At 46.1% G+C, this 144,179-nt stretch overlaps 1 long non-coding RNA gene across 1 annotated transcript; it reads right to left on the minus strand.

Moving 5' to 3' along the window:
- Positions 1-14,212: 14,212 nt before the first annotated feature.
- On the minus strand, positions 14,213-108,741 carry LOC143809233 (uncharacterized). Its single transcript, XR_013222163.1, has 3 exons — positions 108,625-108,741; positions 99,410-99,545; positions 14,213-14,607 (listed from the first exon to the last, which is right to left on the minus strand). It is a non-coding gene; the product is annotated as an uncharacterized LOC143809233 (long non-coding RNA).
- Between the last annotated feature and the right edge of the window lie 35,438 nt (positions 108,742-144,179).

Consider the following 144,179-nt stretch of genomic DNA (forward strand, 5'->3'; position numbering starts at 1 on the left):
TCTAAAGATCATTTTATTTTTGACGCATGATGATTTTTGTTTTGCCAGATGAGTTGCGCAGCATTATTTTGGGGTACACGTAATCGATTGAGTTAATAGAGCTGTATAAATCTATCCTTTTTAGTGATAGCAAACAAAATTTTACTCCTCAATGATTATAAGAACAGAAGAAGACCAGAATTTGGACTAAGATAAAGCACTATGCACACATGTAACCAAAGTATTACACAGGGGACCTAAAACATAAAATTATAAGGAGAGATACAATAATTAATATTATAAAAAATCCCTCAATTATAGATCCCTCATCTTGGGAGAGCTCTGAGCAGAATATAGCAGTACCAAACCATCATACTGAGAACAAGTAAATGAATAATGAATATTTGTAGAAGACGCCCATATCCACCACAAGCCACCATAAATGGACCAAATAACACTGCCCAGCACCCCGACTTGCGTTTCGCATATAGCTTTGTCAGGGGGGATATGTTTATGTATTTGGATTCTATGTCCCTCCTAGAGGGGGCAGATCCATTCTTCTCTATATGGTTTGCAAAGACTTCAGGTGACGTGATCTCAGCATAGGTAGACATGTTCCTCGGGTTGACGTGCGCCTGCTGGAATCGTTGTTGGATGTATTTTCTGATAATCTTCTTTTGGATGTCTCCAACAACGACGGGTGTCTGAACATGTGGTCATCCATGTGTTATGTCACTTTCACACCAAACTGTGTGCACTGCTTTCTTCTAGAGAGTAAAGGTTGGAGAATTGCCCAAGAGAACAGTTGTGTGTTTCTATGAAGGATCCGGAGTGTCCATTGGTCTCCACTATCACAATACGCTGGGGAGCTCACACATCACTACTGCCTTCCACACTCTACCACATGACTGGCAGGAAGGACACGAGGGACCTAGGCCATTTCTTACACCGCTCTGGTAAAATGAAATCTAAGACATTCGTTTTCTGCAACAGACAGTTTTACTATAAAACAGATGTGATGGATGAGGCCTGATAAGCCTGGTCCTGGCCAGTCCACATAAGGGAAACACGTGACTGGTTTTTCTTCTTGTTGTAGGATTTCATGATACAATGATGGCAACCTGCAGATACCACTAGGAGGAGCTCACTCCCTACAGATTTTAAAAAGTTCTTACTAACTTCCAAAATAAATCCACGAGCATCGAGATTAACGATATTGTTGTTCTATTTACCCAACTGCAAGGTGCAAGATTGCTCCACAATAATAGAAAACGTGAACATATTTCCATCTTTGCGTCTCCATTTTTTCCTCCCCTTCTTCCAAGAGGCATATTTTTTTTTTATTTTTCTGTCAATATGGCCATGTGAGGACTTTTTTTTGCGGGACAAGTTGTACTTTTGAATGACACCATTGGTTTTGCCATACAGTGTACTGAAAAACGTGAAAAAAATTAAAATTGCGGTGAAATTGCAAAAAAAGTGCAATTCCACAATTTTTTTTTTTATTTTTTACCTTGTTCACTAAATGCTAAACCTGAGCAGCCATTATGATTCTCCAGGTCATTACGAGTTTGTAGACTCCAAACATGTCTAGGTTCTTTTTCTATTAAGTGGTGAAACAAAAATCCTAATTTTGTCAAAAAAAGTTGCCATTTTACAAGACCTGTAGCGTCTCCATTTATCGTGATCTGGGGTTGAGTGAGGGCTTATTTTTTGCACATCAAGCTGAGGTTTTTATTGATACCATTTTTTTTATTGCTCGTTATTGTATTTTATTGCAATGTTGTGGCAACCGAAAAAACGAAATTCTGGCGTTTTGACTTTTTTTTTCGATACGCTGTTTACCGATTGGATTAATTCTATTTATATATTGATAAATCGGGCAATTCTGAATACAGTGATACCAAATATGTGTATGTTTGAATTTTATTTTATTTTGAATGGGGCGAATGGGGGTTGCTTTGAACTTTTCAAATATTTTTTTTATTTTTTTAATATTTTTAAAAACTGGTTTTTTTTTCACTTTCCACAAGCTTCAATAGTCTCCATTGGAGAAGCTGCAGTCCTGCTCTATATAGCAAAAATGCTCACTTGCTACGAGCGCCGACCACTGGGCGTCGCTCATAGCAATCCGGCTATGAAAACCTCAGGGGTCTCTTGCAGTCATGTGACACGGCGCCCATGGGCATGGTTTGTCAAGTGCTTCCGGCGCGTGCATGTTAAATGCCACTGTCAGAGATTGACAGCTGCATTTTACATGTTTACACCCGCAGCTGTTAGGGGCATGTGCCAGTCAGCTGTCATGTGCCAGAACGGTGCGGGATCAGCACCAGAGCCTCCACCAAACAGGGGAACTTGGAAGGCACCCTATGACGGACACTGCATCTCATTGGGTGTTAAGGGGTTAAGGCGATTCCAATATCTATTTGTTTCCATAACAACAGTGTCACTTCACTAAAAAAATTTGGCCAAAAAATGTGAGCCCATCCACCATCATCAGGGACCCATTCAATCCATTAGATTACCTTGACGATGGTGGATGGGCTCACATTTTTTGGCCAAATCTTCTGCTAAGTGTCTCATGTGTTTTTTCATAGATTTCACAAGCCATTAAGCTATTCACATTTCATGTATCACACATTTCCTTGCTTTAGTACAGTTGAGTGCAGCCATTGATCTATTTGCTATGTAAGTCTTTTTTGGTTATGCACCAGTTCAGACTAGATCGCTGTTCAGTCAGTTTAACTATGTTTCCAAAAAGTTGTCACTTGTGGGGGCATTACATTGTTTAGGCACACCAGGTGGTCTGTGAACCCAACAAGGAGTCCGTTATCTATTCCAGATAAGTTTGCACTCCAAAAGTCAAATGCTGCTCCTTCTCTTCCAAACCCTGCCGTATGCCCAAACAGTGGCTTTTAACCACATATGGGATATTTCTGTATTCAGGAGAAATTAAACAACTAATTGTATGGTCCATTTTCACGTTTTACCCTTGTGAAAATGAAAAATTTTGGGAAAAACCAACAATTTTTTGGAAAAAAAAATTTTCACAGTTCGACATTATAAAATTTTGTGAAGCACCCTGTGGGTTAACGGTGCTCACTACACCTCTAGATAAGTTCCTTGAGGGGTGTAGTTTACAAACTAGGGTTACTTGTGGTGGATTTGCACTATTTAGATACATCAAGTGCTCTGTGCTTTCGATTCCAAACAATTGTAGGTTCCAAAAGTCAAATGGCGCTCCTTCCAAGCACTGCTGTGCTCCAAAACAAGAACGCAGTCAAATAGTTCCATAAAATATATAAATTTATGGCACCCCTTGAGGAAGGAGCTCCACTCTCCGAAACGCGCTTCGGGGTGGACTCCCAGCTTCTCACTGCGACACATACCAGGTATTATTGCTGTATACTTAGGCTACTTGTCCATGATTGGTGCGGTGTTACTGGGTTGCAGTATATGGGGATATTGATCCTTTGATTCATATGGCCATTGGTCTTTTATTTATTATACCAATGGTATGCTAGTGCAGTGATGTGGCCTTGGAGTCCTTGGGCAACTTGTACCGCCACGTAGTGCTTTACCTCCCCCAACTGTTGTCCATTTACCTGTTCCTTGTTTGATTAAATGTTTTATTGGATATTGAATAAATTTATATATTTTATGGGACTATTTGACTGCGTTCTTGTGATGATTCATATATGTAGTTTTGGCAGTTATCCCGATGCATCCTGACATACATGCAGGTGACACTTACAATGAGTTTGCTGTTTTGCTGTGGATATAATACTGAATTAATGCTCCTATGCATGCAAAATGTTTGTGACAACTCTATTATTCTATGTGCTCCAAAACCGTAGTTTTCCACCACATGTAGGGTATTTGCATACTCAGGAGAAATTACACAACAAATCTTAGAGTCCATTTTCTCATTTTATCCTTGTGAAAATACAAATTTTGGGGCTAAATCAGCATTTTTCATTTTTTCCTTCCACATTGCTTTAATTCCTGTGAAGCACCTTAAAGGTTAATACTGTAAATGTACAGTACAATTAGTTGATAACTAGTTAGAGTGGTCAATGCCAGCGATTCATATTCTCTATTGAAACATATCAGCTTTTCCATTCTGCTTTGTGGACTTCTGATGTCATGCTGATTGACAGTCAGCTTCCTACAGTTAGGCAGCTTGACGCCAGTTGACAATCAGCATGACAGAGTAGAATGGAAGAGAAACCAATGCTCTGTCAAATGTGACATTAGTGTTAGCCACAGAATTACTGGCAGGAGTGGTCAATGACCATACTGTGCCTTCATGGTTTGGTGTCGGGCACTGCTTGAAAGTTCTTGGAAAAAATATAGTTCCCTTTAAACTAAAAGACCTGTTTTTGCTGGATTTTTTTAAATGTAAACTTAGTACAGTATCTTCACCAATGCTGATTCTGGAACATTTTTTCTTTTTTTTATGTACCCCTCCATTGCAAAGTTATGACAAAGGTGCAAATTTTCTCTTTAAGAACAGGGCTTGTGCCCAGCTTTTATCTTCTATAACTGGCCAAACTACAGCCGCACCCCCATTGAAGTTTAGAGGTAAACGCCCAGTTGGTTGAAGAGAAAATTTACTTCTTTATTATCAGGGGGGCCAAAACTTTAGAATGAAGGGGTACAGAAGAAAAAAAAAGCCTGTTATAGAATCAGTGGAGCAGTAGAAATTGGAGGAGGTACTCAATTTAAAATGAAAAATCCAAAATGTCCTCTTAAACAATTATTGAATTGAGATAAATTGAAATAAAATAAATATTTTAACTAGCCATACGTCAAAACCACCGGCTTTTGGTTTTACACAGCCGTATGTCAAAATCCTTGGCTTGTGGTTAACTCTGTCATGAGGTCAGACATAGGACCAATTTTATCTGAAACTTTCGTATTCATTACTTTGAACCAAATGAAAATCACTCAAATATTTATGTTGAACAATCTGAATGAGAAATATAATTTTTCTCTCTCATGGTTTTCAAACTTGTAAGAAATATTACTAATAACTGTTCTGTGTGATTTCCTCAGAGGCATCATCAATTATGTAATGTCTCCTGTCTGAATTTGAAAAATCCTTGGGGCGAGTCCGTGTAAGGTTGTGCTCAGTCTTATTTCACACATTTTACTGTATAAAAAGTTCTCATTCTTAAAAAAATATACTGGAATTAAAATAATAATTTTAAATGTAATTTCCATAATATCAGGGAACCTCAATTAAATGTAGACATAGTGACTCACTGTCTGACTCAAGATCTAAAATGATACAACCATTTTTTGTTCTTTTTCTGAGTTGATAACCCAAGATCATAGTTATAGTGGATGTGGAACTTGAGCACTGGGAGGTCCTATTAAATGTTTATTCTAGCCACTAAAAAATATGTAGTAATAAACGCAGCTTGAAAACATAAAGAACTTAGTAATTGACTATTGGGTATCTAAATCCAGTACTTATCCAAGATCACCACTCATGAGGTCTGGAAGCTCTGTAGTTCCTAGTCTCTTAATCTTTCTGCTGTATTTCCTCTTCTTTCGACCATGATGAAAGGTTAGTGATCACATTCTTAATTGGGCTTGGCTTACCGGCTCTGTATGCAAAATTTTAGTTAAGCCCCATTTACTCATACATACCATACTTACCTAGAGAATGGGGACACTTACCAGACTTACAGAAGCGTTAGCAAATTTCCAGGTTGCCGACAAAACCTGTTGTGCATGAAGCAGGCTTGCTTCCTTATCAAACAAAGCCCCAGTGTCCATCTAAGTAGTCATTGGGCAGGAAATAAGGCCTAGAGGAGTTATGGAAGGGTCATGGAGGGAAATGGCCTAAAAAAGAAGGTGCGGTTACTGGTAAAACATTTATCTTCTTCCCAGCCAGCTCCTGAAGATTTATAATGTATTATTGAATACATAATTTAGATGCTTCTTCTATATGCAGCTGTCATGTGATCTCATTCTCCTAGACATGCTGCCAAAAATGTTCTAGACTATTAGGTAAATCCCTAGGATTATTTTTATCTTGTGCTAGGTCATCAGAATATCAAGTATTAAGATATATTTGATATCACAAATCAAAAATAACCTTCGTATTTTTTCATCTAGACTAATTTACTAATTATGCTTTTGTGTGTGGCTGTTGGTGCTATTTGGTTTCCTCTTAAGATGTCCACCTAATGTATCAAATGCCAAGGGTGGCACATGCGCAGTTTATGCGCCCCGATCTCTTGCACATGCTCAGTCCTATAGTCCGCACAGTTATTCCTGTTATTATGCAGATCAGCCAATAAGGATTAGGGCACAACAAAAAGTTTCCTCTCCCTATCACTAGGGCCACAACTTACTAGAAGGCTTTTGAAGATCAAAAGGATATGAGGGACATGGAGATGTCGAGAACTGTTTCCCATCAAACTATGCCTCAAAGGGACCTAAAACAGCATGTTCTAATTAGAGATGAGTAGTGTTGAGCATTCCGATGCTGCAAGTATCGGGTATCGGCCGATACTTGCTGTATCGGAATTCCGATACCGGGATTCCGATACTCTTGTGGTATCGGGTATCGGGTATCGGAACAACATTAATGTTAAAATGTGTAAAATAGAGAATTAAAATAAAAAATATCGCTATACTCACCTGTCCGACGCAGCCGGGACCTCAGCGCAGGAACCGGCAGCGTTGTTTGTTTAAAATTCCCGCTTTTACATGGTTACGCGAAGTCCCGGCTTGTGATTGGTCAGGGCGGCCATGTTGCCGGGCCGCGGACCAATCACAGCAAGCCGTGACGAAAATACGTCACGGCTTGCTGTGATTGGTCCGCGTCCCGGCAACATGGCCGCCATTAACCAATCACAAGCCGTGATGTCACGGGAGGCTGGAAACGCGCTCATTTTAAAAAGGGCGCGTGTCCAGCCTCCCGTGACGTCACGGCTTGTGATTGGTTGCGTCGCGGTCAACCAATCACAAGCCGGGAGGCTGGACACGCGCCCATTTCAAAATGAGCGCGTCCAGCCTCCCGGCTTGTGATTGGTTGATCGCGGCGCAACCAATCACAAGCCGTGACGTCACGGGAGGCTGGACACGCGCCCATTTCAAAATGAGCGCGTCCAGCCTCCCGGCTTGTGATTGGTTGATCGCGGCGCAACCAATCACAAGCCGTGACGTCACGGGAGGCTGGACACGCGCCCATTTTAAAATGAGCGCGTGTCCAGCCTCCCGTGACGTCCCGGCTTGTGATTGGTCAGGGCGGCCATATTGCCGGGACGCGGACCAATCACAGCAAGCCGTGACGTAATTTCGTCACGGCTTGCTGTGATTGGTCCGCGTCCCGGCAACATGGCCGACCTGACCAATCACAAGCCGGGAATTCACGTAACCAAGTAATAGCGCGATTTTTAAACAAACAACGCTGCCGGTTCCCTCGCTGAAGTCCCGGCTGCGTCGGACAGGTGAGTATAGCGATATTTTTTATTTTAATTCTTTCTTTTACACATTTATATGGTTCCCAGGGCCTGAAGGAGAGTTTCCTCTCCTTCAGACCCTGGGAACCATCAGGAATACCGTCCGATACTTGAGTCCCATTGACTTGTATTGGTATCGGGTATCGGTATCGGATTGGATTCCGATACTGTGACGGTATCGGCCGATACTTTCCGATACCGATACTTTCAAGTATCGGACGGTATCGCTCAACACTAGAGATGAGTGAACTTGTTCTTAAAACATTTGCCAATCTCAAATTCGGCACAAATGTTGCACACTCTGATTCGGGTTCGGATTCCCAATCTTTTTTCCTAAAAATTGGTAAAGGTGGTCTAAAGTTTGATAAATGACCGAGTTCATTAAGGGCTCTTTCAGACATCAGTGTTTCCTCCAGCAGCACAGGCCACAAAACTTCCTACACACGTGCACGCTGATGACACACGGATTACATATCTGTGTCATCAGTGTGACATGTTCCGGCGCCTGAGAATCAGCAGTTCTGTTCACGCTGTTTCCCGGCACCTGGTGCTGAAATCAAAACAGCTCACATCACTGGCCCTGGCTCGTACAGCGATCAGTAGTAGAAGGGGACAATGTTGAGCATTGTATTCAACTGTTAACAGCGAGAGCAGGCAGCGGCTCATGGGAGTATTCATGCTATAAATAAATTCATTTTAAAAAGACATGGGGTTCCCCTGTATTTTTGATAACCAGCCAGGCAAAACTTTGAGCTGCGGGCTGCAACGCTCAGATATCAGCTTCAGCAAGGCTGTTTATCAAAAGTAGAGAAGTCCTCACCCTGTATTTTTTGATTATTTAAAAAAATAATTTATAACATGGCGTGGGGTCTCGCTCATTTTAACAACCAGCCAAGCTAAAGCAGACAGCTGGAGGCTTGTATTCTCAGGCTGGTGAGAGGCCATGGATATTGGCTTACCCCAGCCTAAAAATAGCAGCCTGCAGCTGCCCTAGAAAAGGTGCATCTATTAGAGGCGTCAATTCTGTTTTTTTTCCTGGCTCTTCCCACTTGCCCTGTGGTGGTGGCAAGTGGAGTTCATATTTGAGGTTCGTCTATAAGATGCCTCCCCATTACTAATCTTACAATTATATTGTAAATAAATACACAGCCAAAATAAAGTCCTTTAATTGAAAGAATGACACAGACTCCTTTATTGAAACTAAATTAAACCATAGTCACATCATCGCTAGTTCACAGAAGTCATGGTCTCCTGTAACAGCATTAAAATAATAAACCACAATATTCCTTACATGTCTGCATACAACCTGTCATCGAGCAGAGACACTGAGCAGCATGTGCTACTGCTGCTCAGTATCTCGAGGTGAAGGCCTTGACAATACAAAGGTGACATCAATCCCCAACTATCACCCCACTTGCCATCACCCCAGGGCAAGTGGGAAGAGCGAGGCTAAGTTCCAGATTTGGCCCATCTTATGGATGCTCCATTTCTAGGGCAACTGAGAGCTGGTGTTTTTAGTCTCGGAGGGGCCACTATCCATGGCCCCTTCCTAGGCTATTAATATCATCCAGCAGCAGTATGCCCAGCGTTTGCTAATTATTAAATATAGGGGGACCCTTCATCATTTTTTGGGTGTGTTCACCATTTTAATGACCAGGAAAGTCTACGTATACAAGTGTGAGCTGATATTAATGCCCTGGGAACCTTTATGAATATTGTCTCTTTCCCAGACTATTAACATCAGTCCCCAGCCTTCAGCTCTCCTTCTGCTGATTATGAAAATTGCAGAGAACCCACATGTGTTTTTCTTCAATTACTTTTTTATTTGTCAACAAGAACAATAAGGTCACCTGAGTTCATAGCAGCTGTTTCTCTTGCTTTGCAAGTGCCAGTGCTAGACTGATGAACGGCCGTGTGTCCGGCACTCAACAGTCTGGCACTGGAGCTACCGTCACACCAGGTGGCTTGAACTCAAGCCTGAAAACCTCATTTGAACTCTGAGGGATATATTAAGATTACTGAAGTTTTTAGCTGCTGGAACACCTGACGGTTGTAAAATAAGGCTATCTTGGGTGTGCATGTTACTATACTTGTAAATAAAAAAACAAACAACAACTGAGTAAGGTTCCCCGTAATTTTCATAAACAACTGAGGGAAAACTTACAGCTGGGGTCTGATGTCAATATTCTGGGAAAGAGACAATATTCATAAAAGTTTCCAGGCTATTAATATTAGCTCATCGCTTTATACTTAGACTTTCATGGCTATTAAAATGGGGGACTCCCCCCAAAAAATGATGTGGCATTCACCTGTGGTTTTGATAACTAGTCAGGCAAAACATACAGCTGCGGGCTGCAATCCTCAGATGTCAGCTTCCGCAAAGCTGGTTATCAAGAATAGAGGGGTCCCCACCCCATATTTTTTAATTACTGAAATAAATAATTTTAAAAAACAGCATCCCCGCATTTTTTAAAACCAGCCAAGCTAAAGCAGATGGCTGGGGGCTGGTTTTCTCAAGCCGGTAAGGGGCCATGGATATTGGCCCAACCACTTGAAAATATCAGCCTGCAGCCACCCCAGAAAAGGTGCATCTATTAGATGGGCCAATTCTGGCATTTGTCAGGCTTTTCCCACTTTCACTGAGACGATGTAAAGTGGGGTTCATAACTGTTGGATTGATATCACCTTTGTATTGTCCGGTGACATCAATCCCACACCTTAGTAATTACTAATCATATAGTTATATTGTAAGCAAATACATAGCCAGAATAAAGTCCTTTAATTGAAAGAATGACACAAACTCATTTAATTAATCTAAACTAAACAATACTTACATCATCACGTTCCATTAAAGCCATGGTCTCCTGCATAAAAAATAAAAAGCAACCATATCCCTCACTTGTCAATTGTTCTGTCCCATGCCATAATCCTGGCCAACAGACCAAAATTACCCCAAGAGAGCAGAGATTATTCATCCAAAAGGTTACAAAAGACCCAACAACACTTGCCTCAGTTAAGCTCAGTGTTCATGATTCCACCATATGAAAGAGACTGGGCAAAAATGGTCTGCATGGCCGAGTTCCAAGGCGAAAACCACTGCTCTGCAACAGCAACCCACACAATCCAAGACAATGGGCAGCACTATGAACACATTTTATAAGTGGTCATAAGCTTGTGAATAACTCATGAAAGAATAAAACTGCATTAAAACCAAGAACACCATTGTTTTTCTTGTGAAATTCTCAATAAGTTTGAGGTGCCACATGACCCTCTTCCCATTGAAAAAAAAAAGTTGGATACAAAATGTACGACTTCAAAATGGCCGGCATGGTCACCACCCATCTTGAAAAGTTTTCCCCCTCCCATATACTAATGTGCCACAAACAGGAAGTTAATATCACAATCCATTCCCGTTTTATTTAGGTGTATCCATATAAATGGCCCACCCTGTATATGAGTAGTAGTCATTTTATATCTAACAAGAGAGGACTATGTAATAAAAGAAGGGCGATATGAATAGCAAAAATAACATGAACAAGCTATCTAAGGGACGGTGCTATATATAATAAGACATAATATTATGTAATAATGAGATATCATTCCTCTGCTGTTATGTACAACAACAGCAACAGCAAAATAAGAATGCACGGCGCCATACATAACTAGCAAGGATGGAGCGTAATAAGGGACCGTGTTATACATAAGAAAAGAGGAAACTATGTAACTAAGGATGGCACTATATATAATAAGTGAGTACATTATATACTAAGGGACTGTGCTATACATAATAAGTGAGTGCACTATACATAATAAGTGAGTACTCTATATACTAAGGAACAGTGTGTTAGGGGTTGAGTTCCCGCCTCTGCACAGGGAGAATCTCGGGCCATCTCCGCTGTGGTCTCCCATTCTTCTCCTGCTGCAGTGGAGCCTGCTCAGCAGAGACATCAGTCCCAGCGTCTCGCTCAGTCTGACTCTATACAAAGGGTTACTGCTGCTTTTCCAGCTTCTGCCATTAAAGCCAGTGCTGGGCAGCGGCGAGCAGATGCTTCTGGGACTAAGTCCTGCTTTTCACGTTCTGAGCATGGAGATCGAGGGTCACATGTTCAGATACTGCAGCTAAATTCATTGGTCCTCCAGGAAGGTCCTGAAGGTGCCCAGGCTCTGTAGCAGCCTCTCATTGGTCCTTCTAGGAAGGTCCTGTACTTGCTGCAGCTATTTAAGGCTCTCATGACCGCACAGCCATGTGCTAGTATTGAATCAGTTATGTGCATGCGCCAGTGTGGTCATATTTATGTGTGTTCAGAAACTCGGCTGAAGTAAGCCCTTAGAATGCCGGCACCTCCGGCGAGGAAATTGTGTGCATGGATTTAGGGCCCCGCCTGAAATAAGCCCCTAGAATACCGGCTCCTCCGGTGAGGAGATTGTATGTTTGTGTTGCCACACACTGCCATCAGCTCGGCAGTTGCTACTCCTGTGAAGTCAACAGGGTTCCACTTTCCTTAGTTGCCAAGGTCTCAGCTGCTGACTCGGGGCGTCCTCAGGCGCGGGCCCTATAGCCACCGAGGGTCAGAGTGAGTTCTGGCACAGCATCTCTGTGAAGTAACAGAGTTCGCTTCTACCGCCATAAAGGGCCGCCATTTGCCAGCAGCAGGTCCTCTCCTGCACGGTGGACCCCGGGCTATGAACGCACCAAATAATATCTCTCAATTTACTCGGTGCGTTCCGCCAGCCCTAACACAGTGCTATATATAAAAAGGCTACATTCCTGTATACGTGTGCAGTGTCGGTGTGCTGCCCACTTTTACACAGGCACTGAGCATATCCTATTCTGATCCTCAAAATTTTATCAGAACAGGACATTCTATGACCCTCATGGATCTCATTCTCAGAACTGCGATTTTTACGGATGTGTGAATGGACCTATAAAACTCTACGAGTCCGTGTGCAGTCCAATACAAAAATCTGGCAGCACACAGACATACTGTATCACACAAATGTGAGAATGTGGCCTAAGGGATTTTAGAATTAACAGTATTACTCCAAGCCACACAGTGTAGATACAGAATAATATTTACATCCAGGAACTTACAGCTGACGTCTCGTCTGATTAAAGTTATTTTCTGCTGCCCTGCAAGGGCCCCACTTCACCTCCGGGCCCTGCTGCAGCTGCTATATGTCCATCTGTCCCATATCTATCTACCTAGTAGTCCAAAATAGGATGCAGCACACCACTGTCTGTGAATAAGGAGCTATTTTATTTAGCCATGATGGCGACGTTTCGGTTCAGTGTAGCAATACTAGCGAACCTTGCTGCTTGAAAAAGGTTTGCTATACTGTACCGAAACGTCGCAATCATGGGCTAGATAAAATAGCTCCTTATTCACAGACAGTGGTGTGCTGCTTCCTTTTTTGGACTACTACATGCAGGATTTGGTATATGCCTGTGGAAGCTTTTTTGCACCCAGATTCTTTCCATGCTGAATGTGCTGCTCTATTTTTCTATTTCTTGTATCTATCTACCTATATATATGTATCTATCTATTATCTATATGTATCTATCTATTATATGTCTATCTATTATTTAGCTATTATCTATCTATCTTTTATCTATTATTTATTATCTATCTGTTATCTATTATTTATCTATCTATTATCTATCTGCTCCATCTCTCCATTGTTTCTTCTCCTCGGATGAACTTGCAGGTCTGTAGCAGCCAACATTTACAAGCTGTTGGAGTTGTAGTGTTTCAAACAACTCCAACAGGTGAGCAAATCCCAGCACTGCAATCCCCCTTATACACCGGGTAAGACCCTATTGCACTACTGTTTTTCCAGCTTTTCTTCATTTACCCTCACTTTTGTAGCCGAGTTTGGCTGCTGCTCCCCCACTTTTAGGCCTCCTACCTAACTTTTCTATTAGCATTTATCAATTTTGGTACCTGTAATTATTGCTATGGCAAATAATAATTTTATCACTAATTCTGCTATCATTAATATTTGCTAAAAAATTAAAAATCTTGATGATAGTTGGCTATTGTAAATGTACCCTAGAGTATTACAAACAACTCAGAATTATACAGAATGTTGCATAGAGTAGGGAGATAGGTTCATTGGAGAAGGCAACCTCAACTGGTGTAATGGCGCCGCTGAGTTCTTTTACAACACTGATTCGAATTCCACCTATCAATGGAGTACAGGGCATCTTATTCTTCACATAATATTCACCTGAGAAAGGCTAAATCCATATGCCAGATTGGCAAGACTATTATAGAGTCTAAGAATGACCCAAGCATTTCTTGTAGAGAGCCCTGTGGTCCAGACTTATCTCCTCCTATGTATATCAGTCCACCTTCTACAGTAATCGCAGAAGTCCAAGGTCAGTGAAAATGACTGATGTTCTTCTCACACCTATATCAGCTTTGGACAAGAACAACCAAGGTAAAAAGGTGCAAACCCCAATCGAATATGTCCTGTTCATAAGAAGCCACCTTGCCTTTAGAAATGTATCAACGTCAGAAATAAACTGTTCCAGGAATGCAAAGAGCTCTGAAGAAATTTTGGAAATGTTCAAGAACTTGTATTTCTACTGACTACTTTGCTAAAGACTGTAAAGCTACTATTAAAAGTAATACCCACTTGTTGGACAATTTCTTCTTAAATTCTGTATTTTCTCACTTAAACAAAGAAGCAGATACTCAACAACCACACTGGCGCCATTCTGTTTTTTTTTATTATCCTATATGGGGGAATACAGCATTTAAGAAAGGGTGGTCTAAGTGGTGGACAACTACTTTAGGGGTTCAGAGTGCAGCTGTGAGGACAATGTATAAGTCCTCAGTCCTTCCCAGCGAGGTTTGTTCCATGCAAATTGAGCAACACATCAGAATACGTGACGAGGAACGTAGGGGTGACAGTCATCTCACCACTCTCCTCTCCAGCTGCTCCTTGTTTCCAGTTTGGTTCTCCGCAACTTCGGCTCCGTTGACCCGTATCTCTCAGCTGGGACTTCCAGCCATGGGCAGGCACAAGAGGACACTTCTGCACATGCCATGGGCCTGCTGAGAGCCTAGACTGAACACTGGACTGGTGATGTGGTGAGATGGAAGTGCAGAGAAACGGACATCGGGCAGGGTGCAGCGGAGGGCTTGGAGAGACAAGAGGTAAAGTGAGTATGAGTATCTTCTTATTTTTTTACACATTACATTTATTATATTCTCATGTTTGTAGAGACCCCGGACAAAATTAAAGGACAATCAATGAGCAGGGAATAACTTATCTGCAAATCGAATTTCCCGAGAAAATCCTCGTGAACAGATGAATTAAAATTTTGCCTCATTCGCTCATCGGTAGTTATCATCTTTTTAGTCAATAACTATAAGTATTTGAGCCTGAGAATAAACCTCTCCTGGAACCTTTCCATGGCAGCTGACAATGTTTCTGGATGTGATCATTGGTTCGATAATGAAATACATGGTGGCACTGCCTCAGGAACCTCACACGAGCAGTCATGGAACATAGAGAAGCTGGAAGTGAAGAAGGCACCGGGGATCTTCCTTTGACACCCAGACCCCGGATGGCTCTTTTCAGTATATTTTCTCTTACGTTTCAGAGTAAAAAACACAAAACTGCAATAATAAAGGTTCCCTTTAATGAATAAATTAATTTGGCAGGAAAACCCCTTTCATCAAGTTTTTTACTGCGTGAATTTGTTGGACACTTTCAATAACTGATGTTCCATGTTGAAATGGAGAAAAAGGTACATTTCAATTCTCTGTACCTAAGACATATCGCATTGCATTCCAAAGGAAGATAATCGTCTTGTCGTTCATCGTGATAAGAAATAAAGATATAGCAGCTGTTCTTGTCCAGACAGAGATCATTCTAAATAACAATCCTTTCTCAGCAGCTAATTTAAGATCAGTTCCTTAGTAGAATGTGTGGGCCGAGAGAAGCAAATATCCCTCACCGAGCGATTGCAATACACCAACAAAGGTGTGTCTCTGCACGCTAAATTTGCTAAGCTTTAGTGAAACTGAGAATCTCTACCTGCTCCATCGTACAGTATCTGGCGGCAGGTGCAAGAAAATGTACCTAAGGGAATCTGACAGCCCAAACCTCGCATAAATTAAGCACATAGCCTTGTAGGGGATACAGCCACTAGAAATATAACACTAAGGGAATCTGTCACCCCAAAATTTGCGGCCACCGGCATCAGGGGCTTTTCAACAGCATTCTATAATGCTGTAGATAAGCCCCTGATGTAAACAGGAAGATAAGAAAACAGGTTATATTATACTCACCCAGGGGTGGTCCCGGTTTGGTTCAGGTCCGATGGGTGTAGCCGTCTGGGTCCGGTTCCTCCCATCTTCATACGATGACGTCCTATTCTGTGCAGGCATACTTTATCTGCCCTGTTGAGGGTGCAGGAGCCGGGAAAGGTCAGAGAGCCCCGGTGCCTGTGCGCTGCAGTACTTTACTCTGCCTTCAACAGGGCAGATAAAGTACGCCTGAGCAGGAGCTGTGGCAGGAAGAAAATACGAGGACGTCATCATATGAAGATGGGAGGCGCTGGACCCTGTCGGGACCACACTCAGTCGGAGCAGCCTTTGGAAGTGGGGAATCACCAGAAATAATACACAAGACACGTCTCGCATAGTATATCACTGGGAAGTCTCTGAAGCACGCCTGCCTTCAAGGTGCTATCCCCTCTTTATATAGTTGTACAGGTAGTTTCAGTGGTTATACAAGTTTTGCTTGTTTAAACAAAGAGAGAAAAGAGAAGACAAAAAAAAAACAGTTTCGGCTATGTGATAGTTTCACAACAAACAAAACAGTACAGTTTCGCCTAAGTGGCAGTTTCACAAACAAAAAATAGGATTTCACACTATAGCTAAAATGTCCTTGAATGGACAGGTCAATATTGATCACAAATTCTTTTTGGTTCATTGAGGTAACCATTTTTGTTCCGCTCTTCACAATCCCCCCTTTGACATATTCCATTCAAAACCTTGTCATATAGACGATTATTTTAGTCATTCTTTTTGTGATATTACAAAAAAAAAAAAAAACTTTATATTCTCGCATCCATTACACAAAATTTATTTGTGCATACCGAGATACCCTTGAGTACAACCTTGAATAATACATATATAATTACAATAAATATAACTGTATGTATTAGGCTTTGCATAATCCCGGTAACCCACCCACCGATCCCCCTGAACCAATTGGCCGGGTTAAGAAAAGAAAAGGTATCTGACCACCAGCTATCCTTATTTTGGTCATTGTCTTTGTCATACTGATCCCTGAGTCGTTGTACGTCTTCTAATTTAAATCTCATACTCATAGTACTATTCGGGTCTATATAATGACAGCAGGTGGGTCCGATGATTTGACACATACCCCCTTGTGAGGCAGTTAGGTAATCCAATACCAGGGTATGTTGGTTAGTGACTATTATAAGCTGATTCTGTACAGCTATACTAGTATTTAATATGTCCAATATATCCCAAATCTGGTCATCTAGATAATCCGTGGCTCTAACTAATTTATCCCACATCTGTGTTAACATAGGATAAATAAAAATGGTACTAGCAATTTTGTTGGGAATTCCCATTTGTACTATATGTGGCCTCCCCGAGGGACGTGGTGAGTTATCTGCAGCTCTTTTATACAGTGTGTGCTTGGGCACGGCTTGCATATTCACTTGTTTGTTTGAAATTATGAAAGTAGCCGGGGTTAGGCGTCCTAATGTACAAGTAAGTACCCTTTATACCTACGGGAAGCCATTTATATGCTCCTTCTCCGCATATCCAAAATGTACCCTCAGGCAGATCCCACAAAGCTGAGTGCTGCAATACCAATCTGTGAGCCAAATCCACAAAACTAGATACATTCTGAAGCATACACCAAGAGGGTTTTTGTCCCAAGGGGCTACAGTACCCGGCTGCGGGATTCCCACATACATGCATTCCGTTGACATACTCATCGGATTCATTGCAAACCAGGTTCCCCGGCTTACTTGTACAACTGTTTGCATCACCTTGGGGGAACAACTCGGAATGTTCCCATTTTCTATTATGTATGTACCTTTCCAATACTGTAGGTTTGAAAGCATCAGAGGAAGGGGTGGTTGTACTGAAACTGAGCTGTAGATTTTCAGTGGGGACCTGTCCTAAATCAGTTAATCCAGTCTTATTCCTAGGTACCCATGCTCCTCCTCTGAGTGCTAAATATTGTAAGTTGCCTATTTTTCCTGTAAGATTGCCCTGCCACCAAGGAAATTCTACCCATCCCACAACTGGTATGGCGATTGTAGTATTCCATAGTCTAGTATTGCCAGGTTGGTTGTTGGCCAGGTTGTCTGAACAATTAGGCCAAGCGAATATTTCTTCAGCTGACACGGGAACTGCTAGAAAAGGTATACTTGTGGCTGATACTGGTGAATGGGTACAGATCCAACAATCTGCCAGGGGTTGCGTATAATTTAACAAATCATGCACTAATTTTCTATGATGTTGTACGAATCTATTGTTCAAAGGGGCTAGAGAATTCAATCTTTCCCATGCCTCCGTTGAGGTTAACATTATTAACATCAATATCATGAGTCTTATACTGCTTTTTTGCAATGGCTTGCATGTATCCATGATGCCTTTCCTTCAAGCTTGACTGCTGTTGGAGTTGTTAACAGGACTTGGAAAGGTCCGTCAAATCTCGGTTCCAGAGTCTTTCTGGTGTGTCTTTTCACGTAGATTTGATCACCAGGTTCCAACTTGTGGCCTCCTTCGAGATTTTCTGGATCTGGAAGGGAAGCAAAAACTTGCGAATGCACTTTAGTTAAACGTTTTTGTAATTCTTGTACATAAGCAGTTAACCCCTTCCCGACCTTTGACGCATACGCTGCGTCATGAAAGTCTGTGCCTTCCCGACCTATGACGCAGCGTATGCGTCATGGAGGGATCGCGTCCCTGCAGATCGGGTGAAGGGGTTAACTCCCATTTTACCCAATCTGCAGAGACAGGGGGAGTGGTGCTTCAGCCCAGGGGGGGTGGCTTCACCCCCCCCCGTGGCTACGATCGCTCTGATTGGCTGTTGAAAGTGAAACTGCCAATCAGAGCGATTTGTAATATTTCACCTAAAAAACTGGTGAAATATTACAATCCAGCCATGGCCGATGCTGCAATATCATCGGCCATGGCTGGAAAACCTGAAGTCACCCCCCCCACACCCACCGATCGCCCCCCCAGCCCTCCGTTAGTCCTCCGGTCCCCTCCGTCCGCCTGCCGGCTCCCCCGTCCTCCTGTCCGCTCCCTCCTTGCTCAGGATCCCCCCCCCCCTGTGCTCCGATCACCCCCCCTGTGCTCCGATCCACCCCCCCACCACCCCTTCATACTTACCGATCCTCCCGGTGTCCGGCCGTCTCCTCGCTGGGCGCCGCCATCTTGGAAAATGGCGGGCGCATGCTCAGTGCGCCCGCCGAATCTGCCAGTCGGCAGATTCCTTACAAGTACATTTTGATCGCTGTGGTAGGTTCTATCACAGCGATCAAAATAAAAAAAATAATAAATAACCCCCCCCCTTTATCACCCCCATAGGGACAATAATAAAATAAAGAATTTTTTTTTTTTTTTCCACTAGGGTTAGGGTTAGAACTAGGGTTAGAACTAGGGGTAGGGTTAGGGGTAGGGTTAGGGTTACGGGTAGGGTTAGGGGTAGGGTTATGGCATGTGCACACAGAGCGGATCGGCCGCGGATCCGCAGCGGATCGGCCGCGGATCCGCAGCGGATCGGCCGCGGATCCGCAGCGGATGGGCAGCGGATCGGCAGCGGATCGGCAGCGGATCGGCAGCGGATCCGCAGCGGATCGGCCGCGGATCCGCAGCGGATCGGCCGCGGATCCGCAGCGGATCGGCCGCGGATCCGCAGCGGATCGGCCGCGGATCCGCAGCGGATCGGCAGCGGATCCGCAGCGGATCGGCCGCGGATCCGCAGCGGATCGGTAGCGGATCCGCAGCGGATTGGCCGCGGATCCGCAGCGGATTGGCAGCGGATCCGCAGCGGATTGGCCACGGATCCGCAGCAGATCGGTAGCGGATTGGCCGCGGATCCGCAGCGGATTGGCAGCGGATTGGCCGCGGATCCGCAGCGGATTGGCCGCTGCGAATTCGAAGCAGTTTTCCATCAGGTTTACAGTACCATGTACACCTAAGGAAAACCAAATCCGCTGTGCCCATGGTGCGGAAAATTCCGTGCAGAAACGCTGCGTTGTATTTTCCGCAGCATGTCAATTCTTTGTGCGGATTCCGCAGCGTTTTACACCTGTTCCTCAATAGGAATCCGCAGGTGAAATCCGCACAAAAAAACACTGGAAATCTGCTGTAAATCCGCAGGTAAAACGCAGTGCCTTTTACCTGCAGATTTTTCAAAAATCGTGCGGAAAAATCTCACACGAATCCGCAACGTGGGCACATAGCCTTAGGGTTAGGGTTGGAATTAGAGTTAGGGTTGGAATTAGGGCTAGGGTTTGAAATAGGGTTAAGATTAGGCTTGTGGTTAGGGTTACGGATAGGGTTAGGGGTGTGTTGGGGTTACAGCTGTGGTTAGGGTTGGGATTAGGGTTACGGTTGGGATTAGGGTTAGGATTAGGGTTGGAATTAGGGTTACGGTTGTGTTGCGGTTAGGGTTATGGTTAGGGGTGTGTTGGGGTTAGGGTTGTGATTAGGGTTATGGCTAAAGTTGGGATTAGGATTAGGGGTGTGTTGGGGTTAGTGTTGAAGTTAGAATTGAGGGGTTTCCACTGTTTAGGCACATCAGGGGTCTCCAAACGCAACATGGCGCCACCATTGATTCCAGCCAATCTTGCGTTCAAAAAGTCAAATGGTGCTCCCGCCCTTCCAAGCCCCGACGTGCGCCCAAACAGTGGTTTACCCCCACATTTGGGGTACCAGCGTACTCAGGACAAACTGGGCAACAACTGTTGGGGTCCAATTTCTCCTGTTACCCTTGCAAAAATAAAAAATTACTTGCTAAAACATAATTTTTGAGGAAAGAACAATTATTTTTTTATTTTCATGGCTCTGCGTTATAAACTTCTGTGAAGCACTTGGGGGTTGAAAGTGCTCACCACACATCTAGATAAGTTCCTTCGGGGGTCTAGTTTCCAAAATGGGGTCACTTGTGGGGTGTTTCTACTGTTTAGGCACATCAGGGGCTCTGCAAATGCAATGTGACGCCCGCAGACCATTCCATCAAAGTCTGCATTTCAAATGTCACTACTTCCCTTCCGAGCCCTGACGTGCGCCCAAACAGTGGTTTACCCCCACATATGGGGTATCAGCGTACTCACAACAAACTGGGCAACAAATATTGGGGTCCAAATTCTCCTGTTACCCTTGTGAAAATAAAAAATTGCTTGCTAAAACATCTTTTTTGAGGAAAGAAAAATGATTTTTTATTTTCACGGCTCTGCGTTGTAAACTTCTGTGAAGCACTTGGGGGTTCAAAGTGCTCACCACACATCTAGATAAGTTCCTTGGGGGGTCTAGTTTCCAAAATGGGGTCACTTGTGGGGAGTTCCTACTGTTTAGGCACATCAGGGGCTCTGCAAACGCAACCTGATGCCCGCAGAGCATTCCATCAAAGTATGCATTTCAAAACGTCACTACTTCCCTTCCGAACCCCGACGTGTGCCAAAACAGTGGTTTACTCCCACATATGGGGTATCAGCGTACTCAGGAGAAACTGGACAACAACTTTTGGGGTCCAATTTCTCCTGTTACTCTTGCAAAAATAAAAAAATTCTGGGCTAAAAAAATATTTTTGAGGAAAGGAAACACATTTTTTATTTTCACGGCTCTGCGTTATAAACTTCTGTGAAGCACTTGGGGGTTCAAAGTGCTCACCACACATCTAGATTAGTTCCTTGGGAGGTCTAGTTTCCAAAATGGGGTCACTTGTGCGGGAGCTCCAATGTTTAGGCACACAGGGGCTCTCCAAACGCGACATGGTGTCCGCTAATGATTGGAGCTAATTTTCCATTCAAAAAGCCAAATGGCGTGCCTTCCCTTCCGAGCCCTGCCGTGCGCCCAAACAGTGGTTTACCCCCACATATGGGGTATCATTGTACTCAGGACAAACTGGACAACAACATTTGGGATCCAATTTCTCCTATTATCCTTGGGAAAATAAAAAATTCTGGGCTAAAAATCATTTTTGAGGAAAGAAAAATTATTTTTTTATTTTCACGGCTCTGCGTTATAAACTTCTGTGAAGCACCTGGGGGTTATAAGTGCTCACTATGCATCTAGATAAGTTCCTTGGGGGGTCTAGTTTCCAAAATGGGGTCACTTGTAGGGGAGCTCCAATGTTTAGGCACACAGGGGCTCTCCAAACGCGACATGGTGTCCGCTAACGATTGGAGCTAATTTTCCATTCAAAAAGTCAAATGGCACGCCTCCCCTTCCGAGCCTTGCCGTGCACCCAAACAGTGGTTTACCCCCACATATGAGGTATCGGCATACTCAGGAGAAATTGCCCAACAAATTTTAGGATCCATTTTATCCTGTTGCCCATGTGAAAATGAAAGAATTGAGGCTAAAAGAAATTTTGTGTGAAAAAAAAGTCCTTTTTCATTTTTGCGGATCAATTTGTGAAGCACCTGGGGGTTTAAAGTGCTCACTATGCCTCTAGATGAGTTCCTTGGGGGGTCTAGTTTCCAAAATGGGGTCACTTGTGGAGGAGCTCCAATGTTTAGGCACACAGGGGCTTTCCAAACGCGACATGGTGTCCGCTAACGATGGAGATAATTTTTCATTCAAAAAGTCAAATGGCGCTCCTTCCCTTCCGAGCCTTACCATGTGCCCAAACAGTGGTTTACCCCCACATGTGAGGTATTGGTGTACTCAGGAGAAATTGCCCAACAAAATTTAGGATCCATTTTATCCTGTTGCCCATGTGAAAATGAAAAAATTGAGGCAAAAATAATTTTTTTGTGAAAAAAAAGTACTTTTTCATTTTTACGGATCAATTTGTGAAGCACCTGGGGGTTTAAAGTGCTCACTATGCTTCTAGATAAGTTCCTTGGGGGGTCTAGTTTCCAAAATGGGGTCACTTGTGGGGGAGCTCCAATGTTTAGGCACACGGGGGCTCTCCAAACGTGACATGGTGTCCGCTAAAGATTGGAGCCAATTTTTCATTCAAAAAGTCAAATGGCGCTCCTTCCCTTCCGAGCCCTGCCGTGCGCCCAAACAGTGGTTTACCCCCACATATGAGGTATCAGCGTACTCAGGACAAATTGGACAACAAAGTCCGTGGTCCAGTTTCTCCTTTTACCGCTGGGAAAATAAAAAAATTGTTGCTAAAAGATCATTTTTGTGACTAAAAAGTTAAATGTTCATTTTTTACTTCCATGTTGCTTCTGCTGCTGTGAAACACCTGAAGGGTTAATAAACTTCTTGAATGTGGTTTTGAGCACCTTGAGGGGTGCAGTTTTTAGAATGGTGTCACTTTTGGGTATTTTCAGCCATATAGAACCCTCAAAATGACTTCAAATGTGAGGTGGTCCGTAAAAAAAATGGTTTTGTAAATTTTGTTGTAAAAATGAGAAATCACTGGTCAAATTTTAACCCTTATAACTTCCTAGCAAAAAAAAAAATTGTTTCCAAAATTGTGCTGATGTAAAGTAGACATGTGGGAAACGTTATTTATTAACTATTTTGTGTCACATAACTCTCTGGTTTAACAGAATAAAAATTCAAAATGTGAAAATTGCGAAATTTTCAAATTTTTTGCCAAATTTCTGTTTTTTTCAAAAATAAACTCAGAAATTATCGACCTAAATTTACCACTAACATGAAGCCCAATATGTCACGAAAAAACAATCTCAGAATCGCTAGGATCCGTTGAAGCGTTCCTGAGTTATTACCTCATAAAGGGACACTGGTCAGAATTGCAAAAAACGGCAAGGTCATTAAGGCCAAAATAGGCTGGGTCATGAAGGGGTTAAAGTCTCAGTATTCAACATCAGTTGTTGTGGAAAATAACAACCCAAATTTGCTGCTCTACCAAAAAGAATCTCATGTGGTGACAGCTTAGCCTTCCCCCTTGGGGCGTTTCGGATGGAATACAGGGCAAGTGGTAGACACTCGGTCCAAGGCTTTCCTGTTTCTGCCATGGCCTTCTGGATTTTTAATTTTATTGTTCCATTTAATCTTTCCACTTTACCTGAACTCTGTGGGTGATACGGAGTGTGAAACTGGTTTTCTACTCCCAACATTTTCATAACATTCTGGAATATTTCTCCAGTAAAATGGGTACCCCTATCTGACTCGATCACCTCAGGCATGCCGTAACGGGGTATCAGTTCATGTGCTATTTTAATGGCAGTAGTTTTTGCTGAGGCTTTACGAACTGGATAAGCCTCTGGCCACCCTGAGAACATGTCCACACACACAAGCACATATTCGTATCCGTTGTACCTAGGAAGCTGGATGTAGTCGATCTGGAGTCTTTGAAAGGGATACAGTGGTCTTACATGATGCTTGGTTGGGGTTTTAATGGTCTGACCTGGATTGTGTGCCACGCATATAGCGCATGCAGCACACATGTTCCGAGCGAAATTACCAAAGCCTGGAGCCAACCACCTTTCTTTTACCTTGAGCGTCATACCGTTTGCCGATACATGCGTAGGTAGGTGGAGGTCACTCGCCACTGCGGGGTACCAGGCTCTGGGTAAACACAACAAAGTTCCTTTTTTCCATAATCCTTGCTGATCTTCTGCCCCTTTTTTCTGCCACTGCCCTCGTTCTTCGTCGTCTACCTGTTTCTGAGCTTCCTTCAATCTCTCCTCATCATCTTCAGAGCTATCTAGTGTGTGGGCATGATGTAAGGGTTTACGTGCTGCCTGTTTTGCTGCTTTGTCGGCTTTATCGTTACCCCTGGCTTCCTCGGTGTCGAGTCTCACATGTGCAGCTACCTTTATCACCGCTATTTCTTTAGTTTCTTGTGCTGCCTCCAGAATCTGTCTAATGAGGGAGGCATGTTTAACAGGTTGGCCTGAAGCAGTCATATAACCTCTGGCTCTCCATATTACGCCAAAATCGAAAATAATGCCATGTGCATATCTAGAATCAGTGTATATGTTTGCTGTCTGATCTTTGGCTATTTTTAGAGCTTCAACTAATGCCGTAAGTTCTGCTTCTTGTGCAGACTGATTAGCAGGGAGAGGTTCTGCTTTCAGCACTTCATGCTGAGTTACTACCGCATAACCTGTATGAAATTGTCCATTCATATCTGCATATCTACTGCCATCTATGAAAAGTTCAAATGTAGCATTACAGAGTGGCTTGTCACGTACATTACGTAAGCCCTGAGTCTCTTGTTCCATTAATTGTACACAATCATGCATTGACTCTGATGGGTCAAAGGAGTTGGAGAGTGCAGTTTCCTCAGGTATGGTACCCCCCTCAGACTCTAAAGGGAGCAAAGACGCGAGATTAAGAGTCTGAACCCTGGCAAAGGAAATGTTGGGCGGCAGTAGTAGGGAACATTGGAGACGGAGGTGTCTGGCCATTGAAATATGTTTAGGTTGGACCTGGTTAAGAATGCCATGTACATCATGAGTGGTCTGAACTAGAAGTGGGTGATCAAGAACAATCTCAGAAGCTTTATCTAATAACAGTGAAATTGCGGCTACTACTCTTACACAAGAAGGTGCGGCTCTAGCTACAGGGTCCAGATGAGCTGATATGTATGCCACAGGTCTCTGTTTGTTTCCATGTTTTTGTGTGAGCACCCCTGTAGCATGTGAGGATATCTCAGCTGCCATCAATTGAAAAGGTTTAGTGTAGTCTGGGAGTCCCAAAGCCGGAGCTGATACCAGTGCTGTTTTCAAAGAGGAAAATGACTGTTTAGCCTCTTCACTGAGTGAATATGGCGTGTTGGCAATACAGTCATATAAAGACTGCATAAGTTGACTTGCATGTATGATCCACTGTCTACAGTGTGAAACAATACCCAGGAAAGCACGCAGCTGTTTGTGATTCCTGGGTTCAAGCATGTTACGTATGGCTTCCGTACGTTGAGGTGTGAGGTGTCTGATGCCCTGTGATATGCAGTGACCTAAGAACACGACTGTTTGTTGACAAGCCTGGAGTTTCTGTCTATTTACTTTACAGCCTTCTTGCGCTAGGAAAATTAAGAAATTAACAGTTGAGGTAACTGCCGTCTGCTCATCAGGGCAACAAATAAGTAAGTCATCTACATACTGTAGAATGACTACTCCTGGTTCTGGGGTGAAATTTTTCAGCACGGTCTGCATTGCTTCAGAGTACAAAGTTGGTGAGTGTACCATACCTTGTGGCAATCTTGTCCATGCTAATTGTTTACCCTTGAATGTAAAGGCAAACAAATGCCAACAGTTCTTATGTAGTGGCACAGAAAAAAATGCGTTTGATAAGTCAATTACCGTAAAATATGCAGCAGTGCTGGGAATTTGAGACAGTAAGGTATGAGGATTCGGTACCACAGGGGTGACCGGTGCCAAAACCTTATTGATTTCCCGTAAGTCGTGCACCATGCGATATTTCACCATAGTTTCTTTGGAGGAAACTTTCTTTTTAACAGGATATAAGGGTGTATTGGCGGGTGACCTGATTTCTACCAAAACACCTTGTAACACATAATCCTGAATTTGTTGAGAAATCGCCAGTTCTTGCTGGGCGCTGATGGGGTATTGCCTAAGCTGAGGTAAAATGGTTCCCGGGGCAGTTTCTAACAGTATAGGAGCTACTGATAAGAATCCTACATCAGTGTCTCCTTTTGCCCATAGGCTGTCAGGAACCCGAGACAAGTCAATTTTTGCTTGTTGATTGTAAATTTCGGGAAAATCCTCCATTGCCTGTATTCTAACATATTGTTCCAGAGTTTCTGCATCTTCAGGGATGGTCAGCATAACTGTGCCATTTTCTCTAAAATGGATGTTTGCGTGCATTTTACTTAAGACATCAGTACCCAGCAAGCAGGTAGGTGCACCTTTAGCAAATAAAAATTTGGATACAAAGGTTTTAGGGCCAAAGTTCACATTTAAAGGTTTTGTAAAGGGCAACGCCTGAATTTTACCATCATACCCTTCTGCATATGTTACCTTTGAGGATATATTGTCAGGATATGGTAAAAAGTCTTGATTTAAAATGGAGGATGTTGCTCCCGTATCTATCAGAAAAGGTACATTTTTACCCTCAACCTCAACTTGTATTATTGGTCTTCTAGAAGGAAGAGAGACCTGCATAACCTTCAGTCATTCTGAGCTGTCTGTTTGATCAGGCGCTGGGTTATTTATCCTATTTTTGGGTACAAAGGTTCCTGAATCTATATCTGCTTTTCTCTTCCTACATTCCCTTTGGAAATGTCCTGGCTTCTTACAGTAATGACAAGTAAACTTTTGATTAGCAGAGCCAGTATTAGCCTGTGCAATTCTTACTGGCTTAGAATTTTCTCTTAAGTCCATTTCTATCCCTACAGCTTTCTGTCTAGCCAGGTGTGGGTCTTCCAAGGTTCTCCAATCAGGGGTTGCGGCCTTAAGCTTTTCCTTCACTTTTGGAGACAATCCATCTATAAAGGTTTTTGTAACTAACCTCATCATTCCTGAAGCGGTTAGATCCATGCCTTCATCTCTGAAATTATTTTCTACACTTAGATAATATTCGTCTACTGATTGTCCAGATTTCTGAGCCACCACTCCCGTTGTTCCTCTCTGCCTCTGTTTTTCCCTCATGAAAACCATTAAGTGATCTACAAATTGCGTACCTGATTCTATCGTTTGTAAGGCACCATCTCCTGCCTGGGGCCTATGTACCTGTAGATTTGCTAATAGCTCCTGGAAGAGTCCAGGAGTAGTGTTGAGCGATACTTTCCGATATCGGAAAGTATCGGTATCGGAAAGTATCGGCCGATACCGTCAAAATATCGGATCCAATCCGATACCGATACCCGATCCCAATGCAAGTCAATGGGACGAAAATATCGGAATTAAAATAAACCCTTTATAAACTTGTAGGTTCATTCTACATGAAGGAAAACAACTAAGAATAATGTAGGATGTATTGGGGGACGTGGCGGAGATATTAAAGGGACAGAGGTTTAGCCCAATGTAATAGAATAGCAGGATTTTTAATTTTTTTTTATGAAGTTCGGCGTTAGAAAGAATTTGACTATGTTATTTTTTTTTTTTTTTATGTCAGATATTGATGTTTCACTACTTCCACGCCCTTCACCTTCTTTTTTACTTCTCCCACGCTTTCTTCTTAATTATCCTCATCATCAGCTTCTTTGACATCAACTTCTTCACCTTATTCATCTTCTTCTTCATCTTCTACCTATTATTTTTTGGGTTACATTGTTCATATTCTTTTTATTTTACTATTATCTTCATCATATTCAACTTCTTCATCATATTCTTATTTGTGACAGGCATTCCCGTAGTTGTTATCTATAAAAGTTTGAAGATTACACCTTCCGTTCTGCCTGTCACAAACCAGTTACATTTGTCCGCGTTCAGTTTGGCCTGCAGCATCAGGCTTTATCCAGGGGCACCACGAGGAGGAACGGACTCACCCCCATACACTGCTTAGTCTTCTTCTGCTTATAATTTACATAATATTTTTTTGCTCTGATATTTTGTGTTATGCTTAATGTCCTTCTGCTCTTTGTTCTGCAGCCTCTTGTTCTTCTGCTTCTCGGTCTTCCAGGTCGTCGTCGTCTCCAGGGTCGTCGTCTCCGGGGTCGTCGTCATCGGGGTGGTCTCCGGGGTCGTCGTCATCGGGGTGGTCTTCAGGGTCATCGTCTCCAGGGTCGTCGTCATCACGGTGGTTGTCGTCTCTGGTGTCGTCGTCATCTTAGGGGTGTTCTTCCGGGTCATCGTGTTTAGTCTCTTGAACTTGGAAATGTAGCAGAAGGTACAAGAAGGCTGAGAAAATGCCGAGAACCAGCTGATGGAACTGGAACTCGGATGGCTACCCGAAGGTCCAAGAGCCAATGGAACTACCGAGGACCAGCTGACGTTACTGGAACCCGGTTACTAAGCAGGAGGTACCCGTGCCTGAAAGCACTACCAAGGACCACCTGACGTTGGTGGAACTCGGATACCCAGAGGGAGGCACCTAAGCCAAAGGCTCTGCCCGGAACCAGCTGACGGTACTGGAACCAGGATGGGGAGCAGAAGGTACAAGAGCAAAAGACACTGCCGAGAACCAGCTGACGGTGCTGGAACCCGGATGGGTAGCCGAAGGTCCAAGAGCCAATGGAACTACCGAGGACCAGCTGACGTTACTGGAACCCGGTTAATAAGCAGGAGGTACCCGTGCCTGAAAGCACTACCAAGGACCACCTGACGTTGGTGGAACTCGGATACCCAGAGGGAGGCACCTAAGCCAAAGGCTCTGCCCGGAACCAGCTGACGGTACTGGAACCAGGATGGGGAGCAGAAGGTACAAGAGCAAGTGTCTGCGTGGCTTTTGCAGGACACGTTGCCGGCTGCACAGCAGGGGAACAGCTGGCGGTGCTGGACCCCACTGACACATTGGCGAGGTGTTTGGCTCTGTGCAGCCAGCACTTCCGGACAGCAACGAGCGGTGTTGTAGCCCGGGCTCTGCAGGGGGAGCAGAGTGTAGGCCGAAGCCTACTTGAACCAATTTCAAAGGTAACCTTTAACCCCCCCTCAGGGGTTAGAAAGTAGAAGAGCCACAGCTTATGCAGCAGTAGTGCTGCACAAGTCAAAGGTTGCTCTTTTAATTTCGCTCCTTGCACACGCTGAATGAAACACGTATAACATTTAGCCCTTTATACAGTCAAACTGTGTAATGGAGGCGAGAGTTCCCTTTGTAATGAGACGCAGCACAGGTGTCAAGAATCCCACCTTGGTGCTGGGTGCAGCCTCCCGAGCGTTGTTATTTGCTGTACAGGAGTCTGCGCTGTCGTGTTATCCCCTGGCCTAGCGCCGTTAGCGCTGCCCATGTTCTGGCATCATGTAATGTCGGCCGGTGCGGTTCGCGATGACCATGAATCCCAGCCCCGCAGTGTCTTAACATTGTTAAAACACTGCGGGGCTGGGATTCAGGGCCTGGCGCAGCACATATGTTGGCCTCTCACACTCGGGTCCTTACACCCGCTTCAGACTGTGCGGCGTCATCTGATCCCTTATCGCATGCCACGGCCATGAAGCCGCACAGTCCGAAGAAGGCGGAAGGAGAGGAGGGACAGGCGAACTGATGCACTGATCCTGCCCATCAATCACACCCTCGCAGTCCCAATAAATAAGACACCGAGGGGCGTTGTGTGGGTCAGGGCGGCCGCAGAGGCGCAGGCAGCCAAACCATGATGCCAGAAGACGGGCAGCGCTACCAAGGGGGTTGCAGCGTGTCATTACAAAGGAAAGTCACACCACCGGGACGGTTAAATGGTCACACAGAGGACACATTTTAGACGTGTTTTCAGTTCCACATGTGCGAGGAGAATACGTTTCTGAGCCACCTTGCACACATGCAGCATTACCGCTGTACAAGGTGGCTGGATAACGTAAAAACGCCTGGGGGAGGGGGGACAGGTTCCCTTCAATTTCAGTTCTTGTGTCTGCGTGGCTTTTGCAGGACACGTTGCCGGCTGCACAGCAGGGGAACAGCTGGCGGTGCTGGACCCCACTGACACATTGGCTGGTGTTTTTCTCTGTGCAGCTAGCACATCTGGGCAAAAACTGGCGGTGTGTTAGAGCCCAGGGACAGCAGGAGGAGGAGCAGGAGGAGGAGGAGCAGGGGGAGGGGAGTGTAGGCCGAAGCCTGCACAGGCGGCAGCTTTGGGTGTGTTGTGTCTGCGTGGCTTTTGCAGGACACGTTGCCGGCTACACAGCAGGGGAACAGCTGGCGGTGCTGGACCCCACTGACACATTGGCGAGGTGTTTGGCTCTGTGCAGCCAGCACTTCCGGACAGCAACTAGCGTTGTTGGAGCCCGGGCTCTGCAGGTGGAGCAGAGTGTAGGCCGAAGCCTACTTGAACCGATTTCAAAAGTCACCTTTAACCCCCCCTCAGGGGTTACAAAGTAGAAGAGCCACAGCTTATGCAGCAGCAGTGCTGCGCAAGTCAAAGGTTGCTCTTGTAATTTTTCTCCTTGCACACGCTGAATGGAACACGTATAACATTTAGCCCTTTATACAGTCAAACTGTGTAATGGAGGCGAGAGTTCCCTTTGTAATGAGACGCAGCACAGGTGTCAAGAATCCCACCTTGGTGCTGGGTGCAGCCTCCCGAGCGTTGTTATTTGCTGTACAGGAGTCTGCGCTGTCGTGTTATCCCCTGGCCTAGCGCCGTTAGCGCTGCCCATGTTCTGGCATCATGTAATGTCGGCCGGTGCGGTTCGCGATGACCATGAATCCCAGCCCCGCAGTGTCTTAACATTGTTAAAACACTGCGGGGCTGGGATTCAGGGCCTGGCGCAGCACATATGTTCGCCTCTCACACTCGGGTCCTTACACCCGCTTCAGACTGTGCGGCGTCATCTGATCCCTTATCGCATGCCACGGCCATGAAGCCGCACAGTCCGAAGAAGGCGGAAGGAGAGGAGGGACAGGCGAACTGATGCACTGATCCTGCCCATCAATCACACCCTCGCAGTCCCAATAAATAAGACACCGAGGGGCGTTGTGCGGGTCAGGGCGGCCGCAGAGGCGCAGCCAGCCAAACAATGATGCCAGAAGACGGGCAGCGCTACCAAGGGGGTTGCAGCGTGTCATTACAAAGGAAAGTCACACCACCGGGATGGTTAAATGGTCACACAGAGGACACATTGCGGACGTGTTTTCAGTTCCACATGTGCGAGGAGAATACGTTTCTGAGCCACCTTGCACACATGCAGCATTACCGCTGTACAAGGTGGCTGGATAACGTAAAAACGCCTGGGGGAGGGGGGACAGGTTCCCTTCAATTTCAGTTCTTGTGTCTGCGTGGCTTTTGCAGGACACGTTGCCGGCTGCACAGCAGGGGAACAGCTGGCGGTGCTGGACCCCACTGACACATTGGCTGGTGTTTTTCTCTGTGCAGCTAGCACATCTGGGCAAAAACTGGCGGTGTGTTAGAGCCCAGGGACAGCAGGAGGAGGAGCAGGAGGAGGAGGAGCAGGGGGAGGGGAGTGTAGGCCGAAGCCTGCACTGGCGGCAGCTTTGGGTGTGTTGTGTCTGCGTGGCTTTTGCAGGACACGTTGCCGGCTACACAGCAGGGGAACAGCTGGCGGTGCTGGACCCCCCTGACACATTGGCGAGGTGTTTGGCTCTGTGCAGCCAGCACTTCCGGACAGCAACTAGCGTTGTTGGAGCCCGGGCTCTGCAGGTGGAGCAGAGTGTAGGCCGAAGCCTAATTGAACCGATTTCAAAAGTCACCTTTAACCCCCCCTCAGGGGTTACAAAGTAGAAGAGCCACAGCTTATGCAGCAGCAGTGCTGCGCAAGTCAAAGGTTGCTCTTGTAATTTTTCTCCTTGCACACGCTGAATGGAACACGTATAACATTTAGCCCTTTATACAGTCAAACTGTGTAATGGAGGCGAGAGTTCCCTTTGTAATGAGACGCAGCACAGGTGTCAAGAATCCCACCTTGGTGCTGGGTGCAGCCTCCCGAGCGTTGTTATTTGCTGTACAGGAGTCTGCGCTGTCGTGTTATCCCCTGGCCTAGCGCCGTTAGCGCTGCCCATGTTCTGGCATCATGTAATGTCGGCCGGTGCGGTTCGCGATGACCATGAATCCCAGCCCCGCAGTGTCTTAACATTGTTAAAACACTGCGGGGCTGGGATTCAGGGCCTGGCGCAGCACATATGTTCGCCTCTCACACTCGGGTCCTTACACCCGCTTCAGACTGTGCGGCGTCATCTGATCCCTTATCGCATGCCACGGCCATGAAGCCGCACAGTCCGAAGAAGGCGGAAGGAGAGGAGGGACAGGCGAACTGATGCACTGATCCTGCCCATCAATCACACCCTCGCAGTCCCAATAAATAAGACACCGAGGGGCGTTGTGTGGGTCAGGGCGGCCGCAGAGGCGCAGGCAGCCAAACCATGATGCCAGAAGACGGGCAGCGCTACCAAGGGGGTTGCAGCGTGTCATTACAAAGGAAAGTCACACCACCAGGACGGTTAAATGGTCACACAGAGGACACATTTTAGACGTGTTTTCAGTTCCACATGTGCGAGGAGAATACGTTTCTGAGCCACCTTGCACACATGCAGCATTACCGCTGTACAAGGTGGCTGGATAACGTAAAAACGCCTGGGGGAGGGGGGACAGGTTCCCTTCAATTTCAGTTCTTGTGTCTGCGTGGCTTTTGCAGGACACGTTGCCGGCTGCACAGCAGGGGAACAGCTGGCGGTGCTGGACCCCACTGACACATTGGCTGGTGTTTTTCTCTGTGCAGCTAGCACATCTGGGCAAAAACTGGCGGTGTGTTAGAGCCCAGGGACAGCAGGAGGAGGAGCAGGAGGAGGAGGAGCAGGGGGAGGGGAGTGTAGGCCGAAGCCTGCACTGGCGGCAGCTTTGGGTGTGTTGTGTCTGCGTGGCTTTTGCAGGACACGTTGCCGGCTACACAGCAGGGGAACAGCTGGCGGTGCTGGACCCCACTGACACATTGGCGAGGTGTTTGGCTCTGTGCAGCCAGCACTTCCGGACAGCAACTAGCGTTGTTGGAGCCCGGGCTCTGCAGGTGGAGCAGAGTGTAGGCCGAAGCCTACTTGAACCGATTTCAAAAGTCACCTTTAACCCCCCCTCAGGGGTTACAAAGTAGAAGAGCCACAGCTTATGCAGCAGCAGTGCTGCGCAAGTCAAAGGTTGCTCTTGTAATTTTTCTCCTTGCACACGCTGAATGGAACACGTATAACATTTAGCCCTTTATACAGTCAAACTGTGTAATGGAGGCGAGAGTTCCCTTTGTAATGAGACGCAGCACAGGTGTCAAGAATCCCACCTTGGTGCTGGGTGCAGCCTCCCGAGCGTTGTTATTTGCTGTACAGGAGTCTGCGCTGTCGTGTTATCCCCTGGCCTAGCGCCGTTAGCGCTGCCCATGTTCTGGCATCATGTAATGTCGGCCGGTGCGGTTCGCGATGACCATGAATCCCAGCCCCGCAGTGTCTTAACATTGTTAAAACACTGCGGGGCTGGGATTCAGGGCCTGGCGCAGCACATATGTTCGCCTCTCACACTCGGGTCCTTACACCCGCTTCAGACTGTGCGGCGTCATCTGATCCCTTATCGCATGCCACGGCCATGAAGCCGCACAGTCCGAAGAAGGCGGAAGGAGAGGAGGGACAGGCGAACTGATGCACTGATCCTGCCCATCAATCACACCCTCGCAGTCCCAATAAATAAGACACCGAGGGGCGTTGTGCGGGTCAGGGCGGCCGCCGAGGCGCAGCCAGCCAAACAATGATGCCAGAAGACGGGCAGCGCTACCAAGGGGGTTGCAGCGTGTCATTACAAAGGAAAGTCACACCACCGGGACGGTTAAATGGTCACACAGAGGACACATTGCGGACGTGTTTTCAGTTCCACATGTGCGAGGAGAATACGTTTCTGAGCCACCTTGCACACATGCAGCATTACCGCTGTACAAGGTGGCTGGATAACGTAAAAACGCCTGGGGGAGGGGGGACAGGTTCCCTTCAATTTCAGTTCTTGTGTCTGCGTGGCTTTTGCAGGACACGTTGCCGGCTGCACAGCAGGGGAACAGCTGGCGGTGCTGGACCCCACTGACACATTGGCTGGTGTTTTTCTCTGTGCAGCTAGCACATCTGGGCAAAAACTGGCGGTGTGTTAGAGCCCAGGGACAGCAGGAGGAGGAGCAGGAGGAGGAGGAGCAGGGGGAGGGGAGTGTAGGCCGAAGCCTGCACAGGCGGCAGCTTTGGGTGTGTTGTGTCTGCGTGGCTTTTGCAGGACACGTTGCCGGCTACACAGCAGGGGAACAGCTGGCGGTGCTGGACCCCACTGACACATTGGCGAGGTGTTTGGCTCTGTGCAGCCAGCACTTCCGGACAGCAACTAGCGTTGTTGGAGCCCGGGCTCTGCAGGTGGAGCAGAGTGTAGGCCGAAGCCTAATTGAACCGATTTCAAAAGTCACCTTTAACCCCCCCTCAGGGGTTACAAAGTAGAAGAGCCACAGCTTATGCAGCAGCAGTGCTGCGCAAGTCAAAGGTTGCTCTTGTAATTTTTCTCCTTGCACACGCTGAATGGAACACGTATAACATTTAGCCCTTTATACAGTCAAACTGTGTAATGGAGGCGAGAGTTCCCTTTGTAATGAGACGCAGCACAGGTGTCAAGAATCCCACCTTGGTGCTGGGTGCAGCCTCCCGAGCGTTGTTATTTGCTGTACAGGAGTCTGCGCTGTCGTGTTATCCCCTGGCCTAGCGCCGTTAGCGCTGCCCATGTTCTGGCATCATGTAATGTCGGCCGGTGCGGTTCGCGATGACCATGAATCCCAGCCCCGCAGTGTCTTAACATTGTTAAAACACTGCGGGGCTGGGATTCAGGGCCTGGCGCAGCACATATGTTCGCCTCTCACACTCGGGTCCTTACACCCGCTTCAGACTGTGCGGCGTCATCTGATCCCTTATCGCATGCCACGGCCATGAAGCCGCACAGTCCGAAGAAGGCGGAAGGAGAGGAGGGACAGGCGAACTGATGCACTGATCCTGCCCATCAATCACACCCTCGCAGTCCCATTAAATAAGACAACGAGGGCTGTTGTGTGGGTCAGGGCGGCCGCAGAAGCGCAGCCAGCCAAACAATGATGCCAGAAGACGGGCAGCGTTACCAAGGAGCTTGTTGCGTGTGTCAATACAAAGTCAAATCACACCTGAGGGACGTTTTAATGGTCACAGAGGACACATTTTAGACGTGTTCACTTCAACATGGGCAAGGAGAATAAGTTTCTGAGCCACCTTGAACACATGCAGCATTACTGCTGTTCAAGGTAGCTGTAAAACATAGAAACACCTGGGGGAGGGGGGACAGGTTCCCTTCAATTTCAGTTCTTGTGTCTGCGTGGCGGTCGCAGGACACGTTGCCGGCTACACAGCAGGGGAACAGCTGGCGGTGCTGGACCCCACTGACACATTGGCTGGTGTTTTTCTCTGTGCAGCTAGCACATCTGGGCAAAAACTGGCGGTGTTAGAGCCCAGGGTCAGCAGGAGGAGCAGGGGGAGCGGAGTGTAGGCCGAAGCCTGCACTCGAGCAAGTTGAAAGGAAACCTTTAACCCCCCCCCCCCCAGGCGTTTGTAGCTGAAAGAGCCATTGTGTACAGCACTAATGCTGGAAAAGGTAAACTTAGCTCTTTTAATTATGGTCCTTGTACATGCGGAACCTAACATTTATGAAATGTGTCCCCACACAGCGTTAAACCGTCCGGTAGGTGGAACTTTCCTTTGTCGTGTGACGCAGCACAGCCATCATTTTTACCCCCTTGTCGCCGTTCGCCCCCTCCTCAGCGTTGTTTGAATCTGTCCCGGAGCCTGCGCTGTTAGGTTAGCCCATGGCTATGCACACATGTTGCGCTGCCCGTCTTCTGACCTCATTTGGTGTCAGGCTGGCTGCGCCTGTGCGGGTGCGCTGGCCGAGATCCCGCCTCGCAGTGTCGTCTCATGTAATCCCACCGCGGGCCTGTGATCCGTGCCCGTGCGCAGTGCATATCCTCTCCTCTCACTCCCCTCCCTACGGCTTTTTCAGACTGTGCGGTGTCACGGCCGTGGCATGCTATTAGGGACCAGCTGACATCGCACAGTCTGAAGAAGCCGTAGGGAGGGGAGTGAGAGGAGAGGATATGCACTGCGCACGGGCACGGATCACAGGCCCGCGGTGGGATTACATTAGACGACACTGCGAGGCGGGATCTCGGCCAGCGCACCCGCACAGGCGCAGCCAGCCTGACACCAAATGAGGTCAGAAGACGGGCAGCGCAACATGTGTGCATGGCCAAGGGCTAACCTAACAGCGCAGGCTCCGGGACAGATTCAAACAACGCTGAGGAGGGGGCGCACGGCGCCAAGGGGGTAAAAATGATGGCTGTGCTGCGTCACACGACAAAGGAAAGTTCCACCTACCGGACGGTGTAACGCTGTGTGGGGACACATTTCATAAGTGTTTGGTTCAGCATGTGCAAGGAGCATCACGAAAAGAGGCACTTTTTCCCTTTGCATCATCATTACTGCTGCACAAGGTGGCTCCTTCAGTAACAAACGCCTGGGGGGGGGGGGGGTCAGGTTCCCTTACATTTAACTTGTTGTGTCTGCGTGGCGGTCGCAGTACACGTTGCCGTATACACAGCAGGGGAACAGCTGGCGGTGCTGAACCCCACTAACACATTGGCGAGGTGTTTGGCTCTGTGCGTACAGCACTTCTGGACGGCAACTAGCGGTGTTGGAGCCCAGGGACACGTGGAGGAGGAGGAGGTTGGAGGAGGTAGGAGGAGGTAGGAGGGATTGCCACACACACAGCAGGGGGACAGCTGACGTTACTGAACCCCAATAACAGAGGAGGGACTGTTGACTGTGCGTACAGCACTTCTGGACGGCAACTGGCGGTGTTGGAGCCCAGGGACAGGTGGAGGAGGAGGAGGTTGGAGGAGGTAGGAGGGATTGCCACACACACAGCAGGGGAACAGCTGACGTTACTGAACCCCAATAACAGAGGAGGGACTGTTGACTGTGCGTACAGCACTTCTGGACGGCAACTGGCGGTGTTGGAGCCCAGGGACAGGTGGAGGAGGAGGACGTTGGAGGAGGTAGGAGGAGGTAGGAGGGATTGCCACACACACAGCAGGGGAACAGCTGACGTTACTGAACCCCAATAACAGAGGAGGGACTGTTGACTGTGCGTACAGCACTTCTGGACGGCAACTGGCGGTGTTGGAGCCCAGGGACAGGTGGAGGAGGAGGAGGTTGGAGGAGGTAGGAGGGATTGCCACACACACAGCAGGGGAACAGCTGACGTTACTGAACCCCAATAACAGAGGAGGGACTGTTGACTGTGCGTACAGCACTTCTGGACGGCAACTGGCGGTGTTGGAGCCCAGGGACAGGTGGAGGAGGAGGAGGTTGGAGGAGGTAGGAGGGATTGCCACACACACAGCAGGGGAACAGCTGACGTTACTGAACCCCAATAACAGAGGAGGGACTGTTGACTGTGCGTACAGCACTTCTGGACGGCAACTGGCGGTGTTGGAGCCCAGGGACAGGTGGAGGAGGAGGAGGTTGGAGGAGGTAGGAGGGATTGCCACACACACAGCAGGGGAACAGCTGACGTTACTGAACCCCAATAACAGAGGAGGGACTGTTGACTGTGCGTACAGCACTTCTGGACGGCAACTGGCGGTGTTGGAGCCCAGGGACAGGTGGAGGAGGAGGACGTTGGAGGAGGTAGGAGGGATTGCCACACACACAGCAGGGGAACAGCTGACGTTACTGAACCCCAATAACAGAGGAGGGACTGTTGACTGTGCGTACAGCACTTCTGGACGGCAACTGGCGGTGTTGGAGCCCAGGGACAGGTGGAGGAGGAGGACGTTGGAGGAGGTAGGAGGAGGTAGGAGGGATTGCCACACACACAGCAGGGGAACAGCTGACGTTACTGAACCCCAATAACAGAGGAGGGACTGTTGACTGTGCGTACAGCACTTCTGGACGGCAACTGGCGGTGTTGGAGCCCAGGGACAGGTGGAGGAGGAGGAGGTTGGAGGAGGTAGGAGGGATTGCCACACACACAGCAGGGGAACAGCTGACGTTACTGAACCCCAATAACAGAGGAGGGACTGTTGACTGTGCGTACAGCACTTCTGGACGGCAACTGGCGGTGTTGGAGCCCAGGGACAGGTGGAGGAGGAGGAGGTTGGAGGAGGTAGGAGGGATTGCCACACACACAGCAGGGGAACAGCTGACGTTACTGAACCCCAATAACAGAGGAGGGACTGTTGACTGTGCGTACAGCACTTCTGGACGGCAACTGGCGGTGTTGGAGCCCAGGGACAGGTGGAGGAGGAGGACGTTGGAGGAGGTAGGAGGGATTGCCACACACACAGCAGGGGAACAGCTGACGTTACTGAACCCCAATAACAGAGGAGGGACTGTTGACTGTGCGTACAGCACTTCTGGACGGCAACTGGCGGTGTTGGAGCCCAGGGACAGGTGGAGGAGGAGGAGGTTGGAGGAGGTAGGAGGAGGTAGGAGGGATTGCCACACACACAGCAGGGGAACAGCTGACGTTACTGAACCCCAATAACAGAGGAGGGACTGTTGACTGTGCGTACAGCACTTCTGGACGGCAACTGGCGGTGTTGGAGCCCAGGGACAGGTGGAGGAGGAGGAGGTTGGAGGAGGTAGGAGGAGGTAGGAGGGATTGCCACACACACAGCAGGGGAACAGCTGACGTTACTGAACCCCAATAACAGAGGAGGGACTGTTGACTGTGCGTACAGCACTTCTGGACGGCAACTGGCGGTGTTGGAGCCCAGGGACAGGTGGAGGAGGAGGACGTTGGAGGAGGTAGGAGGAGGTAGGAGGGATTGCCACACACACAGCAGGGGAACAGCTGACGTTACTGAACCCCAATAACAGAGGAGGGACTGTTGACTGTGCGTACAGCACTTCTGGACGGCAACTGGCGGTGTTGGAGCCCAGGGACAGGTGGAGGAGGAGGAGGTTGGAGGAGGTAGGAGGAGGTAGGAGGGATTGCCACACACACAGCAGGGGAACAGCTGACGTTACTGAACCCCAATAACAGAGGAGGGACTGTTGACTGTGCGTACAGCACTTCTGGACGGCAACTGGCGGTGTTGGAGCCCAGGGACAGGTGGAGGAGGAGGAGGTTGGAGGAGGTAGGAGGAGGTAGGAGGGATTGCCACACACACAGCAGGGGAACAGCTGACGTTACTGAACCCCAATAACAGAGGAGGGACTGTTGACTGTGCGTACAGCACTTCTGGACGGCAACTGGCGGTGTTGGAGCCCAGGGACAGGTGGAGGAGGAGGAGGTTGGAGGAGGTAGGAGGGATTGCCACACACACAGCAGGGGAACAGCTGACGTTACTGAACCCCAATAACAGAGGAGGGACTGTTGACTGTGCGTACAGCACTTCTGGACGGCAACTGGCGGTGTTGGAGCCCAGGGACAGGTGGAGGAGGAGGAGGTTGGAGGAGGTAGGAGGGATTGCCACACACACAGCAGGGGAACAGCTGACGTTACTGAACCCCAATAACAGAGGAGGGACTGTTGACTGTGCGTACAGCACTTCTGGACGGCAACTGGCGGTGTTGGAGCCCAGGGACAGGTGGAGGAGGAGGAGGTTGGAGGAGGTAGGAGGAGGTAGGAGGGATTGCCACACACACAGCAGGGGAACAGCTGACGTTACTGAACCCCAATAACAGAGGAGGGACTGTTGACTGTGCGTACAGCACTTCTGGACGGCAACTGGCGGTGTTGGAGCCCAGGGACAGGTGGAGGAGGAGGAGGTTGGAGGAGGTAGGAGGAGGTAGGAGGGATTGCCACACACACAGCAGGGGAACAGCTGACGTTACTGAACCCCAATAACAGAGGAGCGACTGTTGGGACTGTGCGTACAGCACTACCAGGCAACAACTAGCGGTGTTGGAGCCCAGGGACAGGTGGAAAAGCAGAGGAACACAATGTAGGCCGAAGCCTGAGAAAGTCGAAAGGGAACCTTTAACCCCCCCCCAAGGCGTTTGTAGCTGAAAGAGCCAGCTTGTGCAGCACAAAAGATGCAAAAGGAAAAGGTGGCTCTTTTCATCATGCTCCTTGCAAACACAGAACTAAACACTTATAAAATGTGTCCCCTGCAACCGTAAAACCGTCCCGGAGGTGGGACTTTCCTTCGTAATGTGACGCAGCCCAGCCGTCATTCCTACCCCCCCGGCGCCGCGCACCGGCTCCTCAGCGTTGTTTTATTCCGTCCAGGAGCCTGCGCTGTTATGTTATCCCGTGGCCAGGCACACTTAGCGCTGCCCGTCTTCTGGCATCATTTGGTGTCTGGATGGCTGCGCCTGTGCGGCCGCGCTGGCAGAGAGCCCGCCTCGCAGTGTCTTCTGATTTAATCCCACTGGGGGCCTGGGATCCATGGACATGCGCAGTGCATATCTGAACCTCCACCTCTCACTCATCTCCCTATGGCTTCTTCAGACTGTGCGGTGTCACGGCCGTGGCATGCTGTTAGGGACCAGCTGACACCGAACAGTCTGAAGAAGCCATAGGGAAATGAGTGAGAGGTGGAGGTTCAGATATGCACTGCGCATGTCCATGGATCCCAGGCCCCCAGTGGGATTAAATCAGAAGACACTGCGAGGCGGGCTCTCTGCCAGCGCGGCCGCACAGGCGCAGCCATCCAGACACCAAATGATGCCAGAAGACGGGCAGCGCTAAGTGTGCCTGGCCACGGGATAACATAACAGCGCAGGCTCCTGGACGGAATAAAACAACGCTGAGGAGCCGGTGCGCGGCGCCGGGGGGGTAGGAATGACGGCTGGGCTGCGTCACATTACGAAGGAAAGTCCCACCTCCGGGACGGTTTTACGGTATCAGTGGACACATTTTATAAGTGTTAAGTTCTGCGTGTGCAAGGAGCTAAACAAAAATAGCTACCTTTTCCTTGGGCAGCATTACTGCTGCACAAGGTGGCTCTTTCAGTAACAAACGCCTTGGGGGGGGGGGGACAGATTCCCTTACATTTCAGTTGTTGTGTCAGCGTGGCGGTCGCATGACACATTGCCGGCTACACAGCTGGGGATCAGCTGACGTTACTGAAACCCAATAACACTGGGTCGTATGTTTTGACTGTGCAGACGGCACGTCTGAGCCTCAACTGGCGGTGTTGGAGCCCAGGAATTTAAGTTCAGGTGGTAGAAAGATGAACACAACAGGAGACCTGGATAACGTATACAGTGACCTAATTATTCAATCAGGAGGAGGAGTGGCAAATTCCGGCGAGATCCAGGCCTTGTTCATTTTCAGGAAAGTAAGCCGGTCAACGTTATCGGAGGATAGTCGCATGCGACGGTCAGTTAGTACACCACCTGCAGCACTAAAGACACGTTCCGATAATACACTGGCCGCAGGGCAAGACAGCACCTCCAATGCATACTGGCTTAGCTCTGGCCATGTATCCAGCTTTGAGACCCAAAACTTGAAAGGGGAAGAGCCGTCTGGGAGTACAGCAAGAGGGCAAGACATGTAGTCTGTCACCATCTGACGGAACCGTTGCCTCCTGCTGACTGGAGCCGTCTGTGATGGTGTAGACTTTTGTGGCGGGCACAGAAAACTGTGCCACAGTTCGGCCATACTGGTCTTGCCTTGGGCAGAGGCACTGCTTCTGCTCCCTCTTTGTGCAGAGCCTCCACCACGGCCTGGACGCACTGAGCTGCTTTGGAATGCACTAGCAGCACTTCTCTCAGTTGGAATGGAGAAGATGATGGAATTGACCAGTGTGTCTTGGTACTCCCGCATTTTTCGCTCCCGGTTCAACGGTGTGATGAGGCTTTCTACGTTGTCCCGGTAGCGAGGATCGAGGAGGGTGAACACCCAATAATCAGACATGTTGAGAATGTGGGCGATGCGGCGGTCGTTTCTCAGGCACTGCAGCATGTAATCCACCATGTGCTGCAGACTGCCAACTGCCCAAGAAACGCTGTCCCCTGCTGGAGGCGTGATCTCTGCCCGCTCGTCATCACCCCACCCTCGCTGTACACACTGACTACTGGACAATTGTGTAACTCCCTCCTCTGGACGGATGTCTTCCTCCTCCATTGACTCCTCCTCATCCTCCTCACAAACGGTCCCCTGCCTACGCGTTTGTGAGGAACCACGTGGCGCTGACTGTCCAGAAGATGATGGAAATGGTGAATCCTCATCCTCCACCTCTTCCACAACATCATCCCTTAGCGCTTGCAGTGATTTTTCAAGCAGGCAGATAAGGGGGACAGTCATGCTGACTAGTGCATCATCTGCACTCGCCATCCGCGTGGAATAATCAAAGGGACGCAAAACCTGGCAGACGTCATTCATAGTGGCCCACTCTGTGGTTGTGAAGTCTGTACGGCGCTGACTGCGACTTTTTTGCGCCTGAAGCAGCTGGTACTCCATTACAGCTTGCTGCTGCTCACACAACCGCTCCAACATATGTAACGTGGAATTCCACCTGGTAGGTAGGTCACATATGATGCGATGTTCCGGCAGGCGGTGTCGGCGCTGCAGAGCCGCAATGCGCGCTTTTGCCGTGCTGGAACGCCGCAAGTGAGCACACTCTAGGCGGACCTTGTGCAGCAGTGCATCAAGATCCGGATAGTCCCTCAAAAAGCTCTGCACGACCAAATTGAGCACATGTGCCAGACATGGGATGTGAGTGAGGTTGCCGAGGCCCAGAGCTGCCACCAGATTTCGGCCATTATCACACACTACCATGCCTGGCTGGAGATTCGCTGGCACAAACCACACATCGCTCTCCTGCTTGATGGCATTCCAGAGCTCCTGCGCTGTGTGGCTACGATTCCCCAAGAAAATTAATTTCAAGACGGCCTGTTGACGTTTGGCCACGGCTGTGCTCATGTCGGTCGTAACAGGTACACGTTCATCACGGGTCCATGTGGAGGTGGACTGTGACGGCTCCTGCAGCGATGATTCTGAGGAACTGGTGTAAGAGGAGGAGTCAATGCGTACAGAATGGATTCCTGCAATCCTTGGAGTGGGCAGGACACGTCCTGCGCCACTCGCACGGTCTGTACCCGGCTCAACGACATTAACCCAATGGGCAGTGAGGGAAAGGTATCGCCCCTGTCCATGTTGACTGGTCCACGCATCGGTGGTGAGGTGGACCTTGCTACTGACGGCGTTCAGTAGCGCGTGTTTTATGTGTCCCTCCACATGCTTCTGCAGGGCAGGGACGGCTTGCCTGCTGAAGTAAAAGCGGCTGGGCACATTGTACTGTGGGACTGCCAATGACATCAAGTCACGGAAGCTGTCAGTCTCCACCAGCCTGAATGACAGCATTTCCAGTGACAGAAGTTTGGCAATGCCTGCAGTCAGAGCCTGTGCTCGTGGGTGGTTTGACGAGAAAGGCCGCCTTTTCTCCCATGCCTGTACTACCGATGGCTGTAGACTGGGCTGGGAGTGTGTGGATGACTGGGAAAGTGGCGCTGCGGGTGGAATGACAGCGGGTCTCTGGACAACAGGGGCAGAGGTTCTTCCACGGCGATCCTGGGAGGATGCCGAACCAGCTGCGTGTGAGGTAGAGGAAGAGGCAACACGAGCTGAAGAGGTGGTAGCTGCCGCTGTTGGTTGGCCTACCTCTTCAGTGTGTTTTTCTAACTCCGCCGGGTGCCTGTTGCGCACATGTTTCCACATGTTGGAGGTATTGAGGTTGCTGACATTTTTCCCTCTTTTGACTTTTTGATGACACACGTTGCATCTGACATAGCAAATGTCATCTGCAACTGTGTCAAAAAAGGACCAGGCACTGCAAGTCTTGGGAGCGCCCTTTTTGGCTTTTGGAAGAGACATGCTCCTAACGGGTGCCAAAGCGGAGGCTGCAGGATCCGCAGTCTTCCCCCTCCCTCTCCCTCTTTGGGCCGTACGGGGAATCTCTTCCTCAGAGCTGCTCCCACCACCTTCCTGTCCCTCACGCCAAGATGGGTCGAGGACCTCATCATCTACACTACCCTCTGCCCCCAACTGCTCCTCCTGGGTAGTCTCAGCAGCAGAGCACGCACCAGTAAGTGGCACCTGAGTGTCATCATCAGCTGATGCGGCCTGCGATGTGGTGACCGGAGCCACTGGCCCACCCGCCTCTTCAGAGGAAGACAGAAAAAGCTGTTGGGCATCACTGCACCCTGCCTCTTCTTCCATTTCTCCAATGCTGCTTGGCTGGCCCCCTGTTTCCAAGCCAAGAGATTCAGAGAACAGAAGTAGAGACGGCTCCTGTCCTGGGCTCTCTGTCTGCCTGGGCAATTTGGCAGGTGGTGAAGAGACAGATGGCTGCTCTCCAGTGCTCTGTGTCTGAGAGGATGTGGCACTAATGGAAGTTGATGCATTAGCTGCCATCCATCCGACAACAGCTTCAATTTGTTCTTCACGCAGCAGCGGTGTACGGCGCTCGGACACAAAGCTTCGCATGAACGACTGTTGCCTGGTGAAAGTGGGTGCTGATGAGTCACCGGTGCCCGCAGCAGGCACAGAATCCCCACGTCCCCTCCCTGCTCCGCGCCCACGCCCACGCCCACGTGCCTTACTCACTGCCTTCTTCATCTTGGTTGACTGATAAAGATAAGCAGAAAAGTACTAACGGATTTGTGTGCTTATTCCTGAGCAACTCCTCCTAACAGGTATAAGAAGCACTAATTATCTAAAGTGTGGACTAGACTTTAATATGAGCTAATGTGGCCTACAGAAATGTAAAGTGGTGTAACTGGTGTGTTTGGTGAACTTTATTATTTATTTATTTTTTGGGGGCTGAACTGACAACAGATAGAGCTGCAGTCACACGGAGACCGTGCAGACAGACGTAAACGGCGCTACAAGGCCCAAAAACCCTCCTCTACTTTATCCTATGTAGTGTTTTTCCACAAATTAGCTGGAGACGGGTGGAAAGACACTAATAGGATTTTTTTGAATAAATTAGCAGCAGACTACACTATTTGGAAAAAAAAGAAAATTGATTTGGCGGTATGACGCAGTGAAAAACCCTGAGCTGGAGACAACCAGGCTATAGCTGCTCACAGATTACAGGGCGAGCTGCAGTCACACGGAGACCGTGCAGACAGCCGTAAACGGCGCTGCAAGGCCCAAAAACCCTCCTCTACTTTATCCTATGTAGTGTTTTTCCACAAATTAGCTGGAGACGGGTGGAAAGACACTAATAGGATTTTTTTAAATTAATTAGCAGCAGACTACACTACTTTGAAAAAAAAGAAAATTGATTTGGCAGTATGACGCAGTGAAAAACCCTGAGCTGGAGACAACCAGGCTATAGCTGCTCACAGATTACAGGGCGAGCTGCAGTCACACGGAGACCGTGCAGACAGCCGTAAACGGCGCTGCAAGGCCCAAAAACCCTCCTCTACTTTATCCTATGTAGTGTTTTTCCACAAATTAGCTGGAGACGGGTGGAAAGACACTAATAGGATTTTTTTAAATTAATTAGCAGCAGACTACACTACTTTGAAAAAAAAGAAAATTGATTTGGCGGTATGACGCAGTGAACAACCCTGAGCTGGAGACAACCAAGCTACGGCTGCTCACAGACTACAGGGCGAGCTGCAGTCACACGGAGACCGTGCAGACAGCCGTAAACGGCGCTGCAAGGCCCAAAAACCCTCCTCTACTTTATCCTATGTAGTGTTTTTCCACAAATTAGCTGTAGACGGGTGGAAAGACACTAATAGGATTTTTTAAAATTAATTAGCAGCAGACTACACTACTTTGAAAAAAAAGAAAATTGATTTGGCGGTATGACGCAGTGAAAAACCCTGAGCTGGAGACAACCAGGCTACGGCTGCTCACAGACTACAGGGCGAGCTGCAGTCACACGGAGACCGTGCAGACAGCCGTAAACGGCGCTGCAAGGCCCAAAAACCCTCCTCTACTTTATCCTATGTAGTGTTTTTCCACAAATTAGCTGGAGACGGGTGGAAAGACACTAATAGGATTTTTTTGAATAAATTAGCAGCAGACTACACTACTTGGGAAAAAAAAAAAAAAAGGAACAGTATGAGGCAATGAACCACCCTCCCTGAACTGAATACAACCAACTATGGATGGCCTATGTGGCTGCACTCAGACTGGAGACTGGGCTGCACTCACACACACACACACACAGACCCTGCAGATCGCTGTGAAAACAGCGCTACAAGGCAAAAGCAAGGTGAATAGTAGGTGAACACAGCGGTTGCTAAATTAGCCTTTGGAAAGCACAAAGAAGCAAATCGCTATCTCTAAACTGTCCCTCAGTCAGCAAACAGCGTCCTGTCACTAACTGAATTCACAGCAGAGTGATCGCAAAATGGCGCCAGCGACTTTTAAACTGCATCATGACATCATTACACCAGCCAATCACAGCCTTGCCAGTAGTTTCATGCCCTCCATGCTAAACAGGATGTGCCCACACTTGGAATCAATCTCATTGGCTGAATTTCTGCTTTTTGAATCTTAGAACTTCCGATTCCGGTATCCGATACGCGGCAAGTATCGGAATCCCGGTATCGGAATTCCGATACCGCAAGTATCGGCCGATACCCGATACTTGCGGTATCGGAATGCTCAACACTATCCAGGAGTCATTTTCATTCTACATAATTCTTCTCCATCTGCCCAAACTCCAGCGTGAGTCTGCATAATTTGCTGTATATATTGTGCAAATCTAACTGGACACTGGGTGGGATCTGGTGCGTTATGCAAGAGAGACATGCAATAAGCGGGGGACCAAGGGAAATATTGTCGAGTTTGGTGATATCTAGTTCCCATTACTCCGTCAGCACCAGGTTCCCTAAAGGGTCTTGGTACTACCCTAACAGGGGCAAGTACAGCGCCATGTCTAGGTGTACCACAGGCTAGGCAATCATTTCTCCAGTCTGGATTTTGTTGTCCACAGTGCGGACATACCCATCCTCCTGGTCCGGCTAAACTTTGAGGTGGTGTTTGGAGAAAAGATGGGGCATGTGGGTTAAGGTATGGGGGTGGGGTGTTCTTATATTCCACATTTTGTTTTTCTCCATAGCCTGCGGGTCTAATACACCACTTTTTATTCTGTTGATTATATGTCCATCCCTCTTTTTCTGCTACCCTAGAGACATCAATCAACGCTTGGATCTGATCTATCCATTTCTTGTCTCTTTTTATGCCTCTTTTTTTTTTTTTCCTGAATTCCTTCCCATTTTTTTCTACTAAAGGCTTCTGCCTTAGTAGCTCCAAACTTACTAAAAATCTTTCTCAGCCCCTTAGTGGCATCTTCACCACTTGTCTCCTTTATGATAATATAGATATCTAATTCTTCTGGTTCCGACTTTGTTTGCTTATTCCCCATTTTCTTATCCTGAGCTTTTTTCTTTTCTTGCCCTAGGTGGCATTTGGGTATGAGAATACCTCGTTACCTTCTTCCTAAGGAGCTAGGATGTTTAACGGCTTCTGCGCACCGTGTTGATGAAAAGAAAATCCTGATTCCTACACCTATAGCAAACAACACAAATGCAACCAGACAGAGGATCAAAATACAACGTATCTTGTCCCAGGCTAATCTGTCCTGGGCTCATACTATCATACACTTATCCGTCACCAGGTTTTCGTCAAAGACAGGATCAGAGATTGAACATAGGCGCGGAGGTCTCCCCGAAAGGACGCAACCACGTTGCCCAGTGGGACAGTCACTTCTTCTGTTTCAACACCCTGGGCAGCTTATAGGGCTATTCCCAACTTCCACACACCTTCTATTCACATTCACTCTCATTCAATGCCGTACTCCGTGAGGTGGTCAATTCCTAAGTAGTTCAAGAACCCGAGCTATAGGTATCCTCCTCTACTAGAACTACCCGCTAAAGGACACGACACAGAAAATCTTACGGACAGTGCAGGGCAGATATAAGAGATCTAACAGTGTCTCTTACCTGGCCAGGTTTTTATTCATCTGCCGTCCATTATCCCAGATTCTCTTTTCGTTCGTATTCTGCCGGTGTTCTTGAAGGAGTACACAGACCTTGGGTCCCTGTTCAGGCGCCAGGAAATGTCGGGACCACACTCAGTCGGAGCAGCCTTTGGAAGTGGGGAATCACCAGAAATAATACACAAGACACGTCTCGTATAGTATATCACTGGGAAGTCTCTGAAGCACGCCTGCCTTCAAGGTGCTATCCCCTCTTTATATAGTTGTACAGGTAGTTTCAGTGGTTATACAAGTTTTGCTTGTTTAAACAAAGAGAGAAAAGAGAAGACAAAAAAAAACAGTTTCGGCTATGTGATAGTTTCACAACAAACAAAACAGTACAGTTTCGCCTAAGTGGCAGTTTCACAAACAAAAAATAGGATTTCACACTATAGCTAAAATGTCCTTGAATGGACAGGTCAATATTGATCACAAATTCTTTTTGGTTCATTGAGGTAACTATTTTTGTTCCGCTCTTCACAACCCGAACCGGGACACCCATTGGATCCGAACCGGGACCGTCCATGGGTGAGTATAGTATAACCTGTTTTTCTTATCTTGCAGGTTACATCGGAGCTTATCTACAGCATTATAGAATGCTGTAGATAAGCCCCTGATGCCGGTGGCCGCAGCTTATACTCGAATTTTGGGGGTGACAGGTTCCCTTTAATGATCGAATCCGTTCAGCGAAAATATACATTTTATTTAATATGCTTATTAGGGTGATCAGTGACAAACGCTATGGAAAGGAAAACTCCACTTAAACCTAAATCCAATATAACCACTATACTCGGACATATTAAATATCCCAAGATACTTTATAGGGCCAAATGGTATGTGGCAGACAAGAAAAAAAGAAGAGTATAGAAATAAATGAAGCAAAAGAGCCAAAAGTCCTTATTGAGGCCCTGTAAGGCCTCCTTCCAAGGTCCTTGTTTCACATCTGTGTTCTGTGTTTTCTAAACAGATACAGCATAAACTCATTATAATCTACTAGATGGTAGCCCAATTCTAACGCATCGGGTATTCTAGAATATGTATGTAGTTTATTTATGAAGATTTTAGAATAATACATTAAATACACAGGATTCGGACGGACTGCGCCTGTCGCTGATTGCTCACGGCCGGCCACGTAGTATATTGCACAGCCACGTAGTATATAACAGCCCACGTAGTAAATAGCACAGCCACGTAGTATATTGCACAGCCACGTAGTATATAGCACAGCCACGTAGTATATAGCACAGCCACGTACTATATAGCACAGCCCACGGAGTGTATAACAGCCCACATAGCATATAACACAGCCACGTAGTATATAACAGCCCACGCATGCAGTATATAACACCGGCCACATAGTGTATAACACAAGCCACATAGTGTATAACACAGCCCACGTAGTGTATAACAGAGCCCACGTAGTATATAGCACAGCCATGCAGTATATTGCACAGCCCACATAGTATATTGCACAGCCCACATAGTATATTGCACAGCCCACGTAGTATATTGCACAGCCACATAGTATTTCCCACAGGCCAAGCAGTATATAGCACAGCCCACACAGTATATTGCACAGCCCACGTAGTATATTGCGCAGCCCACATAGTATATTGCACAGCCCACGTAGTATATTGCACAGCCACATAGTATTTCGCACAGGCCAAGCAGTATATAGCACAGCCCACACCGTATATTGCACAGCCCACATAGTATATTGCACAGCCCACATAGTATATTGCACAGCCCACGTAGTATATTGCACAGCCACATAGTATTTCGCACAGGCCAAGCAGTATATAGCACAGCCCACACAGTATATTGCACAGCCCACATAGTATATTGCACAGCCCACATAGTATATTGCACAGCCCACGTAGTATATTGCACAGCCACATAGTATTTCGCACAGCCCACGTACTATATAGCACAGCCCACGTAGTATATTGCATAGCCCATGCAGTATATTGCACAGTCCACGTAGTATATTGCACAGCCCACGTAGTATATTGCACAGCCCATGTAGCATATTGCACAGCCCACGTAGTACATAGCAATGTGGGCACCATATGCCTGTTAAAAAAAAGAATCAAAATAAAAAATAGTTGTATACTCCTTCCGTTGGCCCCGGATCCAGGTGAAGCGGTTACCGACGCTCCTCACGCGCTCCGGTCTCAAGAGTGCATTGCGGTCTCGTGAGATGATGACGTAGCGGTCTCGCGAGACCGCTACGTCATCATCTTGCGAGATCGCAATGCATGGAGCAGTCACCGGAACGCAGCGAGCGGGAAAGGCCGGTTCTGCATCCGAGGGGCCGACAGACGGTGAGTATATAACGATTTTTTATTTTTTTTACTATTTTTAACATTAGATCTTTTTACTATTGATGCCGCATAGGCAGCATCAATAGTAAATAGTTGGTCACACAGGGTTAATAGCAGCGTTACACTGCGGCATAACGCGGTCCTTTAGCGCTGCCATTAACCCTGTGTGAGCACTGACTGGAGGGGATTATAGAGCGGGCACTGACTGCGGGGAGGAAGGAGCGGCCATTTTGCAGCCGGACTGTGCCCGTCGCTGATTGGTCGTGGCTTTTTTGTCGCGACCAATCAGCAACTTGGGATTTCCGTGACAGACAGAGGCCGCGACCAATGAATATCCATGACAGACAGACAGACAGAAGGACAGACGGAAGTGACCCTTTGACAATTATATAGTAGATGAGGTTGTTCACATGTCTATATATTTACACAGATCATGTATCCAGGCAAAATTCACAGAGACATGTCCGTTTTTCTCCGGTATCACAGATAAATGCCAAGACAAGTCTATGGGTCTGTGAAAAACACATACAGCACATACAACATATACAAAATATACTGTACAGCACATACAGAATATACAGCACATACAGCATATGCAACATGTACAGCACATACAGCATATACAGCACATACAGCATATACAGCACATACAGCATATACAACATTTACAGCATATACAGCACATACAACATATACAGCACATACAACATATACAGCACATACAGCATATACAGCATATACAGCACATACAGCATATACAACATTTACAGCATATACAGCACATACAACATATACAGCACATACAGCACATACAGCATATGCAGCATATACAGCACATACAGCATATACAACATTTACAGCATATACAGCACATACAACATATACAACATATACAGTACCTACAGCATATTTAACATAAACATATAAAGCACTTGCAACATATACAGCATATACAGCACATACAACATATAGAGCACATACAGCATATACAGCACATGCAGCATATACAGCATATACAACATATACAGCATATACACCATATACAGCACATAAAGCACAAACAGCATATACAGCGCATACAGCTTAAACAGCATATACAACATATACAGCACATACAGCATACACAGCATATACAAGAAATACAGCACATACAGGATAAACAGCATATACAACATATACAGCATATACAGCATATACAGCACATAGAGCACAAACAGCATATACAGCACATACAGCATAAACAGCATATGCAACATATAAAGCACATACAGCATATACAGCACATTCAGAATATACAACATATAGAGCACATACAGCATATACAGCACATACAACATATATAGCACATAAAGCACATACAGCACATACAGCATATATAACAAATACAGCACATACAACATAAACAGCATATACAGTACAAACAGAACATACAACATATATAGCATATACAGTACATGCAGCATATGCAACATATGCAACATATAAAGCACGTACAGCACATACAGCACATACAGCATAAACAGCATATACAACATATACAGCGCATACAGCATAAACAGCATATACAAGAAATACAGCACATACAGCATATACAGCATATACAGCACATACAACACATACAGCATAAGCATCATATACAGCATATACAGCACACAGAGCATATAAAGTATAAACAGTATAAACAGAACATACAGCATATATAGCATAAACAGCACATACATCATATACAGTATAAACAGCTGTAAATAGCAATTGGATGAGTAAAACTTAACCTTTATTAGGTATGATAAAACTGACTAACAATAATATACAAATGAAAAAAGAGGAAATAAACCCTTGTGCAATAAAGTGCCCTAATACCAACACAGAATAGGGAGGACAAGAACAATGACATAAACAGTTAATTAAAATGACACTACTAAACAGTCACTGGGTATGTGACTTTATAGTCAAGTGAGCCTGTATATGACTCAACTTGTTAGGAGTTTAAGCAATCAATTGTGCCAACTTTCCATTCATAGTTGTGCACAGGGTATAATCCCGCAATGTACCTGGCCTTATTTTGTAAACACAAACAATGGGTATATGGTTGTTACATTCAGACAGTTCCCTACTAGGCACCTGCATTGTTATGTGCTATTATGCCCTAAAAGGAATCAGGCTGAGGGAGATTGTCAATTGGCACCCATGTTCAAAGTATCTATCTCAGAGTACATGTAGTTCAGTTATCCCGGAATGCCTCCTAATTCAATACCAATGTATTTTTTTAGTTACTGTCAAACGATCATAGCAGCATATCAAAAATGAGGCTCATAAATCATAGCTAAAAAAGCCAATATACATCCATACAAAAAATGGGACCATGCTACCTCATGAATAATTACGAGCATCCCTTATGGATATATATTGCGCAATCACTATGCCTGTTATACAATAAATAATTTCTCAAATATAGCGCAGCATGATGTCAATAGGTCCACAGATGTGGACAGATCTCACCACAAGTTGGAGAGACTCTGCTTAATATCAGATTTCTCAGACAGGGTAAGATGAAGTCAAAGCCTCTGTCCAGGATGGCGTCTGCCAACGCGTTTCATCCTCACGGAATCATCAGGGGAGTATGGTACCTGCATCTGTCGCTTTACAGGTCTTCCCCGTTCTGTGGTATTTGAAGATTAAAGGGGTTGTCCACTACTTTCAGTTAACCCCCCAATGTATCCCCTTGGGCCCCTAATGAATTGTGTAAATACCTTCCGTTGCCGTTTTCGCCTGTGAGCGGCGCTATAGCCGACGCCGGGGGTCTGCGTGCCTGCACCGGGATGTGCGGGTGTCGGGGGTCTGTGTGCAGGCACCGGGATGTGAGGGTGGTGCTGGGGTCTGCGGGTGTGTGCGGTGGATCTGCAGGCCGTGCTGGGGTCTGCTGCGGGGGAGGGGGTGGTCATTGGTGTGTGTGTGTCTCTGTGTGCAGGCATCGTCCGATGGGACTACACATCCCATCGGGCTATGCCTGCTACAATGACAGTGAGTGACACATTAGCCAATGATGGGACAGTAGTAGTCCCATCATCCGGCTAATGTGTTGAATGTAAAAAAAAACACATACACACATATACAGAACATACAGACATACAACATACACCATGTGACATGCAACATGTAACATCATGCAACATGTGACATCATGCGACATGTGACATAATGTGACATGTGATGATATGCAGCATGCAAAATGCGGCGACATGCACCATGCGACATGCACCATGCGACATGCGATGACATGCAGCATGCGACATGTGGCGACATGCAGCATGCGACATGCGGTGACATGCGATGACATGCAGCATGTGACATGTGACAACATGAGACAACATGTGACGACATGCACCATGCAACATGTGATATGCAACATGTAGCAACATGCGACGACATGCAGCATGCGACATGTGACAACGTGCGACATGTGACATCATGCGACATGTGACAACATGCAGCATGCGACAACTTGTGACATGCAACATGCGGCGACATGCACCATGCGACATGCACCATGCGATGACATGCAGCATGCAACAACATGCGACATGCGGTGACATGCATCATACGACATGCAGCATGCGACATGTGACAACATGCGATATGCAGCATGCGGCGACATGCAGCATGTGACATGTGACAACATATGACATGCGACCTGTGACAACATGCGACATGCACCATGCGACATGCGATGACATGTCGCATGCGACATGTGTCAACATGCGGCGACATGTTACATGCAGCATGCGACAACATGGACCATGTGACATGCAGCATGCGACATGTGACAACATGCGACATGCGACGACATGCACCATGCGGTGACATGCAGCATGCGACATGCAGCATGCGACATACAGCATGCGACATACAGTATGCAACAGCATGCGACATGCGCCATGTGACAACATGCGCCATGTGACAACATGTGACATGCAGCATGCGACATACGACATGCAACATGCCACGTACAGTACATACATACAACATACACATAGACATACAGTACATATAACATAGAGCACATACTCACCATCACTTGTCACTTTGATCCACGAAGCCAGTGTCATCTGTAAAAAATATTAAAATAATAAACAAACAATATACTCCCTGATGCGCAGAAATCCAATATAAACGAGTGTCCCATGACGATCTCCCGTAGAGAGCAGCAGCATCAGCTGATGTGACTGCTCTCCAGGGGCTCCAGGAATACAATGATGGAAGGTATCCTTCCACAATGTATTCCCCACAATGTATTCCTACGCCCCTGTGAGAAAATAGTCCCTAGTCTCACTTTTGGCATTGCTGTGTGAGAAAGTTTCCACACAGCAAATGCCATAAAGTGAGACCAGTGAACTTTAGTAACCTCAGTGATGCACTGCAGGAGCCATTGTCTCCTGTCAGTGTGTCACTGAGGGTCCTATAGAGCAGTGACATCACCAGATGTCACTGTTCTATAGGGGAGATCATCGTGGAACACTCATTATTAATTGGACTACGGCGGACAGGTAATATATGGTTTATTATTTTAAGTTTTTTGCAGGCGCTGAAGTATGGTAAGTATGGTTAAATGAAGAATATTAAAATACTTTTTTCTGGCTGTGTCTTTTATTTTTTATAACTCTTTCACTACTATAGGATTAATAATGGATAGGCGTCTTATTGACTCATCTCCATTATTAACCCGGCTTAATGTCACCTTACAATAGCAAGATGACATTAACCCCTTATTACCCCATATCCCACCGCAACTCGGGAAGAGAAGGGCTAAGTACCGGAATTGGCGCATCTTACAGATGCGCCATTTCTGGGGCGGCTGTGGACTGGTTTTTGTAGCCGGGTGGGGGGCAATATCCATGGCCCCTCTCTAAGCTATGAATATCAGCCCGCAGCTGTCTGCATAGCCTTTCTGGCTATAAAATATAGGGGGACCCCACGTCATTTTTTTGGGGGGTCCCCCTATTTTAATAGCCAGTAAAGGCTACGCAGACAGCTGCGGGCTGATATTCATAGCCTGGGAGGGGCCATGGGTATTACACCCTTCCCAGGCTTCAAATATTGGCCCCCGGCTGTTGGCTTTCCCCCTCTTACAAACATTCTTGGGGCTTTTCTTTTTTCCTTGCTCTTATAACAGATTGGTAAAATTTCTGACTTTTCTGTGCACATCATAGGAATTGGTAGGGACAGATATTTTGGGACAGTCTACGTTGAGTGGGGGCACCACATGTGCAGGTTCTTTTAGGGTGCCAACCTCCACGATAGGCAGGTATAAGGAGTGTAGGTTGATTATATAGGGCATGATATGCTCACTCTTTTCCAATCTGTCATACGAGGATATGTGGTGTCCCGTACTTGTTACCCCCCCTTTTTAAGAATCACATTTTTATCCTCATTAGGATATACAGGTCCTTCTCAAAAAATTAGCATATAGTGTTAAATTTCATTATTTACCATAATGTAATGATTACAATTAAACTTTCATATATTATAGATTCATTATCCACCAACTGAAATTTGTCAGGTCTTTTATTGTTTTAATACTGATGATTTTGGCATACAACTCCTGATAACCCAAAAAACCTGTCTCAATAAATTAGCATATCAAGAAAAGGTTCTCTAAACGACCTATTACCCTAATCTTCTGAATCAACTAATTAACTCTAAACACATGCAAAAGATACCTGAGGCTTTTAAAAACTCCCTGCCTGGTTCATTACTCAAAACCCCCATCATGGGTAAGACTAGCGACCTGACAGATGTCAAGAAGGCCATCATTGACACCCTCAAGCAAGAGGGTAAGACCCAGAAAGAAATTTCTCAACAAATAGGCTGTTCCCAGAGTGCTGTATCAAGGCACCTCAATGGTAAGTCTGTTGGAAGGAAACAATGTGGCAGAAAACGCTGTACAACGAGAAGAGGTGACCGGACCCTGAGGAAGATTGTGGAGAAGGACCGATTCCAGACCTTGGGGAACCTGAGGAAGCAGTGGACTGAGTCTGGTGTGGAAACATCCAGAGCCACCGTGCACAGGCGTGTGCAGGAAATGGGCTACAGGTGCCGCATTCCCCAGGTAAAGCCACTTTTGAACCATAAACAGCGGCAGAAGCGCCTGACCTGGGCTACAGAGAAGCAGTACTGGACTGTTGCTAAGTGGTCCCAAGTACTTTTTTCTGATGAAAGCAAATTTTGCATGTCATTTGGAAATCAAGGTGCCAGAGTCTGGAGAAGACTGGGGAGAAGGAAATGCCAAAATGCCTGAAGTCCAGTGTCAAGTACCCACAGTCAGTGATGGTGTGGGGTGCCATGTCAGCTGCTGGTGTTGGTCCACTGTGTTTCATCAAGGGCAGGGTCAATGCAGCTAGCTATCAGGAGATTTTGGAGCACTTCATGCTTCCATCAGCTGAAATGCTTTATGGAGATGAAGATTTCATTTTTCAGCATGACCTGGCACCTGCTCACAGTGCCAAAACCACTGGTAAATGGTTTACTGACCATGGTATTACTGTGCTCAATTGGCCTGCCAACTCTCCTGACCTGAACCCCATAGAGAATCTGTGGGATATTGTGAAGAGAAAGTTGAGAGACGCAAGACCCAACACTCTGGATGAGCTTAAGGCCGCTATTGAAGCATCCTGGGCCTCCATAACATCTCAGCAGTGTCACAGGCTGATTGCCTCCATGCCACGCCGCATTGAAGCAGTCATTTCTGCCAAAGGATTCCCGACCAAGTGTTGAGTGCATAACTGAACATTATTATTTGATGGTTTTTTTGTTTGTTATTAAAAAACACTTTTATTTGATTGGACAGGTGAAATATGCTAATTTATTGAGACAGGTTTTTTGGGTTATCAGGAGTTGTATGCCAAAATCATCAGTATTAAAACAATAAGACCTGACAAATTTCAGTTGGTGGATAATGAATCTATAATATATGAAAGTTTAATTGTAATCATTACATTATGGTAAATAATGAAATTTAACACTATATGCTAATTTTTTGAGAAGGACCTGTATGTGATATATGTACATATCTCTTTATTTGCTATAATTATTCAGTTTAGTATTCCAATTTGTCCACGCTCCATCCCTTTATTTGATGTGTTTGGTAACAATTGGGTATGCGACATCTCTAGCTTCCCATATTGGTGTTATCATAATGTGCTGAGAAAATGCTGAATCATGCTAAAATGATGTATAGAACAGCGCTATAACTGTGTCTGTCTTATATTTTAGTTGCCTTGCTCAAAGAATGATTGTTCTCCATGGATTTTTAGACTTTCATTAAAACATGAGTGGCACTAATTGGGATCGATCCATATGGTTTGACACTCACCATAGTGGAGTATATGATCCATGACTCAGGTAGGGGGGATATGAGGCTATAGATCCAGCGAGGCGCACTCGTTCCGCCCATGGTAACGCTTGCGTTCCATCCCAGCGGTGAGTTGTGTTTCATGAAGCTGGGCTCGTGCACTCCCTGAATACTGGAAGTACGTTTCACAGCCGGCAGGCGCATCACACGCCGGGGGTGGATCCTCCTCTGATGCGCCGCTCGGCTTAATCTTCAAATACCACAGAACGAGGAAGACCTATAAAGCGGCAGACCCCACGGGGTGGGATTTTGCGTGGAGCCCCAGATCGAGGGAGATTATCAGTGGTCTTGAATGTCTTCCATTTTCTAATTATTGCTCCCACTGTTGATTTCTTCACTCCAAGCTGGTTGGCTATTGCTGATTCAGTCTTCCCAGCCTGGTGCAGGGCTACAATTTGTTTCTGGTGTCCTTTGACAGCTCTTTGGTCTTCACCATAGTGGAGTTTGGAGTCAGACTGTTTGAGGGTGTGCACAGGTGTCTTTTTATACTGATAACAAGTTTAAACAGGTGCCATTACTACAGGTAATGAGTGGAGGAAAGAGGAGACTCTTAAAGAAGAAGTTACAGGTCTGTGAGAGCCAGAAATCTTGATTGTTTGTTTCTGACCAAATACTTATTTTCCACCATAATATGCAAATAAAATGATAAAAAAACAGACAATGTGATTTTCTGGATTTTTTTTTCTCAGTTTGTCTCCCATAGTTGAGGTCTACCTATGATGTAAATTACAGACGCCTCTCATCTTTTTAAGTGGTGGAACTTGCACTATTGCTGACTGACTAAATACTTTTTTGCCCCACTGTATATAGCGTATATAACATACTAGATGGTGGCCCGATTCTAACGCATTGGGTATTCTAGAATCTGTATGCGTAGTGTATAGCACAGCCCACGCAGTACATTGCGCAGCCAACGCAGTACATTGCGCAGCCCACGTAGTACATTGCGCAGCCCACATAGTACATTGTTGTGTATCCGCTTTTTGGGCTCCCCTGGTGGTTGCTGGTGGTACTGGTGACTTGTTTGCACTTTGCTGCTTCTGTTCACCTGCTTCCATCAGTGTTTGGGAGTTTCCTATTTAGCCTTGCTCTCCAGTCATTTCCTTGCCGGTCATCATTGTAACCAGAGCCTTCGGTTGCATGTTCCTGCTACTAGTCTGCTGATCAGCTAAGTGGACTTTGTCCTTTTGTTTTGTACCTTTTGTCCAGTTTGCAGTTTTTGTAATTCTCTGTAGCTGGAAGCTCTTGCGGGTTGAAATTGCCACTCCTGTGTCATGAGTTGACACAGGAGTCTTAAAGTAATTTCAGGATGGTTTTTGAAAGGGTTTTCAGTTGACCGTGAAGTCCTCTTTTGTATCCTTCTGCTATCTAGTAAGTGGACCTCTCTTTGCTAAATCTACTTTCATACTGTGTATGTCTTTTCCTCTTAATTCACCGTTATTACATGTGGGGGGCTGCTATCATCTTTTGGGGGATTTCCCTAGAGGTAAGCCAGGTCTGTTTCTTCCTCTACCAGGCGTAGTTAGTCCTCCGGCTGGCATGTGGCATATAGGAAGCCGTAGGTATGCTCCCTGGCTACTGTTAGTTGTGTGGTAGATTTAGCTCACGGTCAACTCGAGTTTCCATCACCCGAGAGCTCGTTCGTTACTTATATGTTTCTTACGTTCCCTTGCCATTGGGAACCATGACAGTATGACCGGCCAGTGTTAAACTTATTGGCAGAAGAAAGGAGAGAAAAAAGAAGTCTGTAAATTATTTTTTTTTTCCCTTTTTCCTCTATGCTTGCTCCATAGTTGGATCAGTTGTATTTCAGCTTTAATTACAGCCTTTGCCTTTCTCTCCTTATAATCCTTGAATGGCTCTGAGCTCACCTGTTTAAAGATGGATCCTCAGAGTTTGGCTGCAGGTTTAAATAATCTTGCTACGAAGGTTCAAAATTTACAAGATTTTGTTATACATGCTCCTATTTCTGAACCTAAAATCCCTACACCAGAGGTGTTTTCCGGAGATAGATCTCGGTTTTTGAATTTCAAATATAATTGTAAATTATTCCTTTCTCTCAGACCTCACTCCTCAGGAGATCCTGTCCAGCAGGTTAAGATTGTAATCTCTTTGCTGCGAGGTGACCCTCAAAATTGGGCATTTTCATTGGCACCAGGGGATCCTGCGTTGCTCAATGTGGATGCGTTTTTCCTGGCTTTAGGGTTGCTTTATGAGGAACCTAATTTGGAGATTCAAGCTGAAAAAGCTTTGATAGCCCTATCTCAAGGGCAAGATGAAGCGGAGATATAGTGCCAAAAATTTCGTAGGTGGTCTGTGCTTACTCGGTGGAATGAGTGCGCCTTAGCGGCAAATTTCAGAGAGGGCCTTTCTGATGCCGTTAAAGATGTTATGGTCGGGTTCCCTGCGCCTACAGGTCTGAATGAGTCCATGACAATGGCAATTCAGATTGATCGGCGTTTGCGGGAGCACAAACCCGTGCACCATTTGGCAGTATCTTCTGAAGAGACGCCAGAGAAAATGCAATGTGACAGAGTTATGTCCAGAAGCGAGCGGCAGAATTATAGGCGCAAAAATGGGTTATGCTTCTATTGTGGTGATTCTGCTCATGTTATATCAGCATGCTCTAAGCGTACTAGGAAGGTTGACAAGTCCATTTCAATTGGCACTTTACAGTCCAAATTTATTTTGTCTGTAACCTTGATTTGTTCATTATCAGTTATTACCGTGGATGCCTATGTGGACTCTGGCGCCGCTCTGAGTCTTATGGACTGGTCCTTTTCCAGGCGCTGTGGGTTTGATTTAGAGCCTCTGGAAGTCCCTATACCTCTGAAGGGTATTGATTCTACACCTTTGGCTTGTAATAAACCACAGTTCTGGATGCAAGTGACTATGCGTATGACTCCAGACCATCAGGAGGTGATTCGCTTCCTTGTGTTGTACAATTTACATGATGTTTTGGTGCTTGGATTACCATGGTTACAGTCTCATAACCCAGTCCTTGACTGGAAGGCTATGTCTGTGTTAAGCTGGGGATGTCGGGGGACTCATGGGGACACTCCTATGGTGTCCATTTTGTCATCTATTCCATCTGAGATTCCGGCATTTTTGTCTGATTATCGTGATATTTTTGAAGAGCCTAAGATTGGTTCACTCCCTCCTCACAGGGATTGTGATTGCGCCATAGATCTGATTCCTGGCAGTAAATTTCCAAAGGGTCGTTTGTTTAACCTATCTGTACCTGAACATGCTGCTATGCACGAGTATATTAAGGAGTCCCTGGAAAAGGGACATATTCGTCCTTCTTCATCACCTTTAGGAGCCGTTTTTTTCTTTGTCTCTAAAAAGGATGGCTCTCTGAGGCCTTGTATTGATTATCGTCTCCTGAATAAAATTACAGTCAAATATCAGTATCCGTTTCCTTTGCTGACTGATTTGTTTGCTCGCATAAGGGGGGCTAAGTGGTTCTCTAAGATTGATCTTCGTGGGGCGTATAATTTGGTGCGAATTAAGCAGGGGGATGAGTGGAAGACCGCATTTAATACGCCTGAGGGCCATTTTGAGTATTTGGTAATGCCTTTCGGCCTTTCTAATGCACCTTCTGTCTTTCAGTCCTTAATGCATGATATTTTCCGTGAATATTTGGATAAATTTATGATTGTGTACTTGGATGATATTTTGATTTTTTCTGATGACTGGGAGTCTCATGTTCAGCAGGTCAGGAGGGTTTTTCAGGTTTTGCGGGAGAATTCTTTGTGTGTAAAGGGTTCGAAGTGTGTTTTTGGGGTTCAAAAAATTTCATTTTTGGGGTATATTTTTTCCCCTTCTTCTATTGAGATGGACCCTGTCAAGGTTCGGGCTATTTACGACTGGACGCAGCCTACTTCTCTGAAGAGTCTCCAGAAATTCTTGGGCTTTGCTAATTTTTATCGTCGATTTATAGCTGGTTTTTCTGGCGTTGCTAAACCTCTGACGGATTTGACTAAAAAGGGTGCTGATGTTGCCAATTGGTCCCCTGCTGCCGTGGAGGCCTTTCGGGAGCTTAAGTGCCGCTTTTTGTCTGCCCCTGTGTTGCGCCAGCCTGATGTTTCTCTTCCCTTTCAGGTTGAGGTCGATGCTTCCGAGATCGGAGCGGGGGCGGTTTTGTCGCAGAAAAGTTCCGACTGCTCAGTGATGAGACCTTGTGCGTTCTTTTCGCGAAAATTTTCGGCCGCCGAGCGAAACTATGATGTTGGTAATCGGGAGCTTTTGGCCATGAAGTGGGCATTTGAGGAGTGGCGTCATTGGCTTGAGGGTGCCAGACATCAGGTGGTGGTTTTGACTGATCACAAGAATTTAATTTATTTGGAGTCTGCCAGGCGCCTGAATCCTAGACAGGCACGTTGGTCGTTGTTCTTTTCCCGGTTTAATTTTGTGGTCTCGTACTTACCAGGTTCTAGGAATGTGAAAGCAGATGCTCTTTCTAGGAGTTTTGAGCCTGACTCTCCTGGGAATTCTGAACCTGCTGGTGTCCTTAAGGATGGAGTGGTTTTGTCTGCTGTCTCTCCAGATTTGCGACGTGCTTTGCAAGAATTTCAGGCGGATAGACCTGATCGTTGTCCGTCTGGTAGACTGTTTGTTCCTGACGAGTGGACCACTAGAGTCATCTCGGAAGTTCATTCTTCTACTCTGGCAGGTCATCCGGGAATTTTTGGCACCAGAGATTTGGTGGCTAGATCCTTCTGGTGGCCTTCCCTGTCTCGAGATGTGCGTGTTTTTGTGCAGTCTTGCGATGTGTGTGCTCGGGCCAAGCCTTGTTGTTCTAGGGCTAGTGGGTTGTTGTTGCCCTTGCCTATTCCGAAGAGGCCTTGGACGCACATCTCTATGGACTTTATCTCGGATCTCCCTGTTTCTCAGAAGATGTCTGTCATCTGGGTGGTGTGTGACCGTTTTTCTAAAATGGTTCATTTGGTGCCATTGCCTAAGTTGCCTTCCTCATCTGAGTTGGTCCCTCTGTTTTTTCAAAATGTGGTTCGCTTGCATGGTATTCCGGAAAACATCGTTTCTGACAGGGGTACCCAGTTCGTGTTTAGATTTTGGCGGGCAGTCTGTGCCAGGTTGGGCATTGATTTGTCCTTTTCGTCTGCATTCCATCCTCAGACCAATGGCCAGACGGAGCGAACTAATCAAACTTTGGAGACTTATTTGAGGTGTTTTGTGTCTGCGGATCAGGATGATTGGGTTGCCTTTCTGCCGTTGGCGGAGTTTGCTCTTAATAATCGGGCTAGTTCTGCCACTTTGGCTTCTCCTTTCTTTTGCAATTCAGGGTTTCATCCGCGTTTTTCATCTGGTCAGATTGAATCTTCGGATTGTCCTGGAGTGGATGCGGTGGTGGATCGGTTGCATCGGATTTGGGGACAAGTGGTGGATAATTTGGAATTGTCCCAGGAGAGGACTCAGCAGTTTGCTAACCGTCGTCGTCGTGTTGGTCCCCACCTTCGCGTTGGGGACTTGGTGTGGTTGTCTTCCCGTTTTGTCCCTATGAGGGTTTCTTCTCCCAAATTTAAGCCTCGGTTCATCGGTCCTTATAGGATTTTGGAGATTCTTAACCCTGTTTCCTTTCGTTTGGACCTCCCGGCATCTTTCGCTGTCCATAATGTGTTCCATCGGTCGTTGTTGCGGAGATATGAGGTACCGGTGGTTCCTTCTACTGAACCTCCTGCTCCTGTGCTGGTGGAGGGTGAATTGGAGTACGTCGTAGAGAAGATCTTGGACTCCCGTATTTCCAGACGGAGACTTCAATATCTGGTTAAATGGAAAGGCTATGGTCAGGAAGATAATTCTTGGGTAACTGCCTCTGATGTTCATGCCTCGGATTTGGTTCGTGCCTTTCATAGGGCTCATCCAGATCGCCCTGGCGGTTCTTGTGAGGGTTCGGTGCCCCCTCCTTAAGGGGAGGGTACTGTTGTGTATCCGCTTTTTGGGCTCCCCTGGTGGTTGCTGGTGGTACTGGTGACTTGTTTGCACTTTGCTGCTTCTGTTCACCTGCTTCCATCAGTGTTTGGGAGTTTCCTATTTAGCCTTGCTCTCCAGTCATTTCCTTGCCGGTCATCATTGTAACCAGAGCCTTCGGTTGCATGTTCCTGCTACTAGTCTGCTGATCAGCTAAGTGGACTTTGTCCTTTTGTTTTGTACCTTTTGTCCAGTTTGCAGTTTTTGTAATTCTCTGTAGCTGGAAGCTCTTGCGGGCTGAAATTGCCACTCCTGTGTCATGAGTTGACACAGGAGTCTTAAAGTAATTTCAGGATGGTTTTTGAAAGGGTTTTCAGTTGACCGTGAAGTCCTCTTTTGTATCCTTCTGCTATCTAGTAAGTGGACCTCTCTTTGCTAAATCTACTTTCATACTGTGTATGTCTTTTCCTCTTAATTCACCGTTATTACATGTGGGGGGCTGCTATCATCTTTTGGGGGATTTCCCTAGAGGTAAGCCAGGTCTGTTTCTTCCTCTACCAGGCGTAGTTAGTCCTCCGGCTGGCGCGTGGCATATAGGAAGCCGTAGGTATGCTCCCTGGCTACTGTTAGTTGTGTGGTAGATTAGCTCACGGTCAACTCGAGTTTCCATCACCCGAGAGCTCGTTCGTTACTTATATGTTTCTTACGTTCCCTTGCCATTGGGAACCATGACAGTACATTGCACAGCCCACGTTGTATATTGTGCAGCCCACGTAGTACATTGCCCAGCCCATGTAGTACATTGCGCAGCCCACGCAGGACATTGCGCAGCCCACATTGTACATTGCGCAGCCCACATTGTACATTGCGCAGCCCACGTTGTATATTGCGCAGCCCATGTTGTATATTGCGGAGCCCACGTTGTATATTGCGCATACCACATTGTATATTGCGCAGCCCACGTTGTATATTGCGCAGCCCACGTAGTATATTGTGCAGTCCATGTAGTATATTGCGCAGCCCACGTTGTATAGTCACATAATATATTGTCCAGCCGCGTAGTATATAGCACAGCCCATGCAGTATATTGCCCAACCCATGTAGTATATTGCCCAGCCCCGTAGTATATTGCCCAGCACATGTAGTATATTGCCCAGCCGCGTAGTATATAGCACAGCCCATACGCATCGGGTATTCTAGAATATGTATGCATAGTGTATAGCAGAGCCCATGTAGTATATTGCACAGCCACGCAGTACATTGCGCAGCCCATGCAGTACATTGCGCAGCCCATGCAGTACATTGTGCAGCCAACACAGTACATTGCGCAGCCAACGCAGTACATTGCGCAGCCCACGCAGTACATTGCACAGCCCACGTAGTACATTGCGCAGCCCACGTAGTACGTTGTGCAGCCCACGTAGTATATTGCGCAGCCCACGTTGTATATTGCGCAGCCCACGCAGTACATTGCGCAGCACACGTAGTACATTGCGCAGCCCACGTAGTATATTGCACAGCTCGCGTAGTATATTGCGCAGACCACGTAGTATATTGCGCAGCTCACGTAGTATATTGTGCAGCCCACGTAGTATATTGTGCAGCCCACGTAGTATATTGCGCAGCTCACGTAGTATATTGCACAGCCCATGTAGTATATTGTGCAGCCCACGTAGTATATTGCACAGCTCACGTAGTATATTGCGCAGCCCACGTTGTACATTGCGCAGCCCACGTTGTATATTGCGCAGCCCACATTGTATATTGCGGAGCCCACATGGTACATTGCGCAGCCCATGTTGTATATTGCACAGCCCACTGTTATGATCCGGTGACCTTGGAGCCGCATGAGAGACTTTCTCAGGAGTAGGTGGTACCTGTACTTACCGCAACCCCTAAACTAACACCGCAACTAGAAGTAGCCGTGGGATTACCTAACACGTCCTAGACACCTCGACACAGCTAAAAATATCCACATATGCAAATTGCCTCTGCTGAAAAAAAGAGGACTTAACTCTATAGCGCCACCTATTGGAAGTAGCGAGTCGTGCAATATGACTTAGGATAAAAGTCAAATCAGTATCTCAATTCGCAGACACGGTGTTTCGGGCTGTTGGCCCTCGTCAGTGCGAAGCATGAGAACTGATTTGGCTAGGTGAGAGGCTCTGGAGTGGGGTCTAAGGGGTAACGTTTCTCCTTATGGAGAGTGGCATACCAGCTGGCTTGTCAAGGTAAGGAGGTTATTCGCCGTGCAATGCTCCACAAAATATCCACAGCAGATAATACAAATATTCTACATCTAACTAAAGACATAGAAAGTATATCTGCATCTCCTGAGAATCCAGCATGACTGAAAAATCCAAACAAAGTCTAAGCTGGACAAAAACACAATGAATTGCACTGAATTGCAAAGCACACTGCATGTGTGCACAGAGACAAAAAAAACAGATACTTATCTTAACTGAATTGGCAGCAGGGCATGAGGAGCCAGAGAGAGATGCAATCCCTCCAAGTACAATGGACAACTGGCATAACCTCATGGATCCTGCACACCTAAATACCCAATAGAGCTGCAATTAGCAGAAACACCTGCCCGGATTACAACCCCAAGACAACTGCACTACCACCAACAACCACCGGAGGGAGCCCAAGAGCAGAATTCACAACAGTTCACGTTGTATATTGTGCAGCCCATGTAGTATATTGCGCAGCCCATGTAGTATATTGCCCAGCCCATGTAGTATATTGCCCAGCCACATAGTATATTGCCCAGCCCACGTTGTATATTGCGCAGCCCACGTTGTATATTGCCCAGCCACGTAGTATATTGCCCAGCCACGTAGTATATAGCACAGCCCATGTAGTATATTTTCCAGCCACGTAGTATTTAGCACAGCCCATGTAGTATATTGCCCAGCCATGTAGTATATTGCCCAGCCCATGTAGTATATTGCCCAGCCCACGTAGTATATAGCAATGTGGGCATCATATCCCTGTTAAAAAAAGAAATAAGATAAAAAAATAGTTATATACTGACCTTCCGGAGCCCCCGGATGCAAGCGAAGTGGTTACCGATGCTGCTCATGCGCTCCGGTCTCAAGAGTGCATTGCGGTCTCGCGAGATGATGACGTAGCACATTCAGCACATGCAACATATACAACATATACAGCACATACAACATATACAGTATATACAGCATATACAGCACACACAGCATATACAGCACATACAGCATATACAGCACATACAGCATATACAACATATATAGAGGCCCTACTGAAAGGGGTGGAACAGAGAGGTGAGCACTGGCTTCAGGCCATTCTTACCGACGTCAGGGCTCACCTCCCTGGGCCCTCTCCCGACCTGTCCTTCCTCACCCCTTCACCCCCTGATCCGTTCACACTCACCCCCCCGCCCACGGGTCCCCTTGGTCCGGCCTCACTCGCCCCTTCGCCCCTGGGTCCACTAGGTCCGGCCTCCATCTCCCCTTCACCCCCGGGTCCCCTCGGGTCTAGCTCACCTTCGCTGCCATCCGGAACGCCAGCACCCGGGGGACCAGAGGTTGGAGCGGCCCAGAACGGTATGCAGAGGCCCCTCTCGGCGCCGCTGCAGGCACCGGGGCTCCCGGCTGCAGAGGACCCGGGGACCGCACGAAGAAGGCGGGGCAGGGCCGGGCGTTGCACCCGTCGGAGGGTGGGTGGCATCTCATCCGAGACGGCGTCTGCGCAGGCCCCTGCAGAGGCGGGGGGTTGCGGAGTGCGGCCGGCAGCTCCGTCCCGGGCTGGTGGGGCTAATCCTGGCAGCGCCAGGCGTTGCGCGGCATCCCCCCTTTCCCTGGCCGCTCCGGAGACGCTGACGGCGGCGCCGGGGGGAAGGCGATCCGCCCGCTTACCCCGCACCCCGGAGCCTCTCCAGGTAGGGGAGGAGGCTTCCTCGCCGCCTCGCTGCAGCCGGCGGCTTCCTGCTCTCTCGGCGTCGGCCAGGAGCTCTGCAAGGGCTCCGGCCGGGCACTTCCGGTCCCCGCCCCCGACTTCCGGTCACTGCAATTCACCAGCGATGGCGGCGCTGGCCGGTCCTCCATTGCCTTCGGCGGCGTATATGTGCCCGCAGGGGGTAATCGGGAGGCTGGCATCAATGCCATGCAGCCCCCAGAATGCTCTGATCGGTCGAATCTGACCGATCAGTGCGCAGATCCCCCACCAGGTCTGACCTCCAGCATACCCCCGGCAGACGCAGCACTGTTGCCTGCACGGGGGTATCAGGGGTCGGGCAGTACAGGGTACAGGGCAGCTGAGGAGCGCATTGTTGTGGACCGATCAAGGCGCTCAACAGCTGCACAACAAAAATTACTGTGAAGTTTTGTTGACGGCACCAATCACGGACACACTCACACCACCCCACACCGCCCACATGCCCAATAAAAATTATCCAATAGCTGCCGCCTTGTTAAATACCAATAATAGGGTCGAATACGGGGGCCTCCTAACGCCCCCCCTCCTAAGTAGCACTACAGGACCGTCTACGGCCAACGATCCCCTTCGGGCTACCGAAAGAATCCCTCCCATGGCACCGCATAGTAAGGGCGGACGAAGGCGTAGACGCCGCACGTCCTCCCAATCTTCCTCCGATAACTCCCGTCGCCATTCGTGCTACCCCTCTAAACGCCCCTCCCGTTACCGACGTAGATGCAGCTCCCATAGGAGCCGCCGCAAATCGCGGGCCTCAGAATGGCTGTCATCAGCAACATCCGAGGGGTCCGATGTATCGCAGAGCCCGGATAGGAGTCATCGGGCACAGGACAATACTTCAAAATCACGCGCACCCTCTAGGGCTTTCAGCCGGGGAGAACAATCCCCCACGGCTTCCAGCCACAACAACAACAACCGTGCAGGCGCCGAAGACAGAGCCAGTAATCCGCCACTATGTGGTTGTAATCGGGCTCCAACGCACGATACGCAGTGCATCGGCCAGCACATCGGCCAGTCCCACGCTGTAGCGGGAGCCAGAGTTTCCCCGTCCTGCGACATCACCCCGTCAACACCTGCGGGGGTTCCTCCAGGATCGGAGCACACTCGTCCAGAATCACACAGCGGTGAGTGTTACAAGGGTAGCGAGGAAGTGTTATGCTACGGTGTTAACTTAAAGGAAATGGAGCTAACCTCAGCGGTAAAGGAGTTAATCTTACAACTATCACACTCGAGCGGAAAGGTGGTGAACAATACAGCACCACAATCCGCTAATCTACACAAAGACGCCTTCTTCTGCGGGATCAGCCCGCTAGGCGCCCATATAGATCAGGAAACTAGACAGAAAATCTGGAGCAATGATTATATTGACATATGGTCGCTGTTATCAGCGGACCAACAAACGGTGGATAAACCTAACGAGAGGGGTTTCGATAGGGGGAGATTGAGAATTGCATTAACCATGAATAATTGGCTCCAGGCCTTCGCAGTATTGGGCTGTATTATGGGCCAGAAACATCCGGAACGCTGCTCCGAATTGTTTATACATCAGGATATGATATATAGTTCATACAAGTCGCACGGCGGTTCAGCCTGGCGGCGGTATGATGAGGAGTTCCGCAGGCGTCTGGCCCTACAGCCCGATCTAGGCTGGGGAGTTAAAGCAACAGACGTATGGTTGCGGTTGATGCTGTCCCAAAAGCAGCCCCCCTTTTCGGCCACGACCACTAATTACTCCGCAGTCGCAGGTCAAAACTCAGTGGTCGTGCGAAAACCCGGGGCCTGCTGGTTGTTCAATGAGGGAAACTGCCGTTTCCACGCATTATGCAAATTCAGACATGATTGCTCCTCTTGCGGGGGGGGGGGGACACCCAGCGTCAAGGTGCACTCGTCAGCCTTACAAAGCACCTACAAGGCAGAACCCCAGTGAGCGTAACCGCGATGTCCCCCTGGCTAAAGCTCTACCCCAATAAGAAAGCGGCTCAGCAGCTGCAAGCAGGATTCTCCGACGGGTTTTTTATTCCCTTTAGGCTAACAAGAACGCCAACCCTATCCGATAACCTAAAATCGGCTCGCGAATTCCCTGAAATACTTAGACAAAAAATTGAAAAGGAGGTCGAGTTGGGTAGAATAGCAGGCCCCTTCCAGTCGCTCCCCTTCAAAAACATGAAAATATCACCGCTAGGCATTATACCAAAAAAGGAACCCGGTAAATACCGCTTAATTCATCATTTATCTCACCCAAAGGGCGAATCGGTTAACGACGCAATTTCCCCAGAAGAAGCCTCTGTCTCATATGCGTCTTTCGATAAGGCGGTGGAATTAGTCCGGGCTGCCGGACCCGGCGCCCTGCTAGCCAAATCTGACATCGAATCGGCATTCCGTTTACTACCCGTGCACCCCGAATGTTTCCACCTTCTGGGCTGCAAAGTGGACCAGCTCTATTACTTCGACATGTGCCTTCCGATGGGATGTTCCATCTCATGTCACTATTTTGAGCTATTCAGCACCTTCCTAGATTGGGTAGTTCGGTACGAAACGGGCAGTAAATCCCTAATTCACTACCTCGACGATTTCCTGTTCGTAGGCCCCGCAAAGTCTAAACTCTGCTCCGACCTACTAGAAAAATTCAAATCTATCTCACTCAAATTCGGCGTGCCATTGTCACTGGAAAAAACGGAGGGACCATGTAATGTGTTGCCCTTATTGGGCATCGAAATAGATACCAATTCGATGGTTTTCCGATTACCAGAGGATAAAATACTAAAAACTCTGCAAATGTTGAAAGGCTTTCGAGAAGTGAACAAGGTAACCCTCCAGCAAATGCAGGCATTATTGGGCCTACTGACGTTCGCCTGCCGCGTAATGCCGGTCGGCAGAGCATTCTCACGCAGACTATCTTTGGCAACAAAAGGCGCTGCTCAGCCCGGCCATAGAATTAGGCTTACCCGTTCGCTAAAAGCAGATCTGCTAGTATGGCAAACTTTCCTACAATCGTACAACGGTCACACGTGTGTTATGGCGAGAGAGATCGCAAGCAAGGAATTAGGGCTGACAATAGGGTGGAACAAAAAAGAGAGATTTGCAGCAATTTATAAAAACCAATGGTGCAAATCGGGTTGGCCAGAGAGATGGACGACAACAAAATGGGGGCAAGACCCGGCCCTATGGGAACTGTTTGCGGTAGTAGCAGCGTTGGAGATATGGGCCGTTCAGTTGAGAAACACGAATATTCGTTTCCAAACAAAAAATGTGAAAACGGCGAAGAGTTTGAATCACATGTCTTCTTCATCCCTGCCCATACTCGCTCTCTTGCACCGACTAGCGCTAATTTGCCTTGAAAACAATATTTGGTGTAGAGCCACCATGGTGGCGGAAGTAGATGATAATATCATTAACCCACTGTTATTTTCCAATTGGCAGGCTTTCAGAATCCAGCAGCCCAACGCGCAACCCCGGGGTATTCTGTGTCCACTGTCCCTGTGGGACACAGTGGCCAATCATTGATGCCCTTAATCCAGGCCTCCGTTTCGCCAGCTACCTGGCAGGTGTATGGTAAGGCTTGGGAGGAGTGGTGCTCACTAATTCAGGGTAGGCCAGTCGACGAAAGCGACGGAGCGCGAAGCGCAGTGACAACTGATTTCCTATTACGGATGAGGGAAGGCGGGGCGTCGGGCACCTCGGCACAACGGAAATTATCGGGGCTAGCATTTTTCTTTCAATTATTGGGATGGGTAGACGTAACCAAATCCTTCTGCATAAGACAAGCCATAAAAGGTTGGCTTCATCCAAGCCAAGAATGTCGCCACCCCATTTCTCTGAGACTATTGCAGGACCTGATTGCGATATCCCCGTCAGTCTGCTCATCGCAATATGAGGTGGCCCTCATATCGGCAGCTTTTGCGACCGTCTTTTTCGGAGCACTGCGTATTAGCGAATTGCTACCGCGGTCAAAAAACACGTCGGAAGGAGGCCTAATTAACGAGGACATAGTTATATGCAGTGACGGCCTGCGCATCAGGGTTAGAAAATCCAAATGCGATCCCACCGGTAGGGGCACATGGGTCCTGGTTAACTCTACAGATGGCCCAGCTTGCCCACTAAAAATGGTTAAAAGATACGCCGTAATAAGACACGCTGGTAGTTTTTTCTTCACTCATACAGACGGGTCCCCTCTGACCAAGTACCAATTCCAGGCAATGTTCAAGCGATGCTTGAAAAAAACCGGCGCAAATCCAAAGGAGTACGGAACACATTCGTTCCGGATAGGGGCGGCCACAGAGGCAGCTAGGGCAGGAGTGTCAGAGGCTGAAGTGCAGAGAATGGGTCGTTGGAAGTCCGCATGCTTCGCCAGATACATAAGACCCGACTTGCTTAATTAACATGTATTGTCTCTTACAGGGGTTGAAGTTTGGGTGGTAGGAGATTCCTACGTACACTGGGCCGAAAAGAGGGCCAAACTGCGGCCAGGAGGAACAAATCCCTACATCCCGGGAATAAAAGTTAACTGGAGGGGTATCAGAGGCCTCCAGTGGAAAAAGGTGTTCAAGGAGATGGTGGGCATAGCAAGGTTGGCGGAACGCCCGGTGATATTGGTGTTACACGCGGGTGGCAATGACCTGGGCAAACAAAAGGTGGCCGAGTTGTACAAATGGGTGACAACGGATACGGAACGGTTCATCAGTCTGTTCAGGAACATGATACTGGTGTGGTCGGAGATAACACCACGGGCCGAATGGCGAGGTGCAAGAGATAAAAGAGCCATAGAGCGGACAAGGGTGAAATTCAATGCTCGGATCGGAAAATATGTGAGAGGAAGAGGCGGTATCGTGATTCATCACCAATACCTACAAAAGAAAAACACGCCACAATTAAGACCGGACGGAGTTCACCTAACGGACATTGGCCTCGATATTTTTCTGTCTGGTTTACAGGACGGGGTTGAACAGGCCCTAAAAGTGATGGGTGGGGTCGGAGTCCCGCGTAGGTAATACACGGGATCCTCCGTGGCGGAAGAAGCGGAGGAGGGCAAAGGTCGTAGTCGCTCGTTGGTCCAATTCCCCTGTCGATCACGGACAGGAGCTCGGCGCGAGCGGCCGTTACGATATGTAATTGCCCTTCTCAGCTTATTTAATTAATAAACTGTGACCGACCTGTTCAACCCACCTAGGACTGTGTGTGTTTCATTACGGGATTGATGGGAGGGGGGAAGGCACTGGTTACGACACCAGGTCTCCACAGTCTGGCAGACGCGGTACTGTATAAGGTGCGCGTCTCTGACTGGGGAGCACCTAGATAGAGCAGCACAGAAAGGATGTCAGTGCCAGTTCCCCCCTAGCATCACTCCCCTTTAGTGATGCACTAATTGGAAGACCCCCAGCCGGCCAGTGGTCACTGGAGGGGAGGGGTCCTACGGCCACTCCTACAGGGGTTAAATCCAGGTGTCCGGCCGGGAACTTTCTCTTTTCCTCCCGGCGGACACCTGGAAGCATTGTCCCACCCTCCCTCCCTTTTTAAAGGCTAAAGATGATACTAAACTGCGGGATGATGTAAATTGGTAAAGGCTATTGTAATATTTTACGTTTAAAAAAAAAAAAAAAAATGTATATTGGTATGTGATATAACTAACTCTGGTAACCTTTATTAAGTCACAGCGGAAGAAGCGGAGGAGGGCAAAGGTCGTAGTCGCTCGTTGGTCCAATTCCCCTGTCGATCACGGACAGGAGCTCGGCGCGAGCGGCCGTTACGATATGTAATTGCCCTTCTCAGCTGATTTAATTAATAAACTGTGACCGACCTGTTCAACCCACCTAGGACTGTGTGTGTTTCATTACGGGATTGATGGGAGGGGGGAAGGCACTGGTTACGACACCAGGTCTCCACAGTCTAGTATATTGTGCAGCCCACGTAGTATATTGTGCAGCCCACGTAGTATATTGCGCAGCTCACGTAGTATATTGCACAGCCCATGTAGTATATTGTGCAGCCCATGTAGTATATTGCACAGCTCACGTAGTATATTGCGCAGCCCACGTTGTACATTGCGCAGCCCACGTTGTATATTGCGCAGCCCACATTGTATATTGCGGAGCCCACGTGGTACATTGCGCAGCCCATGTTGTATATTGCACAGCCCACTGTTATGATCCGGTGACCTTGGAGCCGCATGAGAGACTTTCTCAGGAGTAGGTGGTACCTGTACTGACCGCAACCCCTAAACTAACACCGCAACTAGAAGTAGCCGTGGGATTACCTAACACATCCTAGACACCTCAACACAGCCGGAGGACTAAATACCCCTATAGATGGAAATGGGAATTCTATCTTGCCTCAGAGCAGAACCCCAAAGGATAGGCAGCCCCCGACAAATATTGACTGTGAGTATAAGAGGAAAAACACACGCAGGCAGAAAAACAGGATTTAGCAAAAGAGGCACTTCTAGCTAAATAGAGAAGGATAGGACAGAATTCTAAGCGGTCAGTATTAAAATCCTAAAAATATCCACATATGCAAATTGCCTCTGCTGAAAAAAAGAGGACTTAACTCTATAGCGCCACCTATTGGAAGTAGCGATCCTACAAGTCACAATCAACCCTTTAACGAGTCGTGCAATATGACTTAGGATAAAAGTCAAATCAGTATCTCAATTCGCAGACACGGTGTTTCGGGCTGTTGGCCCTCGTCAGTGCGAAGCATGAGAACTGATTTGGCTAGGTGAGAGGCTCTGGAGTGGGGTCTAAGGGGTAACGTTTCTCCTTATGGAGAGTGACATACCAGCTGGCTTGTCAAGGTAAGGAGGCTTATTTGCCGTGCAATGCTCCACAAAATATCCACAGCAGATAATACAAATATTCTACATCTAACTAAAGACATAGAAAGTATATCTGCATCTCCTGAGAATCCAGCATGACTGAAAAATCCAAACAAAGTCTAAGCTGGACAAAAACACAATGAATTGCACTGAATTGCAAAGCACACTGCATGTGTGCACAGAGACAAAAAAAACAGATACTTATCTTAACTGAATTGGCAGCAGGGCATGAGGAGCCAGAGAGAGATGCAATCCCTCCAAGTACAATGGACAACTGGCATAACCTCATGGATCCTGCACACCTAAATACCCAATAGAGCTGCAATTAGCAGAAACACCTGCCCGGATTACAACCCCAAGACAACTGCACTACCACCAACAACCACCGGAGGGAGCCCAAGAGCAGAATTCACAACAGTTCACATTGTATATTGTGCAGCCCATGTAGTATATTGCGCAGCCCATGTAGTATATTGCCCAGCCCATGTAGTATATTGCCCAGCCACATAGTATATAGCACAGCCCATGTAGTATATTGCCCAGCCACATAGTATATAGCACAGCCCATGTAGTATATTGCCCAGCCACATAGTATATTGCCCAGCCCACGTTGTATATTGCGCAGCCCACGTTGTATATTGCCCAGCCACGTAGTATATTGCCCAGCCACGTAGTATATAGCACAGCCCATGTAGTATATTTTCCAGCCACGTAGTATTTAGCACAGCCCATGTAGTATATTGCCCAGCCATGTAGTATATTGCCCAGCCCATGTAGTATATTGCCCAGCCCACGTAGTATATAGCAATGTGGGCATCATATCCCTGTTAAAAAAAGAAATAAGATAAAAAAATAGTTATATACTGACCTTCCGGAGCCCCCGGATGCAAGCAAAGTGGTTACCGATGCTGCTCATGCGCTCCGGTCTCAAGAGTGCATTGCGGTCTCGCGAGATGATGACGTAGCACATTCAGCACATGCAACATATACAACATATACAGCACATACAACATATACAGTATATACAGCATATACAGCACACACAGCATATACAGCACATACAGCATATACAGCACATACAGCATATACAACATATATAGCACATACAGTATATACAGCACATACAGTATATACAGCACTTACAGTATACAACATATACAGCATATACAGCACATATAGTATATAGACCATGTACAGCACATACAACAAATACAGCACATACAACATATACAGCACATACAGCATATACAGCTTATAAAGCATATACAGCACATACAGCATATACAGCACATATGGCACATAGAGCATATACTTCATATACAACACATACAGCATATACAGCATATACAGCACCTACAGCATATACAGCACATACAGCATATACAGCACATACAGCATATACAGCACATACAGCATATACAGCATATACAGCACATACAGCATATACAACATATACAGCGCATATACCACATAGACCATGTACAGCACATTCAACATATACAGCACATACAGCATATACATCATATACAGCAGATATAGCACATAAAGCACATAGAGCATATACAGCATATACAGCACATGCAGAATGTACAGCATATACAATGTATACAGCACATGCAGCATATACAGCACATACAGCAAATACAGGATATATAATATATACAGCCCATACAGCATATACAACATATACAGCACATACAGCATTAACAACATATACAGCATATACAACATGTACAGCATATACAGCATAAACAGCATATACAACATATACAGCATATACAGCAAATACTGCACATATAGCATATACAGCACATACAGCATATACAACATATACAGAACATACAGCATATACAGCACATACAGCACATAAAGCATATACAGCACATTCAGCACATACAGCATACACAATATATACAGCATATACAGCATATACAACATATATAGCACATACAGCACATGCCGCATATAGAGTATATACAGCACATACAGCACACAGCATTTACAACATATACAGCACATACAGCACACAGCATATACATCATACAGTATACAGCACACAGCATTTTCAACATATACAGCACATACAGCACACAGCATTTACAACATATACAGCACATACAGCATATGTAACATATACAGCACATACAAATTATGCATCATATACAGCACATAGCATATACATCATATACAGCACATACAGCACACAGAATTTACAACATATCCAGCATGTACAGCACATACAGGATATACAGCATATACAGCACATACAGCATATGCAACATATACAGCACATGCAGCATATGCAACATATACAGCATATTCAGCACATACAGCACACAGCATATATAACATATACAGCATATACAGCATATGCAACATATACAGCATATACAACATATACAGCATATGCAGCACATAAAGCAAATATAGCACATACAAAGGATGGTATCTGTGTTCATTCCATGTGCTGTGCATATTTAATATAGTAAATTATAATAGAAACTTTGTAATTTATTTATTCATCTATGAAAAACACTGATGACAACTGATGGCAAAAACGGACACACGGACCATACACTGATGATACACTGATGGTAAAATGAACACACGGACCATACACTGATGATATACTGATGATACACTGAAGATACATTGATGGGAAAACGGACACACGGACCATACACTGATGATACACTTATGGGAAATTGAACACACGGACCATACACTGATGATATACTGATGATACACTGATGGGAAAACGGACACACGGACCATACACTGATGATACACTGATGGGAAAACGGACACACATACCATACACAAATGCTACCGATGGGAAAACTGATACACGGACCATACACTGATGATACACTAATGGGAAAACGGACACACGAACCATACACTGATGATAGACTGATGGGAGAATGGACACAAGGACCATACACTGATTACACACTGATGGGAAAACAGACACACTGACCATACACTGATGAGAACTGATGGTAAAAATGGACACATGGACTGTACACTGATGACACACTAATAGGAAAACGGACACACAGACCATACAATGATGATTCTGATGGTAAAACGGACACACGGACCATGCACAGATGATACACTGATGGGAAAATGGACACACGGACCATACACTGATAATACACTGATGGGAAAATGGACACACGAACCATACACTGATGATACTGATGGGAAAACGGACGCACGGATCATACACTGATGATACTTATGGGAAAATGGACACACGGATCATACACTGATGATACACTGATGGGAAAACGGACACACAGACCATATACTGATACACAGATAGAAAAAATGGACACACAGAGCGTATCTTGACCACACACTAATCCAAAAAACTAACGATAGAGGTACCATTTACCTTTTTTTCATGTACATCTTTAAACACGGACGGGTGAATGATCTATAATAAAAAATACTTTTCCAAGAAGGTTGGAACCCTAAATTACAGCATGCCTCCGCTCACTATCGGCTTTCCCTATTATTAGGGAACAACCACATAGTATTTGCCCCTACAATGGGCTCACAGTCTACAGGGGATGGGTGAGGATACACTAGGAGAGGTTAGAGTTGGTCATGTGGCGGTTCAGCAGACAGAGGATCGCTGCAGGTTGTAGGCTTGTCGGAAGAGGTGGGTCTTCAGGTTCCTTTTGAAGGTTTCCGTGGTAGGCGAGAGCCTGATGTGTTGGGGTAGAGAGTTCCATGCGGTTGTGGGAGGAAGAGATGAGAGAGTAGTAGAGAAGGATATCATGAGAAGATCGAAGGTTGCGTGTACGTAGGTACCAGGAGACCATGTCACAGATGTATAGAGGAGACAGGTTGTGAATGGCTTTGTATGTCATTGCTAGTATTTTGAATTGTAGCCTCTGGGCAATAGGAAGCCAATGAAGGGCCTGGCAGAGAGGAGAGGCTGGGGAATAATAGGAAGACAGGTGGATTAGTCAGGCAGCAGAGTTTAGGATGGATTGGAGTGGTGTCAGAGTGCTAGAAGGGAGGCCGGAGAGTAGGAGGTTGCAGTAGTCGAGGTGGGAGATGATAAGGGCATGCACTAGTGTTTTTGTGGTTTCATGGTCAAGGAATGCACGGATCCGGGAAATGTTTTTGAGTTGGAATCGGCAGGCAGAGGCAAGGGCTTGTATATGTAGCTTGAAAGAGAGGGCAGAGTCAAAGATCACCCCGAGGCACCAAGCGTGTGGAACTGCGGAAAGTGAGCAGCCATTGACATTGATAAATAGGTCAGGTGGAGGGGTAGAGTGAGGTGGGGGAAAGATGATGAATTCTGTTTTCTCCATGTTCAGTTTTAGAAAGCGAGCAGAAAAGAAAGATTAAATAGCAGACAGACATTGTGGGATTTTGGTCAGTAAAGAAGTGAGGTCAGGTCCAGATAGGGAAATCTGTGTGTCATCAGCGTAGAAATGATATTGTAAACTGTGGGATTCTATGAGCTGACCCAGGCTGAAGGTGTAGAAGGAGAAGAGCAGGGGCCCTAGAACTGAGCCTTGGGAAACACCGACAGACAGGGGACAAGATGAGGAGGTGGTGTGGGAGAGTGAGACACTGAATGTCCGGTCTGTTAGATATGATGAAATCCAGGATAGGGCCAAGTCTGTGATGCCAAGAGATGAGAGAATCTGTAGCAGGAGGGAGTGGTCCACAGTGTGGAAGGCAGAAGACAGGTCCAGGAGGAGAAGGACAGAGTAGTGTCGCTTGCTCTTGGCGGTTAGTAGGTCGTTGGTCACTTTAGTTAGGGCAGTTTCAGTTGAGTGATGTGGTCGGAAGCCAGATTGTAACAGGTCAAAGAGGGAGCAGGAGGAGAGGTGGGAGGACAGTTCAAGATGGACATGCTGTTCCAGTAGTTTAGAGGCATAAGGTAGAAGGGATATCGGGTGATATCTGGACACAGAGGATGGGTCAAGGGAGTTTTTTAAAGATAGGTGTGATTGATGCATGTTTGAAGGATGAGGGGAAGACACCGTTTGTAAGTGAGAGGTTGAAGAGTTGTGTTAGGGTTGGGATGAAGACTTTGGCGAGGTTAGAAATGAGGTGGGACGGGAGCGGGTCAAGCGTGCAAGTGGTGAGATGTGATCTTGACAGAAGGGTGGAGAGCTGATCATCTGTCATGGTGGAGAAGATGGCTTTGGAAGAACAGGGCTGAGCAGTCAAGAGGAGGGGCATTGGGGGCTGCCGGACAAATCTTTTTCTGATGTTATCAATCTTCTGCTTAAAGAAAGAGGCAATGTCTTTAGCAGAAATGAGAGGAGAGGGAGGAGGTGCTGGGGGACGGAGTAGAGAATTGAAAGTGTTGAAGAGTTGTATAGGGTTGTGAGTCAGGGAGGATATAAGAGATGAGAAGTAGGTTTGTTTTGGGGCAGTGAGAGTGGACTTGAAGCTGGTGAAGGACTGCTTGTATGCGATATAGTGCTCAATTAAACAAGATCTCTTCCATCTCCGCTCAGCAACCCTGGAAGACCGTCTCAGTTGTTTGGTCAGGCTGGTCAGCCGGGGCTGCCTGTTGATTGTACGAGTTTTGCTATGCGTGAGGGGGGCGGCCGAATCAAGTGTAGTTGTTATTGTGGTGTTATAAAAAGTGGCAGCATCATCTGTGTCATGGAAGGAAGCAATGTCTAAAAGAGTGAGTGTAAATTCAGGTGTTTGAAATTTCTGCGATGGTGAGTGAGTTTGTGTAGTGGGGGTTGCGCACTATGAGAGGAGAGGGAAGAAAATGTCAGTAGGTTGTGGTCAGACAGGAGGAGGGGTGAGTTAGTGAGATTAGTAAGGAAACAGAGACGGGTGAATATGAGGTCCAGTGTGTGGCCATCTTCGTGGGTGGCTGGGGAGGACCATTGAGTGAGACCAAAGGAGGCAGTGAGCAATAAAAGTTTAGAGGCAGCTGGGGTGGAAGTTTCAATGGGGATATTGAAGTCACCCATGATAAAAGTGGGGATGTCGGCTGAGAGGAAATGAAGTAGCCAGGTGGTGAAGTGGTCAAGAAAGGTGGAGATGGCTAGTTCTGGGGGGCGGTAGATAACAGCTAGCTGGAGGTTGGAGGGGGAGTAGATGTGGACGGAGTGCACCTCAAACGAGGGAACAGTAGAGGAGGGTGGTAGTGGAATTGGGGTAAAGGAGCAGGTATCTGTCAGGAGCAAGCCAAGTCCTCCACCACGTTTGCTGGTGGGGCGAGGGGTGTGAGAGAGATTGAGTCTGCCATAAAAAAGTGCAGCTGGAGAGGCTGAGTTAGAGGGGGTCAGCCAGGTTTCAGTGATGCCAAGGAAGGAGAATTTGTTAGTGATAGTCAGTTTTTTATTAGTTAATTATTTTAAATGATGATCTTCTTAAAAAAATATTGAAATATTCCAGTTTTTATACTGACCATTGGAGCACATATAAAAAGCCTTCTCTTACTGTTTATGTAACATGGTTTTAGGTTTACTGTGTTGTATAGTAGTGATGAGCGAATGTGGTCGGATAAGGCATTATCGGAGCATGCTCGGATGCTAATAGAGTGTCTTCAGCGTGCCCGAAAAATATGTTCGAATCCCTGCGTCTGCATGCTCCTCGACTGTTGGACAGATGCAACAGATGCAGGGTTTGCCTGTTTGTTTGATAATTCCTGCATGTGCTGTGGCTGTCTAACAGCCGCAAGACATGCAGCCACAGTGACTATGACATATTTTTCGAGCACGTGGGAGACACTCGGTTAGCACACGGACATGCTCGGATAACATCTTATCTGAGCACGTTCGCTCATCACTATTGTATACATAATAATGAACCAAAGATAAAGTTGTAATACTTCCTGAGTCCCTCACGAGTCTCTGTACTTTCTGCATTATATTGATGGACCTGGGACTGCTGCAGCCAATCACTAGGAAAATCAATGACTAACACATTATAGCTTTGCTCAGTGACCATCTGCAGTGGTCACTTGTCTGTCCAGACAGACAACTGAACAGATATGTGACCACTTCAATAAAGCTGCATACAGTTCAAATTTTATCAACACTGTCCTGAATTTTCAGGAAAATTTTGGCAAATTTCGGTATATCTTGGTGTATGTTTTCTCGTGCCCGATTTTGTCCATTCCTGGGGCCATGAAAATGTGGCTGTAGAGGATCAGACTGATGCAGTTGATGTTCCTAACACATGGATAGACTCTAGACGTGATTAGGCTGTTAAGCTTTATGGTTTTGCACTTTTTTGAAGATACAGGAAGAAAGGAATAGACTATGTCTGTGTCAAGAGTGAAATGAGGGCAGTAGCCGAGCAGAAGAGGCAAGAGAGAATGAAGATTGTGATTATGTTAAAATCCTACGGTTGGAACTAAAAATGAGGAATTTATAGACTCCACAACATCACTGAAGAGATGAAAGGTCGGTCGCTAATCAGATGGCACGGGCTGCACTGGCTAGTACCGTGGTGATAATGGGACATTCTAACTAGCCAGATATTGATTGGGGTCATGGTTGTGTTTCAACTGTAAAGAGGCGAAAGTTCCCTTAGTTTGTTGCTGGTATATTTTATGTACCAGATTGTGGAAGCAATGCTCTATTGAATCTGGTAATTTCTAACAATGCAGAACTTCGGAAATGTCCCAGTTAAATAAAACCTTGTAACAATGACGGCAAAATAACTTTATATACCCTAAATTGCAATAAAAACTAACTCTGGCTAAGAAAAAACCCATAGGGTTCGATTCATTAAGGTAAGCATTGTTCATGGCACTTCTAAAGAAGGGCCTGCTGAGGTCATTAATACCACCTAATGAATTTGGCGCATCTTCTCAGTGGTATTTACCTCTATGCACCTTCCAGAAATACTAATTCAGGGAGAGAATTTCTGGTGTAAGTAATGGCGCAACTTTTTATTATTTCAGCAGGCTTGCACAACCATGCCCCATCCTGTCCATGCTTCACCTGCCTTGGTGGAATTGGCTGGGACTGGCGTGAAAATCCCCAAAAACACAAAATATTTTATGCCAGAAGGCGCACAGGGAAGGTAAGTAGGAGGTTTGTTTGTTTTTTGTATGCTTTTCTCAAGGGGGGGCATGCATTCAAGGATAGAGATGAGGGGCCATGCATACCAGGACAGGGATGAGGAGCGATGCAGATAAGGACGGTGATGAGGAGCCATATATACAAGGATAAGGATGAGGAGCCATGCATACCAAGACAGAGATGAGGAGCCATGCTGACAATGATGGGGATAAGGAGCCATGCATACCAGGACAGGGATGAGGAGCCATGCATACGAGGACAGGGAAGGGGAGCCATGCATACAAGGACAAGGATGGGGAGCCGTGCATACGAGGACAGGGAAGGGGAGCCCATGCATACACGGACAGTGCATACCCTGCTTATACTCTAGTTAATTTGTTTTCCTAGTTTTTTGTGGCCAAATTAGGTGCCTCGTCTTACACTCTGGTCGACTTGTAAACAAGTATATACGGTATTTATTTTTTTAAAGTAGATCCCTACTTCATCCGTTCACTTCTCTTGGTTGAAATTGGTAGACTTTTGTCTTTATTTAACCATGCCTATTATATAAGTAGGGATCTACATAATATGTTATTGGTAGCAGAGCGGAGTATAATTCCTAAATATTAATGCGCTCTATTAACAATATAATAGCTACTTCAAGCAGGGCCAGGACAAGGGGTAGTCAGGGTAGACACCTGCCTAGGGCGCCATCTCAGAACAGGTTGGCGGGGTGCACCTTTCTTAAGCTGTGTTTTGCGGACGCTCTGTCTGTCATTGAAAAGGGAGCATGCAGCGAACAACAAGGACACTGGGCCCTGAAAGCTTCCCTATCAGACTGATAGAAATATTAATTGGCCAGTGCTCTTGACATCCTGCGTGGAGCCTCTGAGGGGGAAGGCAAGATGGAGATGGCGGCACCTACAGTGGCTGCTGTCCGGCGTTCTATGTCATCCACACAGCGTCCTCGATATTGCACTCCTGTGCAGGTGCTACTGCCAATGGTAGAGCAAAGCATTGTAGTGTGCATGTGCTTTAGCTCTTTGTCCTTTACCTGTGCATGGATACAAATTTTGGTGTAGTTACGATGTTTTGATTACCTGTTATTACATTTTTTGTGTTGTTGCAATGAGTGAAAAGCACAGATTAAAAATTGGATTAATTAATTTTATATTTTGACAGAATGGACTTTTACGAAGTCAAATATGTGTATTTTTTATAAATGTTTTTATTTCTTGGCTTTTAATTGGGGGAAAATGGGAGTGATTTGAACTTTTATATATATTGTAAGATTGCACTTACTAAGTGTATTGGGGGACACTCACTTGGCATGGGATTCTAGCACACGGGCACGGTTTTTCACAAAAAACAGTCCATGCGGTTTATTAAAGTGTCATAAACCGGGTTATGCACAGTGCATTATGTACATTTCATAGAACACAATAGGCACCAACTGGTGATATTAACTTGCAGCTTTATCTTAGACACTTCATATAAGGCTTTGTCTCACAGACACTAAACATGCTGGACCTCTCACTTCGTCCAGTTACCATGGGTGTCCGTACGCCGAACAGTTCACCAATGTCTCTAGTCATATAGCGCACATGACATTGAGTCGCGGTCTCTAAACACGCTGAACCTCACTTCGTTCAGTTACCGTGGGAGACCACACAGTTCATAGACTATCACAAGCACCAATAGTCAATGGTACCTTATGGGAGCTCCTGCTCCACCTGCTGACACCTCGTCAGTCCTCTCTCCTGGGGAAACTGCCTTACGGGGTTCACCAACTTGCCTGGCCGGCACACATCAGTCAGTCCAGAGCCACCAAAGGACGGTAGCTTCCCCAACACAGACCATCCAGGTCCACAGCCTCTCAGGTGCTCCAGGAAGACTCCACTCACAGAAGCTTCCAACACAGACTGTCCAGAACCATAGTCTTACTGTGCGCTATTCAGGACATCCATCCCACATGGGACCGTCCAACACACTGGCATGTGCTCTTCAGGATTCCTACTCCCAGGAGATCCAACACAGGTTGTGCTCTTCAGGAAGCCTACTCCCAGGTCTTCCAACACAGGTTGCTCAGTGTGCTATTCAGGACATCCATCCCACATGGGATCGTCCAACACACAGGCATGTGACCTGTCCGGGTGCTATTCAGGACATCTGTCCAACACCTCAGGCCACCAGGTCCAAAGCCCCACCATGTGCTCTTCAGGGAGACAACACTCCCAACACATAGGCTCTCCAGGACCTTCCAGCATAGACCATTCAGGTCCACACTCAGGGACCATGTGACCCACACCCTGGTCACATTATGAAGCTGTAACCACTCCCACAGGTGGGAGTGTGTGGGTGTGGCTAGTTCAACCCAACCATCTCTCATAACTAGCCTAGTAAGTCTCCCTTTATAACTATACAAACTGTTGAGGGACTACAGGTCCCAGAACAACAACATTGCATCAGACTTACCACGCAGACTCCCTCTGCGACACATATCGGCCACTCACAATTCTGCCAGTCACTGTTTCACCACCATTATAACAACAGATATGCCTCCATTCATATCCCAAGGAGCACACACCACAGCGCCCCCTAGCTGGCCCAGGGGTCACTGCATCACAATATATATATATATATACTTTCATATTTTTAGAAATATATTTTTTTACTGTACACTGTATTTATTAATCCCCTTAAGGGACTTGAACCTATGATCGCTTATTGAACCTACAATTGTTATAACAAATCACAGTCTCCGATGAACGTCAGCCATAAGCCGGCTTTCACAGCGATACTGTAATGACAGGCTGAGGGGTCTTAATCATACCCCAGGTCATCCTTGCAACCCATTTGCATCTCACTATCATGTTGCAGGAATGCTGATGAGGGGATAGAACAAATGCAACTCCTGCATGTGTGCTGTAAATACTGCTGTTACTGACTGACAGTGACAGTTGACAGATTAACAGCTATGGGTGGAGTTCCACTCCACCCACTTCTGGTAGAGGCAGATGATGGCTGATTATCACAGCCATCATCTGCCGGAAAATATGCAGGATCGCAATAGAGATAGGTAGGTGGTTTATGACATACATAGTACGTCATATGTCGTCAAGGGGCTGCAAATCATATTAACTTGTGCCATAACCACAAATGAGTCAGTTTTTGTTGATAAAACTGCAGTTTCACATATATTCACAAACATTTGGAAGCTGCACTGATTAATGGCAGACGTATATTTTCTGGATGTGCATGTGAATTTGAAGCCCCTTTGCAATGAATAATTGTCTTTAAGATCTGCTTCTTTACTTTAAATTAGTGTTTTTGAAGGTGCAGTAAGCATATTGCAATGCTTAGGCCACGTTCACACATTCAGGATTTGGTCAGTATTTTACCTCAGTATTTGTAAGCCAAAACCAGGAGTGGGTAATAAATGCAAAAGTGGTGACGTGTTTCTATTATACTTTTCCTCTGATTGTTCCTTTCCTGGTTTTGGCTTATAAATACTGATGTCAAATACTGACCAAGTACTGTCATTTATTTGCTTTGGGCAGAAATGAAGGGGGATCAACTGGCTTCATCTATCTTGGGCACCAAAATACCTTGTCCTGGTGCTTTCTTCAAGTGTCCGAGTAAAGACAATGAGAAGCATACAGGAAAATTTCCTTTAATAAATTGTTGGGTTTTTCTCCAATGTAGGACAAATTATATTCAGCAAGTAATTATCATTAGGGTTGAGCGACTTTCATTTTTTTAAGATCGAGTCGGGTTTTGCGAAACCCGACTTTGTCCAAAGTCGAGTCGAGTGCAGTCGGCCGATTATCGCTAAAAGTCGGGGATCGACCGAAACACGAAACCCAATGCAAATCAATGGGGAAGCATATTCGGCAGTGAGTGGAGGCCAGGAAAACACTTACAGTGCCCATTTTAATGCCAAAAACATCCATTCTTGTTTCTGAAGCTTGTCAATCTTAATTAACTTTATAATAATAGTTGGGCATTGGAAATTGGGGGTCATTTGGCAAAAGTTGTGGGGGGTAGGGCTGGTTCAAGGTTTTAGTGGGCCCAGGAAACGTGGACTACGTCACGGCGGTGGAGCAGTGAGAGGTAAGTATTTCAACTTTGCAAGTGCTGTGATCCTGAGCAAGCAGGGAGGCCCACTCGTTCGCATTGGCACTGGCACAGGGCCCCTCAAAGTACAGCGGTGTGTTTGCACGGCGGGGGCGCCTCCCACCAGCAGCGACACTTTTGCGTACTCTGAGGGGCCCTGTGCCAGTGACGTCGCCAACGAGTATGCCCCCCCACCTGATGAAGGAACCTGCACTTTCATCTGCACCTTCCTCTTTGTCCCTGTGTAAGGTGGTATAACATGCGGGAAGGGGAACCTTACTTTCAGCAGGGTCAGATTCTGGCTGTGTAGAGTGCAAGGGGAATCTAGTGGTCTAGGTCAATGTACCAGCAGACTCATCTAGCAGTGGCTGGGCAATGGGCAGGATGAGGAGGAAACACAGATATAGGGCCAAAGAATAAAGTAGGCTAAATGCAGTTCAAAATTGGTAACAGGACTAAACAGGCGGCATTGCTTTGTTCAGTGGAGTAGCAAACCCAGGAGCAGCAGACACTGTTTTAAGGGCCCAACCACACTAGTAGGCCAAATGCAGTTTAATATCTGCTACTATAGGCCAAAAGCCTAAAGACTGAAGCTCAGCTTTATACAGTGGAGGACAACACCAGGGAGCGGCAGACACCGTTAGTAGGCCGTAACCACCAATTTTTGGTTAAAAAAGCACTTAATGAGAGCCAGAAGGTTGAAGCTCAGACAAGGCAACCTGTAGGAGAACACCAAGGAGGAGGAGAACACTCAGGAGGAGGACAACACCCAGGAGCGGCAGACACCGTTAGTAGGCTCTAACCACCAATTTATTTAAAGAAAGCACTTAATGAGAGCCAGAAGGTGGAAGCTCAGCTTTATCCAGTGGAGGACAACACCAGGGAGCGGCACACACAGTTAGTAGGCTGTAACCACCAATTTTTTAAAAAACAGCACTTAATGAGAGCCAGAAGGTTGAAGCTCAGCTTTATACAGTGGAGGACAACACCAGGGAGCGGCACACACCGTTAGTAGGCCGTATCCACCAATTTTTTAAAAAACAGCACTTAATGAGAGCCAGAAGGTTGAAGCTCAGCTTTATCCAGTGGAGGACAACACCAGGGAGCGGCACACACAGTTAGTAGGCTGTAACCACCAATTTTTTAAAAAACAGCACTTAATGAGAGCCAGAAGGTTGAAGCTCAGCTTTATACAGTGGAGGACAACACCAGGGAGCGGCACACACCGTTAGTAGGCCGTATCCACCAATTTTTTAAAAAACAGCACTTAATGAGAGCCAGAAGGTTGAAGCTCAGCTTTATACAGTGGAGGACAACACCAGGGAGCGGCACACACAGTTAGTAGGCTGTAACCACCAATTTTTTTAAAAACAGCACTTAATGAAAGCCAGAAGGTTGAAGCTCAGCTTTATACAGTGGAGGACAACACCAGGGAGCGGCACACACCGTTAGTAGGCCGTAAACAAAGTTGAAGGCCAAATGCAGTTTAATATCTGATACTATAGGCCGAAAGCCTAAAGACTGAAGCTCAGCTTTATCCAGTGGAGGACAACACCAGGGAGCGGCACACACCGTTAGTAGGCCGTAACCACCAATTTTTTAAAAAACAGCACTTAATGAGAGCCAGAAGGTTGAAGCTCAGATTTAGACAGTGGAGGACAATTTGAATTAGGGACTGCAGACAGACTTAGTAGGCTGTCCCCTGTGGACCATGCATCCACCACATTACCCATTGCGCCGTAATGGACACGTAACCTTCCGTGGCCATGCCTACAGGTCCATGCGTCTGTTGTCAGGTGCACCTTTGTACTCACAGATTGCCAGAGTGCATGGACAATGCGGTCTTTTACATGCTGGTGGAGAGTTGGGATGGCTTTTCTCGCAAAAGAAGTGTCGACTGGTTAGCTTGTAGCGTGGTACAGCGTAGTCCATCATGGCTTTATTAATATTAAATAAAATATATAAATAGGCTCCATGAACTTTTAAATACGTTCCAGGGGTACACGGGCAGCATTGGTGTGGTCAGTGGAGGAGGATTGCAAGGAGGGACCGCAGACAGGCTTACTAGGCCTAAAATAACTAAAAATAGGCTCTATGCAGTTTTAAATAGGTTACATGGATACACAGGCAGCATTGTGGTCAGTGGAGGAGGATTGCAAGGAGGGACCGCAGACAGGCTTACTAGGCCTAAAATAACTAAAAATAGGCTCTATGCAGTTTTAAATAGGTTACATGGATACACAGGCAGCATTGTGGTCAGTGGAGGAGGATTGCAAGGAGGGACCGCAGACAGGCTTACTAGGCCTAAAATAACTAAAAATAGGCTCTATGCAGTTTTAAATAGGTTACATGGATACACAGGCAGCATTGTGGTCAGTGGAGGAGGATTGCAAGGAGGGACCGCAGACAGGCTTACTAGGCCTAAAATAACTAAAAATAGGCTCTATGCAGTTTTAAATAGGTTACATGGATACACAGGCAGCATTGTGGTCAGTGGAGGAGGATTGCACGGAGGGACCGCAGACAGGCTTACTAGGCCTAAAATAACTAAAAATAGGCTCTATGCAGTTTTAAATAGGTTACATGGATACACAGGCAGCATTGTGGTCAGTGGAGGAGGATTGCACGGAGGGACCGCAGACAGGCTTACTAGGCCTAAAATAACTAAAAATAGGCTCTATGCAGTTTTAAATAGGTTACATGGATACAAAGGCAGCATTGTGGTCAGTGGAGGAGGATTGCACGGAGGGACCGCAGACAGGCTTACTAGGCCTAAAATAACTAAAAATAGGCTCTATGCAGTTTTAAATAGGTTACATGGATACACAGGCAGCATTGTGGTCAGTGGAGGAGGATTGCAAGGAGTGTCTGACACAGTTAGTACTCACAAAAAATAAATAGATGTTAATGTCTCGCAAAACAACAACAACAAAAGAAGTGTGGCATACTTAGGTACAGGGTTGGGCTCATCTGCTGAGTTTCTGACATATTTGGCAGTAAGTATTTACTGGTGTCAATATAGGACACTGACCCAGACTACTTTAACTAGCATCATAGATGTCAACAAATTGGTATTGTCAGTGCCAGGCATTGAATGATGTCAGCGCATAGACTAAACATTGGTGGAGCTGTGAGAGATAATTTTGCACATGGTAGAGCACAGTTTGAGCTGGGGGGGTGAACTCTCTTGTGGCCGGCGGTACCGTCCCAGGGCCCCTCATGTTACAACGGTGTGTCTGACGTTGGGTGCGCGCCACCACCGCCAGAGACACTTTATTGTACTATGAGGGACCCAGTGGCAGTGCCGTCGACCAAAAGCGGGCACACCCTCCTCTTCAGACAAACGGCACTCTAACGGGTGCTTGCGCCAAGTGGCGAGACCACGGCCCCGTGGGGGGAGTTTTCCCATTGAGGGAGGTGTAAACATGTCGTATGCTGGACAAACAGCTGCTGCAAATTAAGAGATTGGAACACTCAGTAAGACCAGTCCACAAGCAAGACCTTTTTATAGGAAAGCTAGGTGTCAGCCGGGAAAGGTGGGGTAAAATAATTTGAAATCCAGGAGTGGTTCATTTTAATGAAGGTGAGATCATCCACATTTTGGGTAGCCAGACGAGTCATTTTTTCGGTTAATATTGAACCAGCAGCACTGAATACTCTTTCTGATAGCACACTAGCTGCTGGGCAAGCAAGCTCCTGCAATGCATATTCTGCCAATTCAGGCCAGGTGTCTAATTTGGATGCCCAGTAATCAAATGGGAATGACGGTTGAGGGAGAACATCGATAAGGGATGAAAAATAGTTAGTAACCATACTGGACAAATGTTGTCTCCTGTCACTTTGAATAGATGCTGCAGTACCTGTCCTGTCTGCGGTCATTGCGAAATCACTCCACAACCTGGTCAGAAAACCCCTCTGTCCAACGCCACTTCTGATTTGTGCACCTCTAACACCTCTGCCCTGTAGCCCCCTGCAGCTCATGTGAGAACCATCACCGGCGCTGTGTGCTGGGAATGCCTGAATCAAACGGTCTACAAGAGTAGCTTGTTTGGTTGCTAATATTTGTTCGAGGTTCTCATGTGGCATAATATTTAGCAATTTGCCTTTATAGCGAGGGTCAAGGATGCAGGCCAACCAGTAATCGTCATCGCTCATCATTTTAATAATGCGTGGGTCCCTTTTGAGGATACGTAAGGCATAATCCGCCATGTGGGCCAAAGTTCCAGTTGTCAAATCTGCGATTGTGCTGGTTTGAGGGGCAGTTACAGGCAAATCTATGTCACTTGTCTCCCTTAAAAAAACAGAACCCGGCCTTGCAACGCCACTAATTTCTGTTGGCCCAGGAGAAGCTTCCTCATTAAAAAAGTACTCATCCCCATCATCCTCCTCGTCCTCCTCCTCCTCTTCGCCCGCTACCGCGTCCTCTACACGGCCCTGACCAGACAATGGCTGACTGTCATCAAGGCTTTCCTCTTCTTCGGCTGAAGACGCCTGCTCCTTTATGTGCGTCAAACTTTGCATCAGCAGATGCATTAGGGGATGCTCATGCTTATTATGGCGTTGTCTGCACTAACCAGCCGTGTGCATTCCTCAAAACACTGAAGGACTTGACACAGGTCTTGTAGCTTCGACCACTGCACACCTGACAACTCCATGTCTGCCATCCAACTGCCTGCCCGTGTATCCTCCCACAAATACATAACAGCACGCCTCTGTTCGCACAGTCTCTGAAGCATGTGCAGTGTGGAGTTCCACCTTGTTGCAACGTCGATGATTAGGCGATGCTGGGGAAGGTTCAAAGACCGCTGATAGTTCTGCATACGGCTGGAGTGTACGGGCGAACGGCGGATATGCGAGCAAAGTCTGCGCATTTTGAGGAGCAGGTCGGGTAACCCCGGATAACTTTTCAGGAAGCACTGCACCACCAGGTTTAAGGTGTGAGCCAGGCAAGGAATGTGTTTCAGTTGGGAAAGGGCTATGGCAGCCATGAAATTCCTTCCGTTATCACTCACTACCTTGCCTGCCTCAAGATGTACAGTGCCCAGCCATGACTGAGTTTCTTTCTGCAAGAACTCGGACAGAACTTCCGCGGTGTGTCTGTTGTCGCTCCAAACACTTCATTGCCAATACAGCCTGCTGACACTTGCCACTAGCTGTCCCATAATGGCACACCTGGTGTGCAACAGTGGCAGCTGCGGATGGAGTGGATGTGCGACTGCGGTCTGTGGACGAGCTCTCGCTTCTGCAGGAGGACGAGGAAGAGGAGGAGGGGGGGCGAACACCTACAGCCAACTCTTTCCTTGACCGTGGGCTAGGCAGAACTGTCCCAATATTGCTGTCCCCTGTGGACCCTGCATCCACCACATTCACCCAGTGTGCCGTAATGGACACGTAACGTCCCTGGCCATGCCTACTGGTCCATGCATCTGTTGTCAGGTGCACCTTTGTAGTCACAGACTGCCTGAGTGCATGGACGATGCGGTCTTTAACATGCTGTTGGAGGGCTGGGATGGCTTTTCTAGAAAAGTAGTGTCGACTGGGTAGCTCGTAGCGTGGTACAGCGTAGTCCATCAGCGCTTTGAAAGCTTCGCTTTCAACTAACCTGTAGGGCATCATCTCCAATGAGATTAGTCTAGCAATGTGGGCGTTCAAACCCTGTGTACACGGATGCGAGGATGACTACTTCCTTTTCCTAACAAGAGTCTCATGTAGGGTGAGCTGGACTGGAGAGCTGGAGATCGTGGAACTAGCGGTGGTGCCGGTGGACATGGCAGACTGAGAGAGGGTTGGAGATGGTATTCTTGCCGGTGCCCTACATGCAGTGTTTCCTACTACGAACCTGGTGATTCCCTGACTGCTTTGGCCTGGCGACGAAAGCTGCACAGATACTGCAGGTGGTGCGGGAAATGGTGGGCTTACAGTGAGGGAAGGGATGTAGCGTTGCTGACTAGCTTCATTGGCCGAGGGTGCTGCAACCTTTAGGCACGTTTGGTAGTTAGTCCAGGCTTGCAAATGCATGGTGGATAAATGTCTATGCATGCAACTTGTATTTAGACTTTTAAGATTCTGACCTCTGCTTAAGGTATTTGAACATTTTTGACAGATGACTTTGCGCTGATCATTTGGATGTTCATGACCTTGCCGTTTTTTGCAATTCTGACCAGTGTCCCTTTATGAGGTAATAACTCAGGAACGCTTCAACGGATCCTAGCGATTCTGAGACTGTTTTTTCGTGACATATTGGGCTTCATGGTAGTGGTAAATTTAGGTCGATAATTTCTGAGTTTATTTGTGAAAAAAAACGGAAATTTGGTAAAAATTTTGAAAATTTCGCAATTTTCACATTTTGAATTTTTATTCTGTTAAACCAGAGAGTTATGTGACACAAAATAGTTAATAAATAACATTTCCCACATGTCTACTTTACATCAGCACAATTTTGGAAACAATTTTTTTTTTGCTAGGAAGTTATAAGGGTTAAAATTTGACCAGTGATTTCTCATTTTTACAACAAAATTTACAAAACCATTTTTTTAGGGACCACCTCACATTTGAAGTCAGTTTGAGGGTTCTATATGGATGAAAATACCCAAAAGTGACACCATTCTAAAAACTGCACCCCTCAAGGTGCTCAAAACCACATTCAAGAAGTTTATTAACCCTTCAGGTTTTTCACAGCAGCAGAAGCAACATGGAAGGAAAAAATGAACATTTAACTTTTTAGTCACAAAAATGAACTTTTAGCAACAATTTTTTATTTTCCCAAGGGTAAAAGGAGAAACTGGACCACGGACGTTGTTGTTCAATTTGTCCTGAGTACGCTGATACCTCATATGTGGGGGTAAACCACTGTTTGGGCGCACGGCAGGGCTCGGAAGGGAAGGAGCGCCATTTGACTTTTTGAATGAAAAATTGGCTCCAATCTTTAGCGGACACCATGTCGCGTTTGGAGAGCCCCCGTGTGCCTAAACATTGGAGCTCCCCCACAAGTGACCACATTTTGGAAACTAGACCCCCCAAGGAACTTATCTAGAAGCATAGTGAGCACTTTAAACCCCCAGGTGCTTCACAAATTGATCCGTAAAAATGAAAAAGTACTTTTTTTTCACAAAAAAATTATTTTAGCCTCAATTTTTTCATTTTCACATGGGCAACAGGATAAAATGGATCCTAAATTTTGTTGGGCAATTTCTCCTGAGTACACCAATACCTCACATGTGGGGGTAAATCACTGTTTGGGCACATGGTAAGGCTCGGAAGGGAAGGAGCGCCATTTGACTTTTTGAATGAAAAATTATCTCCATCGTTAGCGGACACCATGTCGCGTTTGGAAAGCCCCTGTGTGCCTAAACATTGGAGCTCCTCCACAAGTGACCCCATTTTGGAAACTAGACCCCCCAAGGAACTCATCTAGAGGCATAGTGTGCACTTTAAACCCCCAGGTGCTTCACAAATTGATCCGCAAATATGAAAAAGTACTTTTTTTTCACACAAAATTTCTTTTAGCCTCAATTCTTTCATTTTCACATGGGCAACAGGATAAAATGGATCCTAAAATTTGTTGGGCAATTTCTCCTGAGTATGCCGATACCTCATATGTGGGGGTAAACCACTGTTTGGGTGCACGGCAAGGCTCGGAAAGGGGAGGCGTGCCATTTGACTTTTTGAACGGAAAATTAGCTCCAATCGTTAGCGGACACCATGTCGCGTTTGGAGAGCCCCTGTGTGCCTAAACATTGGAGCTCCCCTACAAGTGACCCCATTTTGGAAACTAGACCCCCCAAGGAACTTATCTAGATGCATAGTGAGCACTTATAACCCCCAGGTGCTTCACAGAAGTTTATAACGCAGAGCCGTGAAAATAAAAAAAATAATTTTTCTTTCCTCAAAAATGATTTTTAGCCCAGAATTTTTTATTTTCCCAAGGGTAACAGGAGAAATTGGACCCCAAAAGTTGTTGTGCAGTTTGTCCTGAGTACGCTGATACCCCATATGTGGGGGTAAACCACTGTTTTGGCACACGTCGGGGTTCGGAAGGGAAGTAGTGACGTTTTGAAATGCAGACTTTGATGGAATGCTCTGCGGGCATCAGGTTGCGTTTGCAGAGTCCCTGATGTGCCTAAACAGTAGGAACTCCCCACAAGTGACTCCATTTTGGAAACTAGACCCCCAAGGGAACTTATCTAGATGTGTGGTGAGCACTTTGAACCCCCAAGTGCTTCACAGAAGTTTATAACGCACAGCCGTGAAAATAATAAATGTGTTTCCTTTCCTCAAAAATATTTTTTTAGCCCAGAATTTTTTATTTTTGCAAGAGTAACAGGAGAAATTGGACCCCAAAAGTTGTTGTCCAGTTTCTCCTGAGTACGCTGATACCCCATATGTGGGGGTAAACCACTGTTTGGGCACATGCCGGGGCTCGGAAGGGAAGTAGTGACGTTTTGGAATGCAGACTTTGATGGAATGGTCTGCGGGCATCATGTTACGTTTGCAGAGCCCCTGATATGCCTAAACAGTAGAAACCCCCCACAAGTGACCCCATTTTGGAAACTAGACCCCCCAAGGAACTTATCTAGATGTGTGGTGAGCACGTTCAACCCCCAAGTGCTTCACAGAAGTTTACAACGCAGAGCCGTGAAAATAAAAAATCATTTTTCTTGCCTCAAAAAAGATGTTTTAGCAAGCAATTTTTTATTTTCACAAGGGTAACAGGACAATTTGGACCCCAATATTTGTTGCCCAGTTTGTTGTGAGTATGCTGATACCCCATATGTGGGGGTAAACCACTGTTTGGGCACACGTCAGGGCTCGGAAGGGAAGTAGTGACATTTGAAATGCAGACTTTGATGGAATGGTCTGCGGGCGTCACATTGCATTTGCAGAGCCCCTGATGTGCCTAAACAGTAGAAACACCCCACAAGTGACCCCATTTTGGAAACTAGACCCCCGAAGGAACCTATCTAGATGTGTGGTGAGCACTTTCAACCCCCAAGTGCTTCACAGAAGTTTATAACGCAGAGCCGTGAAAATAAAAAATAATTGTTCTTTCCTCAAAAATTATGTTTTAGCAAGTAATTTTTTATTTTTGCAAGGGTAACAGGAGAAATTGGACCCCAACAGTTGTTGCCCAGTTTGTCCTGAGTATGCTGGTACCCCAAATGTGGGGGTAAACCACTGTTTGGGCACACGTCGGGGCTTGGAAGGGAGGGAGCACCATTTGACTTTTTGAATGCAAGATTGGCTGGAATCAATGGTGGCGCCATGTTGCGTTTGGAGACCCCTGATGTGCCTAAACAGTGGAAACCCCTCATTTCTAACTTCAACACTAACCCCAACACACCCCTAATCCTAATCCCAACTGTAGCCATAACCCTAATCCCAACCCTAACCCCAACACACCCCTAACCACAACCCTAACCCCAACACACCCGTAACCCTAATCCCAACCCTAACCCTAATCCCAACCCTAACCACAACTGTAACCCCAACACACCCCTAACCCTATCCATAACCCTAACCACAAGCCTAATCTTAACCCTATTTCCAACCCTAGCCCTAATTCCAACTTTAACCCTAAGGGTATGTGCCCACGTAGCGGATTCGTGTGAGATTTTTCCGCACGACTTTTGAAAAATCTGCAAGTAAAAGGCACTGCGTTTTACCTGCGGATTTACAGCTGATTTCCAGTGTTTTTTTGTGCGGATTTCACCTGCGGATTCCTATTGAGGAACAGGTGTAAAACGCTGCGGAATCCGCACAAAGAATTGACATGCTGCGGAAAATACAACGCAGCGTTTCTGCACGGAATTTTCCGCACCATGGGCACAGCGGATTTGGTTTTCCAAAGGTGTACACGGTACTGTAAACCTGATGGAAAACTGCTACGAATTCGCAGCGGCCAATCCGCTGCGGATCCGCGGCCAATCCGCTGCGGATCCGCGGCCAATCCGCTGCGGATCCGCGGCCAATCCGCTGCGGATCCGCGGCCAATCCGCTGCGGATCCGCGGCCAATCCGCTGCGGATCCGCAGCCAAATCCGCACATGCCATAACCCTACCCCTAACCCTAACCCTACCCCTAACCCTACCCGTAACCCTAACCCTAGTTCTAACCCTAACCCTAGTTCTAACCCTAACCCTAGTGGAAAAAAAATATATATATATTTTCTTTATTTTATTATTATCCCTATCTATGGGGGTGATAAAGGGGGGGTTTATTTATTATTATTTTTATTTTGATCGCTGTGGTAGAACCTACCACAGCGATCAAAATGTACTTGAATGGAATCTGCCGGCGGGCGTACTGAGCATGCGCCCGCCATTTTGGAAGATGGCGGCGCCCAGCGAGGAGACGGCCGGACACCGGGAGGATCGGTAAGTATGAAGGGGTGGTGGATTGGAGCACAGGGGGGGTGATCGGACCACAGGGGGGAGCGGACAGCAGGACGGGGGAGCGGGCAGGAGCACGGGGCAGCGCAGCACAGGACGGAGGGGACCGGACCCCATAACGGAGGACTGGGGGGGCGATCGGTGGGGTGGGGGGGGCTCACATCAGTATTTCCAGCCATGGCCGATGATATTGCAGCATCGGCCATGGCTGGATTGTAATATTTCACCTGTTTTTTAGGTGAAATATTACAAATCGCTCTGATTGGCAGTTTCACTTTCAACAGCCAATCAGAGCGATCGTAGCCACGGGGGGGTGTAGCCACCCCCCCTGGGCTGAAGCACCACTCCCCCTGTCTCTGCAGATCGGGTGAGATTGGAGTTAACCCTTTCACCCGATCTGCAGGAGCGCGATCATTCCATGACGCATACGCTGCGTCAAAGGTCGTGAAGGGGTTAAAAAAATGCCAGACTGCACTCTTTCTACTATCGGATACCTTTTCAGGCATTGCAGACTGAGCTTCTTTAACCGGATGGCCACGCTGTCCTCCAACTGGTTTTGGTTTTGCCAAGCGTTTTTGGCCAGATACGGGCCCGGCAGATGGAACCTGTTGTGATGTTGATGCCTGCTGCAGCTCCTCCTCCTCCTCCACTTCAGAACTACTGCCGCCTGCACCCTGTTCCCCCAATGGCTGCCAATCGGGGTCAACAACTGGGTCATCTATGACCTCCTCTTCTATCTCGTGTGCAACTTCGTCTGTGTCACCATGTAAGCCGGTGGTAGAGCGTTCGTGACAGGGCACCATAGTCTCAGCTGGGTTTGATTCTGGCTCAGTATACTGCGAGGGCAATGTTCTGGTCTGAGTCAAAGGAACAGCATAGTAATCTGGCTGTGGCTGTGCATCAGTGCACTCCATGTCCGATTCAACTTCTAATGGGCATGGCCTGTTAACTGTTTCACTGTCTAACCCAGGAACGGTATGTGTAAAGAGCTCCATGGAGTAACCCGTTGTGTCTCCTGATGCATCCTTCTCTCTTGTTCTGGGTGAAGAAGACAAGGAAGCGACTTGTCCCTGACCGTCAACATCCACTAACGACGCGCTGCTTTTACATTTTGCAGTTTCAGAAGAGGAGGCAAAAGAGCTAGAGGCTGAGTCAGCAAGGAAAGCCAAAAATTGTTCTTGCTGCTCCGGCTTTAAAAGCAGTTTTCCTACTCCCAGAAAAGGGAGCGTTCGAGGCCTTGTGTAGCCAGACGACGAACCTGGCTCAACAACTCGAAACTTAGGTGCTGTACTTCTTTTACCACGACCACCTGATGCTCCACCACCACTACCATCATTACCAGCTGACAATGACCGCCCACGGCCACGACCTCTTCCACCAGACTTCCTCATTGTTTGCAAAACGTAACCAAAGTAACGGTATTTGTTACTGTAAAACAACTTATAAGGTGAACTCTAACTTCTGTAGGATTTATATACACCTTTATAGGTGGCTGACACTGAAAGGAAAACCAGGCCCAATGTTACACACTAGGTTTTCTGTGCCCCAATAATTTGAGACAGATGGCACACACACGACCGGCACTCAAGCAGAAATGCCAATCTTAATCTTCCACTATTTATTTTTTTCAGGGAGAATTACAAAAAAAAAAAAAAGGCCCAGTATTACACACTGGTTTTCGGTGGCACACAATGAGAGACAGATGCCACACACAGCACTGGCACAGAGGCAGACTTATCAGAACTTTCTCTTTTGAGTCATCGGATGGCAAGCATAAATTCTGAATGAATGAATATATTACATGTAGCACAACTCATGTCGTATATTACGCCATCTGTACATGTAAGCTTGTCTACATTGGGCTGACATCTAGAGAGCTGCGTGTTCGCATACGCGAACACATAAGGGACATAATAGCGGCACGAGATGTTGAAGATGTCAATAGCCTGAAACCTATACCAAAACATTTTCGAAAGTATCATAACTGTAACCCCAAGGATTTGAAAGCATGGGGTATTGATAGGATTCGGGTGGGTATCAGAGGGGGTGACGCAAAGCAGAAGCTAGCCCAGAGAGAATGCCGCTGGATCACGGTATTAAATACCATAGCCCCCGCAGGCTTGAATGAACACCTAAGCTTCAGTTCCTTTTTATAATAATCCATCTTCGGTTTTTTCTCCTTTTAAATTTGGTGTGTTGTTGTGTGTCTTATATTTTTGTTTTTAATTTTCTTATTGATTATTATTATTATTTCTTTTTGTGTAGTATCCATGTATAGTTACCTTACTTTTCTTCGTGGCGCTCCTGATGTGGCTCCTCTATTGAATAGGACATCGATTGGGCACGGAGTGTTCTAAATGACCCCCGTTTCATGATACGGTCCACTTATGGTCTTCCATCTCCTCGGATTTCTGTGGACTAGGAAGAGAAAATAAAAGGAAAAAACAACAGAACACTATTGTGTATATTTTTACACGTTATATGTTGGCACTTGTTTTCAATAATTGAGGTATTTTTTTCACAATAGGATTTATAAATTTTGTATTACTGTATATATATTTTATGTGTATACTGTTCACTTGTATCATCAATAATCTTGGAGCATATTTGAGGATTTTATGCTCTTTTTCTGTTCACATGCATATATTTTTTTTTCACGTCCATATATATGATGGCATTAGCTGCTAACACTGTGGCATTGGCAATTTTATTTGTCACTTATTATTGTATAAATTGATGTTTTTGAGTATTATGCACACATTTTTATGGTGTTTGTATTTTATCTATTTATGCTGTCATTTTCCCCTTAATTATTAGACAACTCGGTTTTTTCCTTCCTGGAATGTTGTTATTTATTGATGCTCTCCTTTATATTTACCTCTTCTTTTCGTCTTTTTTCATTTTTTTTCTTCTACATTAAGCGGTGGCACAGAGGCAGACTTGCCAATCTTTATCTCCCACTATTTAATTTTTTTTTTTTTCAGGGACAATACAAAAAAAATAATAAAAAAAAATTATGGCACAGTATTACACACTGGTTTTCGGTGGCACACAATGAGAGACAGATGCCACACACAGCACTGGCACAGAGGCAGACTTGCCAATCTTTATCTCCCACTATTTATTTATTTTTTCACAGGGAGTATTAACAAAAAAAAATATTATGGCCCAGTATTACACACTGGTTTTCGGTGGCACACAATGAGAGACAGATGCCACACACAGCACTGGCACAGAGGCAGACTTGCCAATCTTTATCTCCCACTATTTATTTATTTTTTTACAGGGAGAATTTAAAAAAAAATTATGGCCCAGTATTACACACTGGTTTTCGGTGGCACACAATGAGAGACAGATGCCACACACAGCACTGGCACAGAGGCAGACTTGCCAATCTTTATCTCCCACTATTTATTTATTTTATTACAGGGAGACTTTACAAAAAAAAATTATGGCCCAGTATTACACACTGGTTTTCGGTGGCACACAATGAGAGACAGATGCCACACACAGCACTGGCACAGAGGCAGACTTGCCAATCTTTATCTCCCACTATTTATTTATTTTTTTACAGGGAGAATTTACAAAAAAAAAATTATGGCCCAGTATTACACACTGGATTTCGGTGGCACACAATGAGAGACAGATGCCACACACAGCACTGGCACAGAGGCAGACTTGCCAATCTTTATCTCCCACTATTTATTTATTTTTTTACAGGGAGAATTTACACAAAAAAAATTATGGCCCAGTATTACACACTGGTTTTCGGTGGCACACAATGAGACAGATGCCACACACAGCAATGGCACAGAGGCAGACTTGCCAATCTTTATCTCCCACTATTTATTTATTTTTTTACAGGGAGAATTTACAAAAAAAAAAATTATGGCCCAGTATTACACACTGGTTTTCGGTGGCACACAATGAGAGACAGATGCCACACACAGCAATGGCACAGAGGCAGACTTGCCAATCTTTATCTCCCACTATTTATTTTTTTACAGGGAGAATTTACAAAAATAAAATTATGGCCCAGTATTACACACTGGTTTTCGGTGGCACACAATGAGAGACAGATGCCACACACAGCAATGGCACAGAGGCAGACTTGCCAATCTTTATCTCCCACTATTTAATTTTTTTTTACAGGGAGAATTTACAAAAAATAAAATTATGGCCCAGTATTACACACTGGTTTTCGGTGGCACACAATGAGAGACAGATGCCACACACAGCAATGGCACAGAGGCAGACTTGCCAATCTTTATCTCCCACTATTTAATTTTTTTTTTTCAGGGACAATAAAAAAAAAATAAAAAAAAATAAAGGACCAGTATTACACACTGGTTTTCGGTGGCACACAATGAGAGACAGATGCCACACACAGCAATGGCACAGAGGCAGACTTGCCAATCTTTATCTCCCACTATTTATTTTTTTTTTCAGGGAGAATTAAAAAAAAAAATTTTGGCCCAGTATTACACACTGGTTTTCGGTGGCACACAGTGAGAGACATATGCCACACACAGCACTGGCACAGAGGCAGACTTGCCAATCTTTATCTCTCACTATTTATTTATTTTTTTACAGGGAGAATTTACAAAAAAAAAATTATGGCCCAGTATTACACACTGGTTTTCGGTGGCACACAATGAGAGACAGATGCCACACACAGCAATGGCACAGAGGCAGACTTGCCAATCTTTATCTCCCACTATTTATTTATTTTTTTACAGGGAGAATTTACAAAAAAAAAAATTATGGCCCAGTATTACACACTGGTTTTCGGTGGCACACAATGAGAGACAGATGCCACACACAGCAATGGCACAGAGGCAGACTTGCCAATCTTTATCTCCCACTATTTAATTATTTTTTTTTCAGGGACAATAAAAAAAAAATAAAATAAAATAAAGGACCAGTATTACACACTGGTTTTCGGTGGCACACAATGAGAGACAGATGCCACACACAGCAATGGCACAGAGGCAGACTTGCCAATCTTTATCTCCCACTATTTTTTTTTTTTTTTCAGGGAGAATTAAAAAAAAATAATTATGGCCCAGTATTACACACTGGTTTTCGGTGGCACACAATGAGAGACAGATGCCACACACAGCACTGGCACAGAGGCAGACTTGCCAATCTTTATCTCCCTGCAGTAATCTCAGAAAAGTATGGCAGGCAGCTATAAAAAGGACTGCTGCACACAAAAGTGTGGACAAACAAACAAGATAGCTGTGCAGAAAGGAAGGAAGAACTGGATTTGTGCTTTGAAAAAAATCAGTTGGTTTGCACAGCGGCGTACACACACAGCAACGCAGCTATCAGGGAGCCTTCTAGGGCAGCCCAATGAGCTACACCGCTGAGGAAAAAAAAATGTAGCTTCCACTGTCCCTGCAAACAAAAGGTGGTGTTGGACAGTGGAAATCGCTTCAGCACAAGCGGTTTGGGGGTGAATGTACCCTGCAAAACACTATCCCTGCTTCTGACGAAGCGGCACCTCTCCCTACGCTCAGATCAGCAGCAGTAAGATGGCGGTCGGTGGGAACGCCCCTTTAAAGCCCCTGTGACACGGCAGAAAGCAAGCCAATCACTGCAATGCCCTTCTCTAAGATGGTGGGGACTGAGATCTATGTCATCACGCTGCCCACACTCTGCGTCCACCTTCATTGGCTGAGAAATGGCGCTTTAAGCGTCATTGAAACGCGACTTTGGCGCGAAAGTCGCGTACCGCATGGCCGACCCCACACAGGGATCGGGTTGGGTTTCATGAGACGCCGACTTTGCCAAAAGTCGTCGACTTATGAAAATGAACGATCTGTTTCGCTCAACCCTAATTATCATGACTTAGAACTTTTAATCCACCTGGTTATCTTCCCTCTAGACAAGATCTAAAGTAATTATATAGCGTTATATTAATTACCTGGCACTCAATCATGGGATAAAAGCCAAGCAAATGAGGAATAAAAATATTCACAAACAATATGACAAATTTTGTAGGTGAAAGTACACAAAAACTGATAAAGATTATAAAAGCTGAAACTCTTCTGAGGCCAAAGGTAATCTAGAAAAACCACAAGGTAAACAAACAGATGGGTGAATATGGCTTCAGTGCACAGCCAAATATTTTGTTGTGATATTTCCACAAAAAAGTCTGCTTAGCAGCTTGTTCAAATGCTGAGTACACCTTAATTTTATTATAATAATTTTTATTTATATAGCGCCAACATATTTCGCAGCACTTTACAATTAAGCGGGGACATATACAGACAAAGTCAATACAAGTTAAGACAATTTAAACAGTGACATTAGGAGTGAGGTCCCTGATCACAAGCTTACTATCTGCAAGGAAATGGGGGGACACAATAGGTGAAAAGTGCTTGTTATTTCAGGTCTGGCAATTATAATAAATAGGGATTTTCATATAAAGCTGCATGATCCGGTCATCAGCCCGTGTGTTTAAGTGCAATAGTCAAGTATCAAGTGCAGTTATCATGTGCATGGAGAGTGTGGAGACAGATGAATAGTAGGGTGCAGATTTAGAATAATATTTGGAAGGAGGGAACAGGGCAAAGTTAGTTTACTGAGTAGTTGATGTGGTAGGCTTGTTTGAAGAGATGGCTTTTTAGAGCGCGCTTGAATAAGTCGGGGCTAGGTATCAGCCTGATCGTCTGGGGAAGTGCATTCCAGAGAGCTGGCGCAGCACGAGAGAAGTCTTGGAGACGGAGGTGCGAGGTTCGGATTGCGGGGGATGTTAGCCTTAGGTCATTTGTAGAACGGAGGGCACGTGTAAGGCAATAGACAGAGATGAGAGAGGAGATATAAGGCGGTGCAGAACTGTGGAGGGCTTTGTGGGTGAGAGAGATGAGTTTATACTGGACCCTGTAGTGAATGGGTAGCCAGTGTAATGACTGGCACAAGATGGAGGCATCGGTGAAGCGGTTGGACAGAAATATGACCCTGGCTGCCGCATTCAAGATGGATTGGAGAGGAGAAAGTTTGGTAAGAGGGAGACCGATCAGAAGAGAGTTGCAGTAGTCCAGACGAGAATGAATAAGAGTGACAGTAAGAGTCTTAGCAGTTTCAAAGGTGAGAAAAGGTCGGATTCTGGAGATGTTTTTAAGATGTAGGTGACAAGAGCGAGTGAGTGATCGAATATAGGGAGTAAAGGAAAAATCGGTGTCGAATATGACCTGAAGACAGCGGGCATGCTGCTTGGGAGTTATGGTTGAACCCTCCAGGGTAATTTCGATGTTGGGAAGAGTGAGGTTAGTAGAAGGGAGAAACACAAGAAGTTCCGTTTTGGAGAGATTTAGTTTCATATAGAGGGAGGACATGATGTTAGAGACAGCAGACAGACAATCCTTGGTATTTTGAATTAGGGTAGGGTTGATGACAGGGGAAGAAGTGTATAATTGGGTGTCATCAGCATAGAGATGATACTGGAACCCAAATCTGCTGATTGTTTGTCCAATAGGGGCCGTGTATAGAGAGAAGAGGAGGGGGCCTAGGACTGAGCCCTGCGGAACCCCGATAGTAAGGGGATGAGGAGAGGAAGAGGAGCTGGTAAAGGATACAGTGATGGAGCGGTCAGAGAGGTAGGAGGAGAACCAGGAGAGGGCTGTGTCCTTGAGGCCTATGGAGCGGAGCATAGTGAGAAGGAGCTGGTGATCCACAGTGTCAAATGCGTCAGAGAGATCGAGGAGAATCAGCAGAGAGCAATGACCTTTGGATTTAGCTGTTATTAGATCATTAGAGACTTTAGTGAGGGCAGTTTCAGTGGAGTGTAAAGAGCGGAAACCAGATTGTAAGGGGTCGAGAAGAGAGTTATCCGAGAGATAGCGGATTAGACGGGAGTGGACCAAGCGTTCCAGGAGTTTAGAGATGAAGGAAAGGTTAGAGACAGGTCTGTAGTTAGCAGTGCAGTTCTGGTCCAGGGACGGCTTTTTAAGTAAAGGGGTTATGAGGGCATGTTTAAATGAGAAGGGAAAGATACCTGAAGAAAGAGAGAGGTTAAATATTTTAGTCAGGTGAGTGGTGACCACTGATGAGAGAGACTGCAGGAGAGGTGAAGGAATGGGGTCACTGTTGCAGGTTGTAGGCCGAGCAGAAGCGAGGAGTTTGGAAACTTCTTCTTCTGAGACAGGCTCAAAGATGTCTAGTGAGATTGAGGTGTGGCAGGGAAGGGGATCCAGGTACTGAGGAGATTGGGCTGAGATATTCTGATGGATGTGGTTGATTTTTTCTAGGAAGTAAGTGGCCAGATACTCACCACTGAGATTGGTGATGGAGGCCTGTTCTTTAGGTTTCAGGAGGGAGTTTAAGGTTTCAAAAAGTCGTTTTGGGTTGTTGGATAGTGAGGTGATGAGGGTGGTGAAGTAGGATTGTTTGGCCAGATAAAGGGCAGAGTTATAGGTTTTGAGCATGAACTTATAGTGGATGAAGTCTTCTGCTAAGAGAGACTTTCTCCACTGCCGCTCTGCACACCTTGAACAACGCTTAAGAAAGCGTGTTTGCATAGTGTGCCAGGGCTGCCACTGTCTGTGTCGGGTCTTTCTGCATGTAGAAGGTGCTGCTTCATCCAGGGCATTCTTCAGTGTATTATTGAAGTGTGACAATGCTAAGTCTGGACAGGAGAGGGAGGAGATGGGGGCTAAAGATGTGTGGAGATTGTCCATAAGCTGCTGGGTATTAATGGAACGTGTATTCCGATAAGTGTGGTAAGTGGGGGTGTCCTGACTGAGGAGACAATTATTGACAGAGAAGGAAAGAAGGTTGTGGTCCGAAAGCAGGAGAGGGGAGTTAGTAAAGTCGTGCAGCGATCCGGGATGGGAGAAAACCAGGTCCAGAGTATTCCCGTCCTCATGCGTAGGAGAATTAGTAAACTGTGAGAGGCCGAATGAAGAAGTTAGAGAAAGAAGATGAGTGGCAGATTGGGAGAAGGGATCATTGATGGGGATGTTAAAGTCTCCCATGATGAGGGTGGGGGTGTCACAGGATAGAAAGTGAGTAAGCCAGGTGGCAAAGTGGTCTAGAGACAGGCGGGAGGAGCCTGGAGGGCGGTAGCAACCGCCACCGGCAAGGAGAAGGGCTTAAAGAGTCTGACGGCATGGACTTCAAAGGAAGGAAATGTAATTGAGGGAACCGGGGGGATGACCTGGAAAGCACATTGTGATGAAAGGAGCAAACCAACACCCCCACCCGGTCTGTTTTCAGGTCTGGTGGTATGTGAAAGTTTCAGCCCACCAAACGAGAGAGCAGCAGCAGCGGTGGTGTCTGAATGCTGGATCCAGGTTTCTGTAATAGCCAGAAGGTTAAGGGAATTAGAGAGGAAAAGATCGTGAATGTAAGTTAGTTTGTTACACACAGACCGAGCATTCCAGAGTGCACATTGGAAAGCTATAGGAGAAGGCATGCACTGAATGTTAATAAGATTAGCAGGGTTTCTATATGCAGCTGGAGGAGAGTAATGTATGCTGGTGGAGGGTGGCCCAGGGTTCGGGGAGATATTCTGCAACTAGTAGAAGGAGAAAAAACAGAAAGAGCAGGTGGTGGGATGATTTGTATGAACATTTTGAGTGCTGCATTTGGCTGGTTTGGAGTGGGTAAGAAATGTCAGTAGAGCCTCAGAGTTATACATGGGTGAGGGGAGAAGGGAAGGGTGGATATAGAGAGAGTGCCCAGAATGTGTTAAAGGGCGGGCGAGTTGTGAGAAAGCAGAAGTAAAAACAAATAAGAAGCAGATTGATATGATCAATGCATAATGTAGTATGACTGACCAAGAAGCATGATTGTTTGAAAAACTTATGCACCTTACCTGTCTCCTGCCCTGTCCAACTGCCATTGTCTAACTGCCAAGCACTTGATACTGTTGCACTTAATATCTGTTGCACATGCGACCCCGCACGCGGGCTATCCCAGCCAGACTAAATATATATGAAAAGAAATGACTGCTAGCATCAGAAACCAAATGGCCACAATCAGCAATTAACCAATTAGCATAAGGCCAGAGCAGGGATTACTATGCAGGGTAAACAACCAATGGGGAGCAAGGCCATAAAACAGTGGGAAAAAAAAAAGATAGCTTTAAACACTTTGAATCAGAGACCAAAAGCAGAGAGAAAAAACAAACAACACAGGAGTGATGGAAAAATTACCATGAGCAAAGCTTGCTAAATATTGATCTGTTCACACTTGCAGTCAGCACACAAATGGATGCTGGAAAAATTACCTGTGTGAAGACCTTAGTACCTTTATAACCGTAAAGAGATTCTGTCACCAGTTTTTTAGTATCCCAACAATTTCCTCCATTTTTTTATGCTGTTTTGTGCATTTCTCAAATGATTACATTGCCTCCTGACTCCCCCTGAACACCTCAAAAAGATCATTAGTTTTGGTCCAGTGCTTTTCCTCCTCCCTCTCTGCTAGTAAAAGCCATTATCCGGCTCTGATTGATGAGGGTGATGCCTCCTGTGACAACCACATAGCTGAACGAAGTCTCGCATCTGTGCAGTAGTATCGCCGGCCGTTCAGGCGCACTTTGCTCTGCCCATTCCTTGTATGCATCTATAAGATTGTCTTCTCTTAATAATTACCCCCTTGTCCAGGGTATTGGGTGTCGCACCGCCAAACCAATGACTATCACCACAGGTTGTCTGCACAAGGGAGAGGCATTTATTTTACAGTGTCTTCCTACAGCTGTGGTATTGGGTCTCCATAGGTTTCACACCAATAACCCTATTATTTACTGGGAGAGTGGGGATATTGTTAAGTGGTCCTCCAACTGCCAATCCCTTAGTATTATCAGACCTCCTAAGGAAGTAGGTTCCACCTCCCAGGTTCCATGGTGTATGGCAGAGTTCACACAAGTGTTCTCTGAAGAGGCCTCCCAGAAATTACCTCCACATAGAACTTATGATTGTTCCATTCAGCTCATTGTGGGGCAAAGTTGCCTAAAGGCAGAATATTTAACCTGTTGGAACCCGAGAGGGAGCAGGGAGTGCAAGTGAGCAGGGAGTTGTTCTCTGGGGATGATTGAGAGTTATTCAACACCTGATCATTGTCCTCAGCATCAGCAGGGCTATTTAACCATGTTCCCAGCTCAGGGCTCAGGTCTTTGCTGTTTTTTGCAGTTCCTATGTGTTGTGGTGGTGAGTGGTGCTAGCGGTATTGGTTGCTCTCTTTCAGGTTTGGTCTTAGGGTTTGTTTCCCTTTCCCTTCCTGCAGCACTCCCAGGGTTTCTCGCAGAGGTATCCACCTGTTCTCGACTGGCTCTGGCTGCATCACCAGACACGAGCTGTGGGCGAAAGCGGGATTAGGAAGGGCTCTGCTAAACTTCTCCCCCCCATTTACTAGGAGCTGAGTGAAGAGTATCTCGGCCCTTTAATGCTCACTTAGCTTCAGCAGCTTACACCAAGTGCACCGGTGGCTGCACCTTTGCTGGTTTGGTATCAGCCTTGCTGGGTCTCTCTGCAATTGCGCATAACCATACCTTTGTCTGATCTCAACGATCTCCTGATTTCAGGTTCACCTGATTTTTACGTTTCTTCTTCTGTGATGAAGAACGTAACCAAACTTCTGCTTCCTTTTCCTTCTTATTTTGAAATTGTAACTCAGATTGTTGTTGCTTCAGCTGGACTGCTGGTATGATGTCATGAAACTTGAGCGACATGAAGTTCTCATTAATCATTACATCTCTGCTTATTGTGACCATGTTCATTTCTGGGGGAAGGATTCTATATCCTTTCTGGATTTTACTGTAGTCCAGCAGGATACCTTCTTTAGCATGAGATTCTCACTTGAAACATTTTTCTTTGGGAATTTGTACAAATTCTTTACTTACTATACTTTACTTCATAATATTCTTTTGTTGTAGTTCAGACTTCTTGCTGTTTCATTGCTTAAACTGAGTTTTCTCAGTGGATTACCTGGTAGTCTGCTTTGAATATAACAATCTGTTATCATTGCTTCTCCACAATACATTTTGTTGACAAATTTGCATCAAATAGCATACTTCTTCCTTTTTCACAAAGTATCCTGTTCCTTCTTTCCACTAGTAGTATAGTAAAAAGGAAAAAGTCAACTCACCTGCTTGGAGATCCGGTGCCTGGAAACCAGTAGTGCCACAGGAGGAAAATTGCGATCAGGTAAAGAAAAATCCAGCACCCAGAAAATCCATAAAAACAATCAATTTAGTAGATCCATAAAAAAACTGAATATTAAAAAATGTCACAACCCCATTTGGGGGATAAAGGATTGGCAATTGTGTTTCATACCAGCAGGTCTTTAATAGAGATAAGCAAATATTTCACTGTTCGATTAGGATTATGATCGCCGAATTTGCAATATTCGCCAATTAATTTGTTGAATATTCACCGAACATAACCGAACGCCATTCATATCAATGGGAGGCAAAACAAACGCATACCCAACACCTTATAGCGGCCACAAATGCTGCCAAAACATATCAAATGATGGACAGACACCAGGAAAGTGGCCTCAATTCACCCACAGTACTAATTGTAGCATGGCACTGCAGCAATCAGCCAGGCATGAGGTATCAGGGTCTGGGACAGCATTTACAGCTTTCAATTGAAATGTCACAGTAAGACGAGGTGGGTGAGGGATCAGTCTAGTCCTCCTGTACTAGGAGCCCTGATACCACATGCAACAGCTTAACCTGCTTTCATACTCAGCCACACTCAGTTGGCACAAATATGATATTAATTTCATAGCCTACTATTGGCAGAAAAATCTATGGATAGTAGCACGGGTAGTTGACTCCAAGGAAGTGTAGGTCTTAGGTCTTGGAGTAGAATTAGTATAGCGGGGACCGACACCTCTTCCACTAAAGCCAACCCAGCAGATGTAGACTGTAACGGGCAAGGTGGTGGAATCACTGTTCCGTATCCATGAGGAGGTGGTGTGTGAGAGGGAGACACTGAATGTCCTGTCTGTTAGATTCGAGGAGATCCAACAAAGATCCAAATCTGTAATGTCAACAGATCAGGAAGTCTGTAGTAAGATGTAAGTAAGGGTACCATTACACAAAACGATTTACCAACGATCACGACCAGCGATACGACCTGGCCGTGATCGTTGGTAAGTCGTTGTGTAGTCGCTGGGGAGCTGTCACACAGACAGCTCTCCAGCGACCAACGATGCCGAAGTCCCCGGGTAACCAGGGTAAACATCGGGTTACTAAGTGCAGAGCTGCGCTTAGTAACCCGATGTTTACCCTGGTTACCATCGTAAATGTAAAAAAAAAAAAAACGTACATACTCACATTCCGGTGTCCGTCAGGTCCCTCGCCGTCTGCTTCCCGCACTGACTGAGTGCCGGCCGTAAAGTGAAAGCAGAGCACAGCGGTGATGTCACCGCTGTGCTCTGCTTTTACTTTCTGGCTGGCAGTCAGTCAGTGCGGGAAGCAGACGGCTAGGGACCTGACCGACACTGGAATGTGAGTATGTACGGTTTGTTTTTTTTTTACATTTACGATGGTAACCAGGGTAAACATCGGGTTACTAAGCGTGGCCCTGCGCTTAGTAACCCGATGTTTACCCTGGTTACAAGCAAACACATCGCTGGATCGGTGTCACACACACCGATCCAGCAATGACAGCGAGAGATCCACGACGAAATAAAGTTCCAAACGATCTGCTACGACGTACGATTCTCAGCAGGGTACCTGATCGCTGCTGCGTGTCAGACACAGCGATATCGTATGGATATCGCTGGAACGTCACGGATCGTACCGTCGTAGCGACAAAAGTGCCACTGTGAGACGGTACCCTAAGTCCACTGTATCAAAGACTGATGCCAGCCCAGGAGAAGGAGGAGGACAAACTCTAGTCGCTTTCATTTGGCAGTTAGTAGGTCATTGGTGACTTTAGTCAGGGCAGTTTCAGTGGAACGGTGCAGTCTGAAGTCAGATTGCAAGTGGTCAAAGAGGGAGCAAGAGGAGAGGTGGGAGGATAGTTCAAAATTAACATGTTGTTCCAGCAGTTTGGAGGCATAGGGGAGAAATTATATGGGGCAATAGGCAGACAGAGGATGGGTCAAGGACTTTGATTAGGGAATGTGATAGCAGCCCTAAACAGATGTGTTTTTAGGGAGCACCTAAACATGTCTAAGTTGTGGTTATACTCAAAGGGTAAGAGGTGAGTCATCTAGGTAAGAGATTGAACTGAACTGGACAAAGTCCAGATCAGGGGTGTTACTGTCTTTGTGTGTCTCAGAGTTTGAAAGTTGTGAGAGGCCACGAGAATTGTCTAGAGATAGAAGCTGGGATGCAGTTGGGGAGGTGGAGCTGTTGAAGTCTCCCAGGATAAGAGTTGTCAATTCTGAGGACATGAAGTATGTCTGCAATGCATAAAAGTGGTCAAGGAAGTGGGTGGGTGAGCCTGGGTGCCGGTATTCGACTGCAACTCAGAGGGAGAGGGGATGGAACACCCTGATGATGTGAACCTCAAAAGAAAAATGGCATCCTATCGGCCTGTATTTATTTATTGCTGTTGGCAGCGAGGAGTGTAGGGTTATCATGGAGTTAGCAGTGATCATACGGCAGGATATACGCATATTTCATGTGTTCTAATATGGACGTTGATAAGCCGTATGCTCACTATTACTTTTGTGAGAACTAATTATTGTGAACAGCCTGCGGCCTCCTCAGATGATTCGTCGCCCAATCGTGTCATTGTCTGGATGATAGGGGCCAGCTGAGAGCTGTTCACTACTAAGATCACAGCGCTTGTTTCTGTATGACTCGTGGTCTGTGATCTCTGTGATTATTGCATGGTCACTCCATTGTGTTGGTCACGGAAATGCAGCCTTTCCACCTTATGAATACAGATGGTTTCCAAGAGCTGATGGCCATCGCAGTCCCCCCAGTACCAGTTTCCCAGTCACCACTACTTCTCTAAGAAAGATGTGCCTGTGCTACACCAACAAGTCGCAGACAATATCACCCATTGCCTAAAAAAATTGATGTCTGCCATGGTGCAGACATAGACACAAGTCGTTGTGTCAGTACATTGTGGGTGTGTCATGCACCCTGATTGGCTAGCCGCAAACTGCACGCATAAAGTTAAGGGGAAAAAAAGACTGTTTACAAGAACACTGCACCTTTGAGCTCTGCAAACCCTCTCCCCTCATAAAACACTTGCCAAACATTCATGATACACCACCATTATCGCTGCTAAAGTGCTGAAAATACTTTTGTGGCAACGCAAATATTTTCCCGCACGTTTACCGAATGTTACCGATTTTTTTCCAATTTTATAAAATTTTGCTCGTGTTTCCGATCACAAATCCGAATGTGCCATATTCGTGCCGAATTTACGTTTGGTGATCATTTTCCGAACAAATTAGCTTATCACTAGTTCTTGCAGTGTCTTATGTCATATCCTGTGGGAGATACGTGGTCTCAGTACACCCAGTTTGAACAAATTATGAACAAATTAAAAACAAGTGTATAGCAAAAACAAACATTGTAAAGAGATGGTAAAAGGCAACAGTGTATCTGGAAAAAAAGGGAGGGAAACATTTAATCATAGTGGTATATTAGATTGTGTCTTACATTCATGCCTTATGGCATTCTGTTCTGTAATACACATATCTCCCATGACTCAAAATTAAGTAATTTCCTGAGATGGTCTCCTCCTCTGTGTGAACTGCAAGCACACGCTCTATGCCTAGCACAGAACAAGAATAGACATTTCCTCCATGATGAATCGAAAAGTGCTTAGTAGCAGCCGTACATTTTGTTCTAAGTTTGTTGGTCAATCTCATACATGCCATCTTATATGATCGTAGTACAGTCTTCATACTGAATGTTGCAACTCTGGCATGTAACTAAATAAATGATGTAAGATGAATTACAATTTAGTGAAATATTTTGCATGTCTTTTATGTAACTGATTAAATAAAATGCATGGAATTCATGATATACCGACAACAAGTATTTACAGTGAGTACGGAAAGTATTCAGACCCCTTTCAATTTTTCACTCTTTGTTTCATTACAACCATTTGGTAAATTAAAAAAAGTTAATTTTTTCTCGTTAATGTACACTCTGCACACCATCTTGACTGAAAAAAAACAGAAATGTAGAAATTTTTGCAAATTTATTAAAAATGAAAAACTGAAATATCACATGGACATAAGTATTCAGACCCTTTGCTCAGTATTGAGTAGAAGCCCCCTTTTGAGCTAGTACAGCCATGAGTCTTCTTGGGAATGATGCAACAAGTTTTTCATACCTGGATTTGGGGATCCTCTGCCATTCTTCCTTGCAGATCCTCTCCAGTTTCGTCAGGTTGGATGGTGAACGTTGGTGGACAGCCATTTTCAGGTCTCTCCAGAGATTCTATATTGGGTTTAGGTCGGGGCTCTGGCTGGGCCAGTCAAGAATGGTCACAGAGTTGTTCTGAAGCCACTCCTTTGTTATTTTAGCTGAGTGCTTAGGGTCATTGTCTTGTTGGAAGGTGAACCTTCGGCCAAGTCTGAGGTCCAGAGCACTCTGGAAGAGGTTTTCATCCAGGGTATCACTGTACTTGGCAGCATTCATGTTTCATCAATGACAACCAGTTGTCCTGTCCCTGCAGCCGAAAAACACCCCCATAGCATGATGCTGCCACCACCATGTTTCATTGTTGGGATTGTATTGGGCGGGTGATGAGCAGTTTTCTCCACACACACCCCTTAGAATTATCACAAAAAAGGTCTATCTTCGCCTAATCAGACCAGTAAATCTTATTTCTCATAGTCTGGGAGTCCTTCATGTATTTTTTTAGCAAACTCTATGCGGGTTTTCATATGTCTTGCACTGAGGAGATACAATTCAATAAATAATCGTGTGCACAGCATATAGTATGTGGTGCTCAGGTATGTTCCAACACCTTAATGATATATAATAATACCTGGCACTCCACTTATACTTGGAAGTGAATTTATTTTCCAGCGACAAAATTCCAGCAACAACAAAAACGTTTCGGTCATCAATTAGACCTTCATCAGTTACTGTAGATGCAATCAAAACAATATACAAAGTACAAAGTGAATAGAACAAACAAAAATAAAGTATATACAGGACTGGACTTCCAGCATATCAATAACATGGCTGGGTAAACGGTAGCATGGTACAAGAAAACAGTACAGAATCAACCAATCTTGGCACAATAAAGAAAAATGAATGGCTAGATCATGAGAGAGAGATGAGAGAGATCACATACCATATGGTGAGTGGTGCCTGGAAAGAGGACGTGCCAGTGTAGGCAGGTAGTAATAGACTTCTGAAATGAAGTTGAAGTTAAAAACTACATGAGGTGTGGGCCAAATGGCGTGATGTGGAATATGGGAAGTGAGAAAACATACCACTGGTAAATGCAAAGGTAGTCTGTATGAGACAGCCTAATGGGTATAAAATGCAGAGTCAATGAACACTGATGCCGGAATGAAAGTAAATACAAGAGGATAGCTTACCGCTTGTGCAGGGCGTAACAGACGCGGTGTCCACCGTTTGTCTGACGCCATGTGCACTGCTGCATGCTTTATATATGGTGGAAGAGTGGCAGAAAAAACCCGTGCAGTGCCGACCGGAAGTGGGCGTGTCCGGCGTGTGGTAGTGTTTCCTGTCAAAAGAGGCGACGTCACCATCATGGTGGTGCGTTCCTAGGAACAGTGTTTGCGTTCCACCTAGGTGAGAGTGTCCGGCTGGGGGCGGTGTTACCTGTAAGAGGAAGCGACGTCACCAATATGGTGGTGCGTTCCTAGAACAGCGCTTGCGTTCCATCTAAGTGGGAGTGTCCGGCTAGGGGCGGTGTTGTATGGGAAAGAGTGTGTCCTCAGAAAAGGTGATGCATTACACCGGTTGGTGTTTGCGTTCTACCCCTAATAGGTACCATACTGCTGTGTGGGCACCAGATCGTATGTCAGTGCAGATATGCATATTAAGCTGCACTGACTAGGGCTGATGTAGTGGTAGTATTTGTAGTGCTGCAGGACCAACTAAATCAGAAGAATAAACAATAATAAAATTGCTTTACTAGGCACGTGCAGGCAGAAAAGGGTGAGCCGTCAGATAGTGGTGAGTGCCCAAAGAAGGTATGGATCCGAAGATTAATACAGGCGACTCTAAAGAAAATGGAAAAGAGATCATTAGACAGAGGCATAAAATCATATAAGTACAAGTCAGCTCTATCACTTTAAACAAAGGCACGTAGATCATATTCCCTATTTAACCCCTTAGGGGCTAGGGTATCCAGGGTATGGATCCAGAAGGCTTCCCGTTTTTTTAGGAGTGCGATCCTATCACCCCCTCGACTTTGTAGGGGAACTGTATCAATCACCTGATATTTCAATTGTGAAATATTATGTCCATGTGTGGAAAAATGGTGGGGAATTGGCAAAAGGAGATTATTGCAGCGAATGGTGGATTTATGTTTGGATATCCTATTTCTCACGGATTGTGTAGTCTCCCCGACGTATAATAAACCACATGGACATTTAATTAGGTATATGACAAAGGATGATTCGCACGTATAATAATTCTTAATCTGGAAGCTTTTCCCCGTTCGTGGATGTTGGAAGGTGCTCCCCTTCTGTACTGTACCCACATTGCGCACAATGTAGGCAGGGGAAAGTGCCCTTTCTGGGTTGTGATAAAAATCTCGACTTTTTTGGTTGTGAGGGACCAAAATCTGCCCTGACTAAGTTGTCTCTAAGATTTTGTGGTCTCTTATAACATGGAAGAAACGGGAGTTTGAATTCCGGGACATTAGGGTAGGCTGTACTGAGAAGAGGCCAGTGTTTCCTGATATGTTTGTGAAGGATGGAGGTGACCGGGTGGTAGACGTGTACAAACGAAATACGTCTACTTTGATCCTCATTCCGGGTGCGAGAGGGTGGGTTCATTTGTTCTTTGAGGATGTTTTCAGGGTACCCGCGACGGCAAAATTTAGTAGTCATGTCACGTAGACGATGGTCTTGCAGACTATTGTCAGAAACAATACGATGTACACGTTGGTACTGGGATCTTGGTATAGCACGTTTGACCGCTGGAGGGTGAAAACTCTGATAGTGCAAAATGCTATTGCGGTCTGTAGGTTTTATATGAAGATCGGTGGTCAGATGACCAACACTGTCCTTCAGGACGACTGTATCAAGGAAACAAACCGACTCAGTGTCATGGGTCATGGTGAACTGGATGCCTGGCCATGCACCATTCAGAAACGCAAAAAAGGATTCAAGGGATTCCAACGTGCCCCCCCATAAGCAAAAGACGTCATCTATATAGCGTGTCCAATATAGGACATTGGTAATAAATTGTGGGTGTCTATAGATAATGGACTCCTCAAAGTGGGCCATATAGGAGTTAGCATAGGGTGGCGCAACGTTGGAACCCATGGCAGTCCCGCGTTTCTGGAGAAAAAACTGATCCTGAAAGAGAAAATGATTATTAAATAAAATTAGAGACAGGAGATCTACACATAGACTAATCTGATTAGTGTCAAAACCAGCTGATTTTAGGAGGTAATGGACTGAATTGATGCCCTCTATATGGGGAATTGAAGTATAGAGGTCCTTTACATCCATTGTGACCAGAATGGTGTGGAGTGGTATAGTCCCTATAGATTGAATTTTATTCAAGAATGCCCCTGTATCTAGAAGAAATGACGGAGTGTTTCGGATGATGGGCGTGAGAATCTTTTCCAAATAAATAGAGATGGGCGATAAGATAGACTCCGTAGAAGCCACTATGGGTCTTCCCGGGGGATTCCGTAGGTCCTTATGAATTTTTGGTAGGATGTAAATAACCGGTATAACCGGATTCTTTTTGGTTAAAAAATCAATAGTTTTGGAGTCGAGAATCCCAAGTGTGGAATATTTTTGTAAAGTGGCCTCTATTTTGATCCGAATGTCACTAGTAGGGTCCCCGGTGAGTTTGGAATAAATGGATTCATCCTGCAGTTGTCGTGAAATTTCCGACAGGTACCTAGATTTGTCCATGACCACCAGAGCACCCCCTTTGTCGGCTGGTTTTATTATGAGATCCTCATCTCCCCGTAGGGTTCTGAGGGCCTGTTTTTCAACAATAGACAGGTTGGGAGGAAAGAAAAGTCTTCCTTTCTCAATATCATCCCGTATGTCAAGAAATGATTTGTGTATAAAATTAATAAAGGTCTCTACTGCGTGTGAACCCTGAGGTGGGCGAAAATTGCTTTTGCTACGTAATCCCAATTGGGTGACAGATAAAGGATTAGGAGATATGTTAATACAGGGGGGAGAGGGTGGTATGGTAGAAAAATGTGCTTTTAGCCTGAGAAGACGGAAAAAGCGTTGCAGGTCCATTTCTAGTTGAAAAGTCTGGCATTTATGTGAGGGACAAAAAGAGATACCTTTTTATAATACACTTAATTCAGCAATCCCCAGAGACCTAGAAGAAATGTTTACCACCAATGATTCCGTACCATGGAGCGCGTTACTCGCATTCTGTCCATGTTGAGTTCTCTGTTTCTGCCCCCGTCTCGTTTTCTTCGCGGGAACCGGCGTCTTTGCCCTAAAAAAGAAGCCTGGCTGGAAGAAGGTGCGTCCCGTTCCACATCGGATCCTGAGGTGGAGAAGTCTGTTGAGGACCTTTGATTCCGGGGGGATGGATGTCTTGTAGTGGAGTTGCCCTGCCATCGGTAGATTTGGTTCTGTTCGTAATCGATGGTGTCTCTGGAGAACTTATTTATTTTCCGGTTTTCCGTGTCTCTTTTGTGTTGGTCCACTCGAGTCTGGATCTGCGTTTTGAGTGCGCTGAGTTCCTCGGTTGTACCCGCTGAGGCTAGTTGTGCTTCGATGTTCCTAATCTCTGCTGCGTTGGCCTCAATCTTCTTGTGGAGGAACTCCACGGTAAGGGTCATCAAGTCAAAGGAACATTTGTTAAGGATTTGCACGTATTTTGAACAATAGTCAGAGTTATCATGGAACAATGTGGGGCGTAAGGCCACCCTAAGCCCCCTGGGTATACGCTTAACCCTGAGATATTCTGATAGGGTGGCGCAGTGGAGCTCAATGCTAACCTGGTGCCGGAGTGCCTTTTCTAAATCTCGACCACGTGTCTCATGCGGTGGACTTTTAAGAAATTCACAGGAAAATGTTGATTGTGCCAAGATACTGGAAGATTCTTCCGTGTTATGTGAAAAGGTAGCAGAGAACGTAGCCATCTAAGGCGTGCAACCACGTAGAGGAAGTACAATTCAATAAATAAACGTGTGCACAGCATATAGCATGTGGTGCTCAGGTAGGTTCCAACACCTTAATGATATATAATAAAACCTGGCACTCAACTTATACTTGGAAGTGAATTTATTTTCCAGCGACAAAATTCCAGCAACAACAAAAACGTTTCGGTCATCAATTAGACCTTCATCAGTTACTGTAGATGCAATCAAAACAATATACAAAGTACAAAGTGAATAGAAAAAACAAAAATAAAGTATATACAGGACTGGACTTCCAGCATATCAATAACATGGCTGGGTAAACGGTAGCATGGTACAAGAAAACAGTACAGAATCAACCAATCTTGGCACAATAAAGAAAAATGAATGGCTAGATCATGAGAGAGAGATGAGAGAGATCACATACCATATGGTGAGTGGTGCCTGGAAAGAGGACGTGCCAGTGTAGGCAGGTAGTAATAGACTTCTGAAATGAAGGGTTAAAAACTACATGAGGTGTGGGCCAAATGGCGTGATATGGAATATGGGAAGTGAGAAAACATACCACTGGTAAATGCAAAGGTAGTCTGTATGAGACAGCCTAATGGGTATAAAATGCAGAGTCAATGAACACTGATGCCGGAATGAAAGTGAAAGCAAATACAAGAGGATAGCTTACCGCTTGTGCAGGGCGTAACAGACGCGGTGTCCACCGTTTGTCTGAAATATCAGGTGATTGATTCAGTTCCCCTACAAAGACGAGGGGGTGATAGGATCGCACTCCTAAAAAAACGGGAAGCCTTCTGGATCCATACCCTGGATACCCTAGCCCCTAAGGGGTTAAATAGGGAATATGATCTACTTGCCTTTGTTTAAAGTGATAGAGCTGACTTGTACTTATATGATTTTATGCCTCTGTTTAATGATCTCTTTTACGTTTTCTTTAGAGTCGCCTGTATTAATCTTCGGATCCATACCTTCTTTGGGCACTCACCACTATCTGACGGCTCACCCTTTTCTGCCTGCACGTGCCTAGTAAAGCAATTTTATTATTGTTTATTCTTCTGATTTAGTTGGTCCTGCAGCACTACAAATACTACCACTACATCAGCCCTAGTCAGTGCAGCTTAATATGCATATCTGCACTGACATACGATCTGGTGCCCACACAGCAGTATGGTACCTATTAGGGGTAGAACGCAAACACCAACCGGTGTAATGCATCACCTTTTTTCTGAGGACACACTCTTTCCCATACAACACCGCCCCTAGCCGGACACTCCCACTTAGATGGAACACAAGCACTGTTCTAGGAACGCACCACCATGATGGTGACGTCGCCTCCTTTCACAGGAAACACTACCACACGCCGGACACGCCCACTTCCGGTCGGCGCTGCACGGGTTTTTTCTGCCACTCTTCCACCATATATAAAACATGCAGCAGTGCACATGGCGTCAGACAAACGGTGGACACCGCATCTGTTAGGCCCTGCACAAGCGGTAAGCTATCCTCTTGTATTTGCTTTCACTTTCATTCCGGCATCAGTGTTCATTGACTCTGCATTTTATACCCATTAGGCTGTCTCATACAGACTACCTTTGCATTTACCAGTGGTATGTTTTCTCACTTCCCATATTCCACATCACGCCATTTGGCCCACACCTCATGTAGTTTTTAACCCTTCATTTCAGAAGTCTATTACTACCTGCCTACACTGGCACGTCCTCTTTCCAGGCACCACTCACCATATGGTATGTGATCTCTCTCATCTCTCTCTCATGATCTAGCCATTCATTTTTCTTTATTGTGCCAAGATTGGTTGATTCTGTACTGTTTTCTTGTACCATGCTACCGTTTACCCAGCTATGTTATTGATATGCTGGAAGTCCAGTCCTGTATATACTTTATTTTTGTTTTTTCTATTCACTTTGTACTTTGTATATTGTTTTGATTGCATCTACAGTAACTGATGAAGGTCTAATTGATGACCGAAACGTTTTTGTTGTTGCTGGAATTTTGTCGCTGGAAAATAAATTCACTTCCAAGTATAAGTTGAGTGCCAGGTTTTATTATATATTGCACTGAGGAGAGGCTTCTGTCGGGCCACTCTGCCATAAAGGCCCGACTGATGGAGGGTTGAAGTGATAGTTGACTTTGTGGGACTTTCTCCCATCTTCCTACTGCATCTCTGGAGCTCAGCCATAGTGATCTTGGGGTTCTTCTTTACCTCTCTCACCAAGACTCTTCTCCCATGATTGCTTATTTTGATTGAACGGCCAGGTCTAGGAAGACTTCTGGTGGTCCCAAACGTCTTCCATTTAATGATTATGGAGGATACTATGCTCTTAGGAACCTTGAGTACTACAGAAATTCTTTTGTAACCTTGGCCAGATCTGTACCTTGCCACAATTCTGTCTCTGAGCTCATTGGCCTGTTCCTTTGACCTCTTGATTCTCATTTGGTCTGACATGCACTGTGAGTTGTGAGGTCTTATATAGACAGGTGTGCACCTTTCCAAACCAAGTCCTATCAGTATAATTAAACACAGCTGGACTCCAGTGAAAGAGTAGAACCATCTCAAGGAGGATCACAAGGAATCATGTGACTTAAATATGAGTGTCTGAGCAAAGGGTCTGAATATGTCACGAGGCAGAAATAGGTAAACAGGAGATGAGGAATCTGGGCCCCTGAACTGCCCCTCAGGCTAGGGGAAGCCCTGTCTTTCCTTAACTTGGGGGTACCCTTGAAGGTAGGGAGACCCAAGTCACCAACCTGTCCCTATCTCCTGTTAAACCCTGAACTAAACCCCCAACCCCCAGCCCCAGGAGGTGAACAGTGTAAACAGCACCACAAAAGCAAATAAACAGGAATAAACAATAATAGAGTGAGGGGAACAGGATACCAAAAGGTGAATGCACAAACTACAAAGTAACAAAACTCAGAACTTAGCTTGTGCACGCCACTGCAGACTCCACAACACAGATAGTACATCAACTGAGCTCCAAACACCAGACATGGCTGACACCAGGGAGCTGCTACTGCAAGGTTGGTCTCCTGAAAGGAACTGTATAACCAACTGTCAGCTGATGCACCAGGTGACCTTATAAAGGATGGTGGGAGTGGTCACAAACATCAGCTGACCCAGCAGCAATGCAATGCAATAACACCAGCGGCCATCAGGGGGGAAAACTGCATTAACCCCCAATGACCAGAAAGGAAAAAAGGTTTAAATCAGAGGGAAACCAGATCTGCCACAGATCCAAACATTGATCGTGACAGTACCCTCCTTTCAATGAGTGGCCTCTGGACACTCAACATCAGACCTCACCAAACCTACCTACGGTGAGGACGCCTCGATCCACCAGAGTTCACCTCGTCAGGCACCTGACTCTCAGGTTTATGGCAAATGCGACCTGATGAAAATGCCAGCAACGTAGGCTCCGGAGGAGCCACAAATCTCCAGAGCGCCAACCTGGGGAATGAGTTGTGTACATGCATAACTGGGGGTAACTCCAACTGAAAAGTCCCCGGGCTGAGAATGGCAGACACCCGATATGGCCCAATCATCCTGGAACTCCAGGTCCCAGTTGCACACTTCCACCTGATGTTTTTGGTGGACACCCATACGTACTCATTCACACACAGGTCCGGACCGGAACGTTTATTTCCGTGCAAACGTTTGCCACAGGACGGAGAATTCTTTGAGGAATTGACAACAGAGGCGTCCCCCTGTGTCACTATAGACAGTATGCACTTACCTGGTATAGGTACATAGACGACATATTCTGTATATGGCAGGTGGACCAAACAAGTCTCCTGGAGTTCTACGAGACCATCAATTCTGTCAGATCAGAGCTGACCTTCACATTAGTACACCATACGGATGAGGTAACATTTCTAGACACTAAAATACTCAAAGATGTCAGAGGTAATCTCAGCACAGACATTTATACAAAACCGACCGATTGCAACAGCCTCTTGCTATACAACAGTTGCCATCCCAAATCTATCAAAAATAGCCTTCCCAGATCACAATTCAAAAGGGTTACCAGAATCATCCCTGACCTCCCAACCAGGGAGACTAGGGTACGGGAAATGTCCGATAAATTCAAAGCCCGTCAGTATCCAATTAATCTTCTTGATACCGAATCCTCTAGCACCCTCAATGATCCAAGCAATATGGCAGTCAATGAACAAAAGAACCCGAGACTCCCGTTCGTGCATAACCATCACCCTACTATGCGTAGGATACAAAATCTGATTCGGGGACATTGGCCTCTCCTTAGTAAGGCCTACCCTAATATCCCCATTTTCAGGGATCCGCCATTACTGTGCACCAGACGACCAAAAAACATACGGGACAAGGTAGTTTGAGCTGACATAGGACCTAAAAAACCACCACTGACAAGGACATTAACCAGTTTAAACAGAACAGGCACTTTCCCCTGCTTAAATTGTAGGTGCTGCTCTAATATTATTAAGGGCAACGAAGTAGTCCACCCCCAGACTGGGAGGTCATACCCTATCAGGGATTATTACACCTGTGGGACAAATTTTGTGTTCTACATCATTAAGTGCCCATGCGGGCTATTGTACGTGGGAGAGACCACCCAGGCGATAAGGGATCGAATATCAAGCCATAAGTCTACAATCAGGTGCGAGAAATTATGGCTACCTTTGCCACTACATTTCAAGGAAGCTAGGCACAATGTTGCCCAACTCAGATTTCAGGTTGTAGAAAGGGTCCCGCGCCCAAGAAGGGGAGGTAATCACATCCAACTATTAAAACAGAGAGAAACCTTTTGGATTTACACCCTAGACACTCTCCACCCAAGGGGATTGAATCGGGAGATAGATTGGCTAATATGATCATCCTTATTTTTTCTAGATGAACTGACCCACTGCACTAGTAGCCTCAACCATTTGCACACTCGAGATGGTAAGATCCTTAACCCTGGTCTTTTAACCAGTGTCCCATTTAATTTTTTTCATTTTTTTTCATTTTTTGTTCAGTATTTTTTTTTTTTTTAATCTATTTTTTATTTTTTTCAGTTCATTCATTTTTTTCAGTTCATTTTGTTCATTTTTTCATTTATTTCACTTCATTTCATTTCACTCCATTTTTCCTATTATTTTTATGGTTTCATCCATTTCCCCCGTTTCAGTTCATTTATCTCTCCATTCATCTTATTTGTTACTGCCATCCTGTTTTCTTATTTTCTTTATTTTTGTTAATTTCCTTTTAGTTTGGACTCCTACCAAAAATTTATATGAAATTGTATGTATTTATTTATATGCCCGAATGTATATCTATGATGTTTTACTATTGATCAGCATGCCCATTCCTGAACAACATTTTAGGATCCTGCAGTCAACCAATTCATTCATTCCTAACAGCGTTTTGCCTGGCGGCTGCTCTGTTTCTTCCTTCTTCTCTCTATATATAAGTACCACGCATGCACCGGCGCACCTTGCCCTTCCAGAGCTGCTGCTTAGCCCCCCTGTTATGATCTGGTGGCCTAAGAGCAGCATGAGACATACTCTGGAGAAGGTGGTACCTGTACTGACCGCAGACCCTGAACTTAACACCGCAACTAGAAGTAGCCGTGGAATGTACCTAGCACTCCCTGGACATCTCGACACAGCCGGAGGACTAATTACCCCTAAAGATAGAAAAGGGAAAACTATCTTGCCTCAGAGAAAATTCCCAAAGGATAGGCATCCCCCCACAAATATTGACTGTGAGAGGATAGGGAAAAAACATACACAGACTGAAATCAGAATTTAGCAAAGGAGGCCACTTCTAGCTAAATAGAAAGGATAGGACAGAGTACTATGCGGTCAGTATTAAAACACTAGAAAATATCCACCACAGAAAATGCAAAAACTCCACAGCTAACTAAAGATATGGAGGGTATATCTGCATCTCCAGAGATACCAGCTTGGCTAAACAAATCCTTATACAGACCAAGCTGGACAAGACAAAAAACATAGAAAATAACTGAACAATAAGGCCACAGCATGTGGACAGCAAAAAATCAAGGACAGAACTTATCTTTGTTGAAAAGAACTGCAAAGCAGGAGAGACCAGGCAGAGATGTGAATCCTCCAGGAACAATGGAAACTGGCACTGACTAAAGGGTGAAGCAAGACTAAATAGCCCAGTCAGATTTGCAAAAAGTGAACACACCTGATAAATGCTGCGATTCAGAGACAGCAGCGCTACCACTTACAACCACCGGAGGGAGCCCAAGAGCAGAATTCACAACAGTACCCCCCCCTTGAGGAGGGGTCACTGAACCCTCACCAGAGCCCCCAGGCCGATCCGGACGAGCCAAATGAAAGGCACGAACCAAATCATCAGCATGAACATCGGAGGCAACAACCCAAGAATTATCCTCCTGGCCATAACCCTTCCATTTGACAAGATACTGAAGCTTCCACCTCGAAAAACGAGAATCCAAAATCTTCTCAACCACATACTCCAACTCCCCATCAATCAACACCGGGGCAGGAGGATCAACAGAGGGAACAACGGGCACCACATATTTCCGCAACAAAGATCTATGAAAAATATTATGGATGGAAAAAGAGGCTGGAAGGGCCAAACGAAAAGACACTGGATTGATCATCTCAGAAATCCTATAAGGGCCAATAAACCGAGGCTTAAACTTAGGGGAAGAAACCTTCATAGGGACATGATGGTAAGACAACCAGACCAAATCCCCAACCCGAAGCTGGGAACCAACACACCGACGACGGTTAGCAAAACGCTGAGCCCCCTCCTGAGACAACACCAAATTGTCAACAACATGAGCCCAAATTTGCTGCAACCTGTCCACCCCAGGACAATCAGAAGGCTCAACCTGCCCCGAAGAAAAACGAGGATGAAAACCAGAGTTACAAAAGAAGGGTGAAACCAAGGTAGCAGAACTAGCCCGATTATTAAGGGCAAACTCGGCCAATGGCAAGAAAGCCACCCAATCATCCTGATCAGCAGACACAAAGCATCTCAAATAAGTTTCCAAAGTCTGATTAGTTCGCTCGGTTTGGCCATTTGTCTGAGGATGAAATGCGGAAGAAAAAGACAAATCAATGCCCAGCCTAGCACAAAAGGCCCGCCAAAACCTAGAAACAAACTGGGAACCTCTATCGGACACAATATTCTCCGGAATGCCATGCAAACGAACCACATGCTGAAAAAACAACGGAACCAAATCAGAAGAGGAAGGCAACTTAGGCAAAGGTACCAAATGAACCATCTTAGAAAACCGGTCACAAACCACCCAGATAACTGACATCCTCTGGGAAACCGGAAGATCCGAAATAAAATCCATAGAAATATGCGTCCAAGGCCTCTCAGGGACCGGCAAAGGCAAAAGCAACCCACTAGCGCGGGAACAGCAAGGCTTGGCCCGCGAACAAGTACCACAGGACTGCACAAAAGAATGCACATCCCGTGACAAAGAAGGCCACCAAAAGGACCTACCAACCAAATCTCTGGTACCAAAAATCCCCGGATGACCAGCTAACACAGAACAATGAACCTCCGAAATCACTTTACTAGTCCATTTGTCAGGAACAAACAATTTCCCCACTGGACAGCGGTCAGGTTTATCAGCCTGAAATTCCTGAAGAACCCGTCATAAATCAGGGGAGATGGCAGAAAGAATCACCCCTTCCTTCAGAATACCGACCGGCTCAAGGACCCCAGGAGAATCAGGCAAAAAGCTCCTAGAGAGGGCATCAGCCTTAACATTCTTAGAACCCGGAAGATACGAGACCACAAAATCAAAACGGGAGAAAAACAGGGACCATCGGGCCTGTCTAGGATTCAGCCGTTTGGCAGACTCGAGATAAATCAGATTCTTATGATCGGTCAAGACCACAATATGGTGCTTGGCCCCCTCAAGCCAATGTCACCACTCCTCAAATGCCCACTTCATAGCCAACAACTCACGATTGCCAACATCATAATTGCGTTCCGCAGGCGAAAACTTTCGAGAAAAGAAGGCACACGGTTTCATCAAGGAACCATCAGAATTCCTCTGAGACAAAATGGCCCCTGCCCCAATCTCAGAAGCGTCAACCTCAACCTGAAAAGGAAGAGAAACATCTGGCTGACTCAACACAGGGGCAGAAGTAAATCGGCGTTTAAGCTCCTGAAAGGCAGAAACAGCCGCAGAGGACCAATTCGTCACATCAGCGCCTTTCTTCGTCAAATCGGTCAGGGGTTTAACCACACTGGAAAAGTTGGCAATGAAACGGCGATAAAAATTAGCAAAGCCCAAAAATTTCTGAAGGCTCTTCACGGATGTGGGCTGGATCCAATCATGAATGGCCTGAACCTTAACAGGATCCATTTCTATAGATGAGGGAGAAAAAATGAAGCCCAAAAAAGAAATCTTCTGTACTCCAAAGAGGCACTTAGACCCCATTCACAAACAAGGCAATATCACGAAGGATCTGAAATACCATCCTGACTTGTTTCACATGAGACTCCCAATCATCTGAAAAAATCAAAATATCATCCACATATACAATCATGAATTTATCAAGATAATTCCGAAATATATCATGCATGAAGGACTGAAACACAGATGGAGCATTAGAGAGTCCGAATGGTATCACAAGGTATTCAAAATGGCCTTCAGGCGTATTAAACGCAGTTTTCCATTCGTCACCCTGCTTAACCCCTTCACCCCCAAGGGTGGTTTGCACGTTAATGACCGGGCCAATTTTTACAATTCTGACCACTGTCCCTTTATGAGGCTATAACTCTGGAACGCTTTGACGGATCTTGGCGATTCTGACATTGTTTTCTCGTGACATATTGTACTTCATGATAGTGGTAAAATTTATTCGATATAACTTGCGTTTATTTGTGAAAAAAATGGAAATTTGGCGAAAATTTTGAAAATTTTGCAATTTTCCAACTTTGAATTTTTATGCCCTTAAATCACAGACATATGTCATGCAAAATACTTAATAAGTAACATTTCCCACATGTCTACTTTACATCAGTACAATTTTGGAACCAAAATTTTTTTTTGTGACGGAGTTATAAGGGTTAAAAGTTGACCAGCAATTTCTCATTTTTACAACACCATTTTTTTTTAGGGACCACATCTCATTTGAAGTCATTTTGAGGGGTCTATATGATAGAAAATACTCAAGTGTGACACCATTCTAAAAACTGAACCCCTCAAGGTGCTCAAAACCACATTCAAGAAGTTTATTAACCCTTCAGGTGTTTCACAGGAATTTTTGGAATGTTTAAATAAAAATGAACATTTAACTTTTTTTCACACAAAATTTATTTCAGCTCCAATTTGTTTTATTTTACCAAGGGTAACAGGAGAAAATGGACCACCAATGTTGTTGTACAATTTGTCCTGAGTACGATGATACCCCATATGTGGGGGTAAACCACTGTTTGGGCGTATGGCAGAGCTCGGAATGAAAGGAGCGCCATTTGACTTTTCAATGCAAAATTGACTGGAATTGAGATGGGACGCCATGTGCGTTTGGAGAGCCCCTGATGTGCCTAAACACTGAAACCCCCTACAAGTGACACCATTTTGGAAAGTAGACCCCCTAAGGAACTTATCTTGATGTGTGGTGAGCACTTTGACCCACCAAGTGCTTCACAGAAGTTTATAATGCAGAGCCGTAAAAATAAAAAATCATATTTTTTCACAAAAATGATCTTTTCGCCCCCAATTTTTTATTTTCCCAAGGGTAAGAGAAGAAATTGGACCCCAAAAAATGTTGTGCAATTTGTCCTGAGTACGCTGATACCCCATATGTGGGTGTAAACCATTGTTTGGGCGCATGGCAGAGCTTGGAAGGGAAGGAGCGCCATTTGACCTTTCAATGCAAAATTGACTGGAATTGAGATGGGACGCCATGTTGCGTTTGGAGAGCCCCTGATGTGCCTAAACATTGAAACTACCTACAAGTGACACCATTTTGGAAAGTAGACCCCCTAAGGAACTTATCTAGATGTGTGGTGAGCACTTTGACCCACCAAGTGCTTCACAGAAGTTTATAATGCAGAGCCGTAAAAATAAAAAATCATATTTTTTCACAAAAATGATCTTTTCGCCCCCAATTTTTTATTTTCCCAAGGGTAAGAGAAGAAATTGGACCCCAAAAAATGTTGTGCAATTTGTCCTGAGTACGATGATACCCCATATGTGGGTGTAAACCATTGTTTGGGCGCATGGCAGAGCTTGGAAGGGAAGGAGCGCCATTTGACTTTTCAATGCAAAATTGACTGGAATTGAGATGGGACGCCATGTTGCGTTTGGAGAGCCCCTGATGTGCCTAAACATTGAAACTCCCTACAAGTGACACCATTTTGGAAAGTAGACCCCCTAAGGAACTTATCTAGATGTGTGGTGAGCACTTTGACCCACCAAGTGCTTCACAGAAGTTTATAATGCAGAGCCGTAAAAATAAAAAATCATATTTTTTCACAAAAACGATCTTTTTTGCCCCCAATTTTTTATTTTCCCAAGGGTAAGAGAAGAAATTGGACCCCAAAAAATGTTGTGCAATTTGTCCTGAGTACGATGATACCCCATATGTGGGTGTAAACCATTGTTTGGGCGCATGGCAGAGCTTGGAAGGGAAGGAGCGCCATTTGACTTTTCAATGCAAAATTGACTGGAATTGAGATGGGACGCCATGTTGCGTTTGGAGAGCCCCTGATGTGCCTAAACATTGAAACTCCCTACAAGTGACACCATTTTGGAAAGTAGACCCCCTAAGGAACTTATCTAGATGTGTTTTGAGAGCTTTGAACCCCCAAGTGTTTCACTACAGATTATAACGCAGAGCCGTGAAAATAATTTTTTTTTTCTCAAAAATGATTTTTTAGCCCCCAGCTTTGTATTTTTACAAGGGTAACAGAATAAATTGGACCCCAAAATTTGTTTTCCAATTTGTCCTGAGTACGCTGATACCCCATATGTGGGGGGGAACCACTGTTTGGGCACATGACAGAGCTCGGAAGGGAAGGAGCGCCATTTGGAATGCAGACTTAAATGGATTGGTCAGCAGCCGTCACGTTGGATTTACAGAGCCCCTGATGTACCCAAACAGTACAAACCCCCCACAAGTGACCCCGTATTGGAAACTAGACCTCCCAAGGAACTTATCTAGATGTGTTTTGAGAACTTTGAACCCCCAAGTGTTTCACTAAAGTTTATAGCGCAAAGCCGTGAAAATAAAAATTCTTTTTTTTTTTCACAAAAATGATTTTTTAGCCCCCAGTTTTGTATTTTCACAAGGGTAACAGGATAAATTAGACCCCAAAAGTTGTTGTCCAATTTGTCCTGAGTACGCTGATACCCCATATGTGGGGGGGAACCACTGTTTGGGTGCATGACAGAGCTCGGAAAGGAAGGAGCGCCAAACTAGACCTCCCAAGGAACTTATCTAGATGTGTTGTGAGAACTTTTTACCCCCAAGTGTTTCACTACAGTTTATAACGCAGAGCCGTGAAAATAAAACATCTTTTTTTTCCCACAAAAATTATTTTTAGCCCCCCAAATTTTTATTTTCCTAAGGATAACAAGAGAACTTGGACCCCAGAAGTTGTTGTTCAATTTGTCCCGAGTACGCTGATAACACATATGTTGGGGTAAACCCCTTTTTGGGCGCACGGGAGAGCTCGGAAGGGAAGGAGCACTGTTTTACTTTTTCAACGCAGAATTGGCTGGAATTGAGATTGGACGCCATGTCGCGCTTGGAGAGCCCCTGATGTGCCTGGACAGTGGAAACTCCCCAATTCTACCTGAAACCCTAACCCAAACACACCCCTAACCCTAATCCCAACGGTAACCCTAACCACACCCCTAGCCCTGACACACCCTTAATTCTAATCCCAACCCTAATCCAAACGTAAATGTAATCCAAACCCTAACTTTAGCCCCAACCCTAACTTTAGCCCCAACCCTAACTTTACCTCCAACCCTAGCCCTAACCCTAACCCTACCCCTAAACGTGACTGAAATATGTGGCACTGAAATACGTGGCACTGAAATACGTGGCACTGAAATACGTGATACGTGGCACTTAAATACGTGGCACTGAAACACGTGGCACTGAAATACGTGATACGTGGCACTGAAATACGTGGCACTGAAATACGTGGCACTGAAATACGTGGCACTTAAATACGTGGCACTTAAATACGTGGCACTGAAATATGTGATACGTGGCACTTAAATACGTGGCACTGAAATACGTGGCACTGAAATATGTGGCACTTAAATACGTGGCACTTAAATACGTGGCACTGAAATATGTGATACGTGGCACTTAAATACGTGGCACTGAAACACGTGGCACTGAAATACGTGATACGTGGCACTGAAATACGTGGCACTGAAATACGTGGCACTGAAATACGTGGCACTGAAATATGTGATACGTGGCACTTAAATACGTGGCACTGAAACACGTGGCACTGAAATACGTGATACGTGGCACTGAAATACATGGCACTGAAATACGTGGCACTGAAATACGTGGCACTGAAATACGTGGCACTGAAATACGTGGCACTATGACTGTCAGAAAATGTTCATTAAACGGTTAGGGGTGAGGTTAGGGGTAGAGTTAGGGTTAGGGTTTGGATCCCTTTATCACCTTGATGGTGGTGGGTGGCTTTTCAGTGTGTTTTCTGTTTTTTTTCGATAAAAATGCATGCGTTTTTAACGCAAACAAACGCATGTGCTTAAAAACGCAAGAAAATACTGCAGGTTGTATTTCTGAAAATGAACGCATGCAGAAAAAAACCGCATGCGTTTGAAAACGCGACCAAACGCGTACAAAAAAACTGCATGCGTTTTCAATGTTAAATATAGGGAAAAAACGCATGCGTTTTTTTGTGCAAAAAAACGCTGCAGACAAAAACGCAAGTGTGAAACCAGCGACGCTTTTTATAGCAAAAAAGTTTTTGCGTCTCCACATTTTGAAACCTATAATTTTTCCACATTTTGCTCCACAGAATCATGTGAGGTCTTGTTTTTTGCGGGACGAGTTGACGTTTTTATTGGTAACATTTTCGGACATGTGACCATTTGTGATCGCTTTTTATTCCGATTTTTGTGAGGCAGAATGACCAAAAACCTGCTATTCATGAATTTCTTTTGGGGGAGGCGTTTATACCGTTCCGCGTTTGGTAAAATTGATAGAGCAGTTTTATTCGTCGGGTCAGTACGATTACAGCGATATCTCATTTATATCATTTTTTTATGTTTTGGCACTTTTATACGATAAAAACTATTTTATAGAAAAAATAATTATTTTGGTATCGCTTTATTCTCAGGACTATAACTTTTTTATTTTTTTGCTGATGATGCTGTATGGCGGCTTGTTTTTTGCGGGACAAGATGACGTTTTCAGCGGTGTCATGGATATTTATATCAGTCTTTTTGATCGCGTGTTATTCCACTTTTTGTTCGGCGGTATGGTAATAAAGCGTTGTTTTTTGCCTCGTTTTTTTTTTTTTTTCTTACGGTGTTTACTGAAGGGGTTAACTAGTGGGGCAGTTTTATAGGTTGGGTCGTTACGGACGCGGCGATACTAAATATGTGTACTTTTATTGTTTTGTTTTTTTTATTTAGATAAAGAAATGTATTTATGGGAATAATATATATATTTTTTTTATTATTTATTTAGGAAATTTTTTTTTATTTGTTTTTACACATGTGGAAAAATTTTTTTTTTACTTTTTACTTTGTCCCAGGGGGGGACATCACAGATCATTGATCTGGCAGTGTGCACAGCACTCTGCCAGATCGACGATCTGCTGTGCAGGGCTGCAGGCTTACCAAGTGTCTGCTCTGAGCAGACACTCGGTAAGCCACCTCCCTCCCTGCAGGTCCCGGATGCCGCGGCCATCTTGGATCCGGGACCTGCAGCCAGGAAGGAGGTAAGAGACGCTCAGAGCAATGCGATCACATCGCGTTGCTCCGGGGGTCTCAGGGAAGCCCGCAGGGAGCCCCCTCCCTGCGCGATGCTTCCCTATACCGCCGGTACACTGCGATCATGTTTGATCGCGGTGTGCCGGGGGTTAATGTGCCGGGGGCGGTCCATGACCGCTCCTGGCACATAGTGCCGGATGTCAGCTGCGATAGGCAGCTGACACCCGGCCGCGATCGGCCGCGCTCCCCCCGTGAGCGCGGCCGATCGCGTATGACGTACTATCCCGTCGGTGGTCATACGGGCCCACCCCACCTCGACGGGATAGTACGTCTGATGTCAGGAAGGGGTTAATACGAACAAGATTATATGCCCCTCGAAGGTCAATCTTAGTAAACCAACTAGCCCCCTTAATCCTAGCAAACAGATCAGAAAGCAAAGGGTATTGGAATTTGACCGTGATCTTATTCAAGAGGCGATAATCAATACAGGGTCTCAAGGAGCCATCTTTTTTGGCAACAAAAAAAAAAACCTGCTCCCAATGGTGAAGAAGATGGCCGAATATGCCCCTTCTCCAAGGACTCCTTAACATAGCTCCGCATGGCGGTATGTTCTGGCACAGACAGGTTGAAAAGTCAGCCCTTAGGGAACTTACAGCCTGGAATCAAGTCAATAGCACAATCACAGTCCCTATGCGGTGGAAGGGAACTGGACTTGGGCTCATTGAATACATCCTGGAAATCTGACAAAAACTCAGGAATTTCAGAAGAGGGGGAGGAGGCAATTGACATCAAAGGAACGTCACCATGAACCCCCTGACAACCCCAACTGGTCACAGACATAGATTTCCAATCTAATACCGGATTATGCACCTGTAACCATGGGAAACCCAGCAAAATAGCATCATGCAAATTATGCAACACCAGAAAACGACAATCTTCCTGATGGGCTGGCGCCATGCACATGGTCAGATGTGTCCAAAACTGAGGTTTATTTTTAGCCAACGGTGTAGCATCAATGCCCCTCAAAGGAATAGGACTCTGCAAAGGCTGCAAGGGGAAACCACAACGTCTGGCAAATTCTAAGTCCATTAAGTTTAGAGCGGCGCCTGAATCCACAAATGCCATGACAGAAAATGACGATAATGAGCAGATCAGGGTCACAGATAACAGAAATTTAGGTTGTACAGTACTGATGGTAACAGAACTAGCGATTCTCTTGGTACGCTTAGGCAATCAGAAATAACATGAGCAGAATCGCCGCAGTAAAAACACAACCTATTCTGACATCTGAATCCTTGTCGTTCAGCTCTAGACACAATCCTATCACACTGCATAGGCTCAGGACTCCGCTCGGAAGACAATGCTATAGTGTGCACAACTCTGCGCTCGCGCAAGCGCTGATCAATCTGAATGGTCAGAGACATAGAATCACTCAGACCAGCAGGCGTGGGGAACCCCACCATAACATCTTTAACGGATTCAGAAAGACCCTTTCTGAAGATTGCCGCCAAGGCATCCTCATTCCATTTAGTCAGTACAGACCATTTTCTAAACTTCTGGCAATATGATTCTGCCGCTTCTTGACCCTGAGACAGGGCCAACAAGGTCTTCTCAGCATGATCCACTGAATTAGGTTCGTCATACAATAACCCAAGCGCCTTAGAAAAGGTGTCTACATTAAGCAACGCTGGATTCCCAGGTTCCAGGGCAAATGCCCAATCCTGGGGGTTACCATGCAGCAGAGATATAACAATTTTAACCTGCTGGATGGGATCACCAGAGGAACGGGGTTTCAGAGAAAAAAACAGTTTACAGTTATTTTTAAAGCTCAAAAATTTGGACCTATCCCCAAAAAACAAATCAGGAGTTGGAATTCTAGGCTCTAAAACCGGAGTCTGAACGATATAATCGGAAATACCCTGTACTCTAGCAGCAAGTTGATCCACACGAGAAGCCAATCCCTGAACATCCATACCAGCGCCGAACTCCTGAGCCACCCAGAGGTAAAGAGGGAAGAAAAAAAAACACAACAGACTACAGAAAAAAAATGGCTCAGCACTTTTCTTCCCTTCTTCTGAGATGCGGTTAACTCATTGTTGGCCAGTTGTACTGTTATGATCTGGTGGCCTAAGAGCAGCATGAGACGTACTCTGGAGAAGGTGGTACCGGTACTGACCGCAGACCCTGAACTTAACACCGCAACTAGAAGTAACCGTGGAATGTACCTAGCACTCCCTGGACATCTCGACACAGCCGGAGGACTAATTACCCCTAAAGATAGAAAAGGGAAAACTATCTTGCCTCAGAGAAAATTCCCAAATGATAGGCAGCCCCCCACAAATATTGACTGTGAGAGGAGAGGGAAAAAACATTCACAGACTGAAATCAGAATTTAGCAAAGGAGGCCACTTCTAGCTAAATAGAAAGGATAGGACAGAGTACTATGCGGTCAGTATTAAAACTCTAGAAAATATCCACCACAGAAAATACAAAAACTCCACAGCTAACTAAAGATATGGAGGGTATATCTGCATCTCCAGAGATACCAGCTTGGCTAAACAAATCCTTATACAGACCAAGCTGGACAAGACAAAAAACATAGAAAAGAACTGAACAATAAGGCCACAGCATGTGGACAGCAAAAAATCAAGGACAGAACTTATCTTTGTTGAAAAGAACTGCAAAGCAGGAGAGACCAGGCAGAGATGTGAATCCTCCAGGAACAATAGACAACTGGCACTGACTAAAGGGTGAAGCAAGACTAAATAGCCCAGTCAGATTTGCAAAAAGTGAACACACCTGATAAATGCTGCGATTCAGAGACAGCAGCGCTACCACTTACAACCACCGGAGGGAGCCCAAGAGCAGAATTCACAACACCCCCCCCCCTCTTTTTTCTGTATCTGTACGCACTGCGCATGCTGTTATGACCCCAATGGCGAGGGTCTCAGAGGAACGTGGAAGTCTGCAGAATACAAAAATCCACCTCATAGGGCAGTGGTAACTGGGTTGACCATATATCTACTCCTAACGCCAACACTAGAAGTAGCCGGGGATCATTCCTACGTTGATTCTAGATGACACGCGCCAGCCGGAGAATCTAGCTACCCCTAGTAGAGGAAAACAAAGACCTTTCTTGCCTCCAGAGAAGGGGACCCCAAAGCTGGATAGAAGCCCCCCACAAATAATGACGGTGAGGTAAGAGGAAATGACAAACACAGAAATGAACCAGGTTTAGCACAGAGAGGCCCGCTTACTGATAGCAGAATAAAGAAAGGTAACTTATATGGTCAACAAAAACCCTATCAAAATCCACACTGGAAATTCAAGAACCCCCGAACCATCTAACGGTCCGGGGGGAGAACACCAGCCCCCTAGAGCTTCCAGCAAAGGTCAGGATGTAGATTTGGAACAAGCTGGACAAAAATACAAAACCAAAACAAATAGCAAAAAGCAAAAGGCAGACTTAGCTGATATAACTGGAACCAGGATCAGTAGACAAGAGCACAGCAGACTAGCTCTGATAACTACGTTGCCAGGCATTGAACTGAAGGTCCAGGGAGCTTATATAGCAACACCCCTAACTAACGACCCAGGTGCGGATAAAAGGAATGACAGAAAAACCAGAGTCAAAAAACTAGTAACCACTAGAGGGAGCAAAAAGCAAATTCACAACAGTACCCCCCCCTTAGTGAGGGGTCACCGAACCCTCACCACGACCACCAGGGCGATCAGGATGAGCGGCATGAAAGGCACGAACTAAATCGGCCGCATGAACATCAGAGGCGACCACCCAGGAATTATCCTCCTGACCATAGCCCTTCCACTTGACCAGGTACTGAAGCCTCCGCCTGGAGAGGCGAGAATCCAAGATCTTCTCCACCATGTACTCCAACTCGCCCTCAACCAACACCGGAGCAGGAGGCTCAGCAGAAGGAACTACAGGCACAATGTACCGCCGCAACAAGGACCTATGAAATACATTGTGAATAGCAAACGACACAGGAAGATCCAGACGAAAAGATACAGGATTAAGGATTTCCAATATCTTGTAAGGCCCAATAAAACGAGGTTTAAATTTGGGAGAGGAGACCTTCATAGGAACAAAGCGGGAAGAAAGCCATACCAAATCCCCAACGCGTAGTCGGGGACCCACACCGCGGCGGCGGTTGGCAAAGCGCTGAGCCTTCTCCTGTGACAACTTCAAGTTGTCCACCACATGATTCCAGATCTGCTGCAACCTATCCACCACAGAATCCACCCCAGGACAGTCAGAAGGCTCCACATGACCCGAAGAAAAGCGAGGATGGAAACCAGAGTTGCAGAAAAAAGGCGAAACCAAGGTGGCGGAACTAGCCCGATTATTAAGGGCAAACTCAGCCAACGGCAAGAATGTCACCCAATCGTCCTGATCAGCAGAGACAAAACACCTCAAATAAGCCTCCAAAGTCTGATTGGTTCGCTCCGTCTGTCCATTAGTCTGAGGATGGAAAGCAGACGAAAACGACAAATCAATGCCCATCCTACTACAAAAGGATCGCCAGAACCTGGAAACGAACTGGGATCCTCTGTCTGACACAATATTCTCAGGGATGCCGTGCAAACGAACCACGTTCTGGAAAAACACAGGAACCAGATCGGAAGAGGAAGGCAGCTTAGGCAAAGGAACCAAATGGACCATCTTGGAGAAGCGATCACATATCACCCAGATAACGGACATGCCCTGAGATAGCGGAAGATCAGAAATGAAATCCATGGAGATATGTGTCCAAGGTCTCTTCGGGACAGGCAAGGGCAACAGCAAACCGCTGGCACGAGAACAGCAAGGCTTAGCTCGAGCACAAGTCCCACAGGACTGCACAAATGACCGCACATCCCTTGACAAGGAAGGCCACCAAAAGGACCTGGCCACCAGATCTCTGGTGCCAAAAATTCCCGGGTGACCTGCCAACACCGAGGAATGAACCTCGGAAATGACTCTGCTGGTCCACTTATCCGGGACAAACAGTCTGTCAGGTGGACAAGACTCAGGCCTATCAGCCTGAAATCTCTGCAACACACGTCGCAGATCCGGAGAAATAGCTGACAAGATAACTCCATCTTTAAGAATACCAACAGGATCAGCGACTCCAGGAGCATCAGGCACAAAGCTCCTAGAAAGAGCATCGGCCTTCACATTCTTTGAACCTGGTAAATACGAGACAACAAAATCAAAGCGGGAGAAAAACAATGACCAGCGGGCCTGTCTCGGATTAAGGCGTTTAGCAGACTCGAGATACATCAGATTTTTGTGATCAGTCAAGACCACCACACGATGCTTAGCACCCTCGAGCCAATGACGCCACTCCTCAAATGCCCATTTCATGGCCAACAACTCCCGATTGCCCACATCATAATTTCGCTCGGCAGGCGAAAACTTCCTAGAGAAAAAGGCACAAGGCTTCATAACAGAGCAACCAGGGCCTCTCTGCGACAAAACGGCCCCTGCCCCAATCTCCGAAGCATCCACCTCAACCTGAAAGGGAAGAGAGACGTCAGGCTGGCACAAAACAGGCGCCGAAGTAAACCGGCGTTTCAACTCCTGGAAAGCCTCCACGGCAGCAGGAGCCCAGTTAGCTACATCGGAGCCCTTCTTGGTCATATCCGTCAAAGGTTTCACAATGCTAGAAAAATTAGCGATAAAACGACGGTAGAAGTTAGCGAAGCCCAAGAACTTCTGAAGACTCTTAACTGACGAGGGCTGAGTCCAATCAAGACAAGCTCGGACCTTGACTGGGTCCATCTCCACAGCAGAAGGGGAAAAAATGAACCCCAAAAAGGGAACCTTCTGTACACCAAAGAGACACTTTGAGCCCTTGACAAACAAAGAATTTTCACGCAAAATTTTAAAGACCAACCTGACCTGCTCCACATGCGAATCCCAATTATCAGAAAAAACCAAAATATCATCCAGATAAACAATCAAAAATTTATCCAGATACTTCCGGAAAATGTCATGCATAAAGGACTGAAAAACTGAAGGCGCATTGGAGAGCCCAAAAGGCATCACCAAGTACTCAAAATGACCTTCGGGCGTATTGAATGCGGTTTTCCATTCATCACCTTGCTTAATGCGCACAAGGTTGTACGCACCACGAAGGTCTATCTTGGTGAACCACTTGGCACCCTTAATCCGGGCAAACAAGTCAGACAACAGCGGTAAAGGATACTGAAATTTGACAGTGATCTTATTTAAAAGCCGATAATCAATACAAGGTCTCAAAGATCCGTCCTTTTTTGCCACAAAAAAGAATCCCGCACCAAGAGGGGAAGAAGACGGACGAATATGTCCTTTCTCCAGAGACTCCTTGATATATGAACAGATAGCGGTATGTTCAGGTACCGACAGATTAAACAGTCTTCCCTTAGGAAATTTACTGCCTGGGATCAAATCTATAGCACAGTCACAGTCCCTATGAGGAGGCAGTGCACTGGACTCAGACTCACTGAAGACATCCTGATAATCAGACAAATACTCCGGAACTTCCGAAGGCGTAGAAGAAGCAATAGACACAGGCAGGGAATCCCCATGAATACCACGACAGCCCCAACTTGAGACTGACATAGCCTTCCAGTCCAGGACTGGATTATGGGTCTGTAACCATGGCAGCCCTAAAACAACCAAATCATGCATTTTATGTAAAACCAGGAAACGTATCACCTCGCGGTGTTCAGGAGTCATGCACATGGTAACCTGTGTCCAATACTGCGGTTTATTTGCTGCCAATGGTGTAGCATCAATACCCCTAAGAGGGATAGGATTTTCTAATGGTTCAAGAGTAAAACCACAGCGCTTAGCAAATGAGAGATCCATGAGACTCAGGGCAGCACCTGAATCTACAAACGCCATGACAGGATAAGATGACAGTGAGCAAATCAAAGTTACAGACAGAATAAATTTAGGTTGCAAATTACCAACGGTGACAGGACTAACAACCTTAGCTATACGTTTAGAGCATGCTGAGATAACATGTGTAGAATCACCACAGTAGTAGCACAAGCCATTCCGGCGTCTATGAATTTTCCGCTCATTTCTAGTCAGGATTCTATCACATTGCATTAAATCAGGTGTCTGTTCAGACAACACCATGAGGGAATTTGCGGTTTTTCTATCACATTGCACCGAATTAGGTGTCTGTTCAGACAACACCATGAGGGAATTTGCGGTTTTGCGCTCCCGCAACTGCCGGTCAATTTGAATAGCCAGTGCCATAGTATCATTCAGACCTGTGGGAATGGGAAAACCCACCATAACATTCTTAATGGCTTCAGAAAGGCCATTTCTAAAATTAGCGGCCAGTGCACACTCGTTCCAATGTGTCAGCACGGACCATTTCCGAAATTTTTGGCAATACACTTCAGCCTCGTCCTGCCCCTGAGACATAGCCAGCAAGGCCTTTTCTGCCTGAATCTCAAGATTGGGTTCCTCATAAAGTAAACCGAGCGCCAGAAAAAACGCATCAAGATCAGCCAATGCCGGATCTCCTGGTGCCAGCGAAAAAGCCCAATCCTGAGGGTCGCCCCGTAAGAACGAAATAACAATTTTTACTTGCTGAGCAGAATCTCCAGATGAACAGGGTCTCAGGGACAAAAACAATTTACAATTATTCACGAAATTCCTAAACCTAAACCTGTCTCCGGAAAACAGTTCAGGAATCGGTATTTTAGGTTCTGACATAGGATTTCTGATAACATAGTCTTGTATGCCCTGCACACGAGTAGCCAGCTGGTCCACACTTGTAATCAAGGTCTGGACATTCATGTCTGCAGCAAGCATAGCCACTCTGAGGTAAAGGGGAAGAAGAAAAAAAAAAAACTCAGAATCTTCTTTCTTATAATCCCTCTTCTGCAATGCATTAAACATTTAATACTGGCCTGGCAAACTGTTATGACCCCAATGGCGAGGGTCTCAGAGGAACGTGGAAGTCTGCAGAATACAAAAATCCAGCTCATAGGGCAGTGGTAACTGGGTTGACCATATATCTACTCCTAACGCCAACACTAGAAGTAGCCGGGGATCATTCCTACGTTGATTCTAGATGACACGCGCCAGCCGGAGAATCTAGCTACCCCTAGTAGAGGAAAACAAAGACCTTTCTTGCCTCCAGAGAAGGGGACCCCAAAGCTGGATAGAAGCCCCCCACAAATAATGACGGTGAGGTAAGAGGAAATGACAAACACAGAAATGAACCAGGTTTAGCACAGAGAGGCCCGCTTACTGATAGCAGAATAAAGAAAGGTAACTTATATGGTCAACAAAAACCCTATCAAAATCCACACTGGAAATTCAAGAACCCCCGAACCGTCTAACGGTCCGGGGGGAGAACACCAGCCCCCTAGAGCTTCCAGCAAAGGTCAGGATGTAGATTTGGAACAAGCTGGACAAAAATACAAAACCAAAACAAATAGCAAAAAGCAAAAGGCAGACTTAGCTGATATAACTGGAACCAGGATCAGTAGACAAGAGCACAGCAGACTAGCTCTGATAACTACGTTGCCAGGCATTGAACTGAAGGTCCAGGGAGCTTATATAGCAACACCCCTAACTAACGACCCAGGTGCGGATAAAAGGAATGACAGAAAAACCAGAGTCAAAAAACTAGTAACCACTAGAGGGAGCAAAAAGCAAATTCACAACAGCATGCGCTGACACAGCATAAGCACAATACATCTGTGCGGCACGGACTGCGCGTGTGCAGGTGGAACTACTCCCAACGCAATCTGCGCATGCACGGACGCCATCTTGGTGCTCACCGCCTCATTTCTACACAGAATGCGCAGGCGCTGGCGTCTCATAATACATCCGGTATTGCGACCGGCTGGGGCTTTATATAGCGCCACTATGGCACTTACTGCCAGCCTCTCCCCTGCATTGACACAGTCTGTGTCTGCTCCCTCCACTTGGCCACCAACGCTGGCATCTGCCACTATGACTACCACCAGCGGACTACGGATGTGAGATACCAACTCCCACCAGATAAGTTACCACTCCAGATAACTCTGGCTACATTTTTCATACTATCTGTCTCTCTTGCAGCTGAATTCTCTCTTACCTTATCTTTGGTTGTTAAGCAACACAAGAACTGCATAGTTGGGCCATGGCTGTCTCCATATACCGACAGGTAGTACATTTGCCACTCAATTTCTAATCATGGACCTATTAGACTACTTGCTTACTTTATTCACACCTATTTTTACAGCTATAATTATACGTACCATCTAACTCCATATTACGGCGGCAAAACATTTGGCTGTATCAACAAATATATGAAATCGGCAAGTATACCATAGCCTCTTATTCCACATATTGGTGTTAAATTTTCGTCCACATCATGACTCCTATCACTATTGGGAACACATATTATTTACAGAATCAATTTCCCACATGTCTGATCATGTCAACCCACTAGTGGTATTGGGCCTACAGACACATGTATACCTAACCTCCTAAAAGAGACCAAACTTTGGCTCTATCGGCCTCTATAATTATATGGCTCACTATGTCCTATTATTCCCTGCAGGACCGTATATACCCATATTTCTGGCTGATACTTTAGCAGCACCATCTATATATATAATTGTCTAAGGGTTTTTCTGTCTGTCTGTCTGTCTGTCTGTCTGTCCTGGAAATCCCGCGTCTCTGATTGACCAATCAGCGACGGGCACAGCATGGCGATGATGATGTCATAAAGGTTGCCTCGACCAATCCTAAACTGCTCATTTTTAGGAACGGAGGCTGCCGGTTACAATCGGTAAGGTCCAGGGGCCCCCGGACGGGTGAGTATATCCATATTTTTTATTTTAATTCTTTATTTTTTACATGAATATGGATCCCAGGGCCTAAAGGAGAGTTTCCTCTCCTTCAGACCCTGGGAACCATCCAGGATACCTTCCGATACTTGTGTCCCATTGACTTGTATTGGTATCGGGTATCGGTATTGGCGATATCCGATATTTTTCGGGTATCGGCCGATACTATCCGATACCGATACTTTCAAGTATCGGAAGGTATCGCTTAACACTAGTAATGATCCCCTGGCTGAGCGGAGCAGAGTCAATAGCCTGGACGCTTAAGGGTTTCGCTAGTGTCCTACTCATCAGGCCATGGGTCTGGACAAAATGAGCATCCACCAAATTGACTCCAGCTCCACTGTCCACAAGCACCGGAATATTCTCAGTTACTCCACCAATAACCACCTCAGCAGGTACGGTACACTGAGACGAAAAAATGGAGGAAATATACACACCCTGGTCACCTCCCTCCACATGACCAGGAGGACGTGGCTCTTTAGATGGTGCAGGTACTTTGGCATGTGCTGGGCAGACATTGATAAAATGACCGGTCTGCCCACAGTAGAAACATGCCCCCACTCCACGGCGAACCACAGGCAACCCAGTTTGGGAACCAACTCCTCCCACCTCCATGGGTTCGTCCGCCTGCCCAGGTGTGTCCTCCTCCCTAGCAAGGACTATAGGGGGCACATTTGGTGTATGCCTCTCCCTCAAGTGTCTATCCACCCGGATGGCAAGGGACATGGCGGCCTACAACGACCTGGGGGCTGCGTACTGCACCAGAGTATCTTGCAACCCAGGGGACAGACCCTGCACAAAATGGCTCCTAAGGGCAGGGTCATTCCACTGTGTGTCTGTGGCCCACCTCCTGAACTCTGAACAGTACTCCTCAGCCGGCCGACCCCCCTGCTTGATCTTACGGAATCGGGATTCCGCCAGGGAGACGCCATCTGGATCACCATACACCAGAGCCGTAAAAAACTCATCCACCGACCGTAGGGATGGTGAACCGGTCGGCAGGGAGAAGGCCCAGGATTGGGGATCACCCTTAAGAAGGGAAACGATGATACCCACGCGTTGTTCCTCACTCCCTGATGAACGAGGGCGGAGCCTGAAGTACAACTTGCAGGCTTCCTTAAAAACCAAAAATTTATCTCTCCCTCCACAGAACCTGTCTGGGAGAGATATCTTGGGTTCTTGTTGAGCCTGTACCTGAGCCGAGGCCCAAAACCCCAACAATTGCTGCAGCTGCTGCACCACCTCACCACCCAGCACCTTACACTCCTCGGTGAGAGTCTGCAGCAATTGGGCAAAGGCCTACATTTGGGCCATGGCTCACCAGAAAAAAAGGTCCGGTTGGTTATAATGTCATGAGGCAGAAATAGGTAAACAGGAGATGAGGAATCTGGGCCCCTGAACTGCCCCTCAGGCTAGGGGAAGCCCTGTCTTTCCTTATCTTAGGGGTACCCTTGAAGGTAGGGAGGCCCAAGTCACCGACCTGTCCCTGTCTCCTGTTAAACCCTGAACTAAACCCCCAACCTTCACCCCAGGAGGTGAACAGTGTAAACAGCACCACAAAAGAAAATAAACAGGAATAAACAATAACAGAGTGAGGGGAACAGGATACCAAAAGGTGAATGCACAAACTACAAAGTAACCAAACTCAGAACTTAGCTTGTGCATGCCGCTGGAGACTCCACAACACAGATAGTACAGCAACTGAGCTCCAAACACCAGACTTGGCTGACACCAGGGAGCTGCTACTGCAAGGTTGGTCTCCTGAAAGGAACTGTATAACCAACAGTCAGCTGATGCACCAGGTGACCTTATAAAGGATGGTGGGAGTGGTCACAAACATCAGCTGACCCAGCAGCAATGCAATGCAATAACACCAGCGGCCATCGGGGAGGAAAACTGCATTAACCCCCAATGACCAGAAAGGAAAAAAGGTTTAAATCAGAGGGAAACCAGATCTGCCACAGATCCAAACATGGATCGTGACAGAATACTTATGACCATGTGATATTTCAGTTTTTCTTTTTTATAAAATTTGCAAAAATTTCTAT

This window comes from Ranitomeya variabilis, chromosome 2, assembly GCF_051348905.1.
Source record: "Ranitomeya variabilis isolate aRanVar5 chromosome 2, aRanVar5.hap1, whole genome shotgun sequence".
Taxonomy (NCBI): Eukaryota; Metazoa; Chordata; class Amphibia; order Anura; family Dendrobatidae; genus Ranitomeya; species Ranitomeya variabilis.